The sequence below is a fragment of the Martes martes genome (genome assembly GCF_963455335.1).
Source record: "Martes martes genome assembly, chromosome: 15".
In the NCBI taxonomy this organism is placed as follows: domain Eukaryota; kingdom Metazoa; phylum Chordata; class Mammalia; order Carnivora; family Mustelidae; genus Martes; species Martes martes.
The window spans coordinates 13,190,854-13,292,409 of NC_137903.1; the positions used below are offsets into that span (position 1 = coordinate 13,190,854).

The 101,556-nt window shown below is 45.2% G+C and overlaps 1 protein-coding gene across 3 annotated transcripts; it reads right to left on the reverse strand.

Annotated features, from left to right (window-relative positions):
- Nucleotides 1–15,395: 15,395 nt before the first annotated feature.
- On the reverse strand, nucleotides 15,396–92,602 carry TGFB2 (transforming growth factor beta 2). 3 transcript variants are annotated; one of them, XM_080824758.1, is made up of 8 exons: nucleotides 92,124–92,503; nucleotides 78,437–78,520; nucleotides 43,536–43,699; nucleotides 22,647–22,779; nucleotides 22,414–22,524; nucleotides 20,713–20,775; nucleotides 19,364–19,517; nucleotides 15,396–16,348 (listed from the first exon to the last, which is right to left on the reverse strand). In XM_080824758.1, the coding sequence occupies exons 1-8, from the start codon at nucleotides 92,467–92,469 to the stop codon at nucleotides 16,324–16,326; spliced, it is 1,080 nt and encodes a 359-aa protein (XP_080680884.1). In that variant the 5' UTR covers nucleotides 92,470–92,503; the 3' UTR covers nucleotides 15,396–16,323. The 3 variants fall into 3 exon arrangements, with proteins under 3 accessions (XP_080680884.1, XP_080680882.1, XP_080680883.1); XM_080824756.1 differs by having other exon boundaries at nucleotides 20,713–20,890; XM_080824757.1 differs by lacking the exon at nucleotides 78,437–78,520 and having other exon boundaries at nucleotides 20,713–20,890; nucleotides 92,124–92,602.
- Nucleotides 92,603–101,556: the final 8,954 nt, after the last annotated feature.

Consider the following 101,556-nt stretch of genomic DNA (forward strand, 5'->3'; position numbering starts at 1 on the left):
CAGTTGAGGAAGAAATTTCTGCTCTGAGCCTCCATGCATGGCTCCAATTGGTTCCCTTTATTGGTAAAGTTTTTCTTTGTGGGTTTTCTTTCTGGTCTATTGAGGACTTGACCAATAGCCCATGGAATGTGTCAGCTCTAATTGCCTGTGTGGATTGGCACAAGTCATGCCTCAAAATTGGAATGTTGTCACATATAACATAGTCCTGCAGAGGAAGAAATGTGGCCTGGAAAATGTTTTATCCAAACATTCCTTAAAAGCAATTGTGTTCTGCCATCGTAAGGGGCGGACAACCTTTACCAGCTGAGCGACTTGCCAGGAGGCCTGAGTCTCCACACGCGTCAAGACGCTCTTACCTCCCCGGGTCCCTAAAAAAGCAGACTTCCTCTTCCCTCTCAGGATATCAGACAATGGCCAATTGCATTGGGGGGCGCTCTAGCAGGGTCGTCGCCAAGGCCAGCTTTCTAAAAGTGGGTAATTGGCGAGCAGCAAGGAAAAACAGATGAGGCACCTATATACCTGGGCTTGGCTTTGGGGTGAGCCTCCTAAATGATCAGCAGCTCACACAAGCATGGCCTGATGGGCAGGTAAGAGCTGGCAAAGTCAGGCAAAGTCAGGCAAATCTTGCTGGAACAAGTTCGAAGGAGGCACGGAAGCTGTCTTCAGGGGGAGACTGGCCACTAAGAGAAATGCCGTGAGTTCAGGCTATAATGTGATTAGGGAGATGAAGAAACAACAGCAACATCGAGGGAGCATCTGTGAGGTGCCAGGCACAGTGAGTTGGCATTTTTGCCAATATAATCTGAGGACTCTGAAGGTCAAGCCCTCACATTCTCTCGCAGGGTCTGTTTTCTTTAGAAATAACCGGTGGCAATCTGGTTCCTGTGAACCAATTAAGCAGTAAATATCAGGCCACGCAGAAAAATCAGGGCTTTGCTTATTCACTCTGTTTCCCTCTGTACCTGGCAGACAGGTGCTGGGCGAGAAAAACAGATGCTTGAACCCAATACTACCACATAGGCGGGAAAATATTCACTTCCCATGTCATAAGCCCAGATACTATTCCTCTTGCTTCAGAAATATACCTCATTAAGGCACCTAGGCAGACACCAAAGCATTGTTGACGATAAAGAACCTAGCAAAATAGCTTTCTTTACCTAAAACCAATCTACTGGCTGACTGAAGTTTTTGAAAAATTCGCAAAATTGAGTTGCTCTTTTGTCACGAGAGAGTAAGTTGAATGGAGACTAGTAGCAAAGCCAGAACTCTACATCCGTTGGAAAGATATGATCAAGAGCTCCCACCAGGGAAGGACTCTCTACAAGAGAAACTTTCCAGAAAGTTCCCATAGAAAAACTCAGACCCACAGGAAATGTCTAGTTGAGTTGATGGATCGCAGACCACCCCACTTGCCAAACTCCCATTTCAACCTCTTGCAGCCACCATCATGTGAAGAAACAATTCTCCTTTTCGTCCTGGGATACATCTTTTTTGGGAAACGACAAACTGTGGTCTTCTAAACATTTTGTGTTTGATATTTGACATTTTCCCAAGAGACCCAACCCTACCCTCACGGTGCAATGGAATGAAGATAAAGATGCTTCTTTTTTTAGAGAAGGACAATGCTGCTTTGGGACCGCTAGAGAGATAAGCAAGCATCTCCCGGCAGAGAGTGGGGTCGAAACAATCGAGATCCCCGGAGAAGTGAGTGTGAGTCTGTTACCACCTGATTTTATTGATACTTAATCTCCAAACTGATAGTCTTTCAAATATTTATAGTGTCTGGAAACTGTGTGTCCCTGAAATGGTTCTGGTTTTATGAACACTTTTTCATAAATGGAATCTCGTGTGCCAGATGGTCAGTGACAAAAGCTGGCATTAGATGTTGCATCAAATTTACCTGGAAGATTTTTTTTTTAACTATAAAAAAAATTTCTTTTAACTATAAAATCCCCTTCCCCTTCCCCAAAGTGATCTGAGTCAGTAGGTCAGGGGTGCACCTAGGAATCTTTAATTTTAAAAACTCTGGGCGCTCTGTTGTGTACCCTGGCTTGGGACCAATGGGGGCAGGTGGAATGCCTATGCACAGGGGAGTGTGCACAGGGGACTTTTACTTTATCCCACAATTGCAGATTTTTCAAACTCTCTTACAAAGAAGACTGAATAGCAGAGTTTGGTCTAGTTGGTCCAAATCTTCCTCTATTTTCAGCAGAAATATCCAGCCACTATCAGATTGGTGAAGCCCATTTTGTATATAGAGTTTATTATCCTTTGAACATTCTCAGGAATAAGTAGTCTTTTCCTCTGTACTTCTGAGTTAAATGGCTATAGGTTGAGTTGTGTTCTCTCAAAAAAAGATCTGTGGGAATCTTAATTCCAAGTATCTCCAAATATGACCTTATTGGGAGACAAGGTCTTTACAGAACTAATTAAGATGAGGTCATTAGGGTGGGTCCTAACCCAATATGACTAGGGTCTTTGTTAAAAGGGGATATTTGGACACAGAGATAGACATGCTAGAGGAAAGATGATGTGAAGAGACACAGGAAAAAGATGGCTGTCCTTAAACCAAGGAGAGAAGCCTGCTTAGAATAGATACTTCCCTTACAGCCCTCAGAATGAACCATCCCTGCCAACATAAATTTATGTTGTTAACATAATAAATTTATGTTGTTAAGCTACCCAATTTGTGGTGCTTTCTTACAGAAGCCTTAGGAAAAGAACACATAAACATTAGTCAATATCTGGTGGCCCAGCCTCCTTCTACCTTCTTAATAAATGTAATATTTCTCTGGTATAATTAATGTTTTCTTAGTATAGGGAGTCTTGCTGGGAGTGTAACTCCCTTTTGCTACCCTACCACAGAAGCCAAGGGAACCAGATTTTTCTTCCAAATTCCCATGTTCTAGCAAAGGAATTGGCCTATGACCTAAGTTCAGCCCATCGGATGTTGTCTTCTGGGACTTTCCATCTTGAAGGAAGGAAGCACAGATGGAGAGAGCCCGAGGGAGCTCTGTAGCACCTCCACTGGCTATTCCTGCAAACAAAATATTGGTTTCTCCTTCCTGCTTCCAGTCCTTCCAGAGTTTCCTTGGTCCCTGCTAATCCCCCAGTCTGGTCTCACTGAATCCTGTTTTGTCATCCTTGTTGTTGTTTTTAGAGATGGGTGGGGCAGAGGGAGAGGGAGAGAGAGATTCTGAAGCAGGCTCCATGCCCCGAGAGGAGCCCAGCTCCAGGCTTGATCTCACAATTCTGAGATCATGACCTGAGCTGAAACCAAGAGTCAGGCACTTCTAACTAAGCCACCTAGGTGCCCCCTGAGTCCTGTTTTTGGAGCATTAGATGAGATTATCAGTAGTCAATCTTTTTTTGACCCTACAAAACAGCCAGTTTCATATGGTTCAACCTAATAATTTTGCCAGAGTCATTTTCTGTTGTTTGTTGCTAAGAACCTCAATGCATTTCTAATGCTTCTCACACATTCATCATTATAACCCACTAATATAATTGCCAGGTGCCTGTCTTCCCAATACCACTATATTCCCAACACCTGTAGAGTGCTTATCACATCATTGGTGCTCAATAAATATTTAATGATTTGATCACTTTTGACTTTCAGCTTGTGTCTCTTTCAGGAGACTCTGAGAACCTTGTGGCCAGAGATTATGAATTTGTCATCTCTGAATCTCCAGCAATTTATACATTTCCCAGTGATATAAGATATTGTTGAATGACTGAACTCACTAAAAAAAAATATTTTTTCAATAAGAAAGGATCCATGCAAATCATCTATTTTTTTTTTTTTTACTTATAGGCCCTCTTAGTTTTATAAATAACTTAAAAGTCCTGCAGCTACCTTCTTAATTTCAAAGGCAGAAATAGTGATTATTACTGTTATCATTGCTATATAACCAATCAACTTAACTGATGGCTTAAAATGGCAATAATCATTTTTATTACCTTTCATGGTTATGAGTATTGATGAGCTCAGCTGAGCAATATTTGCCTGAGATTCTTTGTGCAGAAAAAGGCAGTGACTGTGACTAGAACAATCTGAAGCCTTCTTCACTCACCTGTGTGACAGTTGATGTTGACCATCAGCTAGGATCTCAGCTGAGGCTGTTGGCTGGAACACTTAAAAATGGTCTGTGCATGTGGTTTGGATTTCTTTACAGCATGAAAACCAGTTTCCAAGAACAAGTTCCTGAAGAGAACCAGATAAAAGCTATGTTACCTTTTATGATCAACCCTTGGATATCATGTAGTACCACCTTCATTACAGTCCCAAGTCCAGCCAGATCCAATGAGACAAGACCTGTATTTCATAAGGAATGGGAAGAATATCCATTTCATGATGTAAAATGGGCATGTGGGATGGGATATATGGTGGCAGCCATTTTGAAAAAATATAATCCACCAGAGTTTGTCCTCTGACTACAGTGATTCACATCCCTCCCAAAATGCCACATACACTCAACCTCCTCCCTCAAAACTTCCATGTCTCATGCCATAAGTTTGAAGTCTAGGATTCTGTCATTTAAATCAGATCCAAATATGGTTGAAACTCAGTGAAAATTCTTAAGTACATCATCCTAAGTACTGTTTCTCTTGATCTGAAGACCTATAAACTCAGTGGCCAACATAATACAGGAAGAATATGGTTCCCCCTCCCACCACAAAGGAAATAAAAGTTTCACAACTATAGGAAAGAGATTGGAGCCAACTTGATTAGGGTGTAGAAGATGAGAAGAGGACCATGATCCTGTACTTTGGTCAAGTTTAAGGAATATCCGTGTCCACACTTACCCAGACAGTAAGCCTCATGGGGCAAACATGGGACCTGAACTGCAGAAAAACAATGACTGAAGGAGATGTTTGAAAGGATTACCTAAAGCAGCATCAGTGAGTTCTATGAACTCGGCATGAGTCAAGAAAAACAGGCAAGAACACCCAATACCTCTGAAAAAGACACAGAAATGGGAGAGTCAGCCAACCACCAGAGACAGGGGATTGGGATTTGGACAATATAAAGCATATCTTCTTAACAGCAAGAAGGACACAGCGGGTCCCCTGGCCTCAGGAGCACATAAAGCAAACATAGAGGGTGTGGTGGGCCTGGGCCCATTTGCCCTGAGATCCATTCCTCACTGTCCCCCTACTCTGTTCTCCGACATGGGGAAGCTAGTTCTTACAGGTTGCATTACTCTGACTCCCATCTCACCTGGCTTCCCACTGAGTGTAACCAGAGGAGATGCTGACAGGACACAGGGCAAGGGGAAGAAAGAGTCTAGGGGATTCTATCCTATTTTGCTTCAGACAGCATTTCCAGCAAAGACTGTGTGCACTTCAAAGTTCCAGCCCCCAACAGAGAGGCCACTCCAACGCAGCCCCTGAATTCATAACACTGCATCCTCGCTTGTCCCTCTGGGTGGTATTAGTTTTCTGCTGTTGCTAGCCTTTGGGTTGCCTTAAAGTCTCCTATGTGTTTCCTCATCTCTTCCATCCCCAGGTAACTAGTTCTGCATACCAAATTTCTATTTCAAACACCAGTGTTTTTTATTTTTCTGTTTTGACCTCCTCTGATATAGAAGGCCATGTCCAAGATGGGTTATGATTTACTCCAGGGATCAGTGAAAAGAGAACCACAGACCAAATATGTACCTCCTATAGGCCCCATAAGCCCCCACCAGGACCTGCATGCTACTGAGAACAGAGAAAAAGGAGGAGTGGGCTGAGAAAATCCAATGCTGAGTAATTAGCCAAAAAAAACAGCTTTTAAACTGTAGCAACGTAGTTTTCTTCACTTGGCAGGCTTAATTGTTCCACTACTTGAACAAAACAAGAGGCTTATAAGTTAAGTGGATTCAGTCACAGAAACAGAAAATTCCTTCCTTCACATCTGAACACATAGTCTTGAAACAAACATCTACCATGTCAAGGATTTTAGATTTGCCTTCTATGCAATGGCAATGCTCTGTTAGGTTTCTTTCAGGGGCTGACATATTTGATCATTGCTTGAGAAAGATCCTCTTGCTGAACTGGGAAGAATGTTTCAGAGGGAACAAGATAAAAGATGGTGAGACATGTTTGTCTTTTTATGACAGCATAAATTGTGGGTCCAGATGTGGCCTTCCTTAAGGACTTGAGCAATTTGATCATTTGGATCTATACCCTCCAATAAATGCTCCTGTTAATAAAGATGACAGCCCAATTCCCTTTCTTCCATGGTCAAGTACAGAGCCCAAAACAAATTTCTTTAAAGACATTGAGGGAAATGCTAGAAATATGAATGCAGAAAAGAAGTCATTAAACCTTGCTTTCCCACAGACTATAGACTTTGGAGCACATGGGGAATGATATCACATTCCAAATGCAGTCATCACTGGAGCCTTTATGATAGACACAAATTAATGCAGAATTCACCTGAAGAGGCCCTCTGGTTGAAGTAAATATTTTGGAAATATTCTCACTTTTGCTACTGTGCAACTACAGGATCATTTTAGAAACTCACCACAGTTATTTACACTATTTCATAATTCTTCACAGCCTCATGAAACCCTTGATAACTAACCTATGTTGAGGAGGTTTTAGTCGAGATCAGATCAATTATAGCAATACTGACATTCTTTGACTATCTACTTCTTTATTGAGGGAGGCCATCCCGCCCACTGTAGGATGTTTAGTTGCATCCTTGGCCTTTAACCACCAGAATCAAGTAGGACTTCCTGAATTATAGCAACCAAAAGTGTCTCCAGATCTTGTCAAATGTCTCAGGAACAAGGGGGCAAATGTGTCCCTGGCTCAGAGTCCCTGGAACTGGGATTAGATGGAACAAGTCACCCCTGGGGGCTATCAATCAAGACACACACACCTGTAAGTCATAGTGATGATTTTGGAGCTGATGGCATGGCAGGCAACAAAGCTATGATAATGGTAATTTGGTTCATTCCAAGCTATGAGCTCCTGGGGTGCTGAACTAGTTACTGTTGACTTTCAAGAGTTCTAGGTGATGGAATGAACATCAGAAGTCCTGTTTGCTGGTCCTTCATCTTCAGAGATAACATTGTTCCAGTCTTCCTTCATTATGAAAAGCTGCTTATCAATTATCTTGTGTGAATTTGCAGAGTTGGTTTATCTCCCACGAGAGCTTATTTTCCAGCCTTATCTCTGGTTGGCAATTGAAAGGCTTTGCCCATTGACAGGCTCTGATGGAGAAAGCATTTTGGGAAGTAGGAGCTCTTCCTTCTCCTATACCTACCAAATGATGCCTGGGAAGTGGGTGATGATTCCACCTCCTTCAGAGATGGAAACCATGTCTCTGTGTTGGCAACAAGGAAGGTACAGTGTGAGCGCACATTCTAGCATCTTCTTTCAGGTTTTCACTGGAGTGAAATCCCTGCTCAAACAGAATATGATCAGAGCAGAGTTTACTGATTTGGCCTGTGTTGTTCACTTTTGTGAACTTAAAACTTGAAACAAAATCTGATACATAGGATAAACTCAGTAATTACTTGTCAAATGAATGATGCTTCCTGCTCGCTGGTACCAATCATAGAAAAACACATGAGGACAACCTACAAATCAGGAAAAAAAAAATACAAAGTACTTTATAGATCATCTAATTCAAAGCTTTCGTTTTATTAAAGAAGGACATACTGAGAATGCTGATTTCTTGGGGTCCTAGACAGTGCCTCAGCAGCAGGGTTGGGACTCTACACCTATCCCAGGCCTTTCCTCAAATTAACAAACATTCATTAAATTTCCATGAGTTAAATTGTGCTGGAACACAAGATAAATAAGGACTGGTCAAAGATAGGAAACACAGGATTGGGATGGCTAACTGTTCTGAGAGAGACCCCTGGGGGTGGGATGTGACCATTCCCCAAACCCAGTGCAGCAGGACAGAGACAGAGAACAAAGGGCCCCTTCTTCTAGTCACATCATTTATGCAAGCAGCAGGTTGGCTTTTAAAGACTCCTAGTGAAAGACAAGAGCACCGTGGGATTCCTCCTTTGAATCTTCTGCTTCAAGTTAAACCCAGCTGACCAATTTGTTCTGTATTTTTCAGTACATTTGTTCGGTTGCTTTGATATTACACACAGACAGCAAACTCTTGGACTATATGTGAACCGCACATGAAGTTGGAGCTCCGTGGCCCTCCCTTTCCCATGTTCCCTCCTTCCAATCCTTTCCATTGTGTCCCGAAGTGATCCCTGATACCAGGACTCCAGATCCCTGATCAAGAGTAAATAAATCAAAATCGATCCTAGAACCTCTGGGTTGCAATTGGTTCTGGTGCTACACCACTGACGATGTTGAAACACACACACAGACACACAGACACACACACAGACACACACACACACACACACACACACACACACACACTTTGGGAAAGATCATGCGGGAATAATTCTTCATTGTTGACCACCAGAGGCTGTAGCAAGTAGGCAGTATTCGGAGCGACTGCCCGACCTTCCCAGGGCTCCAGTGTGCCTCCCACAACAGCTCCTATCTACTTCACCTCTGTAGGAATCTGAACGTGGCCAGTGGTTTCTTGGATCACCAGGACATGAGCGAGGGGAAGATGTACACACATGCTGATGTGACGTTCGAAACATCACAAAATGAACCACCAGCGCTTGATTTAAAGTTCTCAGTTTTCTGTACTGTTTAACTTAATTTTGTTTCAAATGAAGAAATTAGTGTTACACCCATATTTGAGGACAAGCCAAACTGCATGACTTCACATCGCCTTTAGAGTCGTATTGGATTACATAACTTCTTAGCTTGTTTGCTCCCAACATCCTGAGATTTGGAATTTTCTATATGATTCAGAATGGAGATGTGGGCCTGAGGAGAGGGTTTCCATCTCTGGGGCTGGCCAGACCTTTATGATGTCACCTGAGTAACACATCTGTGTTCCTTCAGTTGGGTTGACATCTATAAGAGAGAAAATCCTACTTTGGGGGAAAAGCCTGAGAGATTATATTGGGCTTTTTCCTTTACCACTAACGTCTTGCCTTGCTCTTTAATTATGTCTGTTCTCTCAGGCTGACTGATTTCCCCAGTTTTGATCACACAGTACAGAGTCTCCCTCTGTACATTCTGTTCCTTTCACTAGGTCTCTGCCCAGTTACAGGAACACACTCATCTCTTCTTCAAACAGCCATTACTTGCTTGAAATAAAGAAACCAACTCAAAGTATTTCAGGGAAGTAAAGACACCATCAGGGAAAAAAACCTAAAGCAATTCTTTCATTTAAAGAAGGCCATTGGAAAGCATTTTTTTAATCACTTTGTGAAATAATTTCAATAAGTTACTCATATCTATCAATATAATGATCAAATACATATCTTAACAATTTCTCTAATCTCATAGGATCTAGTTTGATGTTTCAAAAGAGGTATAAAACTAACACTTCCTTTATTGTCTCTGACTTGGAATATTAGTGAAATCAGAGTCTTATTTTCCTTTGTTCAGCATGTAAAATGCAGTTGCAGAGACAAGGGGAGGACAGAGAACAGAGCAACTGATTTAAACTGATTTAAAACTGATTTTTAGCAGATTAGCAACAAAGAGATGAAATCCAGTTATAGCTAGAATTACAAGGTAACAGCCTTTGATAGAAACAAAAGCATGTGTTAGCTTCAAGCCCAGAGGTAGGTTTGCAGTGAAGCTCTTAAAATTTACAATGCCCTGGTTTTTCCCATTGTTATGGGCCCTTTCTAAGGCTCTGAATCTAATTTTGTATTTGTCATTTTGATTCTGTTTTAAAAAGATAGATAGATAGATAGATAGATAGATAGATAGATAGATGATAGATAGATAGATAATTTCAAAAACACAACTCCTCCTTTCTGTAAATTTCTGGAACCCAAAGCCTGGAAGTTTCCAGCCCTGGAAACTCAGCACAACCTACTTACAGATAGAAAAGCAATGTTGGGCGCCTGGGTGGCTCAGTTGTTTAAGTGACTGCTTTCAGCTCAGGTCATGATCCCAGAGTCCCAGGATCAAGTCCCACGTTGGGCTCCCAGCTCCACAGAGAGTCTGCTTCTCCCTCTGACCTTCTCCTCGCTCTTGTGCTCTCTCGCTGTCTCTCTCTCTCAAATAAATAAATAAAATATTTTAAAAAAAGAAAAAAGAAAGAAAAGCAATGTCTTCTCCAGCCCAGTAACTCAAATGAGCACAACGAGTGTTTTGTTTTCTCCCTAAACACAGCAGAAAAAGTTGTCACAGGTCTATCAATGAAGATTTTTATGGACTGAAAACATTTAATACGATAGTCCAATGACTCTAGAAGTGGGTGGTACTGCCCCACACAGTGGCTTTGCTGGTATGTAGCCATTAATTTTGTCAAGAGTTTTGTCAGTGGGGCTTGGATAATACTTGCATTTTCCTTACTATATTAGTCAACCAGTGCCAGCTGTTAGGTTGAACCCTAAGGAATTGTCAGCATACAAGAAATCATGAGCTACAAAACCGGTTTCAGAGGGTTTGGCCTAATATTGTTCAATGGTATGTTAATTATAAAAACAAAAGCTGGTCAGTAGCTGATGGGGGTAGTTTAGCCTTTGTTTCTAAAGAGAGCAGCTTCCAAATTCTACATTAGAGCTGTCGAATAAGAAATAGAACTTCCAGTTTCTGGTTCTGCGTATAAAGAGCTGGGAAGTGGCCACTTCATCTTAACAACTAATACTGTCAACTGAGCAGACTGAAAAATCAGGAAGTCTTCTTGGAATCCTAGGAGAGGAGAAGACTGCAGCTTCCAGAACTGGAGAAAGAGGCAGGCAAGCACGGGCCATCACAGCTTCCAAGACCAGAGTCTCACAAGCCGGAACCAGTGCAGGAAGCATTGCTGGGCTAGGAAAACTGGAAGCATCATTGATGAATGGCAGAAGGCTCGGTGCAAACAGCTCTGAAAGTTAAGGAACTCTGGGGGGACCCAGTTACAGGGGAGGCCCCACAATACTGTTAAGATTTACCCCCAGGAGCTCTACCATATTCCCAGAGTAGATATTGGAGAACAATTTCATAGTACACCCATCAGGGAGAGGGGGCAAGAGCCATTTTGAAATATACCTAAGCACCCTGTTCTTAGCATGCCCCCCTCTCAGGGGAAACTAATTAACCGAAGGCGAACTAGCCAGAGTATCAGAGCCTAACTGACCTAGAGAAAGGAAGGAAATACCGACTCCAGCCCACTCTAGCCATGCTGTGCTACCTAATGGTGGTGGAGAAGAAAAACTGAGAAACTCTTATGAAGTTCAGAGTCCAGGGGCAGAGGCATACTGAGGCCGAGACCTCACCAGGAGACTGTAGTACAGAATGTTTCCCCTCCCACCTCAACATCAAGCCAGTAAGGCCTATTTACCTATTTACAGTAAGGCCTATTTACAACATTTACAGAATGTTTCCCCTCCCACCTCAACATCAAGCCAGTAAGGCATATTCACCCAGTATGTCATGTCTAGCTATCAAGAAAAAAATTACAAGGCATACTAAAAGGCAAAAACACAATTTGAAGAGACACAGCAATTATCAGAATCAGACCTGGCAGGGATATTGAAATGACTAGATTGGGAATTTTAAACAATTTCGATTAACATGCTAAGGGCTCTAAAGGATAAAGTAGACAGCATGCAAGAACAGATAGACGAGCAATGTAAGCAGAGAGATGGAAATCCTATGAAAGAACCACAAAGAAATGCTAGAGAAATGGAATGTGAGCCACATGGGTAATTTTAACTTTATAATAATAGTATTAAAAAAGTAAAAGAAACAGGTGAAATTAATTTTAATAATGTACTTTATTTAATCCCATATATCCAAAATAGTATTATTCAGACATGTTATCAAGATCAAAAATTAATGAGACATTTTACATTCTTATTTTGGTATTGTCTTTGAAATCTGATGTGTATTTTACACTTTGTTATATCTCAGTTCATATTAGACATTTCAACTGCTTGAAAGCCATATATGCCTAGCAGCTAGTGTACTTACTGGACAATGAAATTCTAGACCTTTCCCTTACAAACTGAGGGATCTTGGACACATGATTTAACCAATCTGTGTCTACTCATTTCCCTGCAAAATGGAGCTATTAAAACAAAAAACTATATCATAAGGTAATATGCGGACTAGGTTAACAGAGAACAGGAGCTGGTAGGTGCTCAGCAAACCACAGTTCTATCATCATCTTAGGAAGTAGGTCATTCAGTTGGCCACTTTGTCTCTTTAACAGAATTACAGAGTATTCTCAGAAATAACTCATGGCTTGATCCATTTATGAGAAACAGAGTCTGGAGCATTTACACACTCACTCTCAAGGCAGGGAAGTACGGGCCCAGGTTACAGTCTGAATATAAACAGTTCGTTACGAAAGAATTGCCAAGAGTCCAAAACAGAACAAGTTGAGAAATATATTAAGACTGCAGTTTACTGGTTATCCACTGTAGTCCAAACGCCAAGGGAAATACTTGTCATACGTAGATTCACTGAACCACAGGAACATAAAAACAAAACTGCAAAGCCCTGTAAAGCAGGTAGTCTAGTCCTCATTTACAAAATAAAGAAACAGGGCTCAGAGTGGCTGACAAACTTGCCAAAGCTGATGTTAGGTGACTCTCTTCATTCCCCTGCTACCCTCCTTTTCTTACTCATCACAGGAAGGTGATGCGGGCTTGGATGATAGGCCCCGCACTGGCCACCCTTCAGAGAAGCGGGAAATAACTGTGTTCAAGTGAGACACTCCCTTTAACTGTGAGTTGAGGATAGAAGATGAAACACAGATGATCATAGAAAAGGGACCATTTTTTTATTCCACCTAAACACTTGCGTTGAGGGTCTGTTCCCATGTGAGGTTTCGACGGCGGGCACAAACCGGTTTTTTCATCGGAGAAAGCAAGACAACCAGATTGAGCCACAACTACTTTTTTATTAGTTCCATTTCTTATGAGATTGGCAACTCACTCGTGAAGCCTGGCCTTGAAGGGAAAAGGCCAAAGCGCTTTGAGGGAATAGGGGTTTTTCGGGGCAGCAGACCGGGGAGAGAGAGAGGAGTAGCTGCTCCCAACACCAATCCCAGAGAGCACGTGGCTCTCGTTCTATCTGGCTGGCTCAGCAGCTACCCAAGTTATGGGGCTACAGGGGATACTGTCTAGACCGGTTCTTTTGGCCCTGGGGTTGGCAGAACATAGAACCAGAAAGCCAAGGCATGGTTCAAACAACTCTCTGCATTTTTTTCTGGTAGACAGTCAAGCTGGATGGAAACCGAATCTCAAACAATTACCAAATGGCAATAAACAAGAGAATAAAATGACTGCACAGGGCTTTCTCTGGTCCTTGGTCGACACGTCCTAGCTCGTGAGCTATAAAACATGACATATCTGGAGAGAATATCCTTGAAAATAAAAGCCCAACCTTAAAGATGTAGGACTTTTCCAGCTCGGGATGATTCTCAGGGCAGTAAAGGTGTTCTCTAGTCTCAGTGATAATCCCATGAGAGGAAAAACACATCAACATCCAATTGAAATAATTTATTTACCACTAGAGCACCACAAAACAGACATACATCATGTTTAAAATACAGCGTAATCGGTCATCAAAATACAAAACAGCTATTCTTATATTCCATTTTTTAAAACCATGCCGACCATGAAATTGTACTGCTGCTTAACATAAAAAATGCCGTCCCACCCCCCACCCGTAGACTAACATCTTCCCATTCCCGCCCGCCTCCCTCCCTGCCCACCACAATATTTACTTATGGGAGATAAAGACCTTACAGAACCTCCAAACTAAAAAAAAAAAAAAAAAAAAAAAAGGGATTCAAGAGATCTTAAAATAGAGCATTTAAAATATTATCAGTGCATTCATGAGGAAAGACAAAATAATACAAAACAAAACGTCATTCTGAGAGGAAAACACCTGCAGAAATAAAAGGTGATTTACATAGAGTTAATAGAAAACGGAAGGAAAAAAATCAACACACTCATTTCTGAGGTCAGGTCACCCCAACACCAGGGTCCTTTACTACCATGGCGTCCCTTCTCTTGCTTTTCCAGTTTGCAAATCTGCAAATCCAATTCGTCATCTCATTAATGGCCAGAAATGGCAGACAAGAAGTCCACTGGATCATACACACAAATTCACTTGGATTCACACCTCACCAGGCTACCCTTTCGGGGACCCCGCAAATACTCCATTGTTTTACTTATTAATTTTTCTTCTCGAGCTAAGGAAGAGACAACTGGTAAACTGACCTACCAACCTTGACGGAACGTTACCTTCTCTGCAACGATATGGCAAATCATTCACTTATTAAAGCAAGGTAAATTCTAGCCTCAGATCTAGATAACTCTCATTCAGAGGGATAAACAGAATTTTTTGATCATGGGCATATTTGGCTTGTACCTCTAATGACCATCAAAGAACATCTATGAAGACCTTAACTTTAGTGAAATCAACTAAGTGACTCACGCTGAATGGGGCTTTTTTCTCCCTTAAAAAAAAAAATCAACAAAAATGTCAGTCTTTCCATTTCCCCCCGAACACTAAAAACCTGACTAAAGGAAAAGATGTCTCCTATGAACTGTCTGATCTCAAGAACCATAGAATTCTGTGAACATACCAATTAAACCAAGTTACAGAAAACTGTCTCCACTCAGCCACGAAGATTCCGAGTTTCAGTCAGATCCTGACTGAAACGAAAATACTTCAGCTCAGTGATCTATGTATATCTATCATATTCCCGAATTTTCCTAACAGAGAAGATGCTTAACATCGGAATTGATTAGTAATGATGCTTAGGAGATGAAGGAAGACTATTGAACTTGAATCGATCCTTTTTATAAAAGGAAAACGAAAGGACAAGTGGACTCAGATAGCTTATGTCATAATATTGGACAATACACAAAGCGCACGGGGAGAAATACTATAAAACACGTATTTGTAGTGCAAGTCAAAATGCAGGGCCTTTCCTCCAAAGTCCTGGCCGGCTAAAGGAAACACACAGGTCCGAGTGATCATTAAAAAGAGCCCCAGTGTAAGTCCAATCTAAATCATAGTTGACATTACTACAGAACATTAAAAATATGGTAAAAATTTACACATTACATGTAAAGTAGTTAACGTTCTGATTTAATAGTTTGCAAAAGAGATCTGCAGATGTGTTTCCAATTACGCTGGCTTCTCTACCCATCTATTGTAAGAATGTAGGTACGGTTACATATATGGAAATGAAGAAAAACCTATAGCATAGCCATACAGCAATACTGAAGGTCTGAAATTGGACCGGTACGTATCAAAACATTTCAACATGTCACTGGTTTACTGAACTGACAAAGAGCCATTTACAATTAAAAGGAAAAAAAAAATCTTACAGACTTATTCTGACTGAAAGTTTCCTTTATTAACAGGCTTTTTGCTTTTGAACCTTACAAGAAGCTTCCTTAGGCAGTTGGTACATAGCATGTGTTTTCAGGGTCTTTATCTTAATGCAGACTTGCTTGGTCACAGAATAACTCGCCTGCGTTTTCATCCCGTTAATATGACCTCTTTTTTTTCTGGCTCATTTGAGTTCAAGTTCCTTAAGCCATCCATGAGTTCCTGGCAAAGTATTTGGTCTCCACTTTATACACCTGTTTTATTTTCCAAGGGCAATGAAACGTTCATTATGTAGTAACACACAATAAATAACTCACTGTTAACTCGAAAGGTAAAAACGGGGAAGGGTGCCTATCGCATAGCAATACAGAAAAATCAAGTGAGGCATGGGATAGGAATGGTATGTACAGCAACTCCACTTAATGGGATTTTCCTGTTTGTTTGTTTTTTTTTTCCTTTCACATAATTAACACTAACAAATTCTTCCAGTGTTTATTTTTTTCTTAAAAAAAAAAAAGGTTTCGCTCCTTGTCTCTCTCACTTACAGAGTAGGTGAAATGTAGAATAAAGCCTTCAATTTGTTTCGTTTTGTTTTGTTTCAGATGCCAGTTTTAACAAACAGAACACAGACTTCCAAAGTGTTTGAACTAGTACCGTTTTTTTTCAGATTTTTTTTAACACTGTCGAAGCAAGGCTCTCTTAGGTTTTCTTGTTATAAACATTGTCTTTGTTCTTGTCGTCGCCCTCCTGCTTATCCTCATCACCATGGGATTATCATCTTGCCACTTTTCCAAGAATCTTAGCTGCATTTGCAAGATTTTACGATCATATTAGAGAGTTGTTCAATCTTGGGTGTCTTGCCGATGTAGTAGAGAATGGTGAGTGGTTCTAAATCCTGGGACACGCAGCAAGGAGAAGCAGATGCTTCTGGATTTATGGTATTATATAGGCTGAGAACCTGAAAGAACATAGGAGAGGAAAGAGAACATAGGAAAAGACCAAGAAAAAAAAAGAGGAGGGGGGAAGTTACTTTAAAAAGAACAATTCCATAGTGCTATAGTGTGACCTTATCAGTCACGGCACTCAGGAGACAATTTAAATGTACTGGTTTACAATTTCCTTCTCTTAAACCCCCAATTATGGTCAACTTGGTATGTGTTCCTAGTAATCACTGAATTCATCATTTTCCTACAGAATCCTTTCCTCATGCGTCGTAAACAAATGATTTTGTAAAAGCTCAGATTGCACAAAATCGCTCATTCAACAAATTTTACAGTTTCCCCAATAATTCTTGACTTTGATCACTGAATCACTGCACACACTTGCCAGGCCCTCGAAAAATTTGGTGCTCTTAGTATTTGCTTTGGTGTCTACGCTTCCCTTGTAACCAAGTGTCTATTTCTAATTCCCACCTAGGTTAGCACTCCCTTTGGCTCAGAGACTCTATGGACTTTGTTTTGACCTCATAGCCCAAGTAAGCAGAATGAGACTGCTGGGCTCCGTGAAGAAGCAAATGCAGGGAGAAGTAGAAGAATCACAGGCTGGATGAAAACTCCCATCAGCACTTTAATCTACCCTTACGTATAGAAAAAAACACCTGTCGGCCTGTGAAACCTCTCTGTGCTGTGTCTTGGCAGGCCAATTTAATGTCACCTACATTTTTGTTTTAAAGAAAAAAAGATACAAGTTTTTTCATTTAATATTGCTTCATAAACATGATCAAGATTTAAGCAGTTAAGAATTACTTAAGAATGACACTAGGGTGCCTGGGTGGCTCAGTGTGTTAAGCGTCTGCCTTCAGCTCAGGTCATGATCTCAGGGTCCTGGGATCGAGCCCCACATCAGCTCCTGGGGAGTCTGCTTTTCCCTCTGCCCCACCCCCTTGCTCACACTCTCTCGCACGTGTTCTCTCTCTCTCAAAAATAAATAAATAAAAATCTTAAAAAAAAAAAAGAATGACATGAAAAGCAAGCTCCATTTTTTAATTATTCACTTTCTTACATTTTGCTTAAAACAACAATAGTAATAATAATCAGCCCTCCATTAGATTCCATGTGGTAAATGGGCGTGTCTAAGTGGGAGGGCTTTAGCCAGTCCCACAGTGGAATGAAAAGAAAGTTCTAGAGTTAGTCCCATACCCTGAACTCGGTTTCATATCCACGGGGGATGGGCCTTTTACCAATGGAAGTACGTAGGTTCCCCAGTGATGATAAAGAGACATTTCCAAGGATGCCATTAATGTGTTAGTCAAACAGCAAGTGACCTTTTCCTCGAGATTCACTGCAACTTTTTCAGCCTAAGACAGAAGATCTGTTCAGTGCAGCAACACTGACTACTTTATTAAGCTACCTCTGGCTTCTTGGGTAACTGTCCAAACCACATATTTGTGACCATGACAGTTATTCTTCCTCTCTCCTTGAAAAACAAGCATGGTCTCAGCGTTCACACACTCCCTCTGTGTATCAGGGAGGGGAATTATATTTCTACTTGGCAATGGGGCCTTGCCCACATTATAGCTACTGTTGCCACAGCCCAGTTGAAACAGCCTGGCCAGAGAGCTCAGACAAAGGGACAGGCATGAGCAAGCTTTGCTCACATGGCCAAGCACATGGTCAGCCTGGAGTACCAAAACCTGCAGGGGGGTTGGGAAAACAACTGAAGGAAGGAGAGTCCTATTTGTCAGTTGAAAGCCCAGCACATGTAGGCATTTATAAATAAACAGACTTCATGTTTTACTAGCATGTGATTTTTCATATGAATTAAAGAGGAATTTTATAACACAGATTGTCTAAAATAATTGATAACCCCCAAACTCTGGAATTGAGTCGAGTGCCTTATGTGATCCTCTTGGCAGCAGGTCCATTTTCCTACCCTGCAGTGAAGGCGATTTTTCTAATGCTTCTTTAATAAGGAGATTTACAGAGGCGTAACCCCAATGTGTAGCCACATTTCAGGAACCAGACTCAGTAAGGCAGAGCAAACCGAGGCCTGGTTATAAAACAAGGAAGTCTGCGTTCCAAGTTTTGGTTTGCCACCAACTGTTTGATCCTGGGCAAGTCATCTACACGATCTAGACCCCAATTTCTGTAAGTAAAGTGAAATGTCCAGATGAGATAATTTATGAAGTCCTTCCCTTCTCTGAAATCCTACATTATGAGGTACCAGGAAAAAGCATTAGGACAAGCATCATTATTCCATAGAAAAATTCTTTGCTGATCTGGGCTACTCATCCATGGCCTCCCATCAAGGACTGGCCCTCTGAATTAGCCTTCTAACCTCACTGAAGTGATCCGACAAAATATTTAGATTCTTGTGTACTTTGGGTATATTCAAAAAGACTTGGAGATCCTAATTTTCCCATCGCTTTCTCTAATTTCATCAATTTGCTCTTTATATCTACTCTCGAGTTTGGCTTTGATATTTTAAAAGATCATTTTTAACATAAACATTCCTTTTTACTGATGAGAAATTGAGGGATTGAGGTTTAGAGAAGTCAAATGACTTTTTAATTGCCGTGCACTAGCGAGTCACTATGCCATCAGCATCAACTGAGGTCCTCAAAGTTCTTTCCAATGCGACAGTCCTTGATGCAGATGATGACAGATCCTTTTTTTAGATGGGGACTTGAGTCCCTTCACATCCAAGCTGTGCATGACCCCAAGTGATAAATTGATTCCAAAGATTTTTTATAGCTACCAGTCACTTATAATATAAAATAAAGAAAAAAATGAACAAAACTGTCTCCTGGATGCTTATCATTGAATTGGGAAGGCAAAACCTACTCTTGGAACTGATCAGTGTTACTTCTGATTTCTCCTACTCCCTACATTCTTCCTCGCCATTCAAGAGGATCGTTCCAGTACCCATTCATGTGCGATGAACGGGCACCAGGCTAATCAGAATTCACTGGACATATTACCTGTAGGTACACATTAGCGACCCAACAATAGAAGAAATGGAGCCAAATACTCACCCTACTGTGCTGAGTGTCTGAACTCCATAAATATGGGCACGCTCCAGCACAGAAGTTGGCATTGTACCCTTTAGGTTCGTGTATCCATTTCCACCCAAGATCCCTCTTGAAATCAATGTAAAGTGGACGTAAGCAGCAATTATCCTGTACATTTCTGTTAGAAGAAAGAGCAGTAGAGATTTTACAGCTGATTCCCCCCCAACCTCATTCCAAGGCAGAAAAATGACTCCTTCACTCTTGCAAACAGCATCCAATGAACAAGTACCATGGGCTAGGTCTGAATGGTTTTATAGGAATCTCAAATGACTTTCACGGTGGAATGTCATGGTGACCTGATGGACTACTTCCCCTTACGAATTCTAAACCTCAAGTCTCTTGGTTGGCTGTGACCTTGAAAGTCAAACCTTTCCCTTGAATGACTAGATAGAAACAGAGAGGTGGCTGAAGAGACCAATCCCCCCTTTCCAACCAACACTGGGCAGTTTTGCCAGGTCAGCCTCGAAGGTCCTTTCAAATATAAAATGATCCAAGTACAACAGCTATTTTCAAAGAACCACCTAAAACATTTTCCTTTGAGAATGAATCCATAATTTCATCTCATGTCCCTGGACCAGGGAATGAGCCAGAAATCAAGACACATGGAGCCTTGCTGAGGGTAACCACTGACTCTGGCGAGCAAAAAAAGCCATTTTACTCATAAACTCTCTGAGCACTCTATCAGCGAGGACCCCTTACTGCCCCATAGCTCTCAAAATAAAGAAACTTCCTCTCAGGAGGCTTGATAAGAAACCACAGGAGAACAGTCATACTCTCCCCTCCATGAACCCTTACAGGAGTGGGAAATAAATCTGTGTTGCCTTCACTTCTCTCAGATTCAGTAGCTAATGACACAGTAGCATTCTTCTTCTATTTCTCTCATCTCTGTGAAAAATGGTATGGCCATGGGAGCTCTACCGTGGGCAGTGAGGGTAGGGAGGACTTCATACAGACAGTGAGTCTTTCCAATTAAAGATCAGCCATCATACTCCTCAAGTAACCTTATATTTGCTCTGGGGAGCAGGGAGCTCATTTTCTTCTTCAGCCCCAAAGTGCTTCACGGGGATCTGGGAAAAACTTCAGGGGACTAATTTTTTGACTTCACACTTGGTTCCTTGCAAGGGGCCGAGGAAGACTACATAGAAAACAGTTTGGAGCTTCTGGGAAGAAGGCTGTTAGGAGGTAGGGTGGCTATCCTGTCCTATACCTGGCCTTAAGCCATGATTGGAGTTTAGGTCTATTTGTAAGAAAAGACAAAGGCAGTGTGAGAGTCAACAGACGTGATTACTTTGTTTTATTTTTATTTCCTTTACCTAAAACAATATGCTGCATCCAAAGCACGCTTCTTCCGCCGGTTGGACTGTTGTGACTCAAGTCTGTAGGAGGGCAACAACATTAGCAGGAGGTGTGGGGTCTTCCCACTGTTTTTTTTCCTAGTGGACTTTATAGTTTTCTGATCACCACTGGTATATGTGGAGGCGCCATCAATACCTTGAAAAAATGCATTTGGGTGACAAACATTTAGCTTTACCTTCATCAAATACAACCAGCCATTCTTTCTTTCCTTTGCATCTTGTCACAAGCAGCCATGATGACCTCACAATGGCATCACCGGCTGGCTACCGCCATTCCCCACGGAAATCGATACGGCATGAGGAGACAATACAGGCGACAATGGACACTTCTCACTGAGGCTCTTGGCAGGAGACAGTTCAGTGTCCAAGGCAGGGCTTGTTGGTTATGAAGGTCACTACAGAAGAAGACTTTGACCATAGTCCAAGGGCGACCTAGCTAGTTTATTTGAACTGAACCCTCAGTTCAGGCTGTGTCCAGCCCCTCAGCGACTGAAGGCACAGCAAAAGAACACGCCTTGTCCCCCACCAGTTCACTCTCTTCCTCAGACTACTAAACTCAAAAGACTTTCCTCATGAACACAACCCGAGACTCACAAGAAATTGCAGTGAATTAAGTTCAAGTGAAACAGAAGTCACCCTTACCTAATGCTATTTGGGGAAGCTGTGAAGAAAGGGCTTTTTCATTTATTTTATGGCGTCTTCAACACTTTCCTGATTCCATCTGAGATTCAGAAACTCGAGCTCCCCAAAGCATGCTCAAGAGACTGCCAGTTTAAGCGTTTAATCTCCACACTCCAGAGAATCATGGCTAGGTTAGAGACTGAAATAAATCTCTCGACCTCCGGGAGTAGTTTTCCATGAGCGAGGGCCCGGGAGCCTTCTGCAAGTGGACGGAGGTCCCGGAGGGTGGTAGCTGGGGCAGGGGATCAGCTCCCTGGCATGCCGCTGTGGAGTCACTGTGGCCCAAGTACACGGAACACTTCCCTCCCGCCCCTCATCATCCAACCTGGCTGGCTAACAAGGGAAGCAAGTCCAACCGTTGGCATCTCCTCCTTCTCCCTGACCTTTGGCTAATCACTAAGAGGTGAGGAGGAACAGGGAGAAACTAAAACCTCATTATGTCTTTATGAATTATTCCAGGAGTCTGATCAGGCAGCCACTGGAAATACTGGGCACCAGCTAGAAATGGTGCAGTGTTCTGGTTCACGTAAGGTGAGGTCAAGAGGCTATGGTATGAGGGGCTTCTCAAGTGAAGTAGGGTCGTAGGCCTCCTGACCTTGCACTTGGAGCATTATCGATGGATGTCCTTGAACGTACGCTATCTTCTGCTATAATACTAGCATAGCTGGAAAGCTGGCTTGCTTAAATGAAGAGTACAGGGCTTACCTGACTAATAGTTTGGAAAGCTGATGAATCAGTCAGTTAGTATTGCCAAGTCATCACTGGGCATGGAGCAGAGTCAACCGGGAACCAATTGCTTGGTCCCAATCCTTTCTGCCTTCATTTATCTTTCTCCAGCCTTACCTTTCCCCAAACAATTACAACTCCTCAGGCCTCACCAAACAATTCCATTTTCACATGCAAACGGGCTTGATCCCCCATGAGATTATCAACACAGACCCTCCCCTCCCCCACCTCATATGACCAAGTTTCAGTTACCTGCAAATCTTGCTTCTAGCTCTTCACTTTTATTGGGAATGATGTAATTATTAGATGGCACAAAGGTGCAGCAGGGACAGTGTAAACTTATTTTAAATCCCAGGTTTCTGTCTGGAAAACATTAAGTCAAGGAGGTCATTTGGATGTGTGATAATACCCTTAAATCTGCAATCAACTTACAATAATGTGGGGTCACTGAGCATCTAGGGACGAGGACAGAGGGCGGCTGTAACCTTTATGGTGGAGCCATTCGTGGACGGCATCCGTCACGTCAAAGGAAAGCCATTCGCCTTCTGCTCTCGTCTTGACGACTTTGCTGTCAATGTAGCGCTGGGTTGGAGACGTTAAATCTTTGGATTTGAGAATCTGGAGAAGGAGAGAGAGAGGGAACAAGCTCAGTTGGCATCTGATCAGCATGACTAACCCAAAGCCATTAACAGTATTCCAATTCATTATCTAAACTCAGCTCCGCTCTGGTACACCCATGCATTGTCATCTAACGGCATGTGTGCATAAAAGCATGACACCAGGCCATGTGCCATGAAAAACAGAGCTACTAAGTCAGCTGTGTGTTATGATAAAGGTGACAGGAACCATAAAGCCAAGTGTCTAAGAGAAAGTGACAGTAATTATTTTACTTTGCTGACATAAGCTTTGTGAGATTCCAGCCATAAATTCTACGCTATTAAGTTAACGGTTTTGTTGTTCTGCTTTTTCATTTGGGGAGCTGGGAGGTGGGGGGGACAGGAAGAGTGGGCCAGTCCAGAGTACCCGTGTTCACTCTCTAACGGCCCTGAATTATATAAATCTCCTTCTAATAAAGAGAAAAAGTTCCCCTTGGTTCCTAAATCCACCCACGTTAACATATGTGGCATGCCTCAGCTTTTGAGGTAAGTCGCTGGCTGGGATTTTTACTCTCCAGGTGTGACTTGTTATGATTGATAAAGATATTCCATATCCTGCAGACAAAGAATGAATTGGGGCAGGAGCAGTCTGGCCCAGTGTGAGACTCTGAAAGCCAATCAGCCTGAACACTGAGACTTCAGAAGGGTTCATTTAGTTCAAAGATGTAAAGAGCCACTGAAGGAGGTTCTTAGGTTTCTACAGGAAGTGAACATTTCAGGTGGTTTTTTAAAAATTCTGTCTGTCTTTAAATGATGGTGTCTTATGAGCCAGTCAAACCAAGATCTCATTCTCTTAGAGCTCTCTTAAATCCCTACCCAAACCTGTATCTTGCCTTCCCTTAGTACTCAGGGGCTTATACTGCCCTTCCTGATGTTGAGTCGAACTATCCTGGGCTTGGTTCATACATGTGGGTTGGTCTCTCCAACAAGTTCATACGCTTCCCCAGGGCAGTGATCACATCTCTAATTTGATGCCATTTCCAGGCACAGCATTCAATTTAATCAGTGTCTATTAAAGGACTGTCCGAATATCCAGAAGCCTTACTTACTCTCCTTTCAACCTTGCAAAACAAAAACACATAATCTTCCTGCTTATTTTAAAAGGCACTTTTCCGTGTGTGTACATGACTTGTTCGGGTAAGTAATTTACCAACAAATGCTTCCTAAAATATTTGGCATTAGGATAGACTTTTTTTTCTGGATGAAGTAAGTTTAGGAAAGGAAAGAGATTCTCATAATTGAACTTCGGGGGGTCCTCAAAAATTTTAGACAAAATCTACTCTACTGGTCTTGCCCCTGAGGGTCGACACACCCCACTAAGTGAAGACAATCTAGAGGCAATCTTGATTCCACCACAGGCAAGAGATGTTCTTGGTAAATTAAAGGAAATGAGTAAACATGGTTTGAGGGCTGGGTGCACTGGGCTCTGGGCTTGGCACACATTATTTCCTTTCATTGAATCCTCAAGATGTTCCTGTAAAGTGGATTAAGGAAAACTGAGATTCGGGGAGGTTCAAGAACTCATTCAGTGCCTCATGGTGAGCGTGTAGGGAGAGAGGATTCAAAGCAATCCCCTAACTTCCTCACCCTGGTGCTGGATTTTGAAGACCAAAGAGTTATGGGGTCAGATTTGAATCACCATTCATCCTTTCCCCCCTTCCAGATGACCAAGAAACATCCAGTGATTGAAGTAAAGATTTTTAAATAAGATTAAAATAAATGTTGGTACAAAGCGGAAATATAACATGTGGAATGTGTACACAGTTAATCCTGATGTAAACCTCTACCTTTAAAGATACAGCCTCCCAGCAGCCCAATTCTCTGGAAACCAAACCTTGCCTTGAAAACACTCCCAGGTGGGTAAATAAGACACCACGTATGCAATTCATAACAAATGGTATAATTAAACTAACCTGGGATTAAAATGATAAAACAATGGTTGAGAAGTGTTCAGGCATTTCCATCTTAAAATTAGTAGCAAATCCAGAACACATTTTTCTAATTTTAAATTTCTTCCCCTAGTGGACCGCCTATACTGATACATTATTTCTTAATGTTTTTATATTTGCTTTGTTCCTAATCAGCACAATGTATGTCTTATTCATCTTCATATCCCTAACACTTAGACACAATGTCTAGAACAAAACATTGCTTTCATTGTTGTAGTAATTACCTATTTTATATATATATATGTATGTATATATAAAATATATATCAAATATCTATGATATCGATCTCTGATATAAGTATCACTGAAGACACAGAATTTCTTTTTAATGACCATATTGATCAAATGGACAGAAAAAAAAACACAAACCAGCAAATCTATGGAAATTCTTCACCTCAGAGAGAAGGAGTAAATCTAGAGGATCTTTCTTTGAAAGAAGACCAAAAGAGATCAAAAGATTCTGAAACTTTTTTCTTTCTTAAATCTCATCCTCTAATAAGTGTTTCATCAGCCACAAAACACCAGTAGGTTCTGAAGGTAGACAGCTTCATATTCTCACCTGACTGATAGGTCCTCTGTGTCTTTTCACTGGTTCAAGAACAAGCCCATTGAAGCCACCCAAGAATGACAGCTACTTAGCTACACAATTCTGAAACAGAGAGGTGGCTTTGGTCTTGTGGGTTTGCTGTCTCAAACTTTATGGCCAAGGAGTTCTTAAACTCACTTGTTGCAACTGAACTCCATTCTTTCTTACCAAGTCCTCCATGGAAACAGGAAACAGCTGTTTTCCATCACTCATAGACTATCCCTCATATTCTTGGAGACTATTATTAAGTCCCCCTCAGCATGCCCGCTCTCTCTCTCTCTAAGCTAAATAAACCCTGTTCCCTTAGCCCGTATTTAGAGGGGCAATTTCCCAAACCTTTAATCACTTGGGTCACTAACTGGGATGAATGATGCTCTATAAAAGTATTCCTCCTCCAGCTTCATGGTGTTGTTTCAGAACTGGCTAGAAAACCTTCTAATCACATCTGAAAGTCTGAAATCTTAACTTAAAAGGTATCTTCTTTCTAAGAATAGACACAACCTCTCTATTCCCTGGTTATCTTTCATTTAACACCCACACAAAATTAAACGGGAAGGGAAGAAAATCAACCTACTGTTATTATCGATTAGGACTTCCTCAAATTCAAGAGTTTATACAAAAATGACTAGATCGGTCAACCTCTCACTCCATTTTAGCCTTTGCCGTCATCTTTCCCAATCTCCCGACGAGTGTATTGAACGTGAAAAGTAGTGGACATGCAGCTGTCGCTTTTTTCTAGAGCCAGAGTCACTTCTAAATTCCTCTATACACTGTATCGTGACAAAGATAGTTCAGATGAATTCTAGAAGGTCTTTGAACTGGCTTCCACTCAACTAGCCAGATTTCACCAGTATTCTCCATTTGTTCTGTAATGTATATTGGCATATGCTGGGGTTCATTGTTGGAAAACTCCTCTCTAGTATGTTCCGAGAACTTCTAGTCTTACCCGTTGAGTCATATGCTTAGCAAATATCAACTGTACATCTTTCTAAACCAGTGTATGACAGTTGGGCTTGATATTGTAGTTATCCAGGGGAATCAAATGGTCTAGAAAGGATGAAATGCAGGCCCCAAAGTTAAGAGAGCTGTTGCTTCTGTGAAAACCAAGGTGAATGCTTAGGAAAGTCTTCAGTACAGAAAAGTTGCTTTAAAAACACTTAAAAACAAAACAAAACAAAACACCACTTTGGTGGTTCTTCATAAAGGTAGACATAGAATTACCATTTGGCTCAGTGATTCCACTCCTAGGTATATAACCAAAAGAACTGAAAGCAGGCACTCAGATACTTGCATCCCAATGTTCAAGCAACATTACTCAAAATCACTGAAAAGTGAAAACAACCCAAGTATTCATCAACAGATAAACAAACAATATAAATAAAATATACCATAGACACATATTATTTAACCATGAAAACGAACAAAATTCTGACATATTACAACAGAGATGAATCTTGAAAACATTATGCTAAGTAAACTAAGCTGGACACCAAAGGATGAATAAAGATGATTTCACTTCCATGAGGCACCTAGGATAGGCAAATTCATAGAGATAAAAGTAGAATTGAAGTCACCAGGCCTGATGGGTAGGGAAAATGGGGAGTTACTGGTTAATGGGTGCAGAGTTTCTGTTTGGGATGATAGGAAATTTCTGAAAATAGTGAGTGGTAGTGGTTATATGACATTGTAAATGTACTTAATGCCACTGAATTGCATACCTAAAAAATGGTTAAAAGGTTAAATTTATGTATATTTACCACAACAAAGTCTTTTTCTAATTTCACATGTCAGAGAGAGAGCTATAGAAGAAATAACAAAAGGAATAATATTATAAAAACCTAGAAGGAGCCTGGGGCACCTCAGTGGCTCAGTTGGTTAAGTGTGTAACTCCTGATTTTGGCTCAGGTCATGATCTCAGGGTCCTGAGATCGAGTCTCACATCAGGCTCCACATTCAGCATGGAGTCTGCTTGGGATTCTCTCCCTCTCCCTCTGCTCTTCCCCCAGCTCACTCTCTGAAATAAATAAATAAATAGATAAATAAATAAATAAATATCTTAACAAACAAACAAACAAAAAACCATAGAAAGATCCTGTACTTGTGTTGCTCAACACATTGTCCTGAAATTTCTTTCTTCTTCAAAGAAATGAAAAACTAGAAATTGTAGGTGATGCATAATGGATGTGGTTCATGCAAAAAAATACAACATGGATTGGCAGTAGGCAGTAGGCAGAGCCATAGAAATGTCCTTGGCCTTTTATAAAACACAAAGGATGTAAGTGTGTGTGTGTGTGTGTGTGTGTGTGTGTGTGTGTGTCTTTGGGTATGTATATGCATATGCATATATATGTTTTCAGTTAAAATATCTATTTACCTCTCTTACTCACTCGCTCCTGCTTCTATAAAACCCCTGCTTTGACTTTTTTTAAAAATAACAGACCAACTGTTTCTGATTGAATTAGAAAGCATACTGAAAATGAAATTTAGCTGCCTCTCGCTTAGCTACCACCCACAGTGGTATGAATGTTACCTTCATTACATTATTGATATACACACATTATCTATAATATGTGCAAAATACCCACATACCGCCTTTGGCAAGACTCTAAACTCTACACTGAATTACGAAACTCCCTACACAAAAGGATCCATTCATCTCTCTGGCACTGGAAAGCAGCCAATCAGGAGTGGATCGAGGCAAAAGTCACTGATGTTACCCAATAGTTCAGGGCAAAAAAAAAAAGGGAGAAAGAAAGAAAGAAATAGAAGACTAGATGCAAAATTACAGCCAGAGGAAATCTTAGTCTTAAAGGAATAACAATATAAATCAACTCAGGATTTGGCTTAGACACCAAGGGCAATACCTATTCCTCTCCTATGAGACACTGGAAAGAGAGAAAGCAAGCATTAAAAATCCTATTTTACTTTGCATATTCAGACATCAATGGACCTACAGGAGAACTAGCCAATTCAACCCAGACTTCTAATGCAAAGGTAAATTTAACAATAGGGCTGTAGAGAAAATTCCCAACACTAGGGTAACTAGTTGTTGTTGTTGTTGTTGTTTTAAATGCATTTAATGTTTTTAATGTACTTAACATTTAAACACATTTAAATGTTTGCGGTTACTGGCACAGAGTGATTAGCAAATGCTGAATGAAGAATTTCCTCTGCTGCCCAAGAGCACAGTCTCTCAGATGTGCCTGACCTCACACTCTTTAACTTCCCTACCATGAAGTATCAGTGTCAGAAAGTTCCCAGAAGGCCATCGGCTCCAACCCATACAATTCGTTTATTGACATCTCGGTCTCTGAAGACTTCTCGTGATGGCAGACTCACGACTTCTTGAGGTAGGCCCTCTCACTTCTGAATAATCTGTATGTTATAATTCTTCCTTCTCTTGGATGCAAAATCTCCACCAACTAGTCTTACTTAATAATAATATCATTGCTTCGTATGGGTACTATCATTTCCGGTTTTTCAAATATTTCTGCAGGTTCACGTTTTTTGGTCTTCACAAAAACCCTGTGGTGTGGATAATCATGGCCCTTACCATCCAAGGTACACAACCAAAGGGAAAGAAGCCTGAAATACTTACCTGGGTGTTCACAGGCCTATAAAAAAGTCTGGACTAACATCCTGGCCACTTCATTCCAGCAGAGAGGGTTTCCCCATATTGTGTTTTGTTCTCTGGAAAAAGAGATGAAATTCTCTTTCTTTTCTATGTCAGGCCCCAGTCATAGGAGGCACCTCTCTCAACGGCTTCCTGCAGGACGAGGTTTGAGGTCCTTCACCATCCTTGTTAAGCCCCCACCTCGATGGTCCTCTTATAATCACTTCTACAGCGCACTCGGAGGCCGTCTAGCAGGATGCGGAGAATATTACAGAATGCGCCACATGTGGAAAAGAGGGGCGATTGCTTCCCTTGTTCTGGTCACTATTTTTAATGCAAACTATTTACTTTTGGCAGCAGCCACATCACACCATTGAGTCATAGTAAACTTTTTATAAAATAAAACCTTTGTCCTGACACAAACCGTTAAGTCAGATTTTCCATCCCAAATCCTTTCTGGAATGACATGGAATAAAGAGACAGAAATGAAGGGGGGCAAAAAGGGAAGAGAAGGTTGGTTTATCTAGCCGCATGGTTCTCTAACTTCAGCCTACATTAGAAACATCTGGAGGGCTTACTAAATAAAACACAGATTGCTAAGCCCTAACCCCCCAGACTTTCTGATCTAATAGAGATGAGATTGGGGCCCAAGAATTTGCATTTCTGACATATTGCTAGGCAATGCACAAGCTGCTGGTCGACTCTGAGAACCAGAGCTCTAGTCTACATTTATGGGATTCATTCTTGAACCTAAATGCAAATTGCACCTTATCTCAGTTAATTTTGAACTTCTTATTTGACCTTGACCTTGGTTTTTAGCCTCTTGGGAGCTCTGTGAATCCTGTTTGCTACTCAACATATATGCTATTCATCAGGGTGACGGTAACATCATTAAATCACCTAGAGCCAAAACCATAACCTCTTGCTGGATCCTTGGGTCCTCCTTTCCTGGTTGGCCCTGTTTCTTTAATCAACACTCCATGGTTTAATCAACACTCCTTATATACAGCAGAAAAAAGTAGTTCACTACTGTGAGGTGTGAGGCCCAGTTTAGTTCAGGAGTCTTGCCCATTTTGCCACTGACAATCATCGAATCCGGTGGTCCATTAGGTTTCTTTGAAGAACCCCATAGGGCTTGCCAAATGCCTTTGGAAATCGTTAATGCAACAAAAAGTTTCATAGGCTTTGAAGTCAGGCAAACATAAACTAGCACTTACTGGATTTGTGATTTTCTTATTTATGGAATGGGTTAATAAAACCCACCTTCTGTGGTTGTTAATAGAATTAAATAACACATGAGTAGGGAAAGCATCTATCACATTGCTGGTATTCAATAAACTGAATTATTATTATAATTATGTTCCTTATCTGGTCAAAATCTTCCAGAGGCTTCTACTGTCTAGTGAATAAACTCCAGATCCCATAGTTTAGTATTTAAGACATAACTTGGTACCAATCTATCAGCCTAGACTTGCCTCTCATCCCTAGAAAACTAATCTAAACCCTATCCCTAAAATGTATATTCCATGTCCCAACTCTGCGTTAGACTAGAATCCCTATCAGTAGGCCTTCCCCACTCTCCCAGTTTTTACTTAAAAACAAAAAGAAGCTTAACAATCACAAAAACCTTCCTACTCTTCAGCTCAGCTTTTCAATGAAATGGTCACTTCCACTCTGAAATCCCTTTTCTCATCCGAGTCCCTCAGCAATTACTGTGTGTGCCAACTATTCAGCCCCCTGCACACCAGCCTCAAGGGTAATCTGGCCTGTGCATAAATGTCCATTTCTTCCAAGGGAATAACCAGCTACTAAAAGAGAGAGGGAAACATGCACTTATTTACATCCTCATAATCCTTGTACTCTAGTTTGCTGACCCTGGAGGCTTAAAGAATTCATATTCATTTATTTAATTTTAGAGATTTGACTCTCTGGATTGAAATCTTGCTTCCATCAACCTTTCCTCTCCTGCAAATAGACAAACAGAGCCCACTCCTGAAGGTGTTTCTTGGCTTTTCTGCAGGAGGAACAGGTGATTCTCTGATATACTCCGGTCATTGACTGTGGAGGAGATGTTTGTCCACAAGAAAAAAAAAACAAAAGCAACCTATAAGTTCTGAAATATTTTATATGATCAGTTCATCAGTTTGGTTATTGATTCATTGGTTGAATAATTGCTGGGCACCTTATATGTGCATGAGTCTTCATTTATTCATCTGTTCCAATGTATTTCATAGCTCACTTCCTCCAGTTTAGTTCAACTGCTCTGAAGCACTTGTTGTGAGCAAGGCATTACCCTTCTGTCCAGGACAATAAGACGGTCCCTGTTCCTAAAAGAGTCCATGCTCTAGTAAGGGAATGAGGTCTCCCAACAACAACTGAGAGCCCTGCCTTCACAGGCCACAGTGAGGTCCCTGATGCAGGGCATGACCGGGAGCAAGGAGATAACTATCACCAAAGTGACAGGTAACTACTAACGTCGGAAAGGCTGGCAAGAACACCGGGCACTGTGAGAACACAGGCCACACCGTAGAGACCTCCTGGCTCGTTACAAAAGAGAACAAATAAATGTCATCTTCCTTTCTCCGCAGGGCTCCTTCACCCATCCTAAGCACCAGAAGCTTGAACTTAGGGAGAGTTTGCCCCGGAAGTACATTAATGTACTTGGTACATTAGCTCTTGGAACAGAGCACTACAAACTGGGTGGTTTAAAAGAGCAGAAATGAACTCTCTCACAGTCATGGGGGTCAGAAGTCAGAAATCAAGGTGTTGGCTGGGCCATGTTTCCTGGGACACCTCCAGAACGGGATCCTTTCCTACCTCTCCCAGTACCTGGTGTTTCGCTGGCCGTCTTTGGCATTTGTTGGTTTGAAGCTACCTAACTTTGATCTCTGCCTTTGTCTGCACATGACATTGTCTCTGTGTGTCTTTGTCTTTACATGGTCATCTTCTTATGAGAACACCGATCATACAGAATGAGGGGTCTACCCCCTACCACAGTAGGACCTCATTTTGACCTAACCGATTGTATCTATAATGACTCTATTTCCAAGAAAAGTCACCTTCTGAGGTCCCGGGGATTAGGACTTCAACATTTCTTTTTTTGAGGGAACACAATTAAACTATCACAATAAGTGTTCGTATGTTACACTGGGCTGAGTACGTTCCAAATGCTCGGACCATGAAGTCCTTCAAAACAAAGGACGTTCTGGCTCTTTCTTATTCTTCCACAAAGTATGCCACTGAATCTGCACAGTCCGTTCTTGGCAAATGCTTGTTGACTAGCAGACTTCATTAGAAAGACACACACAATCAAGTGATAAATAAGCCCTTGCACAATCCATCTTTTATACTATAAATTTGGAATTTTATGCACACACATCGCAGAGATTATGTGTGTGTGTGTCTATGTATCATATGTATGTATATGACAAGGAGGACAGAAAGAATCAGTGTAAGCAACTTTTACTGTCTTTTACCCTTTCTATTTAATATATTTCACTGTGGAATGAAAATAAGGGAGAAAAAGCAAGAAAGGGAATTTTCAAGTAATAGAAAGTAGGGCTTTATGGAGAATCAGAAGTAGGGAAATGGCTTCTTTTCTTCCCCTGAGGCATAAATGTAGCTCTCTGTTCCTGCTTGCCTGCAGGCTCCTTGAACAACGCTGGGTCACTCTAGGGTGCTTAACACACAGACAGACCACCTGATGATCCTTCAGATGTGGCTTAACGGACCCAGTACTTATCTTCCTTCTCCCATCGCCCTGTCTTGTAATCGCCCCGGCTCCTTTGAAATTGCATCCCTCTAAGAGGAGGTGGTAATGTATACCTCACAAGAGCTTAGAGAGGGCCTGGAGAGTAGACTCCCATGGAGTACAGATCAGCTTCAAAAGAAAGACACACATAAAAATACAGTGTCTCTGGGTCTCGGATATCTACATTATTGTGTCACTATAGTAAGTCTTTCTCTGTTAGGCACAGAGTTCCTGTATTATACATATCCATGTGCAATTAGGATAAAGAAGGGCATATATAGATCTCTAATGACCTTTATGGAAATGTCACCAGAGAGGTCTTCAAGCTACACATACACACACAAACACACATACACGCGCACACACAGGAAAGCCTTGCCTCTGTGATGAACACACCTTATAATTCTCTATTGTTTCCTTCCATTTTTTTTTCATTCTCTACAGATGGGCCTTTGTGCTGACTGCCCGTATGCATAAACAAGTAAATTCATTTCCACAGGTCTGAGGGATGAAGGAGACCTTTGTGTGAACACAAAGTCTCTCAGATGTCACAGCTCAATAGCATTCAGAAGACCATCACCTACAAATCACACAGCAGAGGAAAAAAAAGATTCCGCTGGGCCAAAGTCACATCGGTGCAGGCTAGAAAGAGATGTGTGCAGGCCAACAGTCAGCAACAGCCTCTGAAGGGAAACTAGGTCAAGACCTCAAGTCACGTCTATCCTTGAGGCTGGACCACACAGCCTAGGACTGCGGATTTTGATAATTCCAGTTGTTTCCTGCTATGGGAGGAAGGAGTCTCCCCAACAAGACTGCAAGCTCTCTGGGGCCATATCTTCTGATTTTTTTGATTGATCTCCCTTTCCAAGTCCACTCTGACTTGACACCAACACACACATACTTGAAAACCATACTTCTAACACCCTTTCCTACTTCCTGGCTCCCAACAACACATATGGCCTACATTACAATTTAAGTCCCTTCTTACATTCAGTTGAGAACTTTAATTTAGGGGGTGAGATTATAAAGCAATGAGTCGAAAAATAAAATAATGACTCCGGTTTTTCTGCAGAAATAGAGTTTATGGGTTACCTAAGAATATCAGCTTCACGAATCTCTTATGTAATATTTTTTTTTTTACCTACATCATTATTATCCACTTAACCAGTACCAGCTCTGAATAAATAACAAAAAAAAAAAATGGGTAGATATATGTTTCTTTCTCGATAGTTAGACAGATACCTTTAAAAAAAATGTAGCAGAATTTCCAAATCCAAATAAAGGAAAAATATTTCTCAGAAGAGTCCCCTCATGATATTACACATTTATTTCACAACATTTCCTTGCACTTGAATCTCATTTTGAAATATGTCTTCAATTCCTTGGAAAACATTGGTTGAAAGAAATACGTCTTCAATTCCTTGGAAAACATTTGTTGAACACCCACCGCGTACCATGTACCGTTCTGGGCATCTGTCCCCCGGGGTGAAGGTAAAGCAGTTGGAGGAAGGGCAGAAGATCAAGTACAGCAAAATGATGAAGGGCGTGGAGAGGAAGCATGCGGTGGAGAGCGGGGGTAGGAAATGTTGGAAAGAGGGGCGCTGAGATGTTAGGGTGGCCACGAAGGCCTCTGTAAGCCAGTGACATTTGAGGAAGCACCAGAGGCAGGAAGGACAATGTGGGAGGAGGACACAGTGGCCAGAGTTTAGGAGGGAGTAAAGGCAGGTGTCTGAGGTGCAGCCAGGAGGAGGCGGCGCGGGGGAGGGGCCTGAGTGAGGGCAGAAAGGCGGGGGTTGGGGTGGGGGCTGCCTGGAGGCCTAGTGAGAAACAGACCCAGGCACAGTAAGGGCTTCGGCTCCTTGGTGAAGTGAGGTGAGAAGCCGTCACAGGGCTTTCAACAGGGGATTGAGATCTGACCCACATCTCAGTGGGAATCACTCTTAACTACACACACACACACACACACACACACACACACACACACACACACTCTAAGGAGGTCAGGGGGCAATAGCCAGGCCCGGGGGGGGGGGGGGGGGCACACCCAGACCGGCCAGGATGCTACTGCAAAGGCGAGAGGCAAAAACTCCTTGGACGAAGGTAGCAGCTGCAGAGATGAGAAGGAGCTAGATTTCCGATCTGTCTTTGAAAACCAGCTATCACATAGGAAAATTAATTACTTTTCAATTTCCTCTTCACCAGAACTTTGGCAGTTTCCAAAAATTAACACCACCTTTCAGAAGTTCAGATCTGTTTCTATTGAAGGAATTCCCAATTATGTATTTGTAGGCTCTGAACCCAGTTCTAGAGGAGAGGTTTAAAAAAAAAAAAAAGTCCCGAGCACCGTGAATATCAAGAAATAAACATACATCCTCCCTCGGAACCATCTTTTGCCCTAGTGAAGGTTGTCCAACAGTTGGCAGACATTAAGAAGATTTTAAAACGGAGACTTACGAAGCAAACAAGGAGCTGCTCCCCACGAGTCCGCCCTGCCCCACTGATTTCAGGAAGTCGGTCCGATGAGCTCTCATCCGACCAGACATGAGTGACAAAATCACACAGTGGTGTCATAATCACAAGCCATGTCTAAGGGAAATATAAACCATGTTCTGGATGATAAGCAAACCCTGATAATAATGCACTCTTCGTGCATCCAACGTGCCAGACCCTTCACGTGCATCTCCTCCCCGTGACTCATTAGACAAGAACCGGGATCTCCATTTTATGATGAAAAACTGAGGCTTGGGGACATGAGTGGTTTGTAAGACCAAAACGCTAATAAATAAGAAGAGGCAGAAGATGAACCCAGCCCCCCACCCCCGCCCCCCCACCCCCACACACCCCTCCACGAAGATTCTCTTCTTTCCTTCCTGGAGTTGCTCATCAGCGACTGAGTGAGACCCCCAGGAGTGGAACTGAGTTGAAAATAATATTTTAGGAGGCTCTGAAGCGAACTCCCAGGGCAGCCACCGAGAGAACCTGACCCCGCAGCAGTGGAGACCGGAGGGAGTTTTCATTTTTACGAGACTGTGAGCAGATCAAAAATCGAAGAGGCTGTTTCTTAGAAAAGTTCAAACTCGATGCTTTGGCAACTATAGTAATAATATGAGAGTAACCGTTGAGTCGAAGTACATTGTGCTAGGAGTTTCCATGCATTCTGTGTTCACTTTACGAAGTCCTGGCCAAAGAGGTGTTTTTACTCACATTTTACTGATGTGGAAATTGGCTCAGTGATGTGACTTCCTCAGACTCTCCGGAGGGGCAAAACCACACCTTGAACTCCCACTGGCCCCACCCCAGAGCCTGCGTTCTTCCTGCGAGTGTGGGCAAGTGGTCCAGAGCATGGCCTGTGGGGCCAGACTGCCCGGGTTCGAATTCTACCTCTGCAAGGGCCTGGGCAAGTTACTCGACTTCTCTGTGCCTCAGTTTCCTCTTTTGTAAAATGAGGATAAGAACCCACCTCAGAGGGTTATTATAAGGATTGAATGACTCCATCTATATAAAATACTTAAATAGTGCCTAGCACACAGTGCGTCCTGTGTGTTGGTGATAATTATCAATATCATTACACAATCATATTCCACAAAAGGAACATGGAATTATTAGTAACTATTGCATGACTATCAATGTTTCTTTCGATACAGAGGGGAGGACTACTATTCGCACAACTTTTAGGGTCCCGTCTGGTCTCAAGGTTAACACTTAGTAACGTCATGACTTAACCCGAATGATAACGATCCGATTTCCTCATGAGGCAAACCTGTCATTCGATCAGTTTGAAAAAACCAGAGATATTAATAGCCTTGTGCAAACAAAGTGTTTATTATATATACCTCATGGCTTTTTTTTTTTTTTTAAACGGGTTACTCTACTGTGTGTCTCCAATGTGGCGCCAGAGTCAGGATCAGCATTAAGGGGATTGTATGCTGTAAAATTCTGTACAACAGAAGCACAGTATAACTTTTTTTTCAGTAGCACTTTTTGCAAGTCTACCTTAACAGACAGTCGGTTTTTTTGGCTGACCTCTTTTTATTTTACACACCCTTGGGCAATATGAGAAATGAAAACTGAACTCTGTGTGTGTGTGTGTGTGTGTGTGTGTGTGTGTGTGTGTATGAACACGTGCATGTGCATGTGGTTGGGGTTCGGAAAAGGGGGCAATTCTTATTAACCCCACCAGTGCCATACTCCCCACAGTGACGGAACCTCACCCTTCGTTTTGCCGCCTTAGAGTCCCTTCAAAAGCAGGCTCAAGCCATCAACCTTTCATTTTCACTGTAAAGCCTCAGGGTGTGCATAGCTTAAAATATTTTGCAGAGATTATATATGTATATATAAAATTATATATACATACACACACACATATATATAAAACATATATATGTATTCTATATATTACATATATAAGATTCAGAGTTCCTCTGAAATCCACTTGAGCTTATTTCATCTCAGCACATTTATCTTCTACTAACCAACAGGCACCCATCAGCAGACTGTACTCTCCCAAGCTATCTGCCACCAACACTAATGGTCTCATACCAGCGCCATGCAAGAAGATGACCTTTTTCTCCCAATGTTTTATGATGTATGAGGTCATGACATCACCTTGTCTCCCAAGGAGTTATTTTGCATGATTTTATTAGTGGCCTGAAGCTAACAAATTAATCTTAAAAATAATCTGGCAACTGACTTGGTCGGGTAATTCTGTTAGGGCTCTTCCTCTTCAAGGAATCAAAGGTTTTGAAGCCAAAATCGAAGAGATGACATGGAAGGAATTGAACCAGCACATGTTGAGTGCCCACTCTCCATCTGGGAGGTAGAGACATTGTTTAATCTCACCCTTCCAATAAACACCAAGCTAATCGGGAATTGTTAAGGGAACTTAGGCCACAATACTCTTGCCATTGAACCCACCACCATGTTGCCTCGTAAAGGGTGAACAGAGAGCATAGATGGAGTCATCGAATCCCGGGATATTAGCGCACACACTGAAACACAGTAAAAGGAGTCCCAACGTGATTAAAGAAATCGCTGTGCATATTAATTAACCAAATCTGCTCTGATCTCAGTCTGATTTATTCAGATATCCCTGCTGTAAATATTGCCGGGCTCAAGGGAATCTCTTGATTCAGACAGATGGCTTCACCCAAGGAGTCAAACCTAGATGCCAGGCTGCCCTCCCATCCCAAACTGTCACAACTCCCCTTCTGGGGAAAAAAATTAATTCTGAGGCATTTCTCTGGATCCTCCCAGCTTTTGCTTTAAGAGGACTTTGGGTATATCTCTATTAGTGGAAAGACTGTACTTCTGAGACACAGTGTCAGATAATGGATTGTTATTTGAGGCCATGAAATTTTGGGGTAGCTGTTATTCAGTGACTAGATTGTCAAAACAGTCATGAAGGTACAAGTCTTATTATCCTAGAGGTGGTAAAGTTTGAAATGAGTAGTTAGTTTGGAAAGGGTGTGAGTTAGTGAGGGGAAGCTAGAAATATCTGAAAGCTACAAGGTCCTTTTGAGGTCAGTATAGCTAACGAAAGTATTGGTTGATGGTCTCATGGGGCCATGAAGTCATGGCTGCCCTTAAACAAGTTATTAATTTCTTGGGGCCTCATTTCTTCACTTGTAAAATTGGGAATTTTCCCCAGTCCAAGATGGCAGGTGCCTTTGCTCATGTTGGTGATATTCATTTTGAAGAATGTTTCTCTTCCCTATCTCTTCTCTCTCTTATGACTCTGGGCATGATTTTAATCGTAAATGTAGGAGCAGGTTAATCAGAGAAAGATGTGTTCAAATTTCCAAATGAGCTGAGAGCTATTTTCAAGACTGTAGGTCCGAAGGCACTCCCAGAGCACTGGAGCTTTATCTGATCATATTCCAACAAAGGCTGCCTTTGGCATAAAGCTTTAAAAACATGGTAAGTGTCATTCCCATTTGGAAAAGGTTCAGTTTGTGTCTTTTTTCCCCTCTTCTTTTTCCTCATCTATCAAAGCGCTTTATCCCCCTCATATTCCCTCCAGCATTGGTGTAGGCTTGAAGTCATTGCACGATCACACCAGTATATGCTATTTACAGTCTGTCGACATCACCAAAGTCAGAGCAGGAGGACAGTAAGGCTTTATTTTACCACCATTCACCAAACTTCTGACAGACTATTCTGTAGAGAGAGGAGAGCAGTGAGAACTCTGAGTCCCCTCGCCAAGCTAAATGTGACTTCCACGGACGCTCGGGTGTCCTAATGCTCCCAGGCGAGGAGAATCAACACATGCACAGCCCTGGACAAGACAAACTGTGAACTCATTCACAAAAAAGCTATCTTAGGCACTTCCAGCCTGGTATTCTGACTCTAGAAGGATACCTGTATAGATCCTATGGGACAGAACGACCCCCAAACCCTGCCTGAAATCTGGGATTCCCAATGGAGAATGAAGAATGAGCATATCCAAAGATCTGAGAGCCTTTGCAAACCACACCTGTCCAGATGCAGGTTTTTAATTTTTTTTTCCCTCTAGGGAGAATTGGAATCTAGAGAAAGGGACTGTGGGCAGGCCTTATAAAAGTGCCCACAGGGCTTTCATACTCAGGGGAGCACCAGCACCCACCCATGAACTTGCATGTGCACAGACTTATACACACACATTCTCCCCCTGCTTAAAACAAATGCCCTGAGGAATTCTAATAAATTTTCCATTCAACCATCTGAACAGCCTGAGAACCTATTCATAGTCATCCTACCCTTCTTCTTCTAGGGAGTAGAATGCCAATTGTGTGTCAAGTATACAGTAATCAAAGGGCATCTGGAAACTTCAGAGGCTTTGTTCTTCTGAATAGTGGAGCTCTCCAAATAGCAAAAGATCTCCTCATGTAAGCACCAAGCCTTGCCCCCACCCCCACAAAATAACATGTCAGCAGTTTTGGACATGAAACTCTCAAATTTTATTGCATGTATTCAATTTCCTGAATATCATCTAACCTCACCTTCATAATTCAAGGCTCTTATCATAAGCACCAATTTCCGTACCAGGGCTAGGAGAGGGAGTTTATTCCTGAAGTCTGCAGAGACGGCCACATGGCTGCTGAAAGCAAGTGGAAAGTCAGAGAACAAGCCAAAAATGGGACTCCAAATAAGGACACCGCAGCAGACGTCAGGAGCCAGGTGGGATGCCATAGCTGTCTGGGCTGGGTTAGCTATAAACAGGGTAAGATTTAGAAAAAGTGCCCACAACAAGCACCGCGTTCATTCTATGATCTGATTTTCGGGGCCAGCATCATCGAGGTACGCAGGCAAAAATCCAAGTCTAAAGGATCATCCGCATCTGTCAAAGCATCCACCTCTAGCCCTCCCCTTCTAATCCAGCAATTCCGTTTTCTTGTGATCCTAGAGACGACCCCTCTGGTCACAAGTGAATAAAGGGCCAAAGGCTGCCTCTCCACAAACTCAGCTGTGTGTGTGCTTTGTGTCTTCTGTGAGGGTGGTCAGGGGTCTCTGACTTACTTCCTAGTCATGTTTCAGGAGGTGAGACGGCTGCCTCGTTGAGCTCCCCATAGATGAGGAATTGTTTCCTTCCTTCCTTGCCCTCTAAAAGCACCTCCTTCCAGGTTCCTGTGTTCAGGGACAGTGAACCAGCCCACGCTCACCCTCTTCACACAATATGCTTCCGTCTTGGGCTGCTCCTCTTCCAACTGGGGACTCCAATCTGTGCAGATCTTGCTGCTCCGGTGATAGGAGAGCCCTTGTGGCCGTAACCTCCAAGAAGGTACACAGCCACTAAGAAGTCACTAAGGAAGAATTCACTAAAGGTCCTCTAAATGACCAGCCTCGAGGGACACATCCCTTCCTGGCGATGAGAGGGCCTCCGAGAGCAAGGCAAGTGCTCAAGTTAATTCTGCCCTCATCAGAGGTCGCCCCTTGGAGCACAGGGTCAGGGGCCTAAGAGTAACTAACAGTGACTTGGCCGCTCAGCTTAGAGGCAACAAGACGTAAGAGATCCTGCCTTCAACTGATTGAAGTCAGACCACTGAAATGGAGCCAGGGAGGATAATCGTGATGCTATCCTCCATACACAGAGACATATAAAGGCAATTTTTTTTTGAAGATTTTATTTATTTATTTGACAGAGAGAGATCACAAACAGGCAGAGAGGCAGGCAGAGAGAGAAGGGGAAGCAGGCTCCCTGCTGAGCAGAGAGCCCCTTGCGGGGCTCGATCCCGGGACCCTAAGATCATGACCTGAGCTGAAGGCAGAGGCTTAACCTACTGAGCCACCCAGGCGCCCTATATAAAGGCAATTTAATTGAGAAAGAAGAAAAGAGAGAACATGGAATCATGTTTTTGTTTTTATTATTTTTTTTAATTACCTTGAATTATCTATCTGGCTACCTTTGCCCTAGCTTCTTTTTCAGAGAACCCAGTCTTTGTTTTCCCTCCAGATACCAATCCACTCTCTGGCTGGCCTGGTTTCTCTTGTTTCTCTTGTTTTCCTTCTCTTCTGGCTGATACCCAAGGCAAAGAGGAAGGGAATGCACAAGGTGTAGTGAGAAGCGGGCACCTGGGAGTCACAGCTGGACTGGGGTGGCCACCCTGCCCCTTCCTAGCTGTGTTGATCCTTACTTTCAGGGGACTTACTTTCTCTTTGGGACTTACTTTCTCTTTGACTCAGCATCCTCCTCTGTGAAAAGGAGGAAGAACACAGTAGTCAAAAGAATACCTTCAACGGGTGAATGCCGTCAAAAAGGTCGAAACTTCCAGTAATAAGATAGATAAGTCCTGGGGGTACAAGGTACAGCATGGGGACTGCAGCCAACCACGCTGTAGCATGTATCGGAAATTTGCTCAGAGAGTACATCTTGAAAGTCCTCACCACAGGGGGGGGAAATTGTGTAACTATGGGAAGTGATCGATGTAAACGGAACTTACTGTGGTAGACATTTTGCAATACAGACATACGTCAAATCACTACGTTGTACCCCTTAAACTAGTATCATGTTATACTGCTGTTATACTTCAGTCATTTCTATAAAAGAAAAGAATACCTCATCATGCCAGCCTCACAGTAGAGCTGTGAGTATTAATGGAGACAGTACTTATAACACGCCTAACAGAGTCTCTGGTACTCAGGAAGCCCACGCTGACGCTATCCTAGGTGACCGGAAGCAATGGCTGCCCTCACGGTGCTCTCAGAACATGCACCAAGATTTGAGGTCCTCCAAGAAGAGGTCCTTGGGGATTCATTTTAATAAGTAAGAATTAGCTTTCATGAACACACATGTAAACTAGTACTTGAAGACTCTTTTTAGAACTTTTAAAACCTACTCTCTGCAATCTCATGCACATTTATTAGCGTGGTAATTCCTCATTCTCGTAACAAACACAAAGAAAATTCTCATCCAAAGTATCGACGTTTCCAAGTGTTTAGAATCCAGAACAACTAGAAGTTTCCGCCTACAGATGTCAATATCTTTCTTTTCCTCAAGTAAGCCCGTTTTTAGTCGTACACTCACCCATGTCTCCTCCTTAGCATCATGGTTCTCTCGTGTGTTCTTGACCCTTTTAGGTTTCCCTCAAAACAGTCTCCCTGGAGGACAAGCTTCTCCCGGTCTCCTCTCACCTCCAGTCTCTCCCGAGCACAATCTACACGGTGCCCTTGACAGGCCCCTTCAAGGCTGTGTTTTTGAATGGGTTGCTCCTCTGTCAAGAACGATCGTCCCTCATCCTGTTTTAACAGATGCTTCTCAAGGCCCTGGTCAGATGTCAACTCCCTGGTGAAATCTCTCCAACTCTGCTCCCTACACACACCGTTCCTATCACCCTATGGCACATGGAAGTCACTCGTGCACAGGTCTGCCTCCCTCCTCGGACTCAGGATTTTTTGAGCAGTGTTTCAAAGTGCATTCGAATCACCCAATGGTCTTGTGAAAACCGTAGATTCTGCTCTACGTTGTGTGCGTTCTGACTCAGTGAGTCTGGGATGGTGCAAGAGGTTCTGCATCTCCCTCAGCTTCTAGAAAATGTGATCTACTGCTCTGTAATCCACTTGAGAAGCTTTTAAGAGCCTTTCAGAAATGTCAGTGACTTGGCACTTCCTCTTCATCCTCATCATCATCATCTTTTTTTTTTTTTTTAAGATTTTACTTATTTATTTGACAGCCAGAGATCACAAGTAGGCAGAGAAGCAGGCTGAGAGAGAGGAAGAAAAGCAGGCTCCCCGCCGAGCAGAGAGCCTGATGCAGAGCCTTGATCCCAGGACCCTGGGATCATGATCTGAGCCAAAGGCAGAGGTTTTAACCCACTGAACCACCCAGGTGCCCCATCATTATCATCTTTTAACACAGGTGCCCAGCACCTGTACTTAGAGAGGTGAAAGCAATTTCAGGGCTGCCTGAAATAATGCAGGGCAGAGGCAGACAGGAAATGGGGGTGGGGGGGGAGCTGGACAGAGAAGGAGGTTAGCAAAGGGGCAGGAGATAGGAAAGAGAGGACAAAAAGAGGGAAAACTATAGGGAGAGAGAGGACAAGAGGAAGGCCAACACTGTCTGACTTTCCAGGTTGGGAAGGTGGACTTCTGGGCACCATCCCTCCCAAGGGGAGGTGCCCCAGCCATTTATACCACCGAAGAAATGTGCTCAGACCTTCACCACTTCCTTCTGAAGATTCTTCCTTCCCGATCGATTGAGGAATGAGGTACCGAGAGCAAAGGAGTAACAACTGAGAACCTCCCTCATGATTGTGAGTGTACAGAATGGTTTCTGTCACAACAGCAGAAAGGATTTTACCCTCAGACTTCAAACTAACTATTCACCAAACAACGTACATGAAAGTTACCTGGTAGAGTTCGATCCGTTGTTCGGGCACTCTGGCTTTCGGGTTCTGTAAACGAAAGACTCTGAACTCTGCTTTCACCAAGTTGGATGCATTCTTCTCCATCGCCGAGACGTCAAAGCGGACGATTCTGAAGTAGGGTCTGTAGAAAGTGGGCGGGATGGCGTCTGTAAAAAGGGCAATCATTGAAAATGATAAAATCCATTATTCTCTCAAAAAGGACCCTGCAGCATGAGATCATCTCAAGAAAACATACGGGAAATATCTACAGAAGGATTTCGTTTCCAAGGGCCAATTTAATACCATTAACAATTTAACCAGAGGGGGAGAAAATAAATAAACATGTGCATTTGGTTACAGGAGTCGCAGATTAATAGAGATTAACAAACCACTTCCAACTCCGTTCGAGGGCATGCAGTTAACCCCATCCTTTGAAAGCTGACAGAGCCGTGGAAAATCCTAGACGGTTGTGAACTGGAGCAAACTCGTGACAGTTGATGCCTGGAGAGAGCTGTCGGGCTTACATACACTTTAATCAGATGTGCCAAGAAAATAGCTCCTAATGGCAAGCAGTCTGCCCATGTATTTTTTTTCCTTGAAGTTTTGGCATCCGAATCCTCTGCTCTATCCAGGTTCGTGTATTGCATCTTTTTTGGCTTCAATAGTTTGGTTTTTTTCACACGCATATGACCAAATATACCCTCTAGTTAAGTTAGGGTGAGAAAATTTGAATGTAAAAAAATAATAATAACATTCAAATATGGGTTATCTGGTCTAATGAAGAGAAAGAGAGGAAGAGAGGAAGGGTTAGCCCCAACGCCTTCTGTTCTAAGCCCCATAAAACACACAGAGGCAGATAGTACACAGCAATTTCAAGTTCACGGGTTTGCTAGAGGTTTGCTGTTATGTTACAGTCATTTGCCACTGTCTTTGAACAAGCACCTGATCTTCACCAACAAAACCCAAGCGGGTCCCCATCCCGGCCACACGGTTCAGACACGGCACCCATTTATGGAGCCTGTACACTGCACAGGCCACTTGTTCCAGATTTTTCTACAATTCTCCTCCCAGATCTTCTGCAAACTTTCCTTCATTATTCCGGAATGTTCCATCCAAATTGGGTAGCTCCAATCCTTTCTACCCTCTTCTCGACTGTGTAGCTTCATTACAACATAATCATTCACAGTTGTTTATAGCTTTTTACAAGTGTTTTTATTACTTCTGCATTATGTTTGTTTATTTTGTTTTCCCCCGTGGAAATTTTAAGAATCTTGAGGGCAGAGACCAGATTTGCCAGGTCTTCCTCCCCGCCCCTCCAAACCCCACAACCCTAGGACAGGGCCCCCTGCACACTTGGAATTCACCAACCATCCACTGTTTGCATAGTTGGTCATCAGTGGAAGTCTTGAAAGACTCAGCCATCTGGCTATTGGCAAGACTAACTTCTTATTAAATAAACGAGCCATCTTGCCGATCTTAAAATAGAAATAAATACCTTTCATGATTTCTTGGGAAACCCGTGCCCTGACGATGAGACTGGGGAAAAAAAAAAAAAAGCGAGAACATGCGACCATTTGCTGATCTTAAGAGCTCGGCACTCTTTTCCTTCAAGGGGGCTTACCCCACCCCTCTCCCCTCGTCCTGGGACTCCCAGAAAGCCACTTTTGGGGAAGGGGTGAATTCCCAGCCACGCTCCGCACCGTGACTGCCAAACGACCTTGTGAATGGAAGCTTTGTAGCTCGTGAGCCAGGAGTCTCCGAAACAAACAAACAAACAAAATAAAAACCCCCAAAAATCTAAAGCATCCAGGTGTCAGAGAAAAGAAAGTATTCATGTGGACACAGTGATGGCCCAGCACATTACAACGGTGAGGGAGTCGGGGGACAGTTTTCAAGCGGACAGACATGCCTACAAACAGCCGGGTTTTCTGGACCCCCGAGCGCTGCAATTTGAAAAGGTCCCTGCTGGGCTGCTGGGAAGAAATCGATCTTTCTCTCCTCTGGAACATGCCACCCCCCTCACCCCCGCCAGGTGATTGGACAAGCTGGTCATCGCCTGACCAGCTCAGCCGCAAACAGGCAGAGGCCCAGGCCCAGAAGCTAGAGCCAGGCTGGAGCCAGGTTTTCTGGCTTCCTACACCCTCCAGTCTGGCCAGAACCTTCCACAGGCCTAGTGGCTGAATTCGTCTTCCCATGGCCTCCCCACTAGACAGCAGAAGCCTCAGACACGCTCTGAAGCAGCATCCCGGGGAGCAAAGCCCATCGGGCACGTTTTCTCCTCCACGTTCGGCGGAAGCCCCACAGGCCAGTTCTTCCCCCAAACACCCATCGTTCACACCCACTCGCCCCAATCTCATCCCTCCATCGAGTTTGTAAATAAGTGCTCTTGAGATTTATTTTTATTCTCTTTTGTGTTTATTAAACTTTGAGCAATTTTTTCCCCCTTTCTGGTCTTCTGCCCAAACTCACTCTCTCTTTTTATGGCTGCTTCGGACCACGAGGTCAATTTTGTTTCTTCTTCTTCTAAGCAAATTGTCCAATGATCCTGTCCGAGGCTTTTGAGCTCTGAAGGGGCGTTTGCAAATATTTACAGGAGCAGCTTGATGGTTAAGTGCAGCTGTTCTGCTCGGCTCCCTATACACTGGCGAACGGCCCTCCACCCCTCTGGCTCTTAGAACCCCTTCCGCTAGTTCTGTTTCAAGACCTGATAACACAGATCTGCATTGGGGGGGGGGGGGGTCTTGCTTTAGAAGCAGAAGGAGCTCAGACACCAGGAGAGGCCCCCAGAGCAGCCCCCACCAGCAACTCTGCTTTGGTCTCTAACCACAGCAAAGGGACCCGGCCAGGAGGAAGCCGCAGCCTCCCCCACGCCCCTGCTCCAGGACACAGGGCCAGGAGATCCCTCGATAAAGACTGTTGACCAGAAAGAACTGACGACTGCTTCCCAAGGGCCGGTTGCAGCTGTCCCCTGCTGTCATCTGCTGTGGGTCACCAGCCCCCTGCCTGGCTGAGGAACTTGAGTGACTTGGCAAATGTTTCTGCATTGGGGCGGGTGGGGGAGGGGGGGGAAGAGTCACAGCAAATTGCTCTGGCCTGGGCTGTGACCCTCCCCTTGCCTCATAAAAGCTTCTGCAGGCACAGTGTGGGCAGGGCCGACAGCGGGCCATCGACACCCAGCCGGGGGGACGCGGCCGGCTCGCTCCCCGGGCTCGGGGACGCCAAAGCAGCCGGGTGGGGGTGTAATGGCTTATGCAGCCCTAATCCGCCCACTTCGCCTTGGAGGGATGGAGCTTTTTCCTCTGCCTTCTCCAAGAACTCATTTCCCCCACTGGAATGGGAGTTCTCCCCGAAGTCCTCTGTAATTCCAATCCCAGTTCCTACTCCCTGGCCAGGTGGTCAGGTACTTGGGCTTGACCTTTGCCAGCTGACCCACACTCACATCCTGGTTGGCTCCTGCCTCTCCATTTCTGACCCACTTTTTTTTTTTTTTTTTTTTTTTTTTTTTTTTTTTTTTTTTGGTTCAATCAGATTGATTTTCCTGCAACCCTTTGGATCAGACCACCAGGCTGATTCTATGCCTCCTCCCGCGGGCCTGCTTCTCAGGGAAAATCTTGCACATGGGAGATTCCAGAATGACATCAAGTGAGTGGTGTTTCCCTCGCCTCAACACTGGCCGTATCTCCCTGCTGAATCAAATCTGGGGGAATGGACAAGACGGGGGAAAATGAGGAAATCTAACTAGTTGTCACTTTACAAAGTAACAGTGAACAGGAAGCCTAATTATGCACTTAATCACAAGCTACTTCTATAAACAATGTATACCGGCTTGTTATCTGTTCCAATGACTTAATAATAGCTTATTACGTACTATCTTCTCCTGAAGTAAATGCCTGCAGTCCAGGAATCTTTACATACAGTTCTTTGATTCATCACGGCCCAGGGCCAGCGGCGTGGACGTGTGACCAGGCAGTCACACAGAGTTCCCACGCTCAGAAAAGCGTCATACTCGACTTTAACGCTCTACAGTCGCCATCTTGAAATCCTTAATAATTTCATCTTTGAATTGAGGCTTTAGAAGGGAAGTCTGATGGGACCAATGAGATGCGCACAGGGGGGCGTAAGGCCTTGGCTCGTGAGCTAGTCCACCTCTCGTTACCTGCGGGCCTTCCTAAGATCGGTCCTGAGCCCCCTAGCCCTCACCCCTCTAGGGCCCCCCAGCCTTCCCCTGGGAGAGTCGGGGTCAGGCACACACCGTTGAACCCTCTCAGGGCAGCGCAGCAGCTGTTTCCACCGGAGGCTCACAGCATTGCAATGCATTCGGAGGGCAACCCTTGCCCGCTCGGACCCAGGTTACCGAGCACACGGCAGGTTTGCAATCCTGTGGGCTGGAGTGGCCGTCCGCAGAGGCCAGGCTCAACACGGCATCCGTCTGGTGGCTGGAGGCAGCGGGCGCCCGGCTGCACAGTCCCGGGGTAGAGGGCAGAGCCCTGGGGGCTGTGAGCCTGCTCCTGCTCTGGGAACATCCCCGTACCCCTGGGAGCACGACATCAACGAGCCATGAAATCACCGCAACGGGTCAAGAGAGAGGAGAGAGAAAGGGATCGCGGAGCCACGGAAGAAGCTTTATATTTTAGAATCTTTGACAGCGTATGTTCCCTGCTTTTTAAGCAAGAGGCTCCACATTTTCATTCGGAAAAGCAACCCACACAATTTTACAGCTAGCCCCACCACGGTGAAATCTACAGGATCTTAATGCCATGTGGGACCTTCAAGGCCATCTGAATTTTAATCCCAAATCATCCGGCGCTAGCTAACGGCCATGAGGACACTATTTGGCTTTTCGGAGCCCGTTTCTCCATCTACGCAATGATTTAAAGAATTCCCTATCTAATATGCATTGAATCATGTGGTCAGGATGCATAACGAAGCAGACGGAACCTTGGAGCCCTGGTCTGGCACTAATTTCCCCGCAGAAGCGTCCCTTCCCGTCCCCCTCCTCATTCGGCAGCAAAGCTGCCACGTGCTCCTCAGGGCTTCCTTGAATATCCTGGGGGAGAGAAAACTCTCCTATCGCCTGACTAACTTAATTAGAAGAGGAGAAGAGAAGGAGCAGAAGCGGCTAAGTGGACTGGGGCGGTTTCAAACGACTCTACCTCTGAGTCCCTGTGAGTCAACCTAAGTTCCCTCAGAATCCCCGCCGCCGGCTTTCAGCCTCCTGCCTCACAAAGGGGCCAAGAGACATCTTTCTTCTCACCAGACTTCTCTGGGTCAAGCTATTCCAGGTCCCCCTCTGACGCTCATAGTCGGACTATTTACCCAAAAAGGCAGCAAAAAACACCACCTGAGGAAAGTCTGACAGCATGACCGGTATGATGAGCTCTGACAAAGAATGTGGACGGGGGGCCTGCAAGAAACACCCCCGAGAATGTGCAGGGCCTTTAGAAAGGCAACTCTTCACTCGTCCGTCTGGTGCTTACTTCCTCATACGGTTGTCTTCTTGCCCGAGGCACTCACCGTCCACCTGAACCTTAAATACAAGGTAGTCTCCCTTCCTGGGGACAGGATGCGCCGGCCTTACCAAGTAGTCCAGGCTCCTGGTGATTCGTGGAGCTGTGGGCCCTCCATAGTGGGGGTTCTCAAAGTGTGGGTGTGGGGTAGGGGTGGCCTACATTTCGTCAAACTCCTTGGGCAACTCGTACGTTCCCTAAAGCTTAAGAACCACTGAACTAAAAGACAGAAGAAAAGAAACCCACCAAGAAGACAAAGGAGCACCTATGAGAGATTTTTTTTTTTTGAAAGCACTGATCATCACATACTACTAAAATTGAAAATACTAATTATTAGTCCATTTTTTTGGTCCATCTCCTGCTGCTAGAATATAAACTCCATGGAGAGAGCTTTGTTTTATTCAATGAAGTATCTGAAGTATCTAGGAAAGTACATAGAACATAGTAGTCATTCATTAAGTAGTTTTGAATGATTTTTTTTCTTAAAGACAAAGGAGTATCTAAACTACTTCTTTTTTTTTTTTTTAAAGAAAGAAAGTAATCTATTGGGAGCATGCAAACTTTTGATCAGGCATTACACATGGGGAAAAAAAGAGTAAGACAGGGTTGCCTGTGTGGTTCAGTCAGTTAAGTGTCCACCTTTGGCTCAGGTCATGATCCCAGGGTCCTGGGATAGAGCCCCACGTCGGGCTCCCTGCTCAGCGGAGAGCCTGCTTCTCCCTCTGCCTACTTCTGCTCTCTCTCTGTCAAGTAAATAAATAAAATCTTTTTTTTTTTTTTTAAAGAGAGAAAGAAAGAAAGGAAGGAAGGAAGGAAGAAAAGAAGAGAAGAGAAGAAAAAAAGAGAGTAGGACAGAGAAAACATGAAATGACAGCAACACAAGACTCTGATAATGGAAAAACAGAATTCCCCCATGATTTGTACTAATTGCCCCCCTGACTCCACATTTCAAATTAAAGAACTCTGAAAATGTGAATGCCTGGGCCCCAGCCCCAGAAACTGTTTGATTAATTGGACTGAGAGTGACTTTCGTAAGCCCCTCAGCAGATTCTCAAGCAGAGACAGAACAGAGAACCCAATTCCTTAAAAAGGAATTGATAACACTTAACTTGAAGAAGGAGACAACTTAGAGACAACAGAGAGACCCCAAATATTTCAAGGTCTTGCATATGGAAAGTTATTTTCCAAAAGGGCCAGAGAGTCAAATGGCTCAAGATATAAACAATTTTTATGATAATTTAGAAGAGTTTTTAAAAATGCACCATCTTTCAGGGTTGGGAGCGTTCACCTCACAAAGAATTCGTGTAGTTTCAAGACCAAAGATGCAGGGGTGGGGGGCGGTCCTGAATCTGGGGGCGGGAGGAAGTAGGCAGCCACCCAGCTCAGTTGGGAGCTCATCTTTCTCATCTTGATGCTCTCCATTCATGAACCTCCAAAAAATGGTTCTCTCCCCTAAATCCCACATTAGATGACTGTCACTCACTACCTATATGGGAATTACCTGGGGGTGGGGTGGGAGAACTTATTAATGTGCTTAGCACCCGGTTCCATTCCAGACCTACAGGGAGGATTTCAGATGATTCTGTTTTACACTCAGGTCGGAGAGCGTCTGCCCTAGCCCTCCGTCCAACCGCAACGAAGCTGGCCAGCCTTCCCTTCCTGCTACTCGGGATCATGAACTAGCCGGGGATGAAGAAAATATGTCCATCCCCCATCCACACCCTGAAAAAGAACGGTAGCCTCAGAATTCTACTCCATGACCCCCTCCCATTTTATACCAGCTTCCTATACGTCATTTCTGCTCGGAGGGTGTTTTTCATCCCCATTTCACAGACAAAGAAATTAAGAGCAAGAAGAGTGAACTAGCTCTTGGCTAAGGTCAAGGCAAGCCTGGTCCTTCCATCAGAAGTTCTGGCTTTTTACTCTAATGCCTGCCTTCTGCACAAAGGAGTCCCTTGAACAAGAAGGCATGACCATCACCCCAGGCAGAAATGCTGACCCAGGCACTGGCGCACTGCCACAAAACCCAACACGGAGAAGTGGCTCGTTCTCAACGAGGGATCAGCGTGACCTTGCCTTAAAGCTCAAGAGAGTTCAACGTGAGATCAAGTATTTTCACTGATACTTCTGGAAAGAATGACCCCGATTTGGAGACCTGGGGCTTGCTTAGTGTGAATGTTTCCCCATGAGACACACTTTGGTCCAGAACATCAACATGGTCCAGAACCCTACGCCCCACCCCCCGCCACGGATGTGCCTGGTGGCCGTCATCCCCGTGGCGTCCACAGGCTCCTACCCCGTGCTCCTCGAATGAACAGAGCTAACTTCTCACCTCCCGCCCCAGAAAAGACCACCTCCCATGCAGCTCTGCGTAACCGGCATGGACTTTTGACATCCCTAATGATGTTGCGGCCCCTCATTCCTGCCATCCCCAGCTCTGAGGGAAGTAATTTGGGGTTCATTAGACAGTCCCCAGAGTGTGGCAAGGCAAGCAACCCACTGAACGGCTGGAGGGCAATAAACTAGCTTCTATTTGTGTGTGCAGAGACACGGCCAGCGAGAAACCAAGACAATTGTGTTTTGGGGTTTTCTGAAATTTGTCTTGGCCCACGGGCTATGGATTTTATTTCACTACCACATCCCAAACACGGCTGACATTCAAGTCACAGCAATTTAACCCAAAATGACTGAGAAATAAACAGTGCATCCGTGGTTTCTGATGTTCTCTCCGGCCGCCCCTTCTATTAAATGTAACACGGCACCGGCGCATCTGCCATTTAAGGGGGAGGGGGGCGTCTCCAAGTCGGGGACAGTGTCGAACTTGACGTGCTGCTGGCATCTGCGAGGCTAAGTGTGTCAGCATCGGCTTATGTGACTTGGCCTTCCTCTCGCTGCTATTTGAGCCCGCGCGTCGTGTCAGCAGGAGTGTCTGGGCCCCTTCCCGCACAGAGCACACGCAGGAAAATAGCAGTGGGGCCGGCCCCTGGCAGTCGGCCTTCTCGAACTGTGACAGACACGGGGTTTCTAGTGCCTGCTCCCAAGTTTCCATCAGGCTCATAAAACCCCACCTACATGGAAACACGCCTTCTGGTTCAATTCCTCTAACGTGTCTCCCTCATCAGGCTCAGGGCTAGGCCGGCGATGTGTGTAGGGCGTGCTGGGTTTTAGCAGCAAAATCTGTGGCTGTGGAAAGGGGCAGGCCACGCCCTGCTGCTGGGAGGCCGGTGGTTAACTGGGAAAGATCACAGGCCTTGAGCGCCGCTGTGAGGGCCCCCGGACCCTCCTCGGCGGGCAGGCGTCCCGTGAATGCGGCGTCCCCCTGTCCAGTGGCCTCCCAGCGGCGGGGTCTTCTCCAGGTTGGAACAGGCCTTTGCAGGCGCCCTGCCACTGCCTCATTCTTCAAAGTACATAAAGCTCCGGGCGTGGGTTTCTTTCTCCCTCTCTCTCCCTCTCTCTCTCCCACTCTTATCTTCGTTCCTTCCTTTGCTCCATTTTCTCTGTTGACGTTCTCTTCAATTTGTGCTTTCGTCTCTCTGTGATACCTAATGGGGCAGAACAGTCACGATTTGGGGCCACTAATGGCATTTAAAGAGGCCAACGACCCCGCCACATAGTTTACCCATACAACTACTCTAGAATTCAGCAACGGCTCCCAGCAAGGTCAGTAGGGAAAAAAAAGGCGACATGCATTGACTTCGCCGACAAGTTAAACTTGGACATTTAGGATGTCATCCTTAATCTCTTAATGGACTAGAAGCACGCTTCATTTTTAATCTCTTTCTACAGACTGAGAAACTGAGGAGTAAAACCTCCCCAGGATTACACCAAACACTGGCAAAAGGCGGCTTCCAATGCACAATCTGAGACCTTCTAGCTCACCCCTGCGAAGAGAGCGTTCATAGCCCCAAACTTCAATAACCCCCCTTTCCAGAAATGACCGCCCTTTCCCTGCAGCTCTAGAAGGACTGGTGTGGATTCTGGACATGCTTAATGGGCACAGTGCTCTTTACCAGGCTGAAAATCTTCCTCTAATCCTCCTGACATTAAGGCAGTGATGCACAAATGGCCACTGCGTGTCTGGTACCGTGAGCTTCTCCCTGTGTTTGCTGTAAGCTTCTTGCTTGTGGCCTAACTTCTTTGTCAGGCAATTGCCTAATTACTTGGGCTGTGCTGATCTGTTGCTCTGCCCTAAAGCTAAGCTAATGAGCAGCGAGGCACACCCTGCTAGGATTGCAAGCGATTCACCAACTTAACCAAGGGGCAGGGGCTATTATTATGCACGTATTAAACTCATAACTTGGGAGTGAGTAAAGATGAAAAGGAAGAGATGGTCTGGATTATCCAGTTTAGAGAAGGAAAGCGAATACAGCCCACATTCCGTCTCCCTGAAACTCTGTGTTGCACTTCAAGGCATTGCCTGGCACTTCCCAGGTACTCTCTCAAAGTCACTGGCATCTAATTCTTCTTACTGCGGTTTTCTCTACAACAAGAGAAGACCCCGTTGTCTCTCCCAGAACTCCTCACTGACAGAGAACTCAAAATTCAGGTATCCTACAACGTCTGACAGCTCAGGTGGCACAAAATCTCTTCCCTATGCTGCGCTGAGATTGGCTTTGCAGCCCTTCCCACTTGGTCTAGTTTTTGATTTACTCTACTTCTGCTTGACCCTGTTCAGAAATTTGGAAACCAGTTCTTATGTCTCCTCACCCCTATTTCTTTCCTAAGCAAACATCCTTACTTCCTTTTATTATTTTTCATGAAAGCCTTTTACTTCCACGTTATCCTCTTTGTTCCAATCTTAAACTCAGACCCTCAAGTCTGAACATAATTCTCAAGGCAGAAGAGAGTAGCACTATCACCTCCCTTCCTGCGGGACTTAGACTTTTATTAATGCATCCCAATGGTACGTCATTCTCACTCTTTTTTCTCACCTTTGCACTCATATTTTCTATGTCTTTTGAATGCGTAATACATTTCAAGTCTGAGGTTTTTTTCATAAAAACTATTTTACAGACACTACTATCTTAGGTCTTATACCCTGAGGCTCTTTTGGGGGTGCAGATTTTACAATGATCAACCCCTATTCAAATGCTTCTACTTATTTGACCTCATTCCTCATTTCAGATATGCTGAGATGGATTTGTAATCTGATTTGGTAAGCGTGGACATTCATTTGCTAAATGCAGACATCGCAGAGGACCGAACCTGAAAATCAGAAAGCCACTTAGTACATATTTCCTTCAATACCCTAGATCATGAACCAAGTTTCTAAATTTTGTTTCGGTGAATACAGACCTGAATCCATGCTACAGCTACTTCCTCTGAGCTGTCTCCCCTCTGACAGGCACCCCCACATGCCGCTCATCTCCGTGGGGATAGCCAAGTCCAGGGGAAGGGGCCCCTAGTTACACACGGTGCCACAGGGTTGCTGTTTGCCCAGCGGCCTTCTTTCTAAAGCAGGTCAGCAGGCCAGCTACATCCTACTGCCAACCGTCAAGGAAAATGGCCAACAGGTCAAGGTTGAGGAAGGTTCTGGAACCCTTCTCACCCCAGAATGCCTATCTTCTACGAATCAGTACTCTGAGGGTTAATTTCCAAATACACTTCCTTGAAAAGCCGAATGGAAGGTCTGAATTGTTCTTTGTGCTGAATGCTAGCCCTGAATCTCAAACATAAAGATGGTAGCGAGTAAGAATGGCTTGGAAGGAATTTTTAGTCAGCAGATAACCTTATTAAGCATTTCAGTAGATGGTCACTCAGTACCTCGCAAAAAATATTCGAGTTTCAGAGGATGGTGCTTTCCTGGATTCAGTAAAGGGCGTGTACTCTTCCCCCCATCCTGTTTGTACTGGCAACACAGCTATGGGCAATTAAGATACGGGGCCATACAGGAATTATAGGAATCCAGATTAACTGTGGCGGGAACGTGTTCTGGAATGGAGCCTCCGGTGTTTTGCTTGTTTTAAGAAATCAGGTTCATTTGGGTGCTAAGCAACTTACGTTCAAGGTGGGGCCACCATTTGTGAGAGGAGAAAAAAACAATCTTTAGAGAATCTTCATGGCGGAACTAGACCACAGCTGAGTCCCTTCACGTGTTCAAGTATGCTTAGTTTTATTCAAGTATCCATGAGCAAGGCCCACGGTGTAGCATCAATCTCATGAGTCGGGTACAGAGAGGCTATAAAATGTGTAAATGTCACCTGCTCTTAGGGACACTGGGCTAGAAAACTGACAGGACAACAGCAGCCAGGACATCCCAAGAGTGAGTCCAACCTGTCCCCCTTTCTCCTGTATCCCCGCAAAGACCGAAAGCGCAGAGATTTTGAGGACAGACAGAATTCTTAAGGAAAAAAAGAGTTTCTCCTCTTTGGAAAAACGTCAGCTCTGTGTTACGGCTCTCTCAAGTTTTTTCTCAGATGCCCTCAGAAGTCTTTTGGACAAGGGGTCAAAACTCAGGTGATTTCTGAAGCTTTGCCCTCAGAAGTTCTATTTCCTCATGGTCGGTGAGCAGATGACACAGGACAGACCCTTTTACTTAGTCCCAAGCAGTGGCTCTCCTCCACTTCCTCAAAAGCATTTCCTAAGTCCCCTGTAAAGAGGAGCTCTTTGAAGAAAGCTAGTGCTTCTCAGATGTGTTGGGATGAAAGCAAACAGAAGTCCCAGAGAACCAGAGAGGTTTCCACCCATGTACGGAATTTCTACAAAGGCAGCAGAGGGCTCACACACACACGGTCTAGTTGGACCTTAAAGTCAGCGGAATTACTTTTGCCAGGTTACGTGACTGAGTTATGCCTTTTTGATGCCTATTTCTTGCCATTTTGCACTGATTTCATTAGACTTTTTGAAATTGAGATATAATGGACATATAAGTATTCTATTCATTTCAGCTGTTTCATTAGACCATTTTAAAAGGCTAGACAACAGATCTGAAAAGCTTTCCTGTGTCAGAAAAGTGAGAAAATCATCACTTCCGAAATCTCATCTGAATACGTTAATTTAGCTTTGGTGTATACAAATGAATGAAAGTTCACCAGTGAAGAACACACACATTGTGCAGCAGAGAACCCACAGGATACTGGCTTGAGTTCAGTCACTGCCGGAGGAGTCTGGACAAGGGAAACTTCGTAATTCTTTTCAAGGGCTCTTAAACCCCTTGAGAATTCTCTTTAGTAGGGAGGGAGCTGTGTCTTTGCATCTCAGAAACCCTAGATCAGAGATCGCTGAGAGCCAGCAAGAGCTCGGCGGACATCTGTCTCTCCAAGAAAACTCATTGGTGAGTTTGCTTTTAGCCCGTCCTGACCAGGATGCACACTGGACCAGCCCTGGGAGCACCAGCACTAGGAAGACAGGCACTGGGCACATTAGTACCGGGAGCACAGACACTGGGAGGACAGGCACAGGGAGGACAGGTACTGGGCACACTAGTACTGGAAGCATAGGCACTGGGAGGACAGGCAATGCGAGGGCGGGCACTGGGAGCGCTGGCTCTATATTGGGGGAGGGGCCTTTGTAACTTTCACAAGCACAGGGGCTAAATCCGTTGCCTTCCCCCTCCTATGTCCCAGCTCCAGACCCAGGACAGGACCACCTAGCGCGCCATAGGTGCTCAGTACCACAAAGCAGAAGGAAGTGCATTCTTTCCTCAAAAAGCTAAGTCACGTGATGACAATGAATGCTAATCACATCCGCACAGGACTTGGCATTGCACAACACACTTTCCCATCTATTACTTCGCTGGAGCCGAATAACCTACAAACAAGGTAGCATTGCTCCCATTATACTGTTAAGGAAAACCACCACGCGGAGAGGCCGAGTGTTTTATTTAAAGGGTTCTCCAGGCTTCTTAGTGCTAATCTAATGCTCAGCTCCTGACACCAGGCTTGGGAGCTGCGTCCCTTCTACGATGTAAAGCAGCCACGGGTCCTAAAGAGAAGGACAGCAGGCTGAGAAGAATGAGTTTGAGACCTCCGTGATAGTCCCACGTGAAGAGCTACAGCGACATGTCCTTTCAGCCGCTCTGATGTCTGGGGCGAGGGGTTCTCTCCTCACTGTTACCGGGAATAGTTATTTCTAGTGCCAAGAGCAAAAACGTCTTCCCGTACGAGCACGGCCGGCTGAGGGTGACAGCGCAGAGACGGGGCCAAGACGGAGAACCGGACTGACGGTCATTCCAGGCAGCCGCCTCGGGGACCGTGGTCGACCATGACCTCTGTGACTGGTACTTCAGGAATGACCTAGAGATGAGAGAGAAGCTGGGGGACAGCCAGCTTCCCCAGTTTCAGTAGGAGATGCTCGAAGTCTTTAGAACCCTCTGATTTCTTCCACAGTGGGGGCAGCTGCCTCAGTGGGCAGAACAAAGATTCAGAGGCGCTTTTCGATCATGAGCCTCAAGGACAACATCATTTAGTGGTATTCAGAGACAGTCCACAATGACCTGGGAGTTGACAGCACTTTTGAATGTTCCCTCAGGCGGTGGAGAACCAGCTGTAGCTGCGACCTCTCTTCCCCCCAAGATGGCCTCACCCAGGTCATTCTGTTCAGGTGGGCCATGGTGCAGCCCAAACACAGACGGACTTTTACAAACTCCAGCTGATCCCTTCGCTATTTTTTTTAAAACTGACTGACCACACTTTGTGCTTGGACTATAGGAAGGAAGCCGGGCGGGGAGGGGCGGCTCAGAGGCCAACACGGCTTCTCCAGGGCTCTGCTAGAATTATACCTTGTGTCTAATCCCACACCCACTGCTCTCTGGGAGCACTGAGTCCGCGAACTACAGATTCGAATCTTGCGGGAGACACAGAGGCATGGTTCTTCCCACCGGGAGCCTCGCAGGCTCCATCCACTTCTAGAAGAGTCACCGCGATCAGGCCGGGCATCAGGAGGTGGGTCAGACAGACAGAGACAGAGACGTGAACTTCATGGCGTGTTCGGCACCTTAAATATCTCGGTGTTTTCTCAGAAGTCGGTGGGGAGGGGGGGGTCAAGGGACATGACAAGGTCAAGTGGGACAGGGTCTCGGGCTGTGGCCATTCGGGCCTGACGGGGTTTATGGTGGACAGAGCAGGGGGGGCTTTTCCGAAGCGAGCACGAAGAACAGAACAGGTTCCCCGCAGACTCAGACGCCCTGGGGGGACGCGCCAGCAAACACTCCAGGCCTCGGTTCCCTCACACAGAGGACAACATTGGGCCCAGGCTCCACGTGCCCATCCAAGGCTGGGACAGTCCCCGGCTCTGGCCGCGGCCCGGGCCTTTAGGTTAGAAAGCACAGACCCTGCTGGAGCTCGGCGCGCCTCTTCGAGCAGGTCCGGCGCCCTGCCGCCAAGCAAGGCCACTCCCATTCTTTCTCTTTTTTTAAATTTACTGTTTTTTTTACATTTTTTACTTAAGTTCACTTCAATCCACCTCTAGGGTCTTATTAGTCTCAGGGGTAGAATGTAGTGACTCATCAGTTGCCTGGGACACCCAGTGCTCCTTACAAGTGTCCTCCTTAACGTCCGTCCCCCAGGACCCCATCCCCCGACGCCGTCCCCTCCAGCAGCCCTACGCTTGTTCCCTGCAGTCGTGTCTCTCATGGTTTGTCTCCCTCTCTGACTTTATCTTCTTTTATTTTTCCTTCCCTTCCCCTCTGTCCACTTCCGTTCTTAACCATCCTCCCCCATCTCTTAACTTCCAACCAGTGAAGTCTCCACAGTTACTCTCCATCACCTCAAAGAAACAACTTCATAACGTGTCTTGCTTCATACACTGTGACCCCAACTTCGTGGGCACTCTGCCATCTCCCCTCCCCTCCGCTCCTGCCACAGGGGACCCTGCCCTAAGGACACCCTGTTATTTCCAGACTTGCCAGGCACCGGCACACCACACTTATGCCCCTGCCACGTCTGGGGGCTTGTCCTGGAAAGTCTAGGAAAGTCCTACTTGTTTACTTGTCCTGGAAAGTCCTGCCTCCGTGCCTCCTCTTTGCAGAATTTCCAGCTCTACCAGAGCAGAAGCACTGTCTCCCTTCTTTGTGTACCGGGGGCACTTCTGTATTATATATGCATTATCGTCACCTCTCAACGTGTTTACCTGATAGACGTGGGCAGCAGGAGAGCAAGGACTCACACTCATTTCTGGGCTTAAAATGTGATAATGCTGGGGCGCCTGGGGGGCTCAGCTGGTTACGTGTCTGCCTTTAGCTGAGGTCATGGTTTCGGGGTCCTGGAATCGGGCCCAGAGTCAGGCTCCCTGCTCAGAGGGGAGTCCGTTTCTCCTTCTCCCTCTGCCCCTCCCCTCCAGTCATGCGCTCGCGCTCTCTCTCTCTCTCTCTCTCTCTCAAATAAATAAATAAAATCTTTTTTAAAAATAAAAAAATAAAATAAAATGTGATAATGCCAACTCTCGCCTCTAAGAATTGCTATGAAGGGTTAGATAAAATAATGACTATGAATACAATGAGTAAGCGTATATGAATACAATCAGTAAGCGTAAGGTCGTATTATAAATGACGGCTGGGAGCGGAACAGGGAAAGCTGCACCTACTCATGGAGAAAACTGATGTCAGTAAGACTCTTCTACCCACAAACAAAGAAGAAGTCCCATATGTCAAAACTCCAGAGTGCCTGAAACCCTGGGGATGGGAGCCACGCTTCTCTCAGCTTACAGAATCACACACACACACACACACACACACACACACACACACACTGCACAGTCCTTGGATCTGCCTGTCCTACTCCATTTACAACTACTAGAATCAGAAACCAGTGGGCACAAGTGAGCCTGATTCACTAGGACATGTCTTAGAAAACCAGTGTTGGATCCACTGGATTTGCTGACCCACCGCATTACCCACATATAAACCAGGTGCAAAAACAGACTTTGAGTGATTTCATTATTAGAAGTACCCACATGCCCATACAACCTACAAAACACTTTTCTGAACAGAATCTCATTTTTATCCCTGTGCTAGATCAGCCCCTCTCCTTATAGCTCCCAGGGTATACATGAAAGGACTGAAGCTTACAGCGGGCAGGTCCCTTGTGCAGAGTCTAGCAGAGAAAAGGGCTGGAAATCACAAACCAAGTCTTCTGTCCCCAAGTCCACACTCTTTCCATACCCCACCCCCACTACCGATAGAGGTTTGCTCTGCAGTACTTTAATGACCAAGGGATGGAAAGTCCCAGAACAGCCCAAGCTCAGTAAAGCCTTCTCTGGGCCAGAGCTATCCACAGAAGAAGCTGGTAACTTAGGAGCAGTCTTATGACAGATTTAAGGAGAGAGGACAAAACCAGATGTCCTTTACAATGCCACCTCCCCATGACCTAGACACCGTGCTGAAGCTTATCAAACAAGTCCGGGTCTAGCAGTTTGAATCTTCGATGTTCCTAAAGAGGACAGAGAGGGAAAGAGCCAGACACACCAAGAGTTCAGAGACTGAACTTATAAAAGGCCTCCCTTAGGTTATAAGGTCTGGGCTACAGCTCCTTGCCACCAGCCGATGACACGTTTTGGCGTGTGATTCACTAGCCTGTGATCCAGTGCTGTCTGTTTTAGTTAAGTGAGGAAACTTTGATCTTACTCCTGACATGTGGTTTTATTAAAACCCTTCAGCAAAAACTCCCAAGCCTTATGGGTGTGGGGATGGATGGTTTATGCCAAGGACTGTCACTTCTTAGTAAGAAGCCCCATTTGTCCCTGAAGCTGTGTTGCCTTGGGGAAGACCCCATAACCTCTCTGTGCCTTGTCAACTCATGAGTGCATCACGGGGCCACGGTCGGGGCTCAAACGTGATGATGTTCACGAAAGTGTTTTGTTCAATGCAAAGCGATAAACATTAAACTTATTCTCGACTGTCTTTGAAGAAGAACAGGCTATGCCCACAGCCCGGGGGAGTCATTCAAAGATCACAAGCATTGCTTGTCTAACCTTATCTCATCCCCTGGAAATGATTTCCGAGGGAGACCCCTCACGCTGCAGAAAAGGAAACTGAGGCTCAGAGCTCAGAACCAGAGAGTACTAATAAGCCCTTAACAAACCCAAATCCTGACTCCTGACACACGCTCCTCCCACTCAGCACCTTGGGAAGGGATCATGCCGATCTCAAGGCAGAGAGCTCAGGCCCCCCTCGGGATGGTTAGGCCCGATCCCTGTGACCTTAGTGCCATGAATGAGACTTGCCCCGGCCTCGGCATGCACCTGGGAAACCCCACACACCCGCAGCCAAGCCTTGTGTGTCCCCCAGTTTCACGGAGCGACCCCATAGGTCACCCTCGCAGGTCACGGGTCAGCACAACCATCCTTCTCAGCAGATCTGTTTTCTCCTTCTGTCCCTTTTTGACCAGACCCTAGGCACGTGAATGGACTACCCATGGCCCCTGAGCTTACAGAGGAAGAAGGTGAAGCAAACACGTGGTAAATCCACTCCCTGGAGTGTCAGCCTCTCAGTGTGGAAGGCGCCAATCATAACGCCGGCAGCGAAGAGCCTTCCCCGCATCCTCTCCTCTAAGCCTCGTGAGGTGTCTACCAGGTAGATCCTATTTTAATCCCATTTTACAGATGAGGAGACTAAGGCTGAGGCAGATTACATACTGTATCCGTGGTCGCCCAGGTAATCAGGGATGGAGCCAGCGGGAAAGTGTCTTATGATGGACCCTGTGCTGTACATCACATCAGAACGCGACACGAGCCCAGGTGACACACAACCCTGCTCGTAACACAGAATGGAGTGGCTAACGTACTTGCTTTTCTCGGCTTTGCAAATATCCCACATACCTGCCACGCTTTTCCCTCTCAGGTTATTCTCAGATCATTCTAATTCTGTTCTCACACACACACGGCAACATCGATTATCTACATGAGAAAGACTGTACTTTGAATCCTACAAACTAATGAAGACAAGACAGTCATCAAAAATAAGAGAGGTACCCAGTGATATTTAATCCCTTTTTTCTTTCTTTCTTTCTTTTTTTTTAAATGAATTAAGATGTTCTGGAAGAGGTGGCGGCGGTGGGGAGGGGAGATTCCCAGTGAATTACTTTGTAACTATTTAAATAAACTTTCTCTAGACCTCATCTCTACAAGACTGTCACACCACCACCAAATCTGCCATGGGTGATGAAAACTCTGTGCTGCCAAAATGAGGGGAAGGGTGGAGGGCAGGCATTCTTGGTCATTTCACAACGTTCAGGAGGCTCTAGAATATGGTGCTTTCTTGTCAGTGTGTGTGGACTCTCTACCTTTTCAGGTGGGGGGATCCAAAGGCAACATTTTGTACTTGAAAATGCCTTTCACAGAAAGTTCTTCAGAAGCTTGTGGTTAATTTTGTTGCAATTTCTAACTCCTTGAAATCTGACTCATGGAACAGATCAACAAATTCTGTGAGGCTTCTGACATGTAGTTTTGTTAAAATTCTTCAGTCAAAGTACTCCCAAACATCGCAGTTAGACAGATGAGGGGTTCAGGCAAGGAACTCCGGAGTTGCCTACGAAGCCAATAGGAGCCCATGGCTCCCCTTCCCACAAGCCACCTGCTTTCCCATCAAAAAGGAAAGAGCCCTCCAAAGGACAAAATTCACACTCTCGTTTGTGCATTTCAAAATGTTCTTGTGTTTTCCCTCATGTAGATTTGCATCTACAATAGATGATATGTTTTTCAATAAGACACATGTTTTTCGGCTTTGCATTTTGGAACCACCTAAAGATCACTTACAAATCCCAGGAGGATTATACATTGAAAAAACAGGGATTTCAGATTCCGTCTAAACCTGGGTTCATTTGTGCTCAGGGTGTTCCAATTAAACGTCTGTTTACACCATAAATCCAGTTCTGCAGCTCTCCTGTGATATCCAAGGGCAGGACCCAAAAGTTTAAGACTCTGTCATGATTCTCTTTCCTCCTGGTTGAGACTTGCCTTTCCTTTTGCTTTTCATTCTTCCCTGTCACCCTTCCTTATCAACTAATGTCTCATTTAAAAACCCCATTATTTCCACAAGGACTTGAAAAGCAATTTACAGTCGGTTTGTGTCACAGAACCACATCCTCAGACCCATAAACATTTCTCTTCAAAAGCTGAGTGAGGGACCAAAAGAGAAACAGCGCGTCACACCTGCACACACCTCCAGTGCTCCGAAAGGAATGCCCACAACCACACGAGCTCCCCAGGGGACCAGAGGAAGCCTTTGCAAATGGTCTCAGCCACCACCCCCCCACCTTGTTTGGGGAGCAGGGCTTGGTAACTCTAGTCCTTCCTGCCCTAATCCTGACTGCTTTACCACTGGCCATTTCACTACAGACAAGTTACTCTACCCTCTTCTGCTTTTAGATTTCAAATGATGGATTCGCTTTCCTGTGCCCAGATGTTCAGCAGGACACAGTGGTATGGGAAGCCAGTAAAGGGAAAAAAAAATAAAATCTGAATTTCCACAGAGAAAAAAAACCCGACTACCTACTTGCACTTGGAAGTGAAACCAGGTGCTTCCAGCCAGTCCCCATAGGAGTCCTGCATCAGCAAAGCACCTCGAGGAATCAGGGCCCCTCCTTAAATCTCGGCATGTATCTCCGAGCCCCGTTTCTCTGTGCTGGGGGTGACCATTCTCCCACGGACAACACTCACCAGAGAGCTTTAGTTCAGACCTCTGCTTTTATAATTTTCCATCTTCAGCTAAAAATACTTCTTTCTGAGTGAGTTTCAACCAAAGCATAATCCCCCAAACCAGCAGGCACAGGGGCAGAATAAAAGGCTCTTGCAAGGGGCCTCAGGGCAATAAGCTTCCTCTGTTTCTATTCCCAGCCTCATTGGAAGACAGCCCTGAGCACCTGGGCGGGGGGAGGGGGGGGGTTCCCATGGGATAGCTTAATTTACACACATTGACCACCTCCCGTCCCTTGCCAAATTATAGCTCTGTTGGGGGCTCTAAGGGCAGCCCCCATCTGGTAAGGGCAGAAAGAACTAGAGTCAGCTTTCTCCATCTCCTCTCGCTGACCTTGGGGATCTTGCCACCATTTACACACCAGATGAAGAGATAACGAAGCGAAAGCATGGGACGTTCTCCATGTACTTCCCTGGCAACAGTTGCTTCTTCAATCTGAGAATAATGGTCTCCTGCTGCAGCCCTCAACTCCCCACTTGTGTCCACACACACACACACACACACACACACACACGCGCGCTCCGAATAACAGTATCTCATTTACCAGCTCTGTTTACTGACCTATTGACTAGCTCCGTTCAGTACGGGCTGTCTGGAGCTCTGCCTCAAGCCCCTTCTCTTTGAGGAACATCCCAGAAAGCTGTGCTGGCCCAGAGCTTTAGGGTTTGGTTTTGTTCGTAATCTTGGCCCGGGGGCAGAACGAAGACTCCTGCTTTAATGGAGAGCGACATCAGGGCCGTGATTCAGCGGGCCCTGGGTCGACTCCTGGCTCTGCCACCGGAAAGCCGGCCTCGGGGAAAAGCTCTTCACCTGGTGGGGCCTCAGTTTCCTCGTTCATAAAATGGGACTAGCGCCCCCAGGGCCGGGCGGTTGCGTGGGTCAGAGGAAGTGAGAGCCAACAGGGGAGACGGGGAGGGCTCCGGCTGCTGGACCCCCCTCGGCAGCGCCCCTCCCTTGCTCTGTCCCAGCCTCACTCAAGTAAAATTCCAGACAGACCTTGGAACAGAACCTGGGGAAATCCACTTCAGCCTTGAAACCGCACTTTGCCCATCTGCACAATGGAGACGACCCAGCGTCTCCCTCGGAGGGCCCTGGGGGGAGCAGAGGGTGGGGAACGAGGGAGCACGGGGCACTGCGCCTGGCATGGGCCAGGCACCCCAATGTGTTGGCCACTCTTACTTCCTCCCGGATCCCAAGTTGCCAGCAAAAGGGCTGTTCCTGGCAAATGTTTGTTCACCTTCCCAGCTACCTACTCACCCAGGGATTCCTCTGAGCACCGAGCTCCCTTCCCGGCCACCGGCCCCGCCCGCACTCTGCTCAGCTCTGCTCTTCATCTCCAGATGAAGCAAAAATCTGGTAAATATTACACTTACAAGGTAACAGGTCTGGAATGCTTGGCATCTCAGGCGAGTGCAATTGCTTCTTGGCGCCCAGACACATATACGCTGCAGCCCAGGGCCAAACTACATTTGGCTGCCTTGTGCAATTCAAATAAAGATATTAAAAAATCCTCCAAGTCTATAAACATTTGTACTGTTTGCTAATCAAAGGGGTTCTTTTTTTTTTTTTTTTTAAGCCATCTGAAGAGAACTTGGCATGCTGGGGGCTCTTTTCTGCTCAGAACGTAAGGAGTACTGCTTATCCATGCACCACACGGGTTTCTGATCCACGTAAACGATTTATCTACTTTAGGCCAGGTGGACTCTCCTTACAGAGGGGACTGCCTTTCCCCAAACAAACAGACCCCAGCAATTTTCGTCCCAGAGTTAGTGTCAGTCACAATGCTGCTTTTGTGCCGCAGGACCAGTGACTGACCTGAGCTTCCCGTGAAGGGGGCGGTGACAGCTCTCGGGGCTATGGGTCCTGGCTCGACCTCGTAACAGCTATGGACCTTGGGCAAGCTCTTTAGTCTCTCTCTGTGCCTTGATTCCCTCATCTGTGCAATAAAGACAATAATCATACCTACCTATTATTGCCAGGATCAAATGAACCAGTATCTCTGAAGTGCTTAGAAAAATCCTTAGCGTCTAAGCAGCACTCCGCAAGTATGAGTAACAAATATTGTTGTCATTAAGGACCAAATACCAAGTGTAAATAAGACAGGAGATGAAGGTCCTTAGCAAAGGATAACTCGTTCCTTTGGTAGAAGAAGCTAAATGCAACTGGCTTTACTTAGGCCCACCTTTCTCCATGAACTCACAGCAAGGAGAGAGGAACGTGGTAAAATTGGATTATCTCGCGGTCAGCGATTTAAATGCAGACTTCACCAACTCAGATGTCAGGACTGAACTTGTTTTGGTTGTAAGAACAGGAAAAAATAAATAAATAAATAATACCATTTTCAGCGGGCTTCCTCTTCTCTTCCAGAGAGCTAACCTCAGAACTTTTCAATGAAGCCTCCTCCCAGACGGCCACCGTGAGAAAGCACAGGAGAGCGCACTTTGAGGGGCAGGTAGGAACAAAGAAAGGGGCCACATTTTCCTAAGAATCAAGGAAATGCAGCACACTCTCTTGGTCTGCTTTTACAATTAAAGGTAATAGTGAGGCCCGACTTCCCCTGCAGGCGACAGGAGGTCATGTTTCAAGGACAGCCGGGATGACAGCTAGAACGGGCTGGCAGACACCCCTCGGCTCGCCTGCCCTGAAAAGTGCTGCTTCAGCCGGTGATGGCCACGGGCCCAGACAGCAAGCAGGTGAGGGCCACCTTGGTGCTGCTTCTACACCTGTTTCTCTCTTACCCTTCTCCCCACCCCCGCCTCCTCCACCCCTGCCTGTGCGTCTGCAACCCTGGCTGTTCCCTCAGGTCCCTTTTCTGTCCGAAAAAGAAGGAAAAAGCACTACAACATACGTAATGAATTACAGCTACAGAGATGGTAGCTAACAGGGGGGGCCTCGTCCCAAGATTCCCTTTACAGAAGGTACCAGAAGAAGCCAGTCATAGCAGTGAGAGAGACGGAAAGAATTTTTATAAAGTAAGACCCTCTGGGGCCTCACGCTGCATCTTCTGGAGGCATCTACCCTGCATCCCCAGGACCTAGAACAGAATTTCTCCCCCTGCCAGGACCACTCAAGGTACAGGAGAGGACTGGGGGGCTTCCCCGGGGGGTCAGCAGGGCCAAGCTATGCCACAAATGGGCAGGCCCCCAGCATCCGAACAGGACTCCTGTTCTCTGTACTTGAGAAGTCTAAGTCTCTCCCAGTATAAAGTAGGTGAGGGGGAGGAGCACCAAACTGAATGAATCACGGCGCTGATTGGGGGGGTGGGGTTGGCGGGGAGGGATGTCCTTGTGGTTAACCACATTTTACTGGGGTTTTTATTGATTACAGTTGTCTTGAAAGAGACATGACTCAGACATACCGTATCCCAGGCCACGTATAGCACAGGGCTCTAATGGAATTTCAGTGCAGGAGAACGTCACGAACCATACTATGAAATGTGAGAAGCTTTGCTATCAACATAGACACCATTTGCTTCCGTCCTTCAGCAGCTTGAGAACAGGCTGACTTTTCTATTCCCCTTTCCACTGGTCATTCACTGCTCAGGTACGCACACGGTCCTGTGTACATTACGGGTCGCTGCTCTTAAAAGGTAAGGTTCTGTGAACCAACCACCTTGCCTTGGTGCTCCCATCGTCTTTTGCTTGTGAATATCATTCGACAATTTTCTAGGATCCTCCTTTGTACGGGGTCATTAGTTTACAAATATGTCTCCACAAGTAAGCTGGAGCTACTTGAGGGCAGGCATTATATAACCATAACAATACAACAATTACAACAACAAAGTCAACATGACTTGTTTTGAGGGGCATATCGTCTATACTGTCTCCACCAGGATTATCCCATTTTAGTGGAAAATAGGAAACTGAGGCTTAAAGAGGAAACACAGCCAATCCCACACATGGAACTAGAAATGGCCCCACCTTGACTATACTGGGCTGGTATGATCCCAGGCCCTTCTCTGGGCCATCTGGACTGCCTCTTCCAGGAGGAACCCATCCCCACTTACCTCATTTCTTATTCACCTGTGTGGTTCAGACACAAAACCCTGGAGGCAATATATGCTCAGTAAATATTATTAAACTGAATAAAATAAAATTTCCCACATCAGTATTTGCAGGGACGAGCCCGGCAGGAATTCAAGAGACATAACACGGGACGCAGAGGGACCCACTTAGTTGTAGCAATAATTACCAACACATATAGTCCTTTTAGGCCAGTTCTGAGAGTTTTTAAGCCTTCCAGAGAAGACAAAGAATGTCATTCTGCCTTACATTCTTCCATCGATTTTTAAACAATATCTCTAATATTATTTCCTCTTAAAAAAATTGGTAGCACTTTTTAAATATTTTCCTAGGCTTAAAAAAAATGATACTTGCTTTTCTCAACGTATGGAAATTTGATATTCAAAACATGGGCCGGAATTTCTGGTTTCCTTGTAATTCTCCATAACAAAAGCTAGAAAGTTAAAGACTTCATCAATTCCCTGAAATGGATGGATGGATGGATGGATGGATGATGGTTTATTTAGCCCTTAGCATGTGCCACGCATTTGTACGTATTAATTTCTCTCTTGGAAAGGACCATTAAGCAGGAGATTTTCTAAAAATTAGTCCTCATTTTTGTCTTAAATATTTTGTTTACTTGAGAGAGAGCAATAGAATGTGAGCAGGAGCAGGAGGGAGAGGTGGGGGGAGGGGCAGAGGGAGATGGAGAAGCAGGCTCCCTGCTGAGCAAGAGGCTGGGGTTCCATCTCAGGACCCTGGGATCATGACCTGAGCAGAAGGCAGATGCTTAACCGACTGAGCCACCCAGACGCCCCTAATTAGTTCTCATTTTAGAGACGAGAAAGAGGAGGTTCAGGGAAGGTAGCTGACTTGCCCCATATTACAGTCAGGATTTTATCCGAGGCTCCTTCAGGCAAAGCCTGTATTTTCTTTCTATTATATCATAGACTGAGTGTCACACTCCAGAGTCATCTTTGGCTCATGTGTGAGTCACTTTCTTGGCTTATCAACAGTAGGTTAGGATCAAAAAACCAAAGGCTGACATCTTCACAACTTTAAAGGAAGGGACCACCGTCTGTTATAACAAAGCAAAAGAAACAGAGAGGCCCATTATATGAACCCGTCTGTCTAGACAGATGACTAAACAGGGGTCCCTCCAGGGTTAGACTTGAATTTCCTCTGTTCAGCCTGTTGGATATTTAGCAATAAAAAAATAAAAAAAATTAAAAAAAAAGAAAGAAAGAAAAAAAGAAAAAAAAGAAAGAAAGAGAAAAAACACTGCTTGAAGGCTTTAGTGCTGATGCAACCCTCCCACACTACCCTGAGAGTTGTTTCAAAGTCGTTCCAGTGCAGGCTGCATGCATTAAACCCTCAAGAAGAAATCAGATTGACACAAGAAGAGCCCCCAAAATACTCATGCTATTTGGCTAAAGACCCAAGAACACAGGCCTAACTATCCCTTTCAAACTTCAGCGACAGCCCTTCGAACTCACAGAGGAGCAGGGAGCAATCCAGGTGTCCCCCCAGGACCATCCACGGCCAGATGGCATCCAAGTGCAGCTTCTCCTCTGTCACACGGGCTGTCAAGTAGCTTCCCTTCCTGCTCCCCAGGTGCCCCGGGGACTCTGCACTTTTTCTAACTTACAATGCTAAAGATGCTACTTTGAACGAAGAAAAAGTCAGGATCCTTTCATCAAGTCTACAGAGATAAGCAGAGGCTGGCTGATGACTGGGGTTTTTTGAAAGCCTATTAATACTGCTGTTTCGTGTACAGAAATGTCTCCCAGGTAGGCAATGAGGAGTTGGCGAACACACGATGTGGCCCCAGGCAGAAACCGGGAGCTTACCAACAAACTAAGACCTTCCTCCGTTCCCAAGAAATCCTTAGCAACATGCAAGGCACTGTTTCAATCATGGCCCACATTTGTAAACTTCATCCACTCCCTCACTTAACAAATATTTACCGGGTGCCTCGATCTGCAGCATTCTTTCAAATGTATGGGGCGAGATAGGACTGCCAGGAACCCGTCGTGGAATTTCTAGGGCCTGAGCCTGGGACCATTCTGGACTTTTAACAGGCGTTAAAGGATTAATGCGGTAGTTGGAGTAAGTACGCAGATTTACCAGCCTTCAGGAAAACAAACAATAATGACAAAAAGGCCGTCCCTCTCCAGGGAACAAAATGAGAAACACCCGGATTTTGTATTACACGCTCCAGTGATTACACAATCCGAACAAGACAATAAACCGCAAGGAGGCACCACAGCTCATGTCAGTTCCCATAAGAAGAAACCGTTTCCATTCCTCAAATGGGGAACACAGAACCCAGACAGGCGAAAATCAGAAGTCGCCGCCTCATTCCCACATCTGTGTGCAAGCCCTTGGGTTCTGCTGCCTACCTTGAACTTTCCTAAGTTTTGGGAAGTGAAAATACTGTATTTAAGAGAAAAAAAGAAAGACATCCAAACACACCGTTTTTTTTTTCTTTTTTCAGAATAGAATAATTTCCTAATAATACAGATATAGATTATTCTCAGTAAGTTCTCCTTTCCTGATTATCTCATCCCTTCATCCAAAATTTCAGATTTCAGTTTATCGTCTTAGGGGTCCGACTAGTAGGATGAGCTTTGAAGTCAGATAGACTTCATGTTCAAGTTCTGGCTCTGCTACTTAGGAGCAACATGACCATGGCGAAATTACGTGACATCGGTAAGCCTTGGTCTCCTTATCTATGAAACAGTGACTAATAATTATATTTATCTTATAAGGCTAATATAGAGATTAACACAGTGCCTAATAGAACTATTCAATAACTGAAAGCAAGCATTATCAGCATTTTTAATTTATTATTACTGAAGACAGAATCCACCCTCTCTCTCTCTCCCAACAGCCCCCCCCAATATACATCTTTTCTTCATACAAGAAGTTTGCTCACACTATAATAAGGATAGCTGGACAGAAAATCATAGTTTGAACAAAAGCTAAGGAAACCCCCAAAAGAGAGCTTCTAACTCAAACCAAACATTAGAATCACCTGGGGTTTTTTTGAAAACCAAAGATACCACGCCCTCCCTCCCCAACCTCCCACACCCTCCATCAACTGAGTTGAAATTCTGGAGGAGACCCCCAGCACGTTAAATGCCCCCCAGGCGGCTCGGTGCACAGCGAGGCTGAGAAGCCCGGCACTAGAGAGCCCATGGACCCTGTCGCGGACCGTCCGCACTTCCAGAAAGGGGTCTATGGCCGCGGCGCCCAAGTCCAAGTCCAAGTCCCTGCCGCCGCGCCAGCGCACCTGTAGGTTTGCCGTTCTTGGTGCCTCCCCTGACTCGTTTCTGAAAAGTCTCTCTCCCTAACACTTACACTCAAGTCAACGAGCCCCGAAGCCTCCGTGGCAGCAGTCCCACAGGGAGCTGCCCTCCTGCTCCCCTGAACACGGCAGTGGACCAGGTAAGGAGCAGCCTTGGGAAGGCCAGCAAGACGGAGCAGGAAAACAGACGCCAGCTGGGCCGCCGCGCAAACACGACGAGTCAGCTCCACTTCAGAGCAAAGTTCCGATCCAGGCATATTAGAAAAACGTGGCCCGACCATTTAGATTCCAGAGGATCCAAAACCAATTTGGACGCCCGTCGGTGGACAAAGTTCACATTCAGCAAAGCAGCTCCAGCAGCTGCATCACGCACACAGCGGGGCGATTCAGAAACGCAGATGTCCGGCCCTGTGCAAAACAACGCTCTCATTCTCGCTGCTCTTTCCCACCCCTGACCTCGAGGGCAGGATGGAAAAGCTCAGCCTCGGCAGCTCCTAAGGAGACTAAGGAGAGGCCGCGGAGATGACTGCAAGCTTGCTAGACCAAGCCACCGAACCCGCTCAGGACAAATGGGCAAAGGGTGGGTGGCCGTCCCTGCGTGCAGAGTCCTACTGCAGATGCCCCCACGCCAGTAGGGTTTCTCTCCATTCGCTCACGGAACACAGCAGGAAGGAGCAGGAATCAAAGCAGCCGACCTGGCAGGTCATTGTCAGGCGACTGAGGTTCAGGTTAGATTGGATTCTAGGGAACCACGTGGTACGTGATGTTTAGATTGTTAAACTGGCATGGAACTCACACAAGAGAGAGAAATAGGAAATGGGAAATCCGCGTTCCCTCCAGCAAGCAGTGAAGCACCTGTAGACTTCTGCTCTCCAGGAACGGAGTGTGGGGCTTACTGGGGACGACATCTATCACATAGGGCTGGGCGTGACAGCATCACGGTGGCAACCTGAGACCCTAAAGCTAAGGGTGTCACTGCACGTCTGGGGGGTAAGCCTGGGTGTCAGAGTGTCCCTGGCGTACATGCATTTCACATAACACAGGAGTGCTTCCTTCAGAAACCCCGTACTACCGACAGGGCCATTTACACCAGATAGAGTTGGTTCCGTTGGAAAAGCCAGTCAAATATAAAAATGGAGAATGACATTTCTGTCTGTTATAAAATCAACCTACTAATTATTTAGTAAATATCCATTACAAAGCTCCCTATGATTCCAAAGATGAAGCAACAGAGTGGATCAAGCATATCAAACACACAATATAGAAAGTTTTTAACAGGAATGAAATCTTTCTCCCTTCCCCAAATCCGCCACCTACGCGGTCGTAAACTGCATCACCTGTTCAAGATGTCTGTCCCTCTCTCCTGGGCCCATTGCCACCTGACCCCCACCTTTGTTCTCCCTTTCTGTCCTGCTGAAACCAGGTGTGACCAATGGAATGTGGGCAGGGAAAAGGGCCCCATGTCATTGTGTGGCGGTGAGCTCAGCGTGCCTGGGTTAGAGGCTGCCCCTTTAACTGGGTCCCAGAATGAGGATGTCGTGGAACAAAGCCACAGCCAACCCACAAACCCATATGATACGAGCAAGAGATGAATTTTTGTGGTATGCCATTGAGAGGAAGAAGAAAGCTCTAGATAGTGACCTTGAGCTTGTGAAATAATGCCATCTTCCAGAGTCCCATTATACCACTGCCCCTCACGGTATAATGGATTTTATACGCAACAGACAAATCATGTCTTCTGAACGTATGAGCTCTGAATAACAAATCCTCGAGATAAAGATCTTACCCTCTGGCCTCAGTATTTCAGAGTGGGTCTCCTGAAGGAATTACATCAATACTAAGGGCTTCTGCTGTTGCTTGGTTCAGCAAGATGGAAGCCAGGCAAGCTCAGAGAGGAAGGGAACAGCGCGAGGGACACATCTCCTTCCAGAAAGCATAAGCCACTTCCTCTGGCTGCTTGAAGACTGCCAAACTGCAATGGCAAAGGTTGTCTTTCAAGTAGCAGATATTGCCTCCCCCAGGAAGGCCTCCTATACCTCTCCAGGACAAGTTCAGCAATTCTTCCAACCCGTCAGGACTCTTACTTAGAATCAACCACACGACATTGGCTTTTTTGGTTTTTCTTGGTTGGTCGGGTCTGCTTGACTTCCTCACTCAGCTACAGGCTCCCTGGAAACAGGGTCTGCACCATAGGCCTCCATCTATCAAGCGACCTAGCACAATACCCGGCACCCAGGAGACTCAAAGGATATTTCTTGTACAGATGAGGGACGGATTCAAAGCTTAAAAGTTAGAAAGCAAACTCTGGTCCAACAGAAATGCTTCTCGATGAATAAGAGACAGAGTTTTACAAATTCCCTGGCTTCTGACCTCATTTCAGAACTTAGGCAAAGGCACCAGGCACATCTGGACAGACCCAGATACTCTTTGAAGGCTGACTTTCCAGTTTCCACAGGGAAAGGTGGTAGTCTGTCATTCTAGGCCAACGCACGGTCACCAGTGAGCTTAGGGGCACATGTCCCTGCTCACACAGTCAGAGATGCTATGAGAAGGTATCACAGCAAGGACACTTGTCAGCACAGATGGGAGACCCCAGAGGTTATTTTAAAATACACATAGCTCCTTGGCGCCTGGGTGGCTCAGTGGGTTAGGCCTCTGCCTTCAGCTCAGGTCATGATCTCAGGGTCCTGGGATCCTGGGATCGAGCCCCGCGTCGGGTTCCCTGCTCGGCGGGGAGCCTGCTTCCTCCCCCCTCTCTCTCTGTGCCTGCGTCTCTGCCTACTTGTGACCTCTGTCTGTCAAATAAATGAATAAAATCTTTAAAAAAAAATACACATAGCTCTTTTCTAGAAAGGAAAGGGGGTGAGTGGACAGTAACTCAGGAATAGTAACTTACATTTTTTTTGAACACCGTATTCTACATACAGAACCCACTGGAGCTTGCCTGTGAAATTATTCACAAAGCGAGAACTCAGCACCATTTGAAATTCTTGATAGAGTGAAGTTTCACCTGGAAAGGCAGCTGCAAAATGCATTGCAACACATCACAAAGATCTCCTCCCTGGACTTGACGTTCTACCCTTAGTCAGCTTGCGTACTGCTCCCACCTTGACAGCCGCCACATCAACCTCGACTAAACCCGCCCTATTCCCTATAGGAAAAGGCACAGACTTGATGTTGGCCTACAAGGCACTACCTGACCCATCCGCCATGACCTCTCTGTAATCTCACCTCCCAGGACATTTCTGATAATCGCTGAACAGGTCAGGAGCAGCACCAGCTGTTCCCTCTGCCAAAAATGCCCTTTCCCACAGAGCCCCAGGCTCCTCTCCAACCTCCTTCGAGGCTCTGCTTCGAATTCACGCTCCTCCTGCGCACTCCCACACCCAGCTTCTGTGAAATCGCCACTCCCCTCTCCATCCCCAACCCTGCCTATGTTCTCCCCTCTAATATTTTCAAGTCCTGCCATTCTTATTTAAATCTTTAAAAGAATTCTTCATCTTCCTCCAATGCGTGGACCTCGATTTTTTGCTCTTTTATTCCCTGATGCTCTTTTATTCCCTGATGGTATCACTAGTGCCTAGACACGCTGTAAATACCACTGAATGAACTAATGTCTCCTGACAGCTTCCTTTGCGTCCTCCCACAATCTCTGCATGCATTTGACATTCATCTTAAACCTGTATCTATATTTTGCAATTAATGTGGAGATCTTGTCATTAAAGGCTTTTTGGGAAGTAGAACAGACACGGCCCACCCTTCTTTTCATACTTCAATAGCCGAGTAGGACGGTTAGTGATACAGACCACAAAGAACTGGATATTTCTCTGAACAGTTTGACGGCCAAAAGTTCCTACAGCAGGTATAGGATATCCGTACCGTGTGGCTGGATTCAAAATCGTCATGGTTCCAACGTAACCAGCAGAGCATCAGAATCGCAGCCGGCATAGGACTGCACAAATGTCAAGTAATGAATTTATGCTCAACTTTTCTTTCTAAAAGCTGATCAGATTTGCACCTGCTCCAATACCTCTGGTTGAGCAAAACATCCTTTGGAAGCGGAAAGCCGCTGTTACTTGAAGCTGAGTCTGTCTGAGAGAGTGGAGTTTACATTCCATTGTCGGCCGGATCCTTACCCCGTGGAATGTCTGAGAACAGGATTCAGGCCACGAAGAGGTTGGCAGTGCTTCGACCAAACACGACCTCAAGGAATTAAACCTTATCCGTCGACTTATACATTTTACGTGTCCCTTACACATCATACATGAGTTTTCAAAATCTCCTTCCCACTCACGGGGGCCCAGCTCAAGGCACCTGGGTGGAAGAATTCACTGTCAGGCATAATTGCCAGGCCAGGCCTCCATTACCCCATGTGACTAATTCGTTTGCTTACACACTCACTGCTCCCTCCGTGGTGGACAGCGAGCTGGGAGGGCTAGGGAGGGGGCGGATGTGTGATCCTGCAGACAACGGGTCTACCTCGATCTCTGTAGGCACCCGGGAGAAGGGAAAGCATGGCGTCAGGACTGTTGGGCTGGGGGTAAAGGGTCCCACACCTGCAGAAAAAGCTGATCTCACAGACGCCCCACTCCATCTGAATCCTTCCATGTGGGAGGACTGTGAGTAAACAGACCTGCGTGATCAGGGCATCCTTGACCTTGAGCGGCCGCAGACTCTAGTGAGGTCAGAGCAACCTGTGCAGCCCGCTCTCAGGTGCACAAGCATCAGCTCCACAACGCCACCCCCCGCCCCGCTATTCGGACTCTGAGGTTCTGGGCCAGGGCTGGGGATCTGCTCTTGAGGACACTCGGGAGACACAGGTGCAGGCCACGCTTGGAGAAACACCATCTCTCGGCCTCCACTGAGCTATTTCAAAGCCTCATCCTCAGTAAAGACTTGAAAAAACACAAAACCCAAACCCCCAAGCCATCTGAATTCACCTTCACCACTCTGAATCCATGTTTGCAGACAGACTGCCTCCACGGCCGATCTTCTAGGTCCTTCGATCTCGGTAGGAAACGCTTCAGGCAAGCTAACGTTATCTTAACCCAGACTTTGGGGGCTAATGATTCAAAAAAAGAAAAATGATTCGGCAGCCGCATGGGCTGTGCGGAGCAAGGACCACTGCATGCTCCAGAGGATTTTCTTTCGCGAAAGCTGTGCCAGTCCAATCCCGGCTGTCAGGACACGGCGTTATCAACTACTCCCAGGTTAGAGAGTGAGAACAGCGAGAGGCGCCACGGGCCCTGCGCTCCCTCCAGCTGCTCCCAACATCTCCTTGGAATGGAGAGGCGGTTCACACAAGGTGACAGGGATGGCCCTCGAGCTGCTTGGCACAGGCCAGCCTCCACTTAACGAGTGCTCAGAATCACACTCAGCATGGAGAAATTCACCCTGACCCTGGACACTTGCCCCCTGGCATCCACTCACTTACATTTTTACTCAATTACTATTTCTAAGAACAGAGACCAAAAAAAAAAAAAAAAAAAAAAAAAAAACCAAAAAAATGCAGAGCCCCACCGCTCCGCGGCCTTCTGTGGAAGGGCTGAAAGGGGTCCGCAGGCCCGGAGGCCGGGCGGGGCGGAGGAGCCTGGCGCCGCGCGGGATCCCCGTGGAGTTCGTGCTCTCTTTCCTTTCCACACCCTCAGAGACACTCCTGATTTTCCCAGACTCGCTGAAGAGCATGGTGGGTTTCCAGTGTGTTTTCACCAAAGAAAGAAGGAGGCCTGCAGCCATGAAATGACCGAAAATAACCCCAAGCGAGGAGTGTCTGAGAAGAAAAACTACCCAGAGAACCATGGTAGGCCTCTCGACTTGTTTACTGGGGGAAGAAAAGATGAAAAGGAAATGAATCCAAAGTAGTCACTAAGACCATTATAAAAATTAATGAGATGGGATTGCCAAGGGAAGGCAAAAGGAAAGCCAGAAAGCCTGGGGGCTCTGCGGTCTGGTGGAGGGCATCGAGGCCAGACCTGAATTCGGATTCTGGCTCTGCCCTCCCCCCACCCTCCAGCCCTCGAGGGCTATGACCGAGCACAAGGTATTTTCCTGTCCAAGCCCCAGTTTCCTGACACGTGGGGGTGGTCATCCCAGCCGTCCCCAACCCACCAGCATGGAGAGGACAGGACACTGCATCTGTGCGTGCCAGGGACATAGGAGGGACTCAGCAAATGCTTTCCTTCTCTTGTTCCCTTCCCTTTTCTTTTCCAAAAAGCTAGTGGGAAAAACACCAGACAATTAAATCCTTGGTTTAGATAGTGAAATAAAATATAAATGTAGAGGTTGAAAACAAAATAATAATCTGTCTCACAAAAGAAAAATTTAAAAGCATAGATTAAACCTTTTACTCTTTATTCACATGGTGCCTTCTAGCCACTTTGTACATGAAAATAAATGTATATTCCCAATAAATCTGTTCTTTTTTGAGGAAACCCAGCTTAAACCACTGTAAATAAACGACTTTAATCCTTTGTTCCTTGATTCCTAAGAAGCAAGGTTAGGCATAGTAAATTGTACAGTAGGCTATCCCAGTGAACTAGATATCTACTAAGGTAATAAAAACATTTCTTTTGTCTATATCTGGGACCTCTGCCCACACTTAGCATCAGAATAATGTGAACCTTCTTGGGGTCTCAAAAATATGAGTGAACCACAAGGCCAGGATTATGAGTCTATTTCATTTCTTCCTGAACATGGATCAGGGAAAACTGGGCCCCTGAGTTCTTACATATCAGGATCACTAAGTCCTGTCTTTGCTGTGATCTCACTGCTCAGCATACAGTAGGCTCTCAATAAAAGCTGAGTGAATTGATTAATGCACCGAGACCTTGGGCTTCTCTGCTCCTCAGCTTGACATGTGGCACTGGCTCCGAGGGGTTTGCACTCAGGCCTCAGTGGCGAGCTCCCAGGGCCAGTCAGCCAAAGGCTCGCCCCACGGCAATCCATTCTCATGCCACCCAGAAGGTCACAAATAATGGCAACGTTCCCACAGGCCTCCCTCCAGACCTTCAAAGGAAAGAAAAGCTCCTTCGTCCCCTTTAGTTCAGTACAAGAAACATTCATTGAGCAACTACTGTATGCCAGGCATAAGAACATAGATATTAAAAAAGAAAGACACCCAGAAAGGACCCCTGATAATCTGGCCACACTCACTCAACCCTCCAGAGAGCATCGACCATGGGGGGTGGGGGGGAGTGGGGTCAGCAGATCCATATTTCAAACCCCGCGTCACTCCCGGAACACAGATCTCCTGTACCCGCAACCCCTTTTGCACATATGGCCATCAAATCATCATTTACGGACTAAATATTTGGGGCACCTTTGTGACTGTTCAGCTCCAAGGCTGCATTCCCGAATTCTCTTTGGCCTCTGACAAGTTCCCCCACAGGAGACAGACACCGAAGATGGACGTGATAGCACTACGTCAAATGAGGTATAAAGCAGACAAGTGTACTCACCAGGGTACCCACAGAGCACCTGGGACGGCCTGGCGCACAAGCTGCCCACTGAGCCAGAGGGCGTTGTAACAACTGGGCAGACAGCTAGGAGTTTTAAAAAGCACAGTCATTAGCTATTTTACTGAGGTGATGCCTTGCACAGAGCTATACAAAGATTCAAAGTCGAAGCTGGCTCTCCGAAGGCACTCATTCCCCCACACACAGAAGGTCCCCCCTACTCGGGGACCAAGGATCTAGGAGGGATTCTGGATTCTGCTCCCAGATCTCTTGGCATCCCTTAACCACCAGTCAGGCTCCTGAATTCCGTTTTCCCTTTAACACGCTCTAGCATCAAAATCGCAGTGTATAATTTATACACAGAAATGGTAAAATAAATACCGTGACTTATGTCAGAGATGAACAGGGAAGGCCTTGGCCTTCTTGGACAAAAGACAGCCTACCAATGATGACTAAATCCCCATGTTTCGTTTGGTTGGCCTAGTTTCGGTTTCCTTAAAACACCTCTCATCCTTCCAAACCCTCACATGAGAACCCCTTGAATAGGTCAAGAAAACAAGTGTATCTTAGTTGCGTGCTGCTGGGCGACAGTTTAAACATCTAGGTCTGCTCAGGATAGATTAAACATTATCTCCCATCACAGTTATTACCCCGTGAAATTTTGAACTTTTTTTCTTTAAAATAATGGCAACGACATCTTGTATATTGCCCGCCATATTCTTAGAACAAGAAAATACACCAAAAAATGCGTGCAATGGAAGAGAAAACACTGCTGGGTGTTCTATCCGGGGTCGAGTCGATGACAAATACAGGATTTCTGCATAATAAGATGCAGGTCGGAGTCCCTGCTCTCGTCACCGGCTTCCCGTGAGTCTTTGAACAAGGGCCTGGATTCACCCAATCCTTGGTTTCTACATGAAGCACACATCAAGCTACCCCTTGATGTATGTACCCTGGGGGATTTTAGACAATCACAGTGAGATGATATATTTAAGAGACTGGCAAATAAGAGGCGATCAAGGGATGTAATAACACTGGTTATGTAACTAATTTGATAGACACACCCCTGACTGGCTTCCAGGCCTGGGGTGAATGTACTTCTTCCCTAGCGCCTTACATGGATTTAACCTCCATGCACCTGCCATTTGTCTAGGGCATGTCTTCCAAAAGTAGCCCCGTCCCTCTGCAAACCAGACTTGAAAACTTCTTTTGACAAAAGACAAAAGGCCTTGTGGAGTCCTCTGTTTGTTCCTTTTTCGGCAGATTCGTGCCTTTTATCTCTCAATTTGAAAATGGATAAGGAAGCCCTTTTCCGTAGCCTGTAACTTACCGTCTCCAGCATTGAGTCCACTAACAAGAGCCCCCCTCCCTGGGACATGCTTTCACGCCTCTGTGGGACCCATCTCCTGGTCAGAAGTCGGTGTCACTGGGATCATGGGGCCCTGGATGGCCTGCTGAGGCATGGAAGAGGAAGGTCCCCTCATGGCTTTCTGTACCATGCTGCTCTCACATTGCCACCATATGCTGCTACCAGCTGCCATCTGCTCACATATGTTCTCACCGAGAAGCGACCATGTTGTTTATTTTTAGAGGCTCTCCACAGCCTTAACCCGGAGCAAATTCCCTCAAAGAACCAGTCAGCAAAGACAGGAAGCTACACTGGGTATAAACTGTTTGTCACAAGATTAGCACGTCAAACAAAATCTTCTCATTCATATCTGACCTCTAACAAGAGACGCTGAAAGTTATCTTAAATAAAAATCTCAAAGAATGCAACCAGGGAAAGGCAAAACGGGCAGAGGAAGCCGCTTTGTGAGCAATACTTTTGCTTCAAACTATGGCCCTGTGCGGTTCTTGGGGGGATTTCACTCCTTTTCCTGGGAAACAGCACCTTCTTCAGGCCAGTGGATGTTGTGGTGCAGAGGAGGGACAGTTCTAGTAACAGAATCCAGATCCCTGAGTTTGCTCGGGGTCACACAGGTCAAAGGAAGTCTGGGTGGGACCAAGGCCAGGTAACTATGGTCATTTGCAATTTCCACCAAGCAGGCCACAAGTATGCCCCTTTGGTTTACTTTTACTATGCCATAAAGCTGCAGTATTAAATCCTTCCTCTCCGTCCTTTCTTTGGGGGTGGGGGGTTGTTTGTTTGTTTGTTTAAGCAGAGCCAAGAAAGGGTGCCCCGGTGCTGACCCAAGGCCTCACAAGTAAAGACCATGAACAGGGTAGAGATATTAGTGATGCTGCAGTGATCATTTAGGCCAAAGAAAGCAATCCTTCGCTTTTTCACAGATGGATTTCAACAGTCTATAGGAGTCAATGGGCATCGTGGTAGGAATACACTTTTGTAGATCAGTGAGGCTTCGGTGGATGTGAAATGCTTGATAAAATGTGAAAACCTACAAAAATCCAAGACAATTAGTTTTAGAGAAATAATCCTTTTTTAGAAGTACTTGGGCATTCACTAACTGATCATGGAGGACGACCACTCCCAGAAGTCGTAAGACAGAAAGAGCCCTGGAATTAAAATTTTGTATGGGTAACTTACAAAATGTCTAAAAGACTATGATATTAAGTACAAAAGTTCTGAGGTTCATTTTGCCTGGGATGACACAGCTAAGAAACAAAGCAAAGAAACAAAACAAAAATGCACGGTGTTTCTAGAGTGTCTTTCTGAACTCCTGCCTAAGAATAACCTGGCCTTGTCATCAAGGTGCAGGTTTCTGGGGCCCACCTGAAAACGACTGGATCATAATCTGGATGGAGGCTAGGAGACAGGGATTTGGCAATCCGCGTTTATAATAAGCACTACTGGTGATACATGGGATTTTTTGCATGCTAAAATTTGAGAACCTGTGTTATAGGCTTCTGTGACTTACAGTTTCAAAAAGGCCTTTTATTAAAATGAAATCAGAGAGGGAGACAAACCACAAGAGACTCAGCTTTAGGAAACATCAGAGTATTGCTGGAGGGAAGTGGTGGGGGATGGGGTAACAGGGTGACAGGCATTAAGGAAGGTGCTTGATGGAATGAGCACTGGGTGTTATTCGCAACTGATGAATCACTGAATCTACCTCCGAAATTAGTAAGACACTATATGCTAATTAATCAAATGTAAATAAAATAAAATAAACTTTTTCTAAAAAGGCCTTTTACAAAATCTCACTTGACCTCGAGGCTACCCAATTGTTCTGAGTAAGTGGGGGTTCCGTGTCGTGTGAAAGTGTCTATAAGATAGTGATAAAGGCTTCCTCACTGCAGTGATATCGAAAACATTATTAAATGCCATTACCAATGCTCCAGTAAACTCTGTCAGATCAGTCCCTCCTCAACTCCTCCAAACCTTCCCTACAAACATTTCTCTCGGGACTGTAGCAGGTCCATCAGTGGACATCATTTCCTCCCAACACATACTACAATAAGTTTCTACTTAAAAAAAAAAAATACAAATAAAAATAAGCTTCTACTTTACTTTACTGCTGATCCTGAACATATAATGACCCGGGGTCAGCTTGGCTCAAGACCCTCCTTCTAGAATCTGGATGCTAGTGCCAAAGAATTAATGAAATTAGACATGACTCTCTCCACATAGCTCCACTGCTGATGGTGATATTTAGTGACAGCAGATTTCTTCTGAAACATATCTCTCTCCAAGACAAGCTAGCACCAGTCACCTCATTCTAGGGGGGAGAAGAGCTTAGTGGGTGAAACAGCCCCAGTTCCGGATGTAGTTCATAGGTCTGACCAGTAACTTCCATCAACACACTTAACAACCCAAGGCTTTCTACTGTGAGGAGGGACAAATGAATGACGAAATTATTATTCGAATCAACATGATTTTTCAGCAGACGTATCTACAGGTGAGAACAGATGCTTTGGAACCCGAGGAGTCAGCCAAAATCCAGCTTTGCTTCTGCTCAGCTACTTCCAGTTAAAGCCAGGAACTCTGGCCCGCTCCCGCCCCTGTTCCTTTCTCATTACCATCCAGAGCCCCAGAGGCCGAGGTATGAGCTTGGATGTGGAAACGTTTCCCCCCCAGAAAGCCCAAACAGACCCCAGAAGGGCAGAAGGGGCCGTTCCTTTACCCAATCACTGATCTCTGGTGGGGAGGGGGGTGGGGCGAGTCCTCTGTCTGTGATTTTTTATTTCTCCTTCTAAAGTAGAATCTGGGTAAGTCACCCACTCTTTGGGGCGCTTGGGCAGCCAGCAACGTCCTTGTAAGAGCTGATTATAAAGCAAGTAGCAACAACGTCAATGGTATTATCACTACGATGTCAAAGCAGAAATGAAAATGAGATTAAGCCAATAGATGATAGGAAAATAAATGACCAAAGAAGAACCAAACCCCCCAATGGAAGGAATGACAAAGCCCCTGCTGCATCTGGTATAGAGAAAATCATCTCTGATGATTTGGGTCTAAAAAAGCATTGAGGGGTGCCTGGGTGGCTCAGTGGGTTAAGCCTCTGCCTTCAGCTCAGGTCATGATCCCAGGGTCCTGGGATCGAGCCCCGCATCGGGCTCTCTGCTCAGCAGGGAGCCTGCCTCTCTGCCTACTTGTGATCTCTGTCAAATAAATAAATAAATCTTTTTAAAAAAATAAAAAAGCATTGAATTTCCAACACTGAAATGAGTCCAAAACTTAAAAATTAAATATTTTCCCCCCAAATTCCCACTTTTGTTTGGACAACCATCAGTAGTTTTGTGCTTTCAAAAGACACGAAGAAAATGAGCAGTGTTCTCTTCTAGATGGTGCTTCCGTATAGATTTGCAAAGGCCACTGGATCTGTGGTCATTTCAGGGTCTTTCTCAAAACCCAACCCTGCATTCCCGTTCACAAGATGAAGTGACCAATGAGGACTCTTACAACAGCCTCAAGTTATGAATGAGCAGTTACTTGTGGACTAGCCTGTCAAGACAGATGTGCTGCTTGTCAGTGTGGCGTGGGTTAGATAGGGAAAGCCAAACGAACAGAGCCAAGGTCTAAGTCACAACATTTTTCTTTTCCTTTCAGGAGACTGGAAAGATGCTACAGTATTTCCTGAAACAAACAACGTCTCCCAAAAAAGCAGTCGGAGTCTCAAATAGCTGCTCTAGGGCTCTTCTTTCAGAATCCCCGTGTGTCCGCTTCGGGAACTGCCTGCTTCCCAGTCACCAACACGCAGGCAGCAAGGAGGGCCCGAAGGAGCAGTGGCACCGTCCCAGGGAAACGCAGGGAACACGCCAGCAGAAGGGCCAACAGCTGCCTGGGGAGCTCAGAAACGCATTCGAACTATTTTCAGAAGGTTCGAGCTTCACAACCTCCAGAAAGCATTTTCCATTCGCCTGGAGTTCCTCAAATCCTTGTGGTTCAAGGAATATCTAGGCCCCACCTTTCTAACCTGTCTAACCTGTACCCAAGGCTCATCTGAGAGAATGGAGGGATGGTCCTGGCCCACGAATCACAGCTTTCTCAGCACCAGGGGGCTTTCCCTCCTTCTAACAGATGCTAAATCCAGTCACCTCCGCTCCTCCTAGACAGCAGTGTTTTCTCACACCAGTGAATGGGCTCACTGGGCTGCCCCAGGAAAGCTGGATGCTACCTCACACGGAGCATGTCTTGCTGTTAACAACCACCCAGGGCCTGGTGTGGTCTCTCCTCTCTGCTATCACCTCCCATGTTTTCATTTCCTCCTCAAACCCTTTACGGGGACACTTGGCCACGTTCTCCTCTTCTTGTCATCCATCTTCCTCTTTGAGACTTCTACTCCCTCATGTCACTTTGTTGCTGAGACCTTTTTTTTAAAATGAATCACCTGACAGCTAAGAAAATGTTGTGGCTGGTTCTTGGTCAGGGAGGTGAAATGAGGTCCACCACGGTCTGACTTTGGCTGCCTGACCTGGCTCAGCCTTAACTCCAAATGGCCTCGCTTCCTTCTCCACCGACTCTCACTGGGAGAGGCTGGGGGAAGGGGTGGAAGGAGACAGAAAACCTGTGAGGAAGGACTGAGCCAGGCCCGGAAGGTTACCCAGAAGCAGCCTCTGCATGTTAGCCTCTTAGGAACAACATCCCCTCCTTCCTTTGCTGGATTTCAGACCTTATAACCAAGAGAGATAAAGAGGTGAATGCTGTGTGAGTCATACGCATGTTTTCATATCACCGAAATACAAATCCTCTCCACTAACTAAAGCAAGATCACTTTTTAACAATCGACCTAGGCCTGGAGAGGAGCTTCTGGCCCTTGGTGCTACCTCTTCCCGTTCAGTTTCTGAGACTCTTTTGGTGCAATTTCACTTATACTCCTTCTTTTCCTTATTGGGTCCGTGTGGCTCCAAAGCCCGTACTCATGGTGCCACTACCAGCCTGCCTTCCCCAATAAATTAGTTCTCTGAGGGAGACAAAGGAATCCTCCATCAATCAAACTTATCAAAACTCTTGTGAAGAAATGGTTGCAGTTAACGACCAAAACCAGGGACCTGATAAATCATAAATTTTGTATCAACCAAATGTAGTGAGAAAAGTTGAATGTGTTAAAGGCAGAGGAAAAGACCCAGGGCTGTCTCTCAGGCTTCAGAAGTATACTGCTTTTCATAGAGAAAGAATTCAGAGCTTAAGGCTGTAATCCCTGGGAGGAGAGGAGAGACACCACTCTTGAAGGGACGGGCTACATCATTTTGCCAGAGGAAAAGGAAAGTCATGCTCTCCATTTCCTGGTCTCTATTTTAGGGTCTCGATTATTTGTGGTTACTAAGAGCCTTACTCTCAATAAGCCACCCGGGATAGCAATAGCTATGTCCAAGTCCTCGTGTCTCACAGGGAAAATGCTAGTAAATTCTAGTATGGACTCTACAGGGTTGCTTGTGAGAATCAGTGAGGACATGCAGGTAAAATATCCGAGACTGTGCTTGACACAATCAGTAACCAGTGAAGGTCAGTCGCCACCATAAGTCTCACCAGGACTTTCCTCACTGGCTGTAAAAATGGAAACAGGAAATGTACGGGTATGAGAAACCCAGTGTTGCTGATCCACAGTGATATGACCCATCAGGCACATTCTCCCTGATAATGAAGGTGAGTAGATTCCTTCTCTCTACATCTGCTGGTCCTGATGCTTAGGAGCCTAGAGTTTTCATCCCCTGGTTCCATCTTACTCTCTAAAGGAAAATGCTCATTCATTTACGAGGCACGTATTGGCAAACCTAACGCACTAGTTTCTGTAAGAGTCAGCTCCTGTTTTGATGCAATTTACAAATCAACGAAGAAGACAGCTGGACCACAGCTAGATTTTACCAACAGCAAAAGAAAAGAGGCTGCTTTAGAGATGACTGTCAGTCTTGTGGGAAGACAGAGGATGAACTGATTCACATGACTGGAGAAATCAAGTTTTGGCATCTGAAGAAACCTCAAAGGATGTTTAGAGGTATTACAAGATGGATCTCCAATGGAAGAAACAGCATAGACAAAGGCCTGGAGGCATGAAAATAAATGATCCATTAGGGTAAAGGCCAGGAAGGTGATGTGGCTGGAGTGTAGCTCAGCAAGATTGGGATTTAGCAAGAGGTAGGGCTGAAGAAGGAGGGATCAGACCCTGAAAGATCTTGGGTGTTCTCTTAAGAAATCTGAAATGTTACCTAAGAGGTCTAAATTCTCAAGGCCTTCTTATAGGAGCACAGATAGTACTACACATGGTGGGTGACCAGCACTTCCAGTCTCTGCTCCCAGTCCCGTAAATGGCAGAGGTCACTTAAAGACCAATCCAAGCGAGCAACAGAGACATGCACTGAGTAGAACTTACAAAGAAAAGAATGAAGTGCCCTGAGATTCCGGGCTAGTGGGAGTGTTTCCCAGAGCAACACTTCTAATCACACTGTCCTATCTCTAACATACCTCTCTTTACTGCGTCTTACAATCGATGGCAAGTCATAATTGATTGTCAGGGTTACTCTTTGTTTGGTGGCACACAGAATAATGGCGCATCTTAAAATCAGTGATGCTTGAGATGCAGTGAACGATGGTTGCCAAGAAGGCCTACTGAGCGCCATGTACAGGGCCAGGTGCTTCCTTACGCCTCTGGTCCTGGGTCACCCTAGGAAACAGCTACCTTCCTCATCTGTAGAGGTGAGCCAAGCGAGGCCTGGTGAAGTGAGGCGAAGTGCCGTGCATGCGGATATTCCAGAAAGGTGAAGAAGGAGGCAATTCCGAGGCTGTGGGGGAAGAGGTCAAGGGGGGGTAGCCAAGGCCACCAGAGCGGCTCCAGGACGCAAGGTGGTGGTCACGGCCAGGGCCGCTCCACACCCACTTCCGGACATCAGAGGTTAGAAAAGGAACAAATGACCAGCAAAACCCCTCCCCGGTAGGCGAGTTTCTCCTGAGCCGAGTGAAGGGGGCAAGCTTTCAGTCTAAACAAACCCATCCAAGAATCCTTAGCCTGTTATTAAATTTAAAATACCTGGAGAACACTGAATTCCTAGGTTTAAAACTATCTTCCTTTCAAGGGTATTAAAAAACAAAGGCACGCCATATGGTTCCAAAAGGACAATGGAAACATTTGTTTATCTGGGCCAGAGGCGCATTTCATCACGCTGTTCCGAGCCTGCAAAGTGGAATGCGCCCCGCAGCCGAAGGGGGGCCCGCGCCGAGCGAGCACATCTGGCGAGTCCCGAGCCTCTCCAGGATCCGTCAGTGCCGGAAATGCGGCCTCAAGACGGCTCAAAGGGCTGCCTTCCGAGCGCCGTCCCTCTGCCCCAGGCTGCTCACCTTACCGCCCCAGAGCAGAGAGGGGGGCCGGGGGAGGGGGGGAGCAGGGGCGGCAGGGGAGGGCGGCGTCCCACCCGGAGGTCGCTCGCCCCGGGCCGGGCTCCTCCACTCTGTTTCCCTAACCTTCTAAATATGCAGCCCGAAGTGTGTTGTAATCTCTGGGCGAAGGCCTAAGAGTCGGTGACCTCCTCGGTGCTAACCCAGATTTGATGTGGGATCAACAGTGAGTCATTAGCCCTTTTTTTCGCGTCTCCGTTTCCTCTAGGAAAAATGATCTGTCATTCTTTCATATCTTTATATGAAAGATGCGGCGACTGGGTTACATCAGCGTCTTCTCACCAGGGAGAAGCCAATTTACAGAGTGCAGCTCCGTGAGCGGACCCCAGGGGTCGCTGCGGAGACACAGAGGGCTGCAGGTCCCTGGGCCAGGTGAGGGGGTCCCCACCTGCCCCCTCTAGCCTCGCGAAGCCCAGCCTCCCTGGGCCAGGGACTCCTCGGGGGAGGCCTGCTGCGGGCTGTACTCCCTGGGCAACAAAGCCTGCCTAACTGCTTCAGTTATCAGCAGTCCCCTTCCCTGAGTCTTTGAAAAGTAAAAGAAGGAAGGGAGAGGAAATCCTGAAAGAGGAAAGGGACCCAAGTTGACTGGAACCACAGTTAGGCACGAGAGTTAGTACAGGCAGTGATACAATAAAAATGCAGATACTGACGTTTGCTCTGTTCTGTATTAATAACTCAATCGTTGTAGAATTCAAGGGGGTCAAAACCAATGGTCTTTGATCTTTCTCTCTTTCTTTCTCACACATCCTCACACAGAGAATCTTAAAAAATAAAATTCCTGGATATAATGCAAAAATACTACGATGTTCCAACAATGGCTAATATTTTCCTTCATTGGGCAACTGGCCAATAGTCCAGCAATCTGTATACAGAAGGACATGTCCATGAAGAGACTCAAATTCCCCAGAACCAAAGTGCTATTGGTATTCATTCTATATTCCATGATTTCACTTGGAAAATTACAGGAGAAATAGAAAAGGGATTGTGTGCTATTAAAGGTTTAACATTCGTGTGAAACAACTACAAAGGAAACCTCATTGTGATGTCTCAGGCTGTATTATCTTGGTTTATCTAATTCAATATGATAGATTAAACCAACAGTTATTTACTTTCTTCTGTTGTCTAGGTTGGAGCTCCCCCTCCTCGTTAACAGGAGCTGCTCATTTTCCTTGCAAGGAAAATCCAAGACAACTTCTCACTTCTTTTTTCTCTGTTCTAACATCGTGTTGCTGCTGACTGAAATGACTGATGGGTGGGGGCAACATCATTTTTTTAGGCTAAATGAATGGGAAGTTTTGAGGTCTCCAATTTAGGTGGTTTGGGATCATAATAATAAAGTATCCACCACACAAAATGGTCTAATTCATACTCCCATCTAAGGAAGATAACTTTCTGATTGTGAGGGCTTCTCAACATGCACATTGCTGACCATTCTTTGATGTATGTGCTGGTAGTGGTGGGGTGGGGGGAACCTGTCCTGTACATTCGAGGATGGTTAGCAACCTTCCCTGGCCTCTACCCACGACGTGCCCGTGGCACACCTTCCCTATGAGTCATGACAGCCAGACCTGGCTCCAGACAAGGCCACAAGTCCCCCGGGAGGTGGAGGCGGGGCAAAATCACCACCTGTTAGAACCCCAACACTGCTTGGTTTGCTACAATGAAAAAAAGTGAGAGGAAAGATAGAAAATGAAACTTTCTCCTTCTTGTTCTTTTTCTGACTGTCCAAGCCTCTATGGATTCTAACTGTCAATCACCTGGATTCTCACTCTAGTGAACGGAATCACTCTCGAGATTTCTAAAGCTTTGGGCAGTGTCTTTCAAACAGATGTCCTTCAACTGCAGAGGGCATGTCAAAAGGACTGGGGCGTCCACTAATTCCCACTGGGGAAACTATCGGTAAACCTTAGCATAACTCCACTTTGAGCCTTAAACTAACAGCATGTGAAAAGATCAATATGAATAAATTCAAAACTAATCAGACCCCTTCTTTAAATGTTGACACAGTATTATTTATATCCCATAAATACCTTCTTGACTAAAATTCATCCTTGGAGATTGGCACCTGGCCAGTTCTATTCATATTTACTGTATTTATACAGTATACTGGGCCAAGGATAATATTTAAAACAAAATATGCCTGAGGGCATATACAATATCTCTTATATTTTTACTTTTAGATCTCCACATTGCTAAAAATATGTAGTCTGAACTGTATAAAATGTCCCACAAAGGGCTATCAGCGATCTGTAATGATATATAGCTCATTGAGTATAATTAGAGCATATTTGTAATATTTGAGCTGAAGTCACTCCCTCAACACTAATAAGCTGGTGGTAAAAAATGAACCAGTGATCTTTCCCATGCCTTCATCTCTGGGGCTTATGACCCTTGTCAGATTCACTGCAAGAAATGACAGGCACACTCCCTCCCTTCAGCCACTTCAGTGACGCCTGAGTTAAAAGTTGGGTGGAAAAGTCCTAAAGAGGGAAAGCTGGTATATAAGCCAATGCTGTACTTTCAATTTGCTCCTTAAAAATATGGTGGAATGATTTCTTCTTTTCTTCGTTTTTTTTTGGGGGGGGGGGGGAAGGGTTCACTATATTCCAGTATAACTAGAAAGTGCTGGAAAATCAGTTAACCTACTTTCTATAAAATTATCCACAGTTCTTGCATGGTAGTATCCAATCTGCTCTTAATATGCTTTTCTGCCCCTAAACTTCACAGAAGCCGGTATTCTTTGTATGAAAACTGACAGTATACTTTTTTTTACACTGCACTTATCAGAGCTTTTAATCTATTTGGTGGCTGGAGGTAGGATGCCGTGGAGAATCCACACACTGATCTGTCATCCTCTGAAATCCTAACATTCTGAGAATTTTTCTGGTTTGGGGAGTATCATTGTCCCGGGTCGGATCATCTTGGCTCTTTGGACTGAGGTATGCCAGAAAGAACAAAGAATCAACACGCTCTTAGGTAACTGGCTCTCTCCACACCTGTCTAATGAGGAGGAAGAGATCAGACCTCCCATCTGTAAAAGTGCTGGCAATTCATTTGAACTTCCGCAGGTAAACACGGTTCAAGTTCTATATAACCTACTTTACTTGCCCGCCTGCCCAAATGCCAGGAGAAAGGATCCACGTGCTTGAGAAAGCAAACTGACTCAACTCTCTGTTTAGTCTCAATCATTCTGGACCAATTACAGCGAACTTGCTTTCTGAATATCTCCTTGGCTCCACCCCAGGTAGAAAGCTTTACTTCCTGAGGGGAAAAACCAGGGCGGTGTAGTTATCAGCGCTGTTGTGGACGGTGCCTGATTACAATAATAAAACCATCCTGCCTGCCAGGATCCCCGGCATCTGCTCTGCTCCGAACTAGAAGAGAAAGGACAGCAGAAAAGAAAGGTGGCCGGGAAGACTGGCGTGAGATCCACAGGCTGACATTCTGAGACTGTCAAGTCCAAGACATGGCAAGTCACAGAACTAGGACTTGTCGAACTAAAAATAAATATTAAAAAAGAAAAGTCCCACCCTGCAATTAGAATCTCTAGGCGAAAACTACCAAGATGGCCATATTATCTATTTAGGCAAGACACAGAGACATTGTGAAGGCAGCCAGCAAGTATATAGGGCATGGAAAGGGGAGGAGAGAAATGGGCAACCAATGAAAAAGTTTATGACTTGGGATTTGGAATAGGCAAATGTTGAAGCTTTTTTTTTTCTTCTTCTTCTTCCTGGTATTTAACCCTCTCAGGTATCACTGGATGCTGCTTTTCTTTCTTTCTTTTTTTTTTTTTTCCTTAAGAACTTGGAAATCATTCTCTGCTAACTGTCCTCTTCCCTTCCCCCCAGAGGAACCGCACGATCAATCACTTCACGCTCGTCGCTACTGTTTGCCCCTGGTATTGAGGATGCTGCCCTCGGAGAAGCCAGTTTAAAAAAATTAAAAACAAAAAAACAAAAACAAAAAACAAAAACCAAAAAAAACCTCGGCTGTCTTCTACTCTCTGTGAGATTTAGGAACACACCGAAGTAACTGCAAGGAAGCCACAGAAAGCTCAGGGAGCCGAGGGCTCGAGAGGGAGAAAGAGCAACGGTAAACCCGTCAGGAAAATGATCTGCACCAGCGATCTTAAGAAGACAGGTCTGAGGCAATTCTGAAAAGTAACGCGAAGTAAAACACTTTTTTAACGTCGTCAGAAGCGAAGTTGTCCTTCCTGCCACTCCAGGTGAAATCAAGAGGGGACGAGGTGACAAGATCTCGCCTTCGGGGGGTGTAAGCACCCCGCTGTGGCAGGAGGTCCAAGAACTGGGGGTTCGGAGGTGCTTTTGGGGGGTCTCCAAATCGGGTGTTGTCCTGGCGATGCTGACGTTTTTAGGGGCGTTAGAGACAATAGGGAAGGCTTGGGGAACCCGCTGATAGGTCGGCCCGGAAAGGGGCGCCTTCCGGAGAGGCTAGGTTTGAGCCCCCCTTTTTAACCCTTCGTGCGCCAGTTCGGTGGGGTCCCCGCCGCCTGCCGCGAAGAAAACAAGCCCACCGAGACGGCCGGGTCTAACTCGGCCCCGGGGAGCGCCTCGCGTTTGACAGAGGAGGGGGGCTGAGTCCTGGCTCTTGGCCGGGAAGAGACTTTCAGGGGCCAGAAGGGGAGCGTAACGCCTCGTACAGGACCGAGGCGTGGGGGGAAGGGAGACATGGAGAAAACCAAGTCGAAGGTCCCCACTGCAAGCCTGAGGTTCTCAGGCACGCAACGGGCAAGGAGGTGGGTGGGACGCGGGACCGGGGAGCCGAGCGGAGCGCAGCCCGGACCCCGAGCGGGAAGGGCCGTCCCTGGAGTCGTGGCGGCTCCGAGAGCCTCTGGCAGCGCTAAGCCTCAGGGAATGGAAGCGAAAGAACAGTACTTACTTTCCGAGGGGAAGAAGGGCGGCATGTCTATTTTGTAAACCTCCTTGGCGTAGTACTCCTCGTCGCTCCTCTCGCGCTCGCAGGCGGCCGCCCTCCGGCTCGCCTTCTCCTGGAGCAAGTCCCTGGTGCTGTTGTAGATGGAAATCACCTCCGGGGGCACTTCCTCGGGTTCGGGATAGTCTTCTGGGGGGCTGGTGAGCTTCAGCTTGCTCAGGATCTGCCCGCGGATCGCCTCGATCCTCTTGCGCATGAACTGGTCCATATCGAGCGTGCTGCAGGTAGACAGGCTGAGCGCGGCCGTGACCAGATGCAGGAGCAGGAAAGCGCTCAGCACACAGTAGTGCATTTTTTTTAAAGGTGGAAAATTTTTTTAAAAAGGTAAAAAAAAAAAACTAAGAAAAAAAAAAAAAGAAACCAACAACTCTCAAGTACAGATCAGGTAGATTTTTTTTTTTTTTTAATGCGAAACTTTTGCAAACAATCGAGAGTCAACGTCCAATAGAAAAAGGTATCTTGGTTGAATTCCTTTAAAAAGAAAATGCAAGTCGTTCCAAAAGTGGAACTATTGATACACGATGGGCAGGGGGAACTCTAACTTTGGGGAGTAAGAAAAAGTTTTCTTGGAGCGACGAGATGAGGGGAAAAAAAGAGACGAGTGGCTATTAGGCAGGAATAAATTTAAGAGGAGGCAACGGAGTTCAGTGTGTCAGTTTCGGGTGCGGAGTGGCGGATCTGAACTCGGCTCCTCCGGCCAAAAGGGAAGAGATGAAAAGGTCCCGGGGCTGGCAGCCGGCGAGCTGGCGGGAGGGGCGCCGGGAGCGCTGTGCGGGGGGCCGCCGAGGCCGGCCGGGCGGTAATTTAAGTATTTAAAGAAGGAGCGGTTCGGCCCTGCCTTCCACTGCTGAGAGCAGGAGCAGCCGCGGCTCCGGAGCGGAGAGCGCACACGTGTGTGAGTGTGTGAGTGTGTGAGCGAGTGTGTGTGCGCGCGCGCCTGTGCGCGCGCTGGGGGCGAGCCGGCGCGCCGCGGGGAGGCGGGTGCGCTCCGCACGGCGCTCGGGACTCGGTCGGGTCCTGCGCGGGCCGCGGCGGCGGCGGAGGCGGCGACGATCCTGCTCCCGGAGCTGCGCGCGGTGGCCGACAGCCCGGCCGGCGCGCGCCGACCCGCCCGGCTACTCCACGTCGTGCCGCCGCTCGCGGACGCGTCCAGCCTCCACCTCCCTCCTTCTCCTGCTCCTCCTTCTGCTCTCGCTCCAGACGCCAACCCGGCAACAGACGACCGGCTGCCGCCGTTGCCTTCAGCCCCGGGGACGCGCTGCCTAGGCAGTGTTACTCCTAAAGGGGCTACGAGGGGGTCCCTTGGACTCCCACCGTTTCCCACCCTCTCCTGGTTCCTCTCCCACTCGGGCTTTCTCGCGGCGGGTAGGTGGGCACTTGGCACCCTGCGACAGACCCTCTCCGACTCCCTGCAGCCGGGCAGCCCCTCACTCCGCTGCCGAACGGCTCCCTAGACCGTTACACTGTTCTCCATCCCTTCCCCGCGTCTCCGTCACGGGCTCCCTGCCCTTCTCTGTGCTCCTTTCTCTGTCTCTCGCTCGCTCGTCTACCTCTCCTGCCTTTCTTCTCTTCTCTCTCTCTCTCTCTTGTCGGGGGCTTCTGAAGCTCCCCTCGGAGCGAACCTTCTGCTGCCAGCAGATAACATCACGATCTTGCCTGGGAGGAGAGATTTATAAGTTCTCTCGGAACCACGTGTTTGCCTTCAACAAAGTGACGTGCTAGGATTACAGTCAGAAGTCCTCTCGTTTACTTAGACCACGAGCTCTCCCTGAACCGTTGAGGGGGTGTGGAAATGAGGACGGCTGCGGGGAAGGGAGGGAGGAGGTGGAGTGTGCGCCCTGACAACAGTGATTTATGGTATTTACTTTATATAGTCATTTTGGACCGGTCTGTTGAAGGACAAGCTATCAAGCCTCCCGTTTTTACTTAATGTGGCTCACTCACAGCCTCCCAAACTCAATCACTTGCTCTAGAAAGTCTTCCCTTCTGTACTGTACACACACAACTCTCTCGTGAATGAGCATCACAGTTTACTCAGGATCCCCCCAGCCCTGAGACATGCTTCCAATCTAAGATTCACTTCCTCCGTTTTTAGTGGAATCATTTTCTGAGATCCCCTAACACTATGCTAGTACATCTCTCCTAAAGATTATCTTAATTAGGGTTTGTTGTTTACAGTCTAGTCCCCCATTTGACTGTAAACTGCTGAGAACATGAAAACAGCATCTTTTTTTACTTAGAGAATGAACTAGATTTACTTGTTTCACTGTTTGAATGAATGAATACCTTCTTAACTTACTGCCTATGCCACTTCTTCATATGGCTTTCTCTTCCTCACCTTCTCCCCCAGTGAGACACTAGCAACCAACTTCATTCTTTCCATAGCATACATCCAGGAAGCCGGAATTTTAAAGTGATGTCTACTGCTAGGCACTACACACTACTTGACATTTTCTATTTCGACCTAGTCTCAATTAGATGAGTCTAAGAATGATTCTTGCCATGGTTCACTTTTCACTTTGTCTTTTTACCTCCAGTTACTCAAAGTCAACATTTTCATTTCATCATGACTATGGCCATACTGACTAGACAGATGGTTTAAAGTGGAAACTCTGTTGACTATTCCCCCAAACTCAAAGCCTCTATAGTATTCCCTAGTTCAGATGTTTCTTTTCCATGGTAAGTGGCAGAGCTGCATTTTACAGTCAGGACCCGCTGTCTGCAGACTAAGATGCCCTATGGTAAACTGGTACCAGAACACGTCTGACAAACATGGATTCCAAGGTGATGGAAGTCTGGGAGATAAGCAGGCCCTGTTCCTTCTGGCAAATTCACAATTTCCATCATCCTGTTAAAGGCTCTGAAAATCTTGCAGGAAATAAAAATTGTTCAGCTCTTTTAACGCAGCATATTCTGAACTCCCTTGAACATGGGATTCTTTACCTATTAAGGCACCCTGGAAAACTCGGACATAAAGGGATTGTTCCAATCTGCTTCTGAATGCTCCTGAAAGTTACAGATGAATCAGCATTAGCAGTTTCCTTTCCTCGAGGCCAGTTTCAAATTGAAGTGTCTTGAAAAGAGCTGGACAACCAGCTGCGATTCTAACAGCCAGAGGAAAATATAATCAAGAGGGGCTACTGTGGGGCTAGCTTTCCCCGAGACTCATTAAGCCGCTATCCCTTTGAGTTCAGTTGGAGAACAGCAAAAAAAATCAGCCCTACACCAAGGGGGCGAAGTCAATATTCGTATGCCTGAGGCAATCCTAGAAAGTAGAGCAAGACATGCAAACTAGAGCTTGTGATCGAAGATGCTGCAGCAGTGACCTCCGTCACACGAAGCTCTGCCGAGGTCACAGGTTCAGTCTCCCTGCAAACCAGCGAGACTACCTCCGTGGTACAGACACAAACTGACCTGAGGTTAAGTGGATTCAGATTAGAGTACGGAGAGATTAGCCAAAGTCCATCTACTTCACTTCTAGAAAAACAATGCAAGCAATAAATTCTTCTGACAACCCTTCCCAACAGAAACATGCACCTTTATGTCCATAATGCTTAGTTCACGGAGCACTTATTGCTAACTCCACAACCCCTGAGACCCCCTGGCCTAGAGACTACTTCTAATTTCCCCAAAGCCCAGGCAGGTAGGACCAAGGGAATGTGTGGTGAAATGTGGCTTGGGCAAGTACAGCAACTCGGGCTAGCAGGAGTGGAGTCCCCTCTACCTCTCAGGAGAACCCTTTGAAGAGGTAAGCGGGTTAAGACTGTAAGTGATGCATCCCTGGGAATCACGAATGGCTCCTTTCTTCTATTAAGTAACTCGTTCAGAGCCTTTTCATTTCTATATTCAAGAAGTAAATAGTCACTAAATTTATTGAGATCTTATATGTGGGAGGGACTTCAGACAATCTTCATGGTAAAAGGGTATGTAACTCATCTGGATCATCCTGATTACCTCGAAAAGGTATTTAAGCTATATAAGCCATCTTGATTACCTCGAGGAGGCAGGAGAGCATAGTGGTTAAAGGACAGACTCCAGAGTCAAGTTTTCTTGAGTTCAAACTTCGGCCGCTTTCTGGTTTTGTGATCCTGGCCACGTTATGCAGATACTGTGTTAGTTCTTCATCTGTGAAAAGGGGACAACACATATTAACCAACAAGATTACTGAGGACTGAAGTATATACACAAGGTACACAAAACGCTTCCAACAAACCTGGCACTTAGTATGTGCTCATTAAATGTCACTCACTTCTTCATTTTTGTCAGAGACTGTGTCATAAAACACATGTGGCCTCTACTCTTTCTCAGATATAAATAGACTGAAAAAGTTAGGGAAGAGGCTAGTGAGACTTTGCTTCATGGTTAGGCCTCCTGGCAGTTTTGCTAAGTACATTCCCATTCAGTTATTTTAAACAGTCTGGTATTTTGCTCCCATGTATTGTAGGAAAGGACAAGAACATATACTTCTGGCGGACAGAACTCTGAATGACAGAAGCCCAGTTTAGCAGAAATTCCAGATTAAGGTCTCCTATTATTCAACGCCCTAAAATGGACTTCTTTGTTTTCCAGATCAGAGAGGCAGAGGGTACAGCTGTTTCGACCACTAGCCCTTCTCTGCTCATTAATGGGCCTATTCACTAAAGTAATGTGGAATTCCTACAAATGTCTGATATCAAAACTACTCGTTCCTGTCCAGGATTTTACCCTGCGGATCCTAGGCAAGCGTTTAGGATGTAATAGGTCCTTCCTGACTCTGAAGAAAGAATAACTTCATTTGCAACAACTTTGAAAGCTTCCCACAAGGGTTTCAAGCGTTATAAAACCAGGAGGTAGGGAAAAGAAATCTATAGAACTTAGCGACACTGGCTAAATGCAAAATAATCCTTTCATGTGAAAATATTTCAAAGCCTTGTAGGTTCTTCTAATTTGATATGATACAACTCAAAACCCCTCTTTGGTTTATAAAAAATTTTCTCATATTCTGTGTGTATTTCTGTAGCCAAATAAACTTCTGCTCTCAGAATAATGAAAAGGAAAGGTTAGTGATTTCCCCAGGAAAAATAATCCAATTCCTGAGTCCATTTTGTATCTATAGGTTAATCTAAAACAGAAGTGATAAGGAGGGGACAATGGGCAGGAAGGAGAAAGCTTAAAAAGATCAGAGGTGGTAAGAGATAAAAGGATCAACTCAAGAGATAAGGACCAGAGAAAAATAGCATAGCAGAGATAAACTCACACTTTAACTGATACTCTGTGGGAACATTTATCTTACCCTTTGGAATTATGATTAGCTGATGGATTACTGCTTGTGGCTTTTGGGCACTTACATCTCCACCTGTCACTACTTTTCTGTTCTGAGATTTCCAACGGGAGTAAGTCTTTCCTTGGGAGGCAGTCTCTCAGTGGCCTGGGCTTTGTCAGCCCCAGGGCCTACTGAAATCTGCTTTCTCGCCTCTGCTGAAAGTCATCCACTGAACTAGCTTTTAGTGACTGATATAAATGAACATATGGGGACAGTTGTCATAGAGTTTAAGATGGATACATGCTTCAAAAATTGCTAATGTGGATAAAGGGAAGCCAGCAGCAGCATTTTCCTTAGTCAGGGTATGCGTCTGCTCCTGGCCCTGACAGCGTCTCACTACGCCCCTTACCCCAGCAGTCCAGACACGCGGCACAAAGCAAGAAGCCATAATTAGGTTGCTGGGGAGAAGGGCAGAGAGAGAAGTATTTCAACGAAGTAAAAATACAAATGAAAGATGAGTAGGGGAAAAGAGAAAGCAAGTGATAAAGACATGATTATGCACCCATAATTTAAAAAAATGACTATAACAATGTAAAGTGAAATTTTCATTTTTAAAGATACCATATCCTTTGAATGAACTTGCCATCATCTCGATGGGTATCATTTTGTGAAAATCTGAATGTGTACATTTTCATTAGCAAAGTTAACAACCTATATTTCAAACCATCTTGCCTTTCTGTTGCCTCAATTATCCTGCAATTAAAAAATGAATATGGGGGCACCTGGGTGGCTCAGTGGGTTAAGCCTCTGCCTTTGGCTCAGGTCATGATCTCAGGGTCCTGGGATCGAGCCCCACGTTGGGCTCTCTCCTCAGCAGGGAGCCTGCTTCCCCCCAGCCCCACCTGCCTCTCTGCCTACTTGTGATCTGTCAAATACATAAAAATAAAATCTTTTAAAAAAATGAAAATGAGACAAAAACCAACAGAGGATAGTAATTGCATATTAAAAGAGCTGAATGTATCTTTTTATGTTAGGAGGAAAAACTAGCAAATAAATACTTTAAAAAGGAAGTATAAATACACTTAATAAATATTTTAAAAAGCAAGATTATATGGGTTGTTTATAATCTATAAAACTGGAGACTCACAGCGACAAACTTTTCCTGATGTTTAAGTCTTAGAAAAGTAAGCTCTTGTAACTAGGGTGACCGTATGATTTATCACACAAACCTGAGCACTAAGAGGATGATATTCATAAATGCATTATAAGACAGAAGGGGTAAACCAGGACTGTCCCAGATAGTCACCTTATTTTGAAACAAAGGCACTTTAAAATCTGAATCAATAATGTCAGACGTTCAGCTGTTCTCAGTTACCATGGTGATATATTTTGCATATTTCCAAGCCTTTTTTATTCTTTGTGCTTCAGATTCTAATAATCATTATCAGAGCTAAAATTTGAAAATACTTCCTTGTACAGCTTTAGCATTGATATAAACATGCATCACCCAAAAACTGAAGCCTTTAAGAGGTCAAGATTCTTCTGAGCCCCATGAAAGCCAGTCTCTCACATGGAAAGGAAGAAGATAAAAGATGTTAATAATAGGGATTAACAAGCATTTCATGTATTTTGTGCACAAATTCGTTTCTAAATTTGGGAAAACGAACAACTGATAAAAGAATTTTAAAAGTAAAAATGAATTCTGTCTTCTTCTCATTTTAGTGTACAGAAAAAAGCATGTCCTCTAGTGCTCGGGGGTCACCTACTACTCATTTTTTTACATGTCGATCTTCCATGTTTAATAGACAGTAGATGGCTTCACAAAACTAGAACTTTACTCAGTTGAAAGGTTGTTTTCCTGTTAACTTGAAAATTGTGATCCAAATTCCTACAATTTCTGCTTTCTCCTTAGATCATCTCAGTCATACCTATGTGCCCCTTTACAAAGGCACAGTACCTTCACAGTTTCTATCAATGGCGGGCTATTTACCATAAACCAAAGAAATAAATTTTAAAAAGTGGGTGTGTGCTGTGACCTGAGAACGACTTCAGCAATACACAAACAGGATTTTGGCTGCCTGGTCAGTACAGATAAGATTTTGGGGTTTGCTTCTTTCAGAGATCTTTGTCTTTTAACGTTAATTAAGGTTATTAAACAACAGACAATGACAAGGTCAACCCAGTTATTTGAACAGTTGTAAAAATTAAATCTAATCAATGCCACAGTTGTACTGATTGTTCAGAGACTAGGCACTCATTTGGTGAAGGGAAAAAAAATTTTATCAATCACTTAATTCAATGATAGCCTAAATCATGCCACCTAGAGGAGAGCAGTGGTATTTCTCACAACTTCCTATATGGAGAAAACCAACATGCTCAATTTTCTGAGTATTTTCATCATAGCTTATTAAACAATCATACAAACATCATTTTGCTGTAAAATCATTTAAAAAACTAACCAACAGTGTCACCTCAAGAATATTTCCCATTGATTTGTTGTTTCATTTCCAGAGGAAAAACACTGTATGACAAAAGCTACTGCACAAGAAAATGAAAGCTACAATTTGACAGGTTGAAAATACACATTTTCTGGAAAGATCCTAAGTCAGTAACAATGGAACTTCCATAATTCTAGTTAATTCTCCTAGCCAATAACATCCTAAGCTAAAATCTAGTCTTCCTGTATAAAGCATAACTGAAATATCTAAATTCTTAAGAGCAAATATGTCAACACTTAGCATTTTTATGAATCATCAAAATATCACTAAATAAGAAACAGAAGCATACGGGCAATATATTGTATCTTGGTAATGAAAAGAGCAACAGAGTCATGTCCTAAGAGACAAAACTACGGGATCCCACTCTAGTAGTCATGAAGTTCCATTTCTGCAGAATTCAGATAATTAAAACATTTTAATTACCAGACATACTCAAGATGTAAAATAAATTCTCCAACGGCACACGGTATAATAAACAGAGGCAAGCAAAATGAAGTCTGGGAGGACATGCTACTTGAAACTCTAACCTGCCACTGCCAGGAAGATTTTCACCTTTTGATACGCCTTGTCCCCTCTACCTTCCCCAGGCCTTAGGTTTATGCCCTAAGCAAATGTGACTGAAAAAGAGAACATGTTCACTTATTTTTCCAGAGCAAAAGTTCAATTTCTATAATCTCATTTTCTTTTAGAACCTCATTTCCTGTAAGACATTAGTATCATCTAAAATTAGGAAATTACTGTTGTGTACAGCAGCTCTGTCAAGTCAAGCTTGGACTTGACTGTATTAGCTGTGTGACCTTGCCAAGTTATTGAATCTACTACCTGTTCCCTCATCGATTTATTGGGGACAATAACAGCACCCACCTCATGGGGTTATAGGAAGACTGTGTGAGCTAAGTGCATTATGAAACATTTAAATAGTATCTGGCCTCTAATAATTACTGTATAAATGTTTGTTATTATTACTTGTTCTGTTTCAACCTAAACTTGAATGATGGATGGGACCTGTCAAAAAAGATGGTTGAGCATGAAAACGCTACATTTTAAAATAAGTCAAAGAAATAGAAATTCTCATTTCAAAATAAATTTCTATTAATCAAGAGACACAAAGCGACACAAGGGGGAAAGAGTCAAATTTTTCATGCTCAATGTTCAAAGCAAGGTAACTATTAAAATTAAAAAAAAGAAAAAGTGGGTGGCTCAGTTGGTTAAGTGTCTGCCTTCAGCTCGGGTCATGATCCTAAGGGCCTGGGATCATGGTGCCCCACGTCTGGCTCTCTGCTCAGTGTAAGCCTGCTTCTCCCTCTCCCTCTGCTTACAGCTCTGCTTGTGCTGTCAAATAAAAAAATAAAATCTTAAATGAAATGAAAAAGTAGGATTGTAGCAAATGGGACTCTTAGAGTTACCTCTGCACTTCTCCATATCGATACTTAAGAGTGTCCTAGGCAAGACAGTATTTAGAGTCCAAGTTCTGGAACAGTCTAAGTACGCAAAAAATGTTTTAGTATCTCATTGAAAGTCAGAATCTTTTTACTCATTGTGAGACTTGTCTTGCAAAATGTCAATATTATCTTCTTTAATAAAGAATGTATTCTTATATTCATCTAATGAACTTTTGGCGTTTAAAAAACTTATCCTG

Bases quoted from the DNA above. Each gene is read 5' to 3' on its own strand.
- TGFB2 (XM_080824756.1), bottom strand. From the start codon at position 92,469: ATGCACTACTGTGTGCTGAGCGCTTTCCTGCTCCTGCATCTGGTCACG. The intron at 22,780-43,535 runs GTAACTTTCATG...CTCCTTCTCCAG, and splicing joins AACGGATCGAACTCTACCAG to ATTCTCAAATCCAAAGATTT. The intron at 20,891-22,413 runs GTAACTGAAACT...CATTTTTTCAAG, and splicing joins GCTAGAAGCAAGATTTGCAG to GTATTGATGGCGCCTCCACA.